We start from the raw sequence: 144,179 nt of genomic DNA, 5'->3' as shown, positions 1-144,179 counted from the left end.
GACCACTTCAACTACCAGACGCTCAACAAAGCATTCAGGTAAATCGCTGAGTCAGTCCTCATACTGTAACCCCCCCTGTTATTGTAATGGTGAAAGGTTAACATTAGAGGACGACCGATCATGATTTTTCAACGCCGATACCGATTATTGGAGGACAAAAATAGCCGATACCGATTATTGGAGGACAAAAATAGCCGATACCGATTAATCGGCCGATTGAAAAGTAAATAAATAATAATAATAATACATTTATAAAAAATATTAATAAAAAAGTATTTATATACACACACACATTTTTGTAATAATGACAATTGCAACAATTCTCAATGAACACTTTTATTTTAACTTAAAATTATACATTTTATGGGTTTTTGGATGTTTGTTCTTAAGGTGATTCCACAGGTTGGTGGTATTTTTTGATTTAGCCGTTGCTGACCCCATGCTTACATCTTTATCACAAATAAGACACCTTGCTTTCCCTGGTGCCAATTCCATGTAATAGTCTGGTGTTCTGCTTTTCTCTGCCATCTGTAACACACACACACACACACACACATACACACACACACACACAGAAACAGCTCTGAAGTGACAATGATACTGAAGAGTCTGCTTAGGAGACAAATACTCTCAACTGTTTGAATAAAAATAGAGTTTAATTGACCTGTGATGAATGTTGAAAACATAATTTCTATATGCAGGAAATCCTTTTTTAATAATGGGCATGGTAAGAATTGACTACCAAAGTGCGAGTCATAATTCCCATGACACCTTCTAGCAAAATCTGAAAAGCGGTTCCTTCATTCATTTATTCCATGGGATATTTTTATGTTCACTTAAAATAAGGTCTGTGTTTCATGTAGGCTTACACCACCTTGCCAATTTCATAACTGTGTAGATAGCCATAGGACAAGGTAACTCTGATCAATATTGTCTAAATATAAGCGAAGATTAAAAAAAATTGTAGAGTGGATTTATGAAAATATGTTGACAAACGTTACCTTATCCTAGTGAGATATACACGGGTATCAAAATGCCGAGGCGGTTTAAGCACGAAACACAGACCTTATCTGAAGAAGATCAAGACATTCTCTATGGAAGACATGAACGGTAAAATAATGAAGGAACCCCTTTCAAGTTCAGCCGCAAGTTATTACAGGAATTATAACGCGTCGACTATTTCTCTCTAAACCATATACCTTTGACTATTACAAGCCTGCTGCTGCCTACCACCCCTCAGTCAGACTGCTCTATCAAATATCAAATCATAGACTTAACTATAAACACACAGAAATACGAGCCTTAGGTCAAATCCGGAAACTATCACCTCGAAAACAAAACGTTTATTCCGTTCCGTATTTTATATAACGGGTGGCATCCATGAGTCTAAATATTCCTGTTACATTGCACAACCTTCAATGTCATAATTACGTAAAATTCGGGCCAATTAGTTCGCAAAGAGCCAGGCGGCTCAAACTGTTGAATATACAAATCAAATCAAATGTATTTATATAGCCCTTCGTACATCAGCTGATATCTCAAAGTGCTGTACAGAAACCCAGCCTAAAACCCCAAACAGCAAGCAATGCAGGTGTAGAAGCACGGTGGCTAGGAAAAACTCCCTAGAAAGGCCAAAACCTAGGAAGAAACCTAGAGAGGAACCAGGCTATGTGGGGTGGCCAGTCCTCTTCTGGCTGTGCCGGGTGGAGATTATAACAGAACATGGCCAAGATGTTCAAATGTTCATAAATGACCAGCATGGTTGAATAATAATAAGGCAGAACAGTTGAAACTGGAGCAGCAGCACGGCCAGGTGGACTGGGGACAGCAAGGAGTCATCACGTCAGGTAGTCCTGGGACATGGTCCTAGGGCTCAGGTCAGTTGAAACTGGAACAGCAGCATGGCCAGGTGGACTGGGGACAGCAAGGAGTCATCATGTCAGATGGTCCTAGGGCTCAGGTCCTCCGAGAGAGAGAAAGAAAGAGAGAAGGAGAGAATTAGAGAACGCACACTTAGATTCACACAGGACACCGAATAGGACAGGAGAAGTACTCCAGATATAACAAACTGACCCTAGCCCCCCGACACAAACTACTGCAGCATAAATACTGGAGGCTGAGACAGAATATACCCTGACTCTGCGTGCAATGAACGCAAGAGAAGTGACACAATTTCACCTGGTTAATATTGCCTGCTAACCTGGATTTCTTTTAGCTAAATATGCAGGTTTAAAAATATATACTTGTGTATTGATTTTAAGAAAGGCATTGATGTTTATGGTTAAGTACACGTTGGAGCAACGACAGTCGTTGATTGATTGTTTTTTATGAGATAAGTTTAATGCGAGCTAGCAACTTACCTTGGCTTAATGCATTCGCGTAACAGGCAGGCTCCTCGTGGAGTGCAATGTAATCAGGTGGTTAGAGCATTGGACTAGTTAACTGTAAGGTTGCAAGATTGGATCCCCCGAGCTGACAAGGTAAAAATCTGTCGTTCAGAACGTTCCTAGGCCGTCATTGAAAATAATAAAGGTGTAAAAATTATTATTATTTTTTTAAACGGCAAAATCGGCGCCCAAAATACCGATTTCCGATTGTTATGAAAACTTGAAATCGGCCCTAATTAATCGGCCATTCCGATTAATCGTTCCACCTCTAGTTAGCATGTCTTGGGACTATGATCTTATCTAGATAACGTGTGAAATGAATGAGTTCAACGCTTTGTCGAGACAAGGCCAAATCCCCGTCATCAGCGTGAAGAAAAGATGGTGAAAAAGGGGAGGAGGGTGGGGTGCCTTGTAAGAATTTGCCGAGTAGGTAAACCACTGCTACCCTCGGTTTTATTGGCCAACATGCAATCATTGTAAAACCCACTGGACAATCTACAATTAAGACTATCCTACCAACGGGACATTAAACTGAAATATCTTACTTTTCACCGAGACTTGGCTGCCCGACGACACGGATGATATAGAGCTGGCTGGCTTCTCCGTGTTTCGGCAGGACAGAGCAGCTACGTCTGGTAAGACGAGGCGCGGGTTGTGTGTCTATTTGTCAATAACTGTTGGCGATATCTAATGTTAAAAAAGCCTCACGCTTTGAACACACCAACAGCGTCATTGCATTTTGGTACACTAGAATGACATTCATTTCCAATGAAATGCTGCATTTGCCTTGCAGCATTGTATTGCAGAGGCATTTGCAGTGCGTTCGGTGTGGTGCGTTCGGGTGTGGTGCGTTCGGTGTGGTGCATTCGGGTGTGGTGCGTTCGGTGTGGTGCGTTCGGTGTGGTGCATACATTGGATTTATCGAACGTATGTGTCAAACTGTATGTGTAGACGGCTTGACAGAAATGGTAGCAGAAGGTGACTGTTGAACTTTTGTTGCAGACACATCCAGATGATGCTGCGTACTATTTTGCGCAATGACGCTGTCGGTGTGTTTAGAAGCATCAAGTTATTGAGGTATAATACCTCATGATAAGCTGTAGACCACACTATCTACCAAGAGAGTTCTCATCTGTATTATTAGTAGCTGTCTATTTCCACCACAAACCGATGCTGGCGCTAAGACGGCACTCAAGGCCATAAGCAAACAAGAGATGCTCATCCAGAAGCGTCGCCCCTCGTGGGACTTTAATGCAGGCGAACACTGGGGAAGCACCGATTTTCGTTTTTTTTTTACCGATGTCCAATATTTTCCTTGCCAAAAAACCTGATGCCGATATTTAAAATTTGAGCGACCTTTTAAGTATTCTAGTTCAGTTAAACAGCTTGAGGCTGTATTCACGATCCCGGATCCGGTTAAACAGCTGAAACGCACTGACCAACAGTTATTTTGTTGTCATTTACATCCCCATTACCAGTAAAACCATTTTTTATTTATTTCACTTACTTGCTGTGCTGTTTCGTTGTTCAGTCGTTTCATTCTCAACCAGGATTTCATCATACATGTTAAGCGTTGAAGTTTCAGCTCTGGCCTCTTCTGTCGTGGGTCCTTTTCCTCGGTGCGCACTGTAACTGTCCATTTCCATCCATTTCACGTAAACCTTGTTTTTTGTCTGCATCGAAGTAGTGATCCTTGTTCCTAGCATCGAGCATGGTGGAGACACAGTACAGAGGCTCAGAGAGAATGCCTGCAACACTTAACAAAGAGCTGTACTTAGTTTCAGAGTGGGTGGCAAGGGAGAAGTTAGTCACAATACTTTTAGTTTTTAAAATATTTATAATTGGGACACATCATTGACTAAACCTCGACTAAATAATGTGGAAACTGTAGAAGTTGAAGTGACTAAACTGCTTGGACCCTGAATTGTAAACTCATGTTCAAATCATATTGATACAACAGAGGGACTTGGGAAAATGGTCTCAGAACAAGGCAGACACCCATGCAAACCCCACAAGACATGCCACCAGAGGTCTCTTCACAGTCCCCAAGTCCAGAACAGACTATGGGAGGTGCACAGTACTACATAGAGCCATGACTACATGGAACTCTATTCCACAGTACTACATAGAGCCATGACTACATGGAACTCTATTCCACAGTACAACATAGAGCCATGACTACATGGAACTCTATTCCACAGTACTACATAGAGCCATGACTACATGGAACTCTATTCCACAGTACTACATAGAGCCATGACTACATGGAACTCTATTCCACAGTACTACATAGAGCCATGACTACATGGAACTCTATTCCACAGTACTACATAGAGCCATGACTACATGGAACTCTATTCCACAGTACTACATAGAGCCATGACTACATGGAACTCTATTCCACATCAGGTAACTGATGCAAGCAGATTAAAAAACAAAACCAGATAGAAAAACACCTTGTGGAACAGCGTGAACTGTGACGAGACACACATAGGCACAGACACACATAGGCACAGACACACATAGGCACAGACACACATAGGCACAGACACACATAGTCACAGACGCACATAGTCACCGACGCACATAGTCACAGACGCACATAGGCACAGACGCACATAGGCACAGACGCACATAGTCACCGACGCACATAGTCACAGACGCACATAGGCACAGACGCACATAGGCACAGACGCACATAGGCACAGACGCACATAGGCACAGACGCACATAGGCACAGACACACATAGGCACAGACACACATAGTCACAGACACACATAGGCACAGACACACATAGGCACAGCCACACATAGGCACAGACGCGCATAGGCACAGACACACATAGGCACAGACACACATAGGCACAGACACACATAGGCACAGACACACATAGGCACAGACACCCATAGTCACAGACACACATAGGCACAGACACACATAGGCACAGACACACATAGGCACAGACACACATAGGCACAGACATGTCATGGTAGCATCCACATTAATGTAGAAATATATTATATTGTTATTTACAGTAAAAGTGACAAATGACAATACATGCTTTTTTTCTCTGTTGAATTTCTACAGGGCAAAACAAAACAAACTGCAAATGCACCCAACAGGGTTGTTCAAGTTGAGTCTCTAGCTTGGTGTAGTCACTGCATGCTATGAATATGGGACCAAAAACTTTTTACTACTTTATTTATAAGAATCTCTACACGTGTCGATACATTTACTCCTACCTGTTTGAGGAATATAGCTCAGTATTTGATCTATTTTATACAGTCATTATTGCTCACCTTTATCATGGGTATTAATCATTTCTGTTCCACTGGATGTCATAAGGTGAAAGCACCAATTTGTAAGTCGCTCTGGATAAGAGCGTCTGCTAAATGACTTAAATGTAAATGTAATGTAGAACCCACTGTGTATGTCACATCTCAATGTATTGCTTTACATGTGTTTTCTTGTATGTGAGCCTCAGCTGCCTTAGTACACATCAAATAAAACTCTTTTCCTCTATCTACCAGGCTGGTTCTAGACGGGGCCCCCCTCATAGCCATCCATAAGGCCAGGTATTATAAGAGGAAGGATGGTCTGGCGCTGGGCCCCGGAGCCTTTGTGACAGGGTTAGAGTACGCTACAGACTGTCAAGCCACCGTTGTGGGGAAGCCTGAGGGGACATTCTTCCTGGAGGCTCTGAGGGACATTGGCTGTTGTCCTGAAGAGGCCATCATGATTGGAGACGTGAGTCACACTGGAGGACTCCAAAATAGTACCCTGTTCCCTATATAGTTGGGTTAGGGTTATCTACAATTAACAAAAATATAAATGCAACATGCAACAATTTCAAAGATTTTACTGAGTTACAGTTTATATGAGGAAATACATTTGAAATACATTTATTAGGCCCCAATCTATGGATTTCACATGACTGGGAATACAGATGCACAACATGACCAAAAGTATGTGGACACCTGCTCGTCAAACATCTCACTCCAAAATCATGGGCATTAATATGGAGTTGGTCCCCCCCTTTGCTGCTATAACAGCCTCCACTCTTCTGGGAAGGCTTTCCACTAGATGTTGGAACATTGCTGCTATAACAGCCTCCACTCTTCTGGGAAGGCTTTCCACTAGATGTTGGAACATTGCTGCTATAACAGCCTCCACTCTTCTGGGAAGGCTTAACAGCCTCCACTCTTCTGGGAAGGCTTTCCACTAGATGTTGGAACATTGCTGCTATAACAGCCTCCACTCTTCTGGGAAGGCTTTCCACTAGATGTAGGAACATTGCTGCTATAACAGCCTCCACTCTTCTGGGAAGGCTTTCCACTAGATGTTGGAACATTGCTGCTATAACAGCCTCCACTCTTCTGGGAAGGCTTTCCACTAGATGTTGGAACATTGCTGAGGGGACATGCTTCCATTCAGCCACAAGAGTATTAGTGAGGTCGGGCACTGATGTTGGGCGATTAGGCCTGTCAGCGTTCTAATTCATCGTGTTAGGTTCTGAAACATAGTAAAAACTCAAACGGACGAATAGGAAGTGGTCAAACCAAGTTCATTCACCCATTGGGTCATACATCTACAAAGACAAGGTCTGATTTCACAAGCACATATTTATAACATCCTAATAGTCACCTCCTTGCAGATCTAGACAGCCAATACATCTCTGTTGCTAAGTGGGAACTACATTTTTCATCTCACTGGTGTAGTCATGGTCCCGCCTGATGCTTGAACCTTCACGGGCGTAGAGGTGTATGTGTGAGATAGGACTGTAGTAGGAGGGTTGTTGTGGTGGGCCCCTCTGGACCCCCTCCCCGAGGTTTCTTCTCACTTCAGCTATTGACTTGACCTCCAGCTGAATTTCTTGCTCCTCCATAGTTCCACAGCTGTTCTGCCTTATCAGAGACTAACTTCCCCATGTCTGACTCAGTAACTTTCCATACAGCCAGTTCTCTATCCACCCTTCCCCTTGTCTGACTCAGTAACTTTCCATACAGCCAGTTCTCTATCCACCCTTCCCCTTGTCTGACTCAGTAACTTTCCATACAGCCAGTTCTCTATCCACCCCTTGTCTGACTCAGTAACTTTCCATACAGCCAGTTCTCTATCCACCCTTCCCCTTGTCTGACTCAGTAACTTTCCATACAGCCAGTTCTCTATTTACCCCATCATGTACATTCCTTTTACATGTAATGTAATCAATAAGTATGCAGTACCCGTCAGTATACAGTACCAATAAGTATACAGTACCAATACGTATACAGTACCAGTCAGTATACAGTACCAGTCAGTATACAGTACCAATATGTATACAGTACCAATAAGTATACAGTACCAGTCGGTATACAGTACCAGTCAGTATACAGTACCAGTCAGTATACAGTACCAGTCAGTATACAGTACCAGTTGGTATACAGTACCAGTCAGTATACAGTACCAATAAGTATACAGTACCAGTGAGTATACAGTACCAATGAGTATACAGTACCAGTCAGTATACAGTACCAATAAGTATACAGTACCAATAAGTATACAGTACCAGTCAGTATACAGTACCAATAAGTATACAGTACCAGTCAGTATACAGTACCAATAAGTATACAGTACCAGTCAGTATACAGTACCAATAAGTATACAGTACCAATAAGTATACAGTACCAGTCAGTATACAGTACCAATAAGTATACAGTACCAATAAGTATACAGTACCAGTCAGTATACAGTACCAGTCAGTATACAGTACCAATAAGTATACAGTACCAATAAGTATACAGTACCAGTCAGTATACAGTACCAGTCAGTATACAGTACCAATAAGTATACAGTTTTTTTTAAAATTATTTTTATTTCACCTTTATTTAACCAGGTAGGCTAGTTGAGAACAAGTTCTCATTTGCAACTGCGACCTGGCCAAGATAAAGCATAGCAGTGTGAACAGACAACACAGAGTTACACATGGAGTAAACAATTAACAAGTCAATAACACAGTAGAAAAAAATGGGCAGTCTATATACAATGTGTGCAAAAGGCATGAGGAGGTAGGCGAATAATACAATTTTGCAGATTAACACTGGGGTGATAAATGATCAGATGGTCATGTACAGGTAGAGATATTGGTGTGCAAAAGAGCAGAAAAGTAAATAAAAAAATAAATAAAATAAAAAAAACAGTATAAAAACAGTATGGGGATGAGGTAGGTGAAAATGGGTGGGCTATTTACCAATAGACTATGTACAGCTGCAGCGATCGGTTAGCTGCTCGGATAGCTGATGTTTGAAGTTGGTGAGGAGATAAAAGTCTCCAACTTCAGCGATTTTTGCAGTTCATTCCAGTCACAGGCAGCAGAGTACTGGAACGAAAGGCGGCCAAATGAGGTGTTGGCTTTAGGGATGATCAGTGAGATACACCTGCTGGAGCGTGTGCTACGGATGGGTGTTGCCATCGTGACCAGTGAACTGAGATAAGGCGGAGCTTTACCTAGCATGGACTTGTAGATGACCTGGAGCCAGTGGGTCTGGCGACGAATATGTAGCGAGGGCCAGCCGACTAGAGCATACAAGTCGCAGTGGTGGGTGGTATAAGGTGCTTTGGTGACAAAACGGATGGCACTATGATAGACTGCATCCAGTTTGCTGAGTAGAGTGTTGGAAGCCATTTTGTAGATGACATCGCCGAAATCGAGGATCGGTAGGATAGTCAGTTTTACTAGGGTAAGCTTGGCGGCGTGAGTGAAGGAGGCTTTGTTGCGGAATAGAAAGCCGACTCTTGATTTGATTTTCGATTGGAGATGTTTGATGTGAGTCTGGAAGGAGAGTTTGCAGTCTAGCCAGACACCTAGGTACTTATAGATGTCCACATATTCAAGGTCGGAACCATCCAGGGTGGTGATGCTAGTCAGTATACAGTACCAATAAGTATACAGTACCAATAAGTATACAGTACCAGTCAGTATACAGTACCAGTCAGTATACAGTACCAATAAGTATACAGTACCAATAAGTATACAGTACCAGTCAGTATACAGTACCAATAAGTATACAGTACCAATAAGTATACAGTACCAGTCAGTATACAGTACCAATAAGTATACAGTACCAATAAGTATACAGTACCAGTCAGTATACAGTACCAGTCAGTATACAGTACCAGTCAGTATACAGTACCAATAAGTATACAGTACCAGTCAGTATACAGTACCAGTCAGTATACAGTACCAATAAGTATACAGTACCAGTCAGTATACAGTACCAGTCAGTATACAGTACCAGTCAGTATACAGTACCAATAAGTATACAGTACCAGTCAGTATACAGTACCAGTCAGTATACAGTACCAGTCAGTATACAGTACCAGTCAAGTTTGGACACCTCATTCATTTTTTTTTCTTTATTTGTGCTATTTTCTACATTGTAGAATAATAGTGAAGACATCAAAACTATGAAATAACACATGGAATCATGTAGTAACCAAAAAAGCGCAACCCAGATGGGATGGGGTATCGCTGCAGAATGCTGTGGTAGCCGTGCTGGTTAAGTGTGCCTTGAATTCTAAATAAATCACTGACAGTGTCACCAGCAATGCACCCCACACCACCACCTCCATGCTTCATGGTGGGAACCACACATGCAGAGAACATCCGTTCACCTACTCTGTGTCTCACAAAGACATCACACCACCACCTCCATGCTTCATGGTGGGAACCACACATGCAGAGAACATCCGTTCACCTACTCTGTGTCTCACAAAGACACAGCGGTTGGATCCAAAAATCTCAAATTTGGATTCGTCAAACCAAAGGACAAATAACATTTCCACCGGTCTAATGTCCATTGCTCAAGTCTCTTTTTCGTATTGTTGTTCTTTAGTGGTTTTAGTAGATGGCCTCATGAGAGCTCCTCAGTAGAGGTAACTCTAATGAACTTATCCTCTGCAGCAGAGGTAACTCTGGGTCTTCCTTTCCTGTGGCGGTCCTCATTAGAGCCTGTTCCATCATAGCGCTTGATGTTTTTTGCGACTGCACTTGAAGAAACTTTCTAAGTTCTTGACATTTTCCGCATTGACTGACCTTCATGTCTTAATGATTGACTGACCTTCATGTCTTAATGATTGACTGACCTTCATGTCTTAATGATTGACTGACCTTCATGTCTTAATGATTGACTGACCTTCATGTCTTCAAGTAATGATGGATTGTCGTCTCTCTTTGCTTATTTGAGATGTTCTTGGCATTATATGGACTTGGTCTTTTACCAAATAGGGCTATCGTCTGTACGCCACCCCTACCTTGTCACAACACAACTGATTGGCTCAAACGCATTAAGAAGGAAAGAAATTCCACAAATTAACTTTTGCAAAAGCCACACCTGTTAATTGAAATGCATTCAAGGTGACTACCTCATGAAGCTGGTTGAGAGAATGCCAAGAGTGTGCAAAGCTGTCAAGGCAAACAGTGGCTACTTTGAAGAATCTCAAATATAATATATATTTAGATTTGTTTAACACTTTTTTGGTTAACCAGGTAGGCCAGTAGAGAACAAGTTGTCATTTACAACTGTGACCTGGGCAAGATAAACCAAGCAGTGCAACACAAACAACAACACAGAGTATCACATAAACGTACAGTCAATAACACAACAGACACATCTATGTGTGCAAATGTAGGGGGTAGGCAACAAACAAACCATAGAGGCGAAATAATTACAATTTAGCATTGACACTGGAGTGATAGATGTGCAAGTGGAGATACTGGGGTGCAAAAGAGCAAGAGGGTAAGTAATAATATGGGGATGAGGTAGTCGGGTGTGCTATTTACAGATGGGCTGTCTACAGGTACAGTGATCGGTAAGCTGCTCTGACAGCTGATGCTTAAAGTTAGAGAGGGATATATAAGACTCCAGCTTCAGTGATTTTTGCAATTCATTCCAGTCATTGGCAGCAGAGAAGTGGAAGGAAAGGCAGTCAAAGGACCTGCTGGAGCGTGTGCTACGGGTGGGTGTTGCTATGGTGACCAGTGAGCTGAGATAAGGCGGGGCTTTACCTAGCAGAGACTTATAGCTGACCTGGAGCCAGTGGGTTTGGCGACGAATATGAAGCGAGGGCCAGCCAACGAGAACATTCAGGTAGCACGGGTGGGTAGCATATGGGGCTTTGGTGACGAAACGGATGGCACGGTGATAGACTACATCTGGTTTGCTGAGTAGAATGTTGGAGGCTATTTTGTAAATGACATCGCCGAAGTCAAAGATGGGTAGGATAGTCAGTTTTACGAGCGTATGTTTGGCAGCATGAGTGAAGGAGGCTTTGTTGTGAAATAGAAAGCCGATTTCTAGATTTAATTTTGTATTGGATGTTTTTCAGCGGAAGGGACTGGGGGACTAATGTCGTGGGAAATTGCAAGATTATGTTATAATGCTTGTAAGATTGTTATAATGCTTGTATTACATTATAATAGTTGTTACATTCGACAGAATAGAGTATTGTGTGTGTGTTCCACTGAGGATGGGCCGCTATGAGATAACACGGACAGAGGAGATTTACGATGTCTTTGGGGTGATAAAACCTAAAGAGCATTCCAGATAACATGAGCTAATGGTTCTGTTCTATGCCGTACCAGGGAGAGACAGGTTCCCTATTGGAGTGAGGGGACCAGACACTGGTCTTTACAATGAAAACTGTTGACACAGCAGTAACTGTCTGCTATGTTTTATAGATATCTGTTATACAAATCTTAACCTTTGTGAACTGTTCCTAAGATCTGTGGTTCGTCAGTGTAAGTTGAGAGGGGTGTATCTTGGCTATAAAAGATCTTTGTACTTTTCTGTAGTCACTTCTCAACGGTTCATTAGAAATAGTGAATTGCTGAAAGTCAAATGCTATTGCAAAGCTTATCATTATTATTAAAGATGTAGTTTAAGTATAACTCTGACTGGTGTGTAGTTTGTAACTCTCCTCATTTGGTAAAGCAGAAATATGCCACCACACTAGTAAGGATCGAGTACTGAGCAAAGTACAGAGAGATCCTTGATGATGAAAACCTGCTCCAGAGCGCTCAGGACCTCAGACTGGGGCGAAGGTTCACCTTCCAACAGAACAACTACCCTAAGCACACAGCCAAGACAACGCAGGGGTGGCTTCAGTACAAGTCTCTGAATGTCCTTGAGTGGCCCAGCCAGAGCCCGGACTTGAACCCAATCAAACATTTCAGGAGAGACCTGAAAATAGCTGTGCAACGACGCTCCCCATCCATCCTGACAGACCTTGAGAGGATCTGTAGAGAAGAATGGGAGAAACTCCCCAAATACAGATGTGCCAAGCTTGTAGCATCTTACCCAACAAGACTCGAGGCTGTAATCCCTGCCAAAGGTGCTTCAACAAAGTACTGAGTAAAGGGTGTGAATATTATTTTTTTGTAATACATTTGTAAAAATAATATCTAAAAAACTGTTTTTGCTTTGTCATTATGGGGTATTGTGTGTAGATTGATGAGGGGTAAAAAACAATTTAATACATTTTCGAAGAAGGCTGTAACCTATCAAAATGTGGAAAAATTCAAGGGGTCTGAATATTTCCCGAAGGCACTGTAGGTTCAGAACTTTTGTGAAACAGCACAGGTGAAAAATATTTAGCAAATAGAACTCAAAACTGGATGGTGTTCAGAGATAGATGGGAGGGGTTGAGGGGAGCTGAATGGGACTAAAAACTAAAAATATATAATTATTGTAAAATGTATAAGCATGAACTGTTGTTGTCCATTAGTTTACTCCAATTAGGGGAGGGATGGTAGGGTTAGCGGAAAATATATAAAAACGATATATTTAAAATAATATATATTTATACATACACACACACACACACACTGGCAAGAAAAAGATAAGTTTAATGCTAGCTAGCAACTTACCTTGGCTCCTTGCTGCACTCGCGTAACAAGTGGTCAGCCTGCCACGCAGTCTCCTCGTGGAGTGCAATTTAATCTGCGTCCAAAAATGCAGATTACCGATTTGTTATGAAAACTAATTAAACGGCCATGCCTCTATTCTGGAGTGGCCCAGTCAGAGTCCTGACCTTCTGGAGTGGCCCAGTCAGAGTCCTGGCCTTCTGGAGTGGCCCAGTCAGAGTCCTGACCTTCTGGAGTGGCCCAGTCAGAGTCCTGACCTTCTGGAGTGGCCCAGTCAGAGTCCTGACCTTCTGGAGTGGCCCAGTCAGAGTCCTGACCTTCTGGAGTGGCCCAGTCAGAGTCCTGACCTTCTGGAGTGGCCCAGTCAGAGTCCTGACCTTCTGGAGTGGCCCAGTCAGAGTCCTGACCTTCTGGAGTGGCCCAGTCAGAGTCCTGACCTTCTGGAGTGGCCCAGTCAGAGTCCTGACCTTCTGGAGTGGCCCAGTCAGAGTCCTGACCTTCTGGAGAGGCCCAGTCAGAGTCCTGACCTCAACCCGATTGAGATGCTGTGGCATGACCTCAAGAGACCAGTTCACACCAGACATCCCAAGAATATTGCTGAACTGAAACAGTTTTGTAAAGAGGAGTGGTCCAACATTCCTCCTGACCATTTTGCAGGTCTGATCCACAACTACAGAAAACATTTGGTTGAGGTTATTGTTGCCACTGTATGGGGGGATTGGAAAAGATGCAGACATTACATTGATAGAATCCACAATCTAACTGCACTATTACATCGAACGTCAATCTGTTTAACAGTATCTACCCCCCCCCTTTACAGGACGCCAGAGACGACGTGGGCGGGGCTCAAAACATTGGCATGCTGGGAATTGTAGTCAGAACCGGTAAGAGACATGACATCGCTTCATAACTCATAGAAAACCTCTTTAAAAGCATTCTAAAAGCAACTAATGCCAATCATTTCTATTGATTCTATAGGTAAATACAGAGTGGGAGATGAGGGTAACATTAATCCTCCGCCATACCTGACCTGTGACAGCTTCCCTCAAGCTGTGGACCACATCCTCCAACACATCCTTTAACCATGACTCTCTCACTATTAGATCCTTTAGACATGGGTATATCTCATCATGTTGCAGTCCCACACCTCCTCCAGTCCCACACCAGACTAACACCTCCTCTAGTCCCACACCAGACTAACACCTCCTCTAGTCCCACACCAGACTAACACCTCCTCTAGTCCCACACCAGACTAACACCTCTAGTCCCACACCAGACTAACACCTCCTCTAGTCCCACACCAGACTAACACGTCCTCTAGTCCCACACCAGACTAACACCTCCTCTAGTCACACACCAGACTAACACCTCCTCTAGTCCCACACCAGACTAACACCTCCTCTAGTCCCACACCAGACTAACACCTCCTCTAGTCCCACACCAGACTAACACCTCCTCTAGTCCCACACCAGACTAACACCTCTAGTCCCACACCAGACTAACACCTCCTCTAGTCCCACACCAGACTAACACCACCTCTAGTCCCACACCAGACTGTAACACCTCTAGTCCCACACCAGACTAACACCTCCTCTAGTCCCACACCAGACTAACACCACCTCTAGTCCCACACCAGACTAACACCTCCTCTAGTCCCACACCAGACTAACACCTCTAGTCCCACACCAGACTGTAACACCTCCTCTAGTCCCACACCAGACTGTAACACCTCTAGTCCCACACCAGACTGTAACACCTCCTCTAGTCCCACACCAGACTGTAACACCTCTAGTCCCACACCAGACTAACACCTCCTCTAGTCCCACACCAGACTGTAACACCACCTCTAGTCCCACACCAGACTGTAACACCTCCTCTAGTCCCACACCAGACTGTAACACCTCTAGTCCCACACCAGACTAACACCTCCTCTAGTCCCACACCAGACTAACACCACCTCTAGTCCCACACCAGACTAACACCTCCTCTAGTCCCACACCAGACTAACACGTCCTCTAGTCCCACACCAGACCTCCTCTAACACCTCCTCTAGTCCCACACCAGACTAACACCCTCTAGTCCCACACCAGACTAACACCTCCTCTAGTCCCACACCAGACTAACACCTCCTCTAGTCCCACACCAGACTAACACCTCTAGTCCCACACCAGACTAACACCTCCTCTAGTCCCACACCAGACTAACACCACCTCTAGTCCCACACCAGACTGTAACACCTCTAGTCCCACACCAGACTAACACCTCCTCTAGTCCCACACCAGACTAACACGTCCTCTAGTCCCACACCAGACTAACACCTCCTCTAGTCCCACACCAGACTAACACCTCCTCTAGTCCCACACCAGACTAACACCTCTAGTCCCACACCAGACTAACACCTCCTCTAGTCCCACACCAGACTAACACCTCCTCTAGTCCCACACCAGACTAACACCTCTAGTCCCACACCAGACTGTAACACCTCTAGTCCGACACCAGACTAACACCACCTCTAGTCCCACACCACACTGTAACACCTCTAGTCCCACACCAGACTAACTCCTCTAGTCCCACACCAGACTGTAACACCTCTAGTCCCACACCAGACTAACTCCTCTAGTCCCACACCAGACTAACTCCTCTAGTCCCACACCAGACTGTAACACCTCTAGTCCCACACCAGACTAACTCCTCTAGTCCCACACCAGACTAACTCCTCTAGTCCCACACCAGAATAACTCCTCTAGTCCCACACCAGACTAACTCCTCTAGTCCCACACCAGACTAACACCTCCTCTAGTCCCACACCACACTGTAACACCTCTAACATCTCACACTCCATCTAACTATGGCTGCTGTGTTCCTCATCTAACTGAGATTAGGGTTAAGGTGCTGTGTTGATGAATAGGTAGTGTTAGGTTTCTGTGTTGATGAATAGGTAGTGTTAGGTTTCTGTGTTGATGAATAGGTAGTGTTAGGTTTCTGTGTTGATGAATAGGTAATGTTAGGTTTCTGTGTTGATGAATAGATACTGGGATAACAAGACTGCATCAAACCTTTGCACTTGTGAAGAGTGTTTAAAATGGCATTTTCTGAAAAATGTCTTGTGTGTAATCATGTTTATAAAAAAAGTGATCATGACTAGTACTACCAATGACTCATATTGTCTTTAATTGAACATAGAGAATCCATTCAGCTGTATAAAACACAGGTCAGCAACCTTCCATTTCTTCAGTTACAGAAACCGTTTTTACCAAAGGTTCTGTCTCAGACAAGCCCTATGTACAGACACACTGGGTTCTGTCTCAGACAAGCCCTATGTACAGACACACTGGGTTCTGTCTCAGACAAGCCCTATGTACAGACACACTGGGTTCTGTCTCAGACAAGCCCTATGTACAGACAAGCCCTATGTACAGACACACTGGGTTCTGTCTCAGACAAGCCCTATGTACAGACACACTGACCTAGGTTCTGTCTCAGACAAGCCCTATGTACAGACACACTGGGTTCTGTCTCAGACAAGCCCTATGTACAGACACACTGGGTTCTGTCTCAGACAAGCCCTATGTACAGACACACTGGGTTCTGTCTCAGACAAGCCCTATGTACAGACACACTGGGTTCTGTCTCAGACAAGCCCTATGTACAGACACACTGACCTGGGTTCTGTCTCAGACAAGCCCTATGTACAGACACACTGACCTAGGTTCTGTCTCAGACAAGCCCTATGTACAGACACACTGACCTAGGTTCTGTCTCAGACAAGCCCTATGTGCAGACACACTGACCTATTACATTGTATTGCTAATCTAAGATGCTCATTGCTACAGATATGTACAGTGCATTCGGAAAGTATTCAGACCCCTTGACCTTTTCCACATTTTGTCACGTTACTGCCTTATTCTTATTCTAATTTAAAAAAAATCCCATATCAATCTACACACAATACCCAATAATGACAAAGCAACCCCCCCCCTCATCAATCACAATACCCAATAATGACAAAGCAACCCCCCCCCCCTCATCAATCACAATACCCAATAATGACAAAGCAACCTCCCCCCTCATCAATCACAATACCCAATAATGACAAAGCAAAAACTGTTTTTTTACATGAAAGAAATTCTGACCCTTTAACTCAGTACTTTGTGGAAACACCTTTGGCAGCAATTACAGCCTAGAGTCTTCTTGGGTATGACGCCACAAGTTTGGCACACCTGTATTTGGGGAGTTTCTTCCATTCTTCTCTGCAGATCCTCTCAAGCTCTGTCAGGTTGGATGGGGAGTGTCGCTGCACAGCTATTTTCAGGTCTCTCCAGAGATGTTAGAGTTCTGGGCTCTGGCTGGACCACTCAAGGACATTCAGAGACTTGTCCTGAAGCCACTCCTGATTGTCTTGGCTGTGCGATTAGGGTCGTAGTCCTGTTGGAAGGTGAACCTCCATCCCAGAGGTCCTGAGTGCTCTGGACCAGGTTTTCGTCAATGATCTTTCTGTACTTTGCTCCGTTCATCTTTCTCTCAATCCTGACTAGTCTCCCAGTCCCTGCCACTGAAAAACATACCCTCATGCTACCACCATGCTTCACCGTAGAGATGGTGTCAGGTTTCCTCCAGACTTGACACTTGGCATTCAGGCTAGAGTTCAATCTTGGTTTCATAAGACCAGAGAATCTTGTTTCTCATGGTCTGAGAGTGTAGGTGCCTTTTGGCAAATTCCAAGTGGGCTGTCATGTGCCTTTGAGGAGTGGAACTCTACCATAAAGGCCTAATTGGTGGAGTGCTGCAGAGATTGTTGTCCTTCTGGAAGGTTGTCCCATCTCAACAGAATAACTCTGGATGTCTATCAGAGTGACCATCGGGATCTTGGTCACCTCCCTGACCAAGGCCCTTCTCCCCTGATTGCTCAGTTTGGCTGGGAGGCCAGCTCTAGGAAGAGTCTTGGTGGTTCCAAATTTCTTCCATTTAAGACTGATGGAGGGCGCTGTGTTCTTGGGGATGTTCAATGCTGCAGACATTTTTTGGTACACTTCCCAGATCTGTTTCTTGACACAATCCTGTCTCAGAGCTCTACGGACAATTCCTTAGACATGCACTCTCAACTGTGGGACCTCATATAGACAGGTGTGCGTCTTTCCAAATCATGTCCAATCAATTGAATTTATCACAGATGGACTCGAATCAAGTTGTAGAAACATCTCAAGGATGATCAACGAAAACAGGATGTCCCTGAGCACAATTTCGAGCCTCATAGCAAAGGGTCGGAATACTTACGTAATTAAGATATTTCTGTTTATTTATTTTTAAAAACTTTTTTCGCTTTGTCATTAAGGGTTATTGTGTGTAGATTATTATTTTTATTGATTTGATCTTTTATGGGCCTCCTGGGTGGCTCAGTGGTTAAGGGCGCTGTACTGCAGCGCCAGCTGTGCCACCAGAGACTCTGGGTTCGCGTCCAGGCTCTGTCGCAACCGGCCGCACCCGGTAGGTCCATGGGGTCGACACACAATTGGCCCAGCGTCGTCCGGGTTAGGGAGGGCTTAGCCGGTAGGGATATCCTTGTCTCATCACGCACTAGCGACTCCTGTGGCGGGCCGGGCGCAGTGCACGCTAACCAAGGTTGCCAGGTGCATGAAGTTTCCTCCGACACATTGGTGCGGCTGGCTTCCGGGTTGGATGCGCCCGCTGTGCGGCTTGGTTGGGTTGTGTATCGGAGGACACATGACGGAGGACACATCAACCTTAGTCTCTCCCGAGCCCGTATGGGAGTTGTACCAGAGACAAGATAGTAGCTACTAAACAATTGGGGAGAAAAAGGGGTAAAATTTTTAAAAATAAAAAGTAAAAAATATATAATTTAATTTAAATTTAAGGTTGTAAAATAACAAAATGTGGAAAAAGTCAAGGGGTCTGAATACTTTCTGAAGGCACTGTATATTGCTATGTTGAGTGTGTCACACAGACTCGTACTCAGTCTCCCAGGCAGTGTATTTGTCTATAAGGTTCCTGGCCGAGGGTTTGGTGTGAGCGATCACCTCCAGGAAGTCGTCTGTTGTCACAGTTTCCAGGTGTATGACAGGCATGTTGCAGCTCCCTGTAAGGGGAGGAGTGGTATTATTAATAACGGATAGCCGTCCTATCACCACCGCCCTCATTTTATACTAATTTCCAGATGATTCTACATGGTAAATCTACTGCACACAGCCAAGTGCTACTGAAAACGAGATCCTGCATTTTTTGTCAATTCCCGGAGTTTTCAGCTGAGTAAATATTACAATGTAACCCTGCTGGTGGCTCTCTAGAGCATCAAATATCTTCCTGACTGGTCTCACGGCTGTTTCCTTACCCTGCTGGTGGCTCTAGAGCATCAAATATCTTCCTGACTGGTCTCACGGCTGTTTCCTTACCCTGCTGGTGGCTCTCTAGAGCATCAAATATCTTCCTGACTGGTCTCACGGCTGTTTCCTTACCCTGCTGGTGGCTCTAGAGCATCAAATATCTTCCTGACTGGTCTCACGGCTGTTTCCTTACCCTGCTGGTGGCTCTAGAGCATCAAATATCTTCCTGACTGGTCTCACGGCTGTTTCCTTACCCTGCTGGTGGCTCTCTAGAGCATCACATATCTTCCTGACTGGTCTCATGGCTGTTTCCTTACCCTGCTGGTGGCTCTAGAGCATCAAATATCTTCCTGACTGGTCTCACGGCTGTTTCCTTACCCTGCTGGTGGCTCTCTAGAGCATCAAATATCTTCCTGACTGGTCTCACGGCTGTTTCCTTACCCTGCTGGTGGCTCTTTAGAGCATCAAATATCTTCCTGACTGGTCTCACGGCTGTTTCCTTACCCTGCTGGTGGCTCTAGAGCATCAAATATCTTCCTGACTGGTCTCACGGCTGTTTCCTTACCCTGCTGGTGGCTCTCTAGAGCATCAAATATCTTCCTGACTGGTCTCACGGCTGTTTCCTTACCCTGCTGGTGGCTCTCTAGAGCATCAAATATCTTCCTGACTGGTCTCACGGCTGTTTCCTTACCCTGCTGGTGGCTCTAGAGCATCAAATATCTTCCTGACTGGTCTCACGGCTGTTTCCTTACCCTGCTGGTGGCTCTCTAGAGCATCAAATATCTTCCTGACTGGTCTCACGGCTGTTTCCTTACCCTGCTGGTGGCTCTCTAGAGCATCAAATATCTTCCTGACTGGTCTCATGGCTGCTTCTTTACACACCAGCCTGATATCAGACCCAGAGTATCCTTCCGTCGCCTAGAATATATAGATATTAGTATTAATATATCAAGACAACACCATCTATTACTACTACAACTAGCTAACTTACTATGATACAAGAAAACATCTATTACTTAACTACTATAAAATTTCAATTAACAGGTGTGCCTTGTTAGAAGTTCTTAATGCGTTTGAGCCAATCAGTGGTGTTGTGACAAGGTAGGGGTGGTGTACAGAAGATGGTCTTTTACCAAACAAGCTAAGTCCATATTATGGCAAGAACAGCTTTTTAGTAGTCAATCTTTTGGTCACCAGAGATGTGAGATCCCACTGTTCCTCCCCCATACCTGTGCAATCATCTCATAGGCCAGCTCGGTGCGTAGCTCCACCCCTCCAGTGCAGCTGAGTGGAGGCAGCCAATGAGAGACCATGGCCTGTCGGGCATTGCCAGAGGGAAGGCCAACCAGAATCCTTTTCTCCAGACGTCTCAGCATGGCATGATCCAGCTCCCTGAGAAGACGAAGAGAGACATAGGGAGAAACCTCTTCTGTTACCGAGACCACCTGTCATACCTGTAACCCTCCTGACCCTGTAGGTGTTGAACCCTGACTACATCTCTACCTGCTCCTAGACCACCTGTCATACCTGTAACCCTCCTGACCCTGTAGGTGTTGAACCCTGACTATATCTCTACCTGCTCCTAGACCACCTGTCATACCTGTAACCCTCCTGACCCTGTAGGTGTTGAACCCTGACTACATCTCTACCTGCTCCTAGATCAACACATACCTGTAACCCTCCTGACCCTGTAGGTGTTGAACCCTGACTACATCTCTACCTGCTCCTAGACCACCTGTCATACCTGTAACCCTCCTGACCCTGTAGGTGTTGAACCCTGACTATATCTCTACCTGCTCCTAGACCACCTGTCATACCTGTAACCCTCCTGACCCTGTAGGTGTTGAACCCTGACTATATCTCTACCTGCTCCTAGACCACCTGTCATACCTGTAACCCTCCTGACCCTGTAGGTGTTGAACCCTGACTATATCTCTACCTGCTCCTAGATCAACACATACCTGTAACCCTCCTGACCCTGTAGGTGTTGAACCCTGACTATATCTCTACCTGCTCCTAGATCAACACATACCTGTAACCCTCCTGACCCTGTAGGTGTTGAACCCTGACTATATCTCTACCTGCTCCTAGATCAACACATACCTGTAACCCTCCTGACCCTGTAGGTGTTGAACCCTGACTATATCTCTACCTGCTCCTAGACCACCTGTCATACCTGTAACCCTCCTGACCCTGTAGGTGTTGAACCCTGACTATATCTCTACCTGCTCCTAGACCACCTGTCATACCTGTAACCCTCCTGACCCTGTAGGTGTTGAACCCTGACTATATCTCTACCTGCTCCTAGATCAACACATACCTGTAACCCTCCAGACCCTGTAGGTGTTGAACCCTGACTATATCTCTACCTGCTCCTAGATCAACACATACCTGTAACCCTCCTGACCCTGTAGGTGTTGAACCCTGACTATATCTCTACCTGCTCCTAGACCACCTGTCATACCTGTAACCCTCCTGACCCTGTAGGTGTTGAACCCTGACTATATCTCTACCTGCTCCTAGATCAACACATACCTGTAACCCTCCTGACCCTGTAGGTGTTGAACCCTGACTATATCTCTACCTGCTCCTAGATCAACACATACCTGTAACCCTCCTGACCCTGTAGGTGTTGAACCCTGACTATATCTCTACCTGCTCCTAGACCACCTGTCATACCTGTAACCCTCCTGACCCTGTAGGTGTTGAACCCTGACTATATCTCTACCTGCTCCTAGATCAACACATACCTGTAACCCTCCTGACCCTGTAGGTGTTGAACCCTGACTATATCTCTACCTGCTCCTAGATCAACACATACCTCTGACCCTGTAGGTGTTGAACCCTGACTATATCTCTACCTGCTCCTAGACCACCTGTCATACCTGTAACCCTCCTGACCCTGTAGGTGTTGAACCCTGACTATATCTCTACCTGCTCCTAGACCACCTGTCATACCTGTAACCCTCCTGACCCTGTAGGTGTTGAACCCTGACTATATCTCTACCTGCTCCTAGATCAACACATACCTGTAACCCTCCTGACCCTGTAGGTGTTGAACCCTGACTATATCTCTACCTGCTCCTAGATCAACACATACCTGTAACCCTCCTGACCCTGTAGGTGTTGAACCCTGACTACATCTCTACCTGCTCCTAGATCAACACATACCTGTAACCCTCCTGACCCTGTAGGTGTTGAACCCTGACTATATCTCTACCTGCTCCTAGATCAACACATACCTGTAACCCTCCTGACCCTGTAGGTGTTGAACCCTGACTACATCTCTACCTGCTCCTAGATCAACACCCTGAGCAGCTTGATAAATACGGTTCCACTTCTTCTGAGCTTACCAGGGCAGGTTAGAGGCTGCCAGGACTAACCAGGGCAGGTTAGAGGCTGCCAGGACTAACCAGGGCAGGTTAGAGGCTGCCAGGACTAACCAGGGCAGGTTAGAGGCTGCCAGGACTAACCAGGGCAGGTTAGAGGCTGCCAGGCCTTACCAGGGCAGGTTAGAGGCTGCCAGGACTAACCAGGGCAGGTTAGAGGCTGCCAGGACTAACCAGGGCAGGTTAGAGGCTGCCAGGCCTTACCAGGGCAGGTTAGAGGCTGCCAGGCCTTACCAGGGCAGGTTAGAGGCTGCCAGGCCTTACAAGGGCAGGTTAGAGGCTGCCAGGCCTTACCAGGGCAGGTTAGAGACTGCCAGGACTTACCAGGGCAGGTTAGAGACTGCCAGGACTTACCAGGGCAGGTTAGAGGCTGCCAGGACTTACCAGGGCAGGTTAGAGGCTGCCAGGACATACCAGGGCAGGTTAGAGGCTGCCAGGCCTTACCAGGGCAGGTTAGAGGCTGCCAGGACTTACCAGGGCAGGTTAGAGGCTGCCAGGACTTACCAGGGCAGGTTAGAGGCTGCCAGGACTTACCAGGGCAGGTTAGAGGCTGCCAGGACTTACCAGGGCAGGTTAGAGGCTGCCAGGACTTACCAGGGCAGGTTAGAGGCTGCCAGGCCTTACCAGGGCAGGTTAGAGGCTGCCAGGCCTTACAAGGGCAGGTTAGAGGCTGCCAGGACTTACCAGGGCAGGTTAGAGGCTGCCAGGTCTTACCAGGGCAGGTTAGAGGCTGCCAGGACTTACCAGGGCAGGTTAGAGGCTGCCAGGACTTACCAGGGCAGGTTAGAGGCTGCCAGGCCTTACCAGGGCAGGTTAGAGGCTGCCAGGTCTTACCAGGGCAGGTTAGAGGCTGCCAGGACATACCAGGGCAGGTTAGAGGCTGCCAGGACTTACCAGGGCAGGTTAGAGGCTGCCAAGACTTACCAGGGCAGGTTAGAGGCTGCCAGGACTTACCAGGGCAGGTTAGAGGCTGCCAGGACATACACCAGGTCTTACCAGGGCAGGTTAGAGGCTGCCAGGACATATGCCAGGTCTTACCAGGGCAGGTTAGAGGCTGCCAGGCCTTACCAGGGCAGGTTAGAGGCTGCCAGGCCTTACCAGGGCAGGTTAGAGGATGCCAGGCCTTACCAGGGCAGGTTAGAGGCTGCCAGGCCTTACCAGGGCAGGTTAGAGGCTGCCAGGCCTTACCAGGGCAGGTTAGAGGCTGCCAGGCCTTACCAGGGCAGGTTAGAGGCTGCCAGGACATACACCAGGTCTTACCAGGGCAAGTTAGAGGCTGCCAGGACATACGCCAGGTCTTACCAGGGCAGGTTAGAGGCTGCCAGGACATATGCCAGGTCTTACCAGGGCAGGTTAGAGGCTGCCAGGCCTTACCAGGGCAGGTTAGAGGCTGCCAGGCCTTACCAGGGCAGGTTAGAGGATGCCAGGCCTTACCAGGGCAGGTTAGAGGCTGCCAGGCCTTACCAGGGCAGGTTAGAGGCTGCCAGGCCTTACCAGGGCAGGTTAGAGGATGCCAGGTCTTACCAGGGCAGGTTAGAGGCTGCCAGGCCTTACCAGGGCAGGTTAGAGGCTGCCAGGACTTACCAGGGCAGGTTAGATGCTGCCAGGACTTACCAGGGCAGGTTAGAGGCTGCCAGGACTTACCAGGGCAGGTTAGAGGCTGCCAGGACTTACCAGGGCAGGTTAGAGGCTGCCAGGACTTACCAGGGCAGGTTAGAGGCTGCCAGGACTTACCAGGGCAGGTTAGAGGCTGCCAGGCCTTACCAGGGCAGGTTAGAGGCTGCCAGGTCTTACCAGGGCAGGTTAGAGGATGCCAGGACATACCAGGGCAGGTTAGAGGCTGCCAGGACTTACCAGGGCAGGTTAGAGGCTGCCAAGACTTACCAGGGCAGGTTAGAGGATGCCAGGACTTACCAGGGCAGGTTAGAGGCTGCCAGGTCTTACCAGGGCAGGTTAGAGGCTGCCAGGTCTTACCAGGGCAGGTTAGAGGCTGCCAGGCCTTACCAGGGCAGGTTAGAGGCTGCCAGGACATACGCCAGGTCTTACCAGGGCAGGTTAGAGGCTGCCAGGACATATGCCAGATCTTACCAGGGCAGGTTAGAGGCTGCCAGGCCTTACCAGGGCAGGTTAGAGGCTGCCAGGCCTTACCAGGGCAGGTTAGAGGATGCCAGGCCTTACCAGGGCAGGTTAGAGGCTGCCAGGCCTTACCAGGGCAGGTTAGAGGCTGCCAGGCCTTACCAGGGCAGGTTAGAGGCTGCCAGGCCTTACCAGGGCAGGTTAGAGGCTGCCAGGCCTTACCAGGGCAGGTTAGAGGCTGCCAGGACATACACCAGGTCTTACCAGGGCAGGTTAGAGGCTGCCAGGACATACGCCAGGTCTTACCAGGGCAGGTTAGAGGCTGCCAGGACATATGCCAGGTCTTACCAGGGCAGGTTAGAGGCTGCCAGGCCTTACCAGGGCAGGTTAGAGGCTGCCAGGCCTTACCAGGGCAGGTTAGAGGATGCCAGGCCTTACCAGGGCAGGTTAGAGGATGCCAGGCCTTACCAGGGCAGGTTAGAGGCTGCCAGGCCTTACCAGGGCAGGTTAGAGGCTGCCAGGCCTTACCAGGGCAGGTTAGAGGCTGCCAGTCCTTACCAGGGCAGGTTAGATGCTGCCAGGACTTACCAGGGCAGGTTAGAGACTGCCAGGTCTTACCAGGACAGGTTAGAGGCTGCCAGGCCTTACCAGGGCAGGTTGGAGGCTGCCAGGACATACACCAGGTCTTACCAGGGCAGGTTAGAGGCTGCCAGGACATACGCCAGGTCTTACCAGGGCAGGTTAGAGGCTGCCATGCCTTACCAGGGCAGGTTAGAGGCTGCCAGGCCTTACCAGGGCAGGTTAGAGGCTGCCAGGCCTTACCAGGGCAGGTTAGAGGCTGCCAGGACTTACCAGGGCAGGTTAGAGGCTGCCAGGCCTTACCAGGGCAGGTTAGAGGCTGCCAGGACATACCAGGGCAGGTTAGAGGCTGCCAGGACATACCAGGGCAGGTTAGAGGCTGCCAGGCCTTACCAGGGCAGGTTAGAGGCTGCCAGGACATACCAGGGCAGGTTAGAGGCTGCCAGGCCTTACCAGGGCAGGTTAGAGGCTGCCAGGACATACCAGGGCAGGTTAGAGGCTGCCAGGACATACCAGGGCAGGTTAGAGACTGCCAGGACTTACCAGGGCAGGTTAGAGGCTGCCAGGACATACCAGGGCAGGTTAGAGGCTGCCAGGTCTTACCAGGGCAGGTTAGAGGCTGCCAGGACATACCAGGGCAGGTTAGAGGCTGCCAGGACTTACCAGGGCAGGTTAGAGGCTGCCAGGACATACCAGGGCAGGTTAGAGGCTGCCAGGACTTACCAGGGCAGGTTAGAGGCTGCCAGGACTTACCAGGGCAGATTAGAGGCTGCCAGGCCTTACCAGGGCAGGTTAGAGGCTGCCAGGACATACGCCAGGTCTTACCAGGGCAGGTTAGAGGCTGCCAGGACATACGCCAGGTCTTACCAGGGCAGGTTAGAGGCTGCCATGCCTTACCAGGGCAGGTTAGAGGCTGCCAGGCCTTACCAGGGCAGGTTAGAGGCTGCCAGGCCTTACCAGGGCAGGTTAGAGGCTGCCAGGACTTACCAGGGCAGGTTAGAGGCTGCCAGGCCTTACCAGGGCAGGTTAGAGGCTGCCAGGACATACGCCAGGACTTACCAGGGCAGGTTAGAGGCTGCCAGGACATACGCCAGGACTTACCAGGGCAGATTAGAGGCTGCCAGGACATACACCAGGCCTTACCAGGGCAGGTTAGAGGCTGCCAGGACATACGCCAGGTCTTACCAGGGCAGGTTAGAGGCTGCAAGGACATAAGCCAGGTCTAACCAGGGCAGGTTAGAGGCTGCCAGGACTTACCAGGGCAGGTTAGAGGCTGCCAGGACTTACCAGGGCAGGTTAGAGGATGCCAGGACTTACCAGGGCAGGTTAGAGGATGCCAGGACAAACGCCAGGTCTTACCAGGGCAGGTTAGAGCCTGCCAGGACAAACACCAGGTCTCACCAGGGCAGGTTAGAGGCTGCCAGGACAAATGCCAGGTTCTCACCAGGGCAGGTTAGAGGCTGCCAGGACAAATACCAGGTCTCACCAGGGCTGCCAGGACTTACCAGGGTAGGTTAGAGGATGCCAGGACTTACCAGAGTAGGTTAGAGGATGCCAGGACAAACGCCAGGACTTACGAGTGTCGTGTCTTTAACTGAAGACTTATAGTTTTTTTTATCAAAGATTCTCTGTAATTAGTTATACATTTACATTACATTTACATTTAAGTCATTTAGCAGACGCTCTTATCCAGAGCGACTTACAAATTGGTGCATTCACCTTATGACATCCAGTGGAACAGCCACTTTACAATAGTGCATCTAAGTCTTTTAAGGGGGAGGGGGGGGGTGGGGTGAGAAGGATTACTTTATCCTATCCTAGGTATTCCTTAAAGAGGTGGGGTTTCAGGTGTCTCCGGAAGGTGGTGATTGACTCCGCTGTCCTGGCGTCGTGGGGGAGTTTGTTCCACCATTGGGGGGCCAGAGCAGCGAACAGTTTTGACTGGGCTGAGCGGGAACTGTACTTCCTCAGTGGTAGGGAGGCGAGCAGGCCAGAGGTGGATGAACGCAGTGCCCTTGTTTGGGTGTAGGGCCTGATCAGAGCCTGGAGGTACTGAATGGAGAATGTGCCCTAGTGGGCTGAACCGGCTTGTTAGACAGAGGAGAAGTGGAGAATGTGCCCCTAGTGGGCTGAACCGGCTTGTTAGACAGAGGAGAAGTGGAGAATGTGCCCTAGTGGGCTGAACCGGCTTGTTAGACAGAGGAGAAGTGGAGAATGTGCCCCTAGTGGGCTGAACCGGCTTGTTAGACAGAGGAGAAGTGGAGAATGTGCCCCTAGTGGGCTGAACCGGCATGGCGGCTTGTTAGACAGAGGAGAAGTGGAGAATGTGCCCCTAGTGGGCTGAACCGGCATGGCACCTTGTTAGACAGAGGAGAAGTGGAGAATGTGCCCCTAGTGGGCTGACCCGGCATGGCGGCTTGTTAGACAGAGGAGAAGTGGGAGTCGACTAAGAAGTCACTACAAAGTGATAATTATAACAATTGAAATGCTAATCCTTTGCACATTGAACGCTCACTCATTCGGGAACAATTGCAATCAATATATATATTTACACTCAGTGTGTCGTCTTAATCGCTGGTGAAAAGTTCATTTCTTTTGTAGAAATAGTGGATAGTTCAGAGTGACATTCATTCGTTTCGTTACAGAATGGTTGTTTCGGCAGTTGTCATTCTTCGCGTTCAATGATACCGAATTCCTAGCTGCAGACTAGTAATTAATATCAAAGACTTGTTCTTATTCTGTCGGTATCGATAGTCTAAGAGTTTAACCGACCTTAGTTCCTTTGATTTGTCTTTGTTTTAGTATGGTCAGGGTGTGATTTGGGTGGTTTGTCGATGTTCCGTTTTTTATGTTGTGTTTAGCGTTTGGCCTGGTATGGTTCTCAATCAGAGGCAGGTGTCGTTAGTTGTCTCTGATTGGGAATCATACTTAGGTAGCCTTTTTCCACCTGTGTTTGGTGGGTGTTTATTTTCTGTGTCTGTGTGTTCCACACGGAACTGTTTCGGTTGGTTATTTCACGTGTCCTTTATTGTTTTGTTTCAGTGTTCGTTTGTTTTAATAAAGAGCATGAACACGTACCACGCTGCGCATTGGTTCTCCGATCCTTACTACTACTCCTCCTCGTCGTCGGAGGAGGAATACCGCCGTTACAGAAACACCCACCACCAAAGTACCAAGTAGCTTGGGTACGGGCAGCAGCAGCGGCCGAAATCTCAAGACTCCTGGACATGGGAGGAGATTTTGAAAGGAGAAGGACCCTGGGCTCAGCCCTACGCATGGTGTCCCCGGTTCGCCAGCACAGCCAAGTGTGGGCTATTCCACCTCGCCGCACTGGCCTGGCTACGGGGAGCATTCAGCCAGATGCGGTGCTCGAGACCTGCAGTGCGCCTCCACGGTCCGGTCTATCCGGTGCCGCCTCCACACACCAGCCCTCCGGTGGTAGCCCCCCGCACCAGGCTGTCTCTCCATCTCCTCCCTACAGGTGCTCCCGCCTGTCTAGTGTTGCCAGAGTCACCCGTCTGTCCGGAACCGCCGGGGTCGCCCATCTGTCCGGAGCCGCCGGGGTGGCCCATCTGTCCGGAGCCGCCGGGGTGGCCCATCTGTCCGGAGCCGCCGGGGTGGCCCATCTGTCCAGAGCCGCCGGGGTGGCCCATCTGTCCGGAGCCGCCGGGGTCGCCCGTCTGTCCGGAGCCGCCGGGGTCGCCCGTCTGTCCGGGGTCGCCCGTCTGTCCGGAGCCGCCGGGGTGGCCCGTCTGTCAGGGAGCCGCCGGGGTGGCCCGTCTGTCAGGGAGCCGCCGGGGTGGCCCGTCTGTCCGGAGCCGCCGGGGTGGCCCGTCTGTCCGGAGCCGCCGGGGTGGCCCGTCTGTCCGGAGCCGCCGGGGTGGCCCGTCTGTCCGGAGCGGCTCGTCTGTCCGGCACAGCCGGAGTCTCCCGCCTGTCAGGCGCTGCCGGAATCTCCTGTCCATTCGGGACCCATTGCTAGGGTCCCCAGTCCGAGGTCGGCGACCCTCGCCGCCGACCTCGGACTGGGGACCCTAGCAATGGGTCCCGAATGGACAGGAGATTCCTTAGGCAGATGTTAACAACGCACACACACTCATGAAATATATATAATTACATTCATTCCCCAATGAGCGGCATTGTGGCAGTAAGTGATGGTTGTATGGGGACTTTGTTTATGGCTCTATCACTTCCTAAGTGTCAAAGGAACTGAACCGAAAAGGAATGGAAGCATAAACAAAAGATATACAAAATATAGTTCTCACACAAAAATCATCTAATTGGACTATACTCTATATACGTCCAATGTTCTGGCAAAATGACTAGCATGGCATAGTCTCTAATGCCATATCTGGGGTTTTCCTACTTGGTGTGTTGCTTAGGCACTAACCTAAGTTGATAACTATATGATAAGTCAACAGCTGTAAGGCACTAGTTTTGGCAGTCTACAGGGATGACCTATGGACTTCTGGGAAGAAAACTGGTGAGTGCTGTAGCTGTAGAGTCAAAGGCCAAGAAGTAAATGTTCAACTTTACTAAGGTTGGCATTTTGCTTGGACCATTAAGTGATCCTAGCATAAATCCAAATTGGATGTTCTGTTGTGCATGTGTGTTTATGCTTACACAAGCGCGCATGTCAAAGGAAGAAAACCAAGTATCCTGGCAGATTACAACTTGTTCAGAATGAGTCTGATGTAGTCAGGTAATTTTCAGGTCAATGCCTGGAGGTCAGTCAGAATTGGTGTCGAGGAAGTCTGTATTAGTTTTTACTACAAGTCACTGTCTTCCACTATTGTAGTGCTGATAGGTATGAAGTCTCTTTCATAGCTATGTTATCCACGGAGGAGCTAACCTCACGACGGAAGTACTCTTTAAGTATTGGACCAGTCGTACGTGGTGTGATCGTGGTTAATGATTCTAATACTTTTCCTCCTGAATGAAGGATTCTATTTATTAGTGTGTGTGTTAACCATTGGAAGAGTGCACTGGAGATTCCCTTCCACGTGTTGCACTCTGAGTGACTCCTATGTCGCTATTGTCAAGGGTCATTTGATTGGTTAGGTCTCTAACCTTCTTACTGATTGTAGCTGGACTGACTGTCGCTGGTATTGGTACTGGTACTACAGGGGACCAGTTATCCTACTAATTTATTCTGAAATATTATACTACAGGAACACATGATTGGAGCATTTTACTAGTTGTATTGTAGTTGAAACTACACATGGCAGGGAATGATTATTGTTGCCATTTGTTTTGGAGGTGGACAAGTCCACTGGACTTCCTTTACGACCAGTGTGGTACACCTCAGTACTATCTTAGATGTTCTCTAAAATAATCCTCGTCTAGGGGCCTGTCTGCTCCTCACTGTTCTCACAGGGGAGTTTACAACTAGATTTAATTTATGCTCTGGCGGCCTCGTATGCTCTGGCGGCCCACCGGCCTCGATGAGGCTCATCATGGGTCTGGGCTACTATCCCCCCCCCCCCCCCACCAGAGGGTGGTGTTGGTGTCCGAGGCGCAAACGAAAAGCTCGGACCCTATGTACGAGTTGTCAGCGTCCGTGTTATGAGAATGGCTGTAACCTTTTAACCAAATCTCCTGGTGTTTGTGCTTCAATACCCTCAGTGGCTGTAGAGGCCTGTCAGTCACCACCGTGTCCGCGTGTGGCAACCTCTTCAGTACCTGCGAACTGAGACGAGGATATCGGTCTGTGATATCGCAAAGTGTTTCACCAGTGGGAGTCATCGGGTCAGTTGCTGGAATGACACCATTAGTGTCATTGTAAGGGGTGACAGTCCCCAACAAAGCGGAAGGTGTATCATCGGAAACAGAGTATACTCTGCGCATCAATGTTTTCTTGTTGATACGGCTGCAGTGCTTGCGGAAGTGTCCGAAGGGCAAGAGGATTTCACATCAACTACTGTATTGCATGACTGCAAGGAGGAGGGAAATTGCTCATTCACAGAGACAGCTGGCTCGAAATCATGAAAAGTTGGCTGGAATGTGTCGAGATATCGTAATATCTCCTTGGATCGGATTCTGCCCCAAGAGGTTTCTAAACGTCTTTTTCCCAAGGGGTGCTTTCGACAGATACGCCTCGTGAATGACTGCGTTGCAGCTAGCGTCAGGGGAAGACAGTGTGGTCGGTGGAGAAGGCACGGTGGCCTGTGACCATACCTGGTTAGTTTTCCAATCCATCAAATGGGAGTAACCGATCCATCAAGTCTGCGCCAAGTAGCAGGGTTACAGTTTCGAGGCTGGTAACATACACAGGGTGAACGAGAGATACGTCCTTGAAGTGTAGTTTCAGCATGACTCTCAATGTGAGAGACGAGGTAGTCTGAGTGACCCTTCGAAGTGTAGTGTCGCATCGTTACACTTTTAACCAACGTTTAGTTGGCGTCAAAGCCCTTTTGAGATCATCAAACAATGTTTGAGAGATGAGTGATATTGTCACACCCGAATCAATTAGCGCATGACAAGTTAAGCAGTCCTCCAGGATTGTTTCCAGGTATGGCCATTTAGATTCATGGTTAGTGGACATATTCCCCACAAAGTGGAGTGGTCGTTCGCAACGACGTGATGTGCCATTTCTGTTCAAAGTGGAAGCAGATTGACTTTTACGATTTTGAGTGGGCTTGGCTTTAACGAAGCGCTTGACCTTTTTCTTCGCAACCTTTGTCAAATGTTAATTCCTGCGGACCTGGTGTTCGGTAATTCCCCGTCTAGTCCTTGCTATGGGTGTTAATTCCTGTGGACCCTGTGTCCGGTAATTCCCCGTCTAGTCCTTGCTATGGGTGTTAATTCCTGCGGACCTGGTGTCCGGTAATTCCCCGGTCTAGTCCTTGCTATGGGTGTTAATTCCTGTGGACCCTGTGTCCGGTAATTCCCCGTCTAGTCCTTGTGACTTATCTTTTACCCTTTTCTCAAATCGTTCTCGCTTCAGTTCTTCCCGTAATGGTGCTTCTGAAGAACATTGGTCTACGCTTTGATCATCCTTCAACCCTTTGTTACCCTTGTGCTCTGACACATTGTGTGGGTTGGGTGCAGGAACGTAGCGAACAGGTTGATTGTAGCGGTAGTCATGTTGATGGAGACGTACTTTACAGATATTTCGAACGAGGTTATTGGAATCATGGTTTCGTGGTAGAAACTGTTGTTGTGCGTCATCTCTCAACGCTCCAATACCTGATAATGCACCCTCTAACTGGAGTGAGTGCTCCTGGTCACACTTCAAAACCGATTGGTCAGGGCTCTTAGCGTTGTGAACTTTTGATGCCTCAAAAGCTGTGCTTGCAAGCTCTCTGAGTTGTAAGATAGGCAAGCCAACGTGTGGGGCAGGGCCCAAGTAGGTAATGAAGGTAGGATAGGATACATGTTCGACAGGAACATTTGTTTAAAAGGTAACCAGTCTTCCATGCCTGTTTCAGTGAGTAGGCCAAAGTAAACTGAACAAAGCCTATGATAGTAAGCTTGTGGATGTTCGTTCCGAGCTTGTTTGACTGTGTTAGCCAGTGAGCTATCGTGTTTGCGAGTCGCAGAACCACTGAATTGTAATTTCAAAGCTGTGGCAAGTTTAGCGTAGTTGTATAGCACGTGTTGCTGTTGTAGACGAATTAACCTTGTCACGTGTCTATTTGACGTTTGCTTCAACAGGTAAACCCTGTCAGAACCCGTAGTGTTCGGGTAGCCATCCAACCTCTATGTCAGCTAGGAACGTCTCAGTATCGTTTGGCTGACTTGGAACGGGGTCAAAGGTGGGGAAATTCTTGATGAGTTTGTCAAGGTATTCCGCGCCAAGCGGGCAGAAAGGGTTGGCTTCATCCTGTGGAGAGATTGGGGCTGAAAGGCCAAGAGGGGAGAAGCCAAGCCTTGTTGTTGTTGGCCAAGAGGAGAAGACTGAGGGACACATGAGGGAGGCAAGGTCTGAAACTTATCGTCTTTACTCCTGTGAGTTCAGGGCTCCGGGTGCTTGGATTGGTAGTCACGCTGGACTTCCTCCAGATGGTACCTACGGGTGGTATTCTGCTGCATTGCAGAGTCCACTTGAGCGCTTAGAGTACTGATTTTGGACACGTGAGTGTCACACTTGCTCCTTTCAGTCTCAAAACTTATCTGTCATGGCTTGCAGATAGAGGTCTTGAGTACGGATTGAAAGATTCAGTGATGAGATTTCGTCCGCTTGCTTAGAAATCAATAGTTCCATCTTCATCACCTCAGTTCTCTCATCATTCATTTGGTCAGCGACTTCAATGAGTTCTGCTGATTTGTCATCCAACTTATGTCCCGGCAGCCAACAATCTTCTGTACACCACCCCTACCTTGTCACAACACCACTGATTGGCTCAAACGCATTAAGAACTTCTAATGTCATTGTGTTCATTAACTGATCGTCTTTGGCCTGCAGCGTTGAGTAGAACCGTGTTACTTTGAGTAACGTTCAACAAAGCTGTATGCGTGTTATCAAGTTGAGCGCTCCTGTTTGTAGATAACTCTTCAGATTTATGTAGTTTGGCGTGGACATCATCGTATTTAGTTTTGGCTAAATCAAGTTCTTCCTGTAGCATATGATTTTGTCTAATTGCAAAAACGTCATACGTTTTTGCAATTACATTTAATTGTTCAGTTTTCAAGCGCAGTTCCATAGCTAGGAGAATGTTTCCCTTTTCTGCATTTGTCATTGGTTTCCCGGTTCTCTCCCTCTGTCCCTTTATGTCTACCATCGCCTGCTAGTGCTTCAGCTGTGCACTGCATTATTGGACAGATGCCAATCCTGGGTGGCAAGACATCAGGGCTAGACTGGAGAGAACCTTTACAAGGCCTGCCCCCGATGGTTGATTTTGGAAAGACATCAGAGCTAGACTGGAGAGAACCTTTACAAGGCCTGCCCCCGATGGTTGATTTTGGAAAGACATCAGGGCTAGACTGGAGAGAACCTTTACAAGGCCTGCCCCCGATGGTTGATTTTGGAAAGACATCAGGGCTAGACTGGAGAGAACCTTTACAAGGCCTGCCCCCGATGGTTGATTTTGGAAAGACATCAGGGCTAGACTGGAGAGAACCTTTACAAGGCCTGCCCCCGATGGTTGATTTTGGAAAGACATCAGGGCTAGACTGGAGAGAACCTTTACAAGGCCTGCCCCGATGGTTGATTTTGGAAAGACATCAGGGCTAGACTGGAGAGAACCTTTACGAGGCCTGCCCCCGATGGTTGATTTTGGAAAGACATCAGGGCTAGACTGGAGAGAACCTTTACGAGGCCTGCCCCCGATGGTTGATTTTGGAAAGACATCAGGGCTAGACTGGAGAGAACCTTTACAAGGCCTGCCCCCGATGGTTGATTTTGGAAAGACATCAGGGCTAGACTGGAGAGAACCTTTACAAGGCCTGCCCCGATGGTTGATTTTGGAAAGACATCAGGGCTAGACTGGAGAGAACCTTTACAAGGCCTGCCCCCGATGGTTGATTTTGGAAAGACATCATTTTGGAAAGGGCTAGACTGGAGAGAACCTTTACAAGGCCTGCCCCGATGGTTGATTTTGGAAAGACATCAGGGCTAGACTGGAGAGAACCTTTACAAGGCCTGCCCCCGATGGTTGATTTTGGAAAGACATCAGGGCTAGACTGGAGAGAACCTTTACAAGGCCTGCCCCCGATGGTTGATTTTGGAAAGACATCAGGGCTAGACTGGAGAGAACCTTTACAAGGCCTGCCCCCGATGGTTGATTTTGGAAAGACATCAGGGCTAGACTGGAGAGAACCTTTACAAGGGATGGTTGGTTTTGGAAAGACATCACTAGACTGGAGAGAACCTTTACAAGGCCTGCCCCGATGGTTGATTTTGGAAAGACATCAGGGCTAGACTGGTTGAGAGAACCTAGACTGGAGAGAACGAGGCCTGCCCCGATGGTTGATTTTGGAAAGACATCAGGGCTAGACTGGAGAGAACCTTTACGAGGCCTGCCCCCGATGGTTGATTTTGGAAAGACATCAGGGCTAGACTGGAGAGAACCTTTACGAGGCCTGCCCCCGATGGTTGGTTTTGGAAAGACATCAGGGCTAGACTGGAGAGAACCTTTACAAGGCCTGCCCCCGATGGTTGGTTTTGGAAAGACATCAGGGCTAGACTGGAGAGAACCTTTACGAGGCCTGTGCCGATGGTTGGTTTTGGAAAGACATCAGGGCTAGACTGGAGAGAACCTTTACAAGGCCTGCCCCGATGGTTGGTTTTGGAAAGACATCAGGGCTAGACTGGAGAGAACCTTTACAAGGCCTGCCCCCGATGGTTGGTTTTGGAAAGACATCAGGGCTAGACTGGAGAGAACCTTTACAAGGCCTGCCCCCGATGGTTGGTTTTGGAAAGACATCAGGGCTAGACTGAGAGAACCTTTACAAGGCCTGCCCCCCGATGGTTGGTTTTGGAAAGACATCAGGGCTAGACTGGAGAGAACCTTTACAAGGCCTGTGCCGATGGTTGGTTTTGGAAAGACATCAGGGCTAGACTGGAGAGAACCTTTACAAGGCCTGCCCCCGATGGTTGGTTTTGGAAAGACATCAGGGCTAGACTGGAGAGAACCTTTACAAGGCCTGCCCCCGATGGTTGGTTTTGGAAAGACATCAGGGCTAGACTGGAGAGAACCTTTACAAGGCCTGCCCCCGATGGTTGGTTTTGGAAAGACATCAGGGCTAGACTGGAGAGAACCTTTACAAGGCCTGCCCCCGATGGTTGGTTTTGGAAAGACATCAGGGCTAGACTGGAGAGAACCTTTACAAGGCCTGCCCCCGATGGTTGGTTTTGGAAAGACATCAGGGCTAGACTGGAGAGAACCTTTACAAGGCCTGTGCCGATGGTTGGTTTTGGAAAGACATCAGGGCTAGACTGGAGAGAACCTTTACAAGGCCTGCGCCCGATGGTTGATTTTGGAAAGACATCAGGGCTAGACTGGAGAGAACCTTTACAAGGCCTGCCCCCGATGGTTGGTTTTGGAAAGACATCAGGGCTAGACTGGAGAGAACCTTTACAAGGCCTGCCCCCGATGGTTGGTTTTGGAAAGACATCAGAGCTAGACTGGAGAGAACCTTTACAAGGCCTGCCCCGATGGTTGGTTTTGGAAAGACATCAGGGCTAGACTGGAGAGAACCTTTACGAGGCCTGCCCCCGATGGTTGGTTTTGGAAAGACATCAGAGCTAGACTGGAGAGAACCTTTACAAGGCCTGCCCCCGATGGTTGGTTTTGGAAAGACATCAGAGCTAGACTGGAGAGAACCTTTACGAGGCCTGCCCCCGATGGTTGGTTTTGGAAAGACATCAGGGCTAGACTGGAGAGAACCTTTACGAGGCCTGCCCCCGATGGTTGATTTTGGAAAGACATCAGAGCTAGACTGGAGAGAACCTTTACGAGGCCTGCCCCGATGGTTGGTTTTGGAAAGACATCAGGGCTAGACTGGAGAGAACCTTTACGAGGCCTGCCCCCGATGGTTGGTTTTGGAAAGACATCAGGGCTAGACTGGAGAGAACCTTTACAAGGCCTGTGCCGATGGTTGGTTTTGGAAAGACATCAGGGCTAGACTGGAGAGAACCTTTACGAGGCCTGCCCCGATGGTTGATTTTTTGGAAATGTTTTCAGATTTTAGACTGATTTTGGAGAACCTTTAAGGCCTGCGCCCGATGGTTGGTTTTGGAAAGACATCAGGGCTAGACTGGAGAGAACCTTTACGAGGCCTGCCCCCGATGGTTGGTTTTGGAAAGACATCAGAGCTAGACTGGAGAGAACCTTTACGAGGCCTGCCCCCGATGGTTGGTTTTGGAAAGCGTTGTCGTCTGCTTTTCCACTAATGGCATAATTAGGGTTGGTATCGCTGCTGAGGTCAGAGATCAATCCGTTTGCGGGTGGAGGTTCACTAATTAGCGGGCGAGTGGGGACTACCCCCCCCCGATAGCTTGCACATTATTAGAACATTTTGAAAGGAAAAAATGTTTTTCCTAATTTTCCAAAGTTTGGTTTTGGAATATATTGGGAGCTGCAAAGACGATTTTAATATATTTATAGACGTTAATTAACCATCAGTACTGGACAGTACTGTGGAAGTTTGACGTGAATGAATTTGCAAAAGCAAATTGAATTAATCAATGATAATGATACCTGGATAGGCTATCTGGGTATTACATTTTAAATTAACCTGGGAAGTTGGTTCATCTAGGTTACTATTGCAAAGTTTAAGGTGTCTCGTTTAATTGGAAGAACCTAGAAAGGTATGTCCAACAATTTAAATAAATAAATGGAATGAGACCCAAGCAATTGAGATTGCTGGATTATTTGAACGTGATCCACGTGTGGATTTCCAACACTTCTTTTAAGAGATGTACTTGCGATTCTTCACCAGCAGTGATGCAGAATGCTGAAATCAAACGGAAGTACAAAGGGCGGTACTTCCGTCACGGAAGGTGGAGGATTTTAAACGGAACACAGGAAGTGAAAAATGTTCCCCCTCTGTTAGTTTAGCATCTCGTAATCGCACATTGTTCAGAAATATCACTTTCTAAGCACAGAATAGGGTCCTCTCACCATGGAAAGGGTGGGTTTACTAGTGACATCTCACATTAAACCTTTCGACATACTCTGCTAGCGTTATGTTGACACGGTACATACTACGGATCTGCCTGTAGTCTGTCCACACTGGTGTAGTGCGGTAGGCAGCTAAATACTACGGATCTGCCTGTAGTCCGTCCACACTGGTGTAGTGCAGTAGGCAGCTAAATACTACGGATCTGCCTGTAGTCCGTCCACACTGGTGTAGTGCAGTAGGCAGCTAAATACTACGGATCTGCCTGTAGTCAGTCCACACTGGTGTAGTGCGGTAGGCAGCTAAATACTACGGATCTGCCTGTAGTCAGTCCACACTGGTGTAGTGCAGTAGGCAGCTAAATACTACGGATCTGCCTGTAGTCAGTCCACACTGGTGTAGTGCGGTAGGCAGCTAAATACTACGGATCTGTAGTGTCCACACTGGTGTAGTGCGGTAGGCAGCTAAATACTACGGATCTGCCTGTAGTCAGTCCCACACTGGTGTAGTGCAGTAGGCAGCTAAATACTACGGATCTGCCTGTAGTCAGTCCACACTGGTGTAGTGTAGTCAGTCCACACGGTAGGTGGACAAAAATACTACGGATCTGCCTGTAGTCAGTCCACACTGGTGTAGTGCGGTAGGTGGACAAAAATACTACGGATCTGCCTGTAGTCCGTCCACACTGGTGTAGTGCAGTAGGCAGCTAAATACTACGGATCTGCCTGTAGTCAGTCCACACTGGTGTAGTGCAGTAGGTGGACAAAAATACTACGGATCTGCCTGTAGTCAGTCCACACTGGTGTAGTGCAGTAGGCAGCTAAATACTACGGATCTGCCTGTAGTCAGTCCACACTGGTGTAGTGCGGTAGGAAGCTAAATACTACGGATCTGCCTGTAGTCAGTCCAGACTGGTGTAGTGCGGTAGGTGGACAAAAATACTACGGATCTGCCTGTAGTCAGTCCACACTGGTGTAGTGCAGTAGGTGGACAAAAATACTACGGATCTGCCTGTAGTCCGTCCACACTGGTGTAGTGCAGTAGGCAGCTAAATACTACGGATCTGCCTGTAGTCCGTCCACACTGGTGTAGTGCGGTAGGCAGCTAAATACTACGGATCTGCCTGTAGTCCATCCACACTGGTGTAGTGCGGTAGGCAGCTAAATACTACGGATCTGCCTGTAGTCCGTCCACACTGGTGTAGTGCAGTAGGCAGCTAAATACTACGGATCTGCCTGTAGTCCGTCCACACTGGTGTAGTGCAGTAGGCAGCTAAATACTACGGATCTGCCTGTAGTCAGTCCACACTGGTTTAGTGCGGTAGGTGGACAAAAATACTACGGATCTGCCTGTAGTCCGTCCACACTGGTGTAGTGCGGTAGGCAGCTAAATACTACGGATCTGCCTGTAGTCCGTCCACACTGGTGTAGTGCGGTAGGCAGCTAAATACTACGGATCTGCCTGTAGTCCGTCCACACTGGTGTAGTGCGGTAGGCAGCTAAATACTACGGATCTGCCTGTAGTCTGTCCACACTGGTGTAGTGTAGTAGGCGGACAAAAATACTACGGATCTGCCTGTAGTCCGTCCACACTGGTGTAGTGCAGTAGGCGGACAAAAATACTACGGATCTGCCTGTAGTCCGTCCACACTGGTGTAGTGCGGTAGGCGGACAAAAATACTATGGATCTGCCTGTAGTCTGTCCACACTGGTGTAGTGCGGTAGGTGGACAAAAATACTTCGGCTTGGAAGGAAAGAATATCTTCTCATTTCCAACCTTACTGGCTCTAGAAGTTAATATGTTTGGCCTAACGGACTAAATCTGGAATTTATCACTCATTGCTCTGACGCTAAAAACCACTACCGGAGGCGCTCTGTAGCCTCTTCAAATGGGAACACACACAACCAATTTGAATGTATACAAAGCAGTCTGTTTGTACAATTCTGTTTGCACAATTGATTTATAGAATTCCACAGCAAAGTCTAATTCTATCTTAGATTCCTTACCCGGGGGCATCATAAATGTTGTGTCTTTTCAGATATTTTCATATCTGATCCATAATCTTCTGATTAATTAATTATTTACTTTACCTCACGTTAGTCTCATTCCAAACGTCGTAAATTGTTGGTTATCTGCACGAACCCAGTCTTCACTATGAGTCATCCATACATCAATTGTCTTAAATAATTAATTTATTACTAACTAAGTAATTCACAGAAATGCATAAACAAACAGTAAATGTGGTTACATGAAATGAGAATGTGTCCTAGTGGGCTGAACCGGCATGGCGGCTTGTTAGACAAAAGGGGAAGTGGGGGTCGACTAAGAAGTCACTACAAAGTGATAATTATAACAATTGAAATGCTAATCCTTTGCACATGAACGCTCACTCATTCGGGAACAATTGCAATCAATATATATATATTTACGCTCAGTGTGTCGGTGAAAATTTCATTTCTTTTGTAGAGTTGTCCGTCTCTCTCCCTCTCTCTCTCTGTCGTGGTTATAGTGGTTAGTTCAGAGTGACATTCATTCGTTTCGTTACAGAATGGTTGTTTCGGCAGTTGTCATTCTTCGCGTTCAATGATACCAAATTCCTAGCTGCAGACTAGTAATTAATATCAAAGACTTGTTCTTATTCTGTCGGTATCGATAGTCTAAGAGTTTAACCACGTGGTATGATTAAAAGATTAAGCAATGGTCCACAACCTTTGTCTCCCCTAATGGAGAAAAACATGGTCTGCAACCTTTAGCCATCTCGTTATTGAGGTAAGCTCGGTCTGCTGATCGAAAACCCGAGTGGGGGTTATATTCGGAGGGGCCGAAAAAGGGCTGTCCCAGGATGTCTGACCCTAACTGGGCTCAGGGGCGGTCCTCTGATTTAGTTCAAATCAAAAGGGAATTGTATTTTTCTTCATTAAACAGTCCAAAATCATATTACACAATTATACAAACAGTATCATACTCACTCATTCATCTTATACAACAATTAGATGTAAACCTCATATCTGAGGCTGTTATATAAACAGCGTTATGTGGCCACACCGTCTCCCATGAGCTTCCCCAAGTTGTGACAAACGGACCAGTTCGTAGCCTGATTCTTCACCGATCTTTTATACTTTCTCCGGAACATGAAATTTGTTCCTACCTCAAGTTCTGTGAGGTGGAAGGATTTCCTTTGTCCTCTATGAAAATATACTCTCTCTATACTATACAACGTTTCTCTGACCACAGCAACCTAGTTGAAGGAGGAAAGGGGGAGGCAGGGAGAGGGGGAAGGGGCTTTCTATACCCAAAGAGGCCAACGTCATGACACCAGGGTAGGTTAGAGGCTGCCAGGACTTACCAGGGTAGGTTAGAGGCTGCCAGGACAAACGCCAGGTCTCACCAGGGTAGGTTAGAGGCTGCCAGGTATCACCAGGGTAGGTTAGAGGCTGCCAGGTCTCACCAGGGTAGGTTAGAGGCTGCCAGGTCTCACCAGGGTAGGTTAGAGGCTGCCAGGTCTCACCAGGGTAGGTTAGAGGCTGCCAGGACTTACCATGGTAGGTTAGAGGCTGCCAGGACTTACCATGGTAGGTTAGAGGCTGCCAGGACAAATGCCAGGTCTCAACAGGGTAGGTTAGAGACTGCCAGGACAAACGCCAGGTCTTACCAGGGTAGGTTAGACACTGCCAGGACAAACGACAGGTCTTACCAGGGTAGGTTAGTGTTAGAGAGGTCAGGGTTAGTCCTACCAGGGAAGGTTATGGTTAGTCCTACCAGGGAAGGTTAGGGTTAGACCTACCAGGGAAGGTTATGGTTAGACCTACAAGGGAAGGTTATGGTTAGACCTACCAGGGAAGGTTATGGTTAGACCTACCAGGGAAGGTTAGGGTTAGACCTACCAGGGAAGGTTAGGGTTAGACCTACCAGGGAAGGTTATGGTTAGACCTACCAGGGAAGGTTATGGTTAGACCTACCAGGGAAGGTTAGGGTTAGACCTACCAGGGAAGGTTATGGTTAGACCTACCAGGGAAGGTTAGGGTTAGACCTACCAGGGAAGGTTATGGTTAGACCTACCAGGGAAGGTTAGGGTTAGACCTACCAGGGAAGGTTAGGGTTAGACCTACCAGGGAAGGTTATGGTTAGACCTACCAGGGAAGGTTAGGGTTAGACCTACCAGGGAAGGTTAGGGTTAGACCTACCAGGGAAGGTTATGGTTAGACCTACCAGGGAAGGTTATGGTTAGACCTACCAGGGAAGGTTATGGTTAGACCTACCAGGGAAGGTTAGGGTTAGACCTACCAGGGAAGGTTAGGGTTAGTCCTACCAGGGAAGGTTAGGGTTAGACCTACCAGGGAAGGTTAGATGCTGCCAGGACAAAAACCAGATCATCAGATCGGGCCAGTCCATCCATCTGGACCAAAAGCTCTGTCTTCATCCTTCTGCTGCCCTCGTGCTCTCCTCTGGACCAGGACAGCAACACAGAGAACAGAGAGCAGCATTAATAACACAGAGAGAGCATTATTAAACACAGAGAGCAGCATTTATAACACAGAGAGCAGCATTAGTAAAACACAGAGAGCAGCATTAGTAAACACAGAGAGCAGCATTTATAACACAGAGAGCAGCATTTATAACACAGAGAGCAGCATTAGTAAACACAGAGAGCAGCATTAAAAACACAGAGAGCAGCATTAGTAAACACAGAGAGCAGCATTTATAACACAGAGAGCAGCATTTATAACACAGAGAGCAGCATTAGTAAACACAGAGAGCAGCATTAGTAAACACAGAGAGCAGCATTAGTAAACACAGAGAGCAGCATTTATAACACAGAGAGCAGCATTAAAAACACAGAGAGCAGCATTAGTAAACACAGAGAGCAGCATTTATAAACACAGAGAGCAGCATTTAGTAAACACAGAGAGCAGCATTAGTAAACACAGAGAGCAGCATTTATAAACACAGAGAGCAGCATTAGTAAACACAGAGAGCAGCATTTATAACACAGAGAGCAGCATTTATAACACAGAGAGCAGCATTAAAAACACAGAGAGCAGCATTAGTAAACACAGAGAGCAGCATTTATAACACAGAGAGCAGCATTTATAACACAGAGAGCAGCATTAGTAAACACAGAGAGCAGCATTTATAACACAGAGAGCAGCATTAAAAACACAGAGAGCAGCATTAGCATTTAAACACAGAGAGCAGCATTTATAAGCAGCAGCAGCATTAGTAAACACAGAGCAGCATTTATTTATAACACAGAGAGCAGCATTAGTAAACACAGAGAGCAGCATTAGTAAACACAGAGAGCAGCATTTATAACACAGAGAGCAGCATTAGTAAACACAGAGAGCAGCATTTATAACACAGAGAGCAGCATTAGTAAACACAGAGAGCAGCATTAGTAAACACAGAGAGCAGCATTAAAAACACAGAGAGCAGCATTTATAACACAGAGAGCAGCATTTATAACACAGAGAGCAGCATTAGTAAACACAGAGAGCAGCATTAGTAAACACAGAGAGCAGCATTTATAACACAGAGAGCAGCATTAGTAAACACAGAGAGCAGCATTAGTAAACACAGAGAGCAGCATTAGTAAACACAGAGAGCAGCATTAGTAAACACAGAGAGCAGCATTTATAACACAGAGAGCAGCATTAGTAAACACAGAGAGCAGCATTAGTAAACACAGAGAGCAGCATTTATAACACAGAGAGCAGCAGCAGCATTAGTAAACACAGAGAGCAGCATTTATAACACAGAGAGCAGCATTTAAACAGACAGCATTAGTAAACAGAGCAGCATTAAAAACACAGAGAGCAGCATTAGTAAACACAGAGAGCAGCATTAGTAAACACAGAGAGCAGCATTAGTAAACACAGAGAGCAGCATTTATAACACAGAGAGCAGCATTAAAAACACAGAGTATTTACTGCCCCATTATAACACAGAGAGCAGCATTTCTATAACATTCCCCTAAACACCAGCATTTATAACACAGAGAGCAGCATTAACTAAACACCCATTTATAACACCCCCACTATAACTCCCCTCCCCCCCCAGAGAGCAGCATTTATAACTAACACAGAGAGCCCCTTCCCCCTATAACACCCCTCACCCCACTCCTTCGCCAACTCCCCCACTCCTTCTATAACTCACCCTCCCCTCTCTACGTAGCTCACCCTCCCCTCTCTCCGTAACTCACCCTCGTAACTCACCCTCCCCTCTCTCCGTAACTCACCCTCCCCTCTCTCCGTAACTCACCCTCCGTAATTCGCCCTCCGTAATTCACCCTCCCCTCTCTCTGTAACTCACCCTCCCCTCTCTCCGTAACTCACCCTCCCCTCTCTCCGTAACTCACCCTCCGTAATTCGCCCTCCGTAATTCACCCTCCCCTCTCTCTATAACTCACCCTCCCCTCTCTCCGTAATTCACCCTCCGTAACTCACCCTCCCCTCTCTCTGTAACTCCCCCCCTCTCTCTGTAACTCCCCCTCCCCTCTCTGTAACTCCCCCTCCCCCTCTCTCCGTAACTCCCCTCCCCTCTCTCCGTAACTCCCCTCCCCTCTCTCCGTAACTCCCCTCCCCTCTCTCCGTAACTCCCCCTCCCCTCTCTCCGTAACTCCCCCTCCCCTCTCTCCGTAACTCCCCCTCCCTCTCTCCGTAACTCCCCTCCCTCTCTCCGTAACTTCCCCTCCCCTCTCTCCGTAACTCCTTCTCTCCGTAACTCCTTCTCTCCGTAACTCCTTCTCTCCTTCTCTCCGTAACTCCTTCTCTCCGTAACTCCTTCTCTCCGTAACTCCCTCTCTCCGTAACTCCCTCTCTCCGTAACTCCCTCTCTCCGTAACTCCCTCTCTCCGTAACTCACCCTCCTCCAGTCCCTCTCTGGCTCATAACTGACTCCAGTTCATCTAGGAAAATGGTGGAAGGGGCGTGGTAGCGAGCCAGCTCAAACAACACCTGGAGAGAGGAGTGCATTATGTCAACTAATAAACATCAGTCTTTAACATTCATACAGGGACAGCCACGTACCCTGACCAGCTTCTCAGAGTCTCCTCTCCACTTGCTGACGATGCTGGAGGCTGAGATGTTGAAGAAGGTGGTGTTACACTCTGTGGCTACAGCCTTGGCCAGCAGTGTCTTACCTGTACCTGAGAGGAGAGGTTAGGAGTGTGTGTGGATGTGTCTGTAGGTGTGTGCGTGTGTAGGTGTGTGTGTGTAGGTGAGTGTGCGTGTGGAGGTGTGTGTGTAGGTGAGTGTGCGTGTGGAGGTGTGTGTGAAGGTGTTACCTGGAGGTCCGTATAACAGCAGACCTTTCCATGGAGACAGGATGCCAGTGAATAGCTGTGGATACTAAGGACAGAATGAAGGAATGTTAGTTCTATAGAGTCAGATCAAATTACAATTTCAAGCAGCAACCGTACTGTAAGATGGACCGTACTGTAAGATGGGCCATACTGTCAGATGGGCCATACTGTCAGATGGACCCTACTGTCAGATGGACCCTACTGTCAGATGGACCCTACTGTAAGATGGGTCATACTGTCAGATGGACCCTACTGTCAGATGGACCCTACTGTCAGATGGACCCTACTGTCAGATGGACCGTACTGTCAGATGGACCGTACTGTCAGATGGACCGTACTGTAAGATGGACCCTACTGTCAGATGGACCGTACTGTCAGATGGATCGTACTGTCAGATGGACCGTACTGTCAGATGGACCGTACTGTCAGATGGACCGTACTGTAAGATGGACCCTACTGTCAGATGGGCCCTACTGTAAGATGGGCCCTACTGTCAGATGGACCCTACTGTCAGATGGACCCTACTGTCAGATGGACCGTACTCTACGATGGGCAGTATTCTAAGATGGGCCGTACTCTACGATGGGCAGTACTCTAAGATGGGCCGTACTCTAAGATGGACAGTACTCTAAGATGGACAGTACTCTAAGATGGACAGTACTCTAAGATGGGCAGTATTGTAAGATGGGCCGTACTCTAAGATGGACAGTACTCTAAGATGGACAGTACTCTAAGATGGACAGTACTCTAAGATGGACAGTACTCTAAGATGGGCCGTACTCTAAGATGGGCCGTACTCTAAGATGGACAGTACTCTAAGATGGACAGTACTCTAAGATGGACAGTACTCTAAGATGGACAGTACTCTAAGATGGGCAGTACTCTAAGATGGGCAGTATTGTAAGATGGGCCGTACTCTAAGATGGACAGTACTCTAAGATGGACAGTACTCTAAGATGGACAGTACTCTAAGATGGACAGTACTCTAAGATGGGCCGTACTCTAAGATGGGCCGTACTCGAAGATGGGCCGTACTCGAAGATGGGCCGTACTCGAAGATGGACAGTACTCTACGATGGGCCGTACTCTACGATGGGCCGTACTCTAAGATGGGCCGTACTCTAAGATGGGCCGTACTCTAAGATGGGCCGTACTCTAAGATGGGCCGTACTCTAAGATGGGCCTTAAGTACTCTAAGATACGATGGGCCGACTCTACGATGGGCCGTACTCTACGATGGGCCGTACTCTACGATGGGCCGTACTCTACGATGTCACTCTAAGATGGGCCGTACTCTACGATCGTAAGATGGGCCGTACTCTAAGATGGGCCGTACTAAGATCTACTCTAAGATGGGTACTCTAAGATGGGGGTACTCTACGATGGGCCGTACTCTACGATGGGCCGTACTCTCAAGATGGGCCGTACTCTAAGATGGGCCGTACTCTAAGATGGGTCGTACTCTAAGATGGGCCGTACTCTAAGATGGGCCGTACTCTAAGATGGGTACCGTACTTAAGATGGGCCGTACTCTAAGATGGGCCGTACTCTAAGATGGGCCGTACTCTAAGATGGGCCGTACTCTAAGATGGACAGTACTCTAAGTAAGACTCAGTACTCTAAGATGGGCCGTACTCTAAGATGGACAGTACTCTAAGATGGGCTAAGATACTCTAAGATGGGCAGTACTAAGATGGGCCGTATTGTAAGATGGGCCGTACTCTAAGATGGACCGTACTCTAAGATGGACAGTACTCTAAGATGGGCCGTACTCTAAGATGGGCAGTACTCTAAGATCTAAGATAAGATGGGCCGTACTCTAAGATGGGCTCTAAGATGGACAGTACTCTAAGATGGGCAGTACTCTAAGATGGGCAGTACTCTAAGATGGCAGTACTCTAAGATGGGCCGTACTCTAAGATGGGCCGTACTCTAAGATGGGTACTCTAAGATGGACAGTACTCTAAGATGGGCTAAGTACTCTAAGAAGACTCTAAGATGGGCCGTACTCTAAGATGGGTACCTAAGATGGACAGTACTCTAAGATGGACAGTACTCTAAGATGGGCCGTACTCTAAGATGGGCCGTACTCTAAGATGGGCCGTACTCTAAGATGGGCCGTACTCTAAGATGGGCCGTACTCTAAGATGGGCCGTACTCTACGATGGGCCGTACTCTACGATGGGCCGTACTCTACGATGGGCCGTACTCTAAGATGGGCCGTACTCTAAGATGGGCCGTACTCTAAGATGGGCAGTACTCTAAGATGGGCCGTACTCTAAGATGGGCCGTACTCTAAGATGGGCCGTAGTCTAAGATGGGCCGTAGTCTAAGATGGGCCGTACTCTAAGATGGGCCGTACTCTAAGATGGGCCGTACTCTAAGATGGGCCGTACTCTAAGATGGGCCGTACTCTAAGATGGGCCGATTAAGATGTACTCTACTTCTAAGAGTACTCTAAGATGGGCCAAGACTCTAAGATGGACCTAAGATGGGCCGTACTCTAAGATGGACCGTACTCTAAGATGGACAGTACTCTAAGATGGGCCGTACTCTAAGATGGACAGTACTCTAAGATGGACAGTACTCTAAGATGGGCAGTATTGTAAGATGGGCCGTACTCTAAGATGGACAGTACTCTAAGATGGACAGTACTCTAAGATGGACAGTACTCTAAGATGGACAGTACTCTAAGATGGACAGTACTCTAAGATGGACAGTACTCTAAGATGGGCAGTATTGTAAGATGGGCCGTACTCTAAGATGGACAGTACTCTAAGATGGACAGTACTCTAAGATGGACAGTACTCTAAGATGGACAGTACTCTAAGATGGGCAGTACTCTAAGATGGGCAGTCTAAGATGGGCCGTAGTCTAAGATGGACAGTACTCTAAGATGGACAGTACTCTAAGATGGACAGTACTCTAAGATGGACAGTACTCTAAGATGGACAGTACTCTAAGATGGGGTACTCTAAGATGGGCCGTACTCTAAGATGGACAGTACTCTAAGATGGACAGTACTCTAAGATGGACAGTACTCTAAGATGGGCAGTACTCTAAGATGGGCAGTATTGTAAGATGGGCCGTACTCTAAGATGGACAGTACTCTAAGATGGACAGTACTCTAAGATGGACAGTACTCTAAGATGGACAGTACTCTAAGATGGGCCGTAGTCTAAGATGGGCCGTAGTCTAAGATGGGCCGTACTCTAAGATGGGCCGTACTCTACGATGGGCCGTACTCTAAGATGGGCAGTATTGTAAGATGGGCCGTACTCTAAGATGGGCCGTACTCTAAGATGGACCGTACTCTAAGATGGGCCGTACTCTAAGATGGGCCGTACTCTAAGATGGACCGTACTCTAAGATGGGCCGTACTCTACGATGGGCCGTACTCTAAGATGGGCCGTACTCTACGATGGGCCGTACTCTAAGATGGGCCGTACTCTACGATGGGCCTTACTCTAAGATGGGCCATACTCTAAGATGGACCGTACTCTAAGATGGGCCTTACTCTAAGATGGGCCGTACTCTAAGATGGGCCGTACTCTAAGATGGGCCGTACTCTAAGATGGGCCGTACTCTAAGATGGGCCGTACTCTACGATGGGCCGTACTCTAAGATGGACAGTACTCTAAGATGGACAGTACTCTAAGATGGACAGTACTCTAAGATGGACAGTACTCTAAGATGGACAGTACTCTAAGATGGGCAGTACTCTAAGATGGGCAGTACTCTAAGATGGACCGTACTCTACGATGGGCCGTACTCTACGATGGGCCGTACTCTACGATGGGCCGTACTCTACGATGGGCCGTACTCTACGATGGGCCGTACTCTAAGATGGGCCGTACTCTACGATGGGCCGTACTCTAAGATGGGCCGTACTCTACGATGGGCCGTACTCTACGATGGGCCGTACTCTACGATGGGCCGTACTCTACGATGGGCCGTACTCTACGATGGGCCGTACTCTACGATGGGCCGTAGTCTAAGATGGGCCGTAGTCTAAGATGGACTATATCTTCACGAATAACAGCACCTTGTTTCCTACTGCTTTTAGTGTAGACATATTCAGAAGTAGAATGGAAGTGTTACGGCAGCAGAGAAAGAGCATGGTGCTTACGGCCTGTACCTTAATAGGGTAGACGACAGCAGAGAGAGAGCATGGTGCTTACGGCCTGTACCTTAATAGGGTAGACGACAGCAGAGAGAGAGCATGGTGCTTACGGCCTGTACCTTAATAGGGTAGACGACAGCAGAGAAAGAGCATGGTGCTTACGGCCTGTACCTTAATAGGGTAGACGACAGCAGAGAAAGAGCATGGTGCCTACGGCCTGTACCTTAATAGGGTAGACGACAGCCTCTTTGACTAATCGCTTGGCGGCCTGCAGGCCTATAATGTCATCCCAGCGCACAGCAGGGTTCTGTAAATAGATGTCCTTTAGAGAGAGGAGAGGGGTGGAGCTCAGACCTTCATTAATAAACACACACATTCCATACAATGGTAGCTCTTCAGTCCTCTGGTGTTTCACCTGAGTATTACAGATTAAAAGAACGTCTTCAACGACTTCCCAAAATAACTAAAAAGGATCCTGCTAATAACAGCTCTTACCCTGACTCATAACAGCTCTTACCTTGCTCATAACAGCTCTTACCCTGCTAATAACAGCTCTTACCCTGCTAATAACAGCTCTTACCCTGACTCATAACAGCTCTTACCTTGCTCATAACAGCTCTTACCCTGCTAATAACAGCTCTTACCTTGCTCATAACAGCTCTTACCCTGCTAATAACAGCTCTTACCCTGCTCATAACAGCTCTTATCCTGCTCATAACAGCTCTTACCCTGCTCACAACAGCTCTTACCCTGCTCACAACAGCTCTTACCCTGCTCACAACAGCTCTTACCCTGCTCACAACAGCTCTTACCCTGCTCATAACAGCTCTTACCCTGCTCATAGCAACTCTTACCCTGCTCACAACAGCTCTTATCCTGCTCATAACAGCTCTTACCCTGCTCACAACAGCTATTACCCTGCTCACAACAGCTATTACCCTGCTCACAACAGCTCTTATCCTGCTCACAACAGCTCTTACCCTGCTCATAACAGCTCTTACCCTGCTCATAACAGCTCATAACAGCTCTTACCCTGCTCACAACAGCTCTTACCCTGCTCATAGCAACTCTTACCCTGCTCACAACAGCTATTACCCTGCTCACAACAGCTCTTACCCTGCTCACAACAGCTCTTACCCTGCTCACAACAGCTCTTACCCTGCTCACAACAGCTCTTACCCTGCTAACAACAGCTCTTACCCTGCTAACAACAGCTCTTACCCTGCTCATAACAGCTCTTACCCTGCTCATAACAGCTCGTACCCTGCTCATAACAGCTCTTACCCTGACTCATAACAGCTCTTACCCTGCTCATAACAGCTCTTACCCTGCTTATAACAGCTCTTACCCTGCTAACAGCTCTTACCCTGCTAATAACAGCAGCCAGATCTCTCATCTCACTGTTCATCCCAATGAAGGCGCTGAGTGGTTTCAGAAGAGGCTCCTGGAGAGAAGAGAACACCATTTTGTGGTTTGAAATTAGCTCTACACACACAGACCATAGCTCTTCCATGGTCTGTGTGCATATGTTCAAACTGTATACGTTACCATGGGTTAAGGGGGGTACAGTACCATGGGGTCTGGAGGGTAGGGTTAGGGGTCAGTACAGTACCATGGGGTCTGGAGGGTAGGGTTAAGGGGTCAGAGTACAGTATCATGGGGTCTGGAGGGTAGGGTTAAGGGGTCAGAGTACAGTATCATGGGGTCTGGAGGGTAGGGTTAGGGGTCAGTACAGTACCATGGGGTCTGGAGGGTAGGGTTAGGGGTCAGTACAGTACCATGGGGTCTGGACGGTAGGGTTAGGGGTCAGAATACAGTACCATGGGGTCTGGAGGGTAGGGTTAGGGGTCAGAGTACAGTACCATGGGGTCTGGGCGGTAGGGTTAGGGGTCAGTACAGTATCATGGGGTCTGGACGGTAGGGTTAGGGGTCAGAGTACAGTACCATGGGGTCTGGACGGTAGGGTTAGGGGTCAGAGTACAGTACCATGGGGTCTGGACGGTAGGGTTAGGGGTCAGTACAGTATCATGGGGTCTGGACGGTAGGGTTAGGGGTCAGAGTACAGTATCATGGGGTCTGGACTGTAGGGTTAGGGGGGTCAGTACCATGGGGTCTGGACAGGGTTAGGGGTCAGAGTACAGTATCGGGGTCTGGATGGTAGGGTTAGGGGTCAGAGTACAGTACCATGGGGTCTCGGTAGGGTTAGGGGTGGTCTGGTCTGGATGGTAGGGTTAGGGGTCAGAGTACAGTACCGTGGGGTCTAGACGGTAGGGTTAGGGGTCAGAGTACAGTACCATGGGGTCTGGATGGTAGGGTTAGGGGTCAGAGTACAGTATCATGGGGTCTGGATGGTAGGGTTAGGGGGTCAGAGTACAGTACCATGGGGTCTGGATGGTAGGGTTAGGGGTCAGAGTACAGTATCATGGGGTCTGGATGGTAGGGTTAGGGGTCAGAGTACAGTACCATGGGGTCTGGATGGTAGGGTTAGGGGTCAGAGTACAGTATCATGGGGTTTGGAGGTTAGGGGTCAGAGTACAGTATCATGGGGTCTGGACATTAGGGTTAGGGGTCAGAGTACAGTACCATGGGGTCTGGAGGGTAGGGTTAGGGGTCAGTACAGTATCATGGGGTCTGGACATTAGGGTTAGGGGTCAGAGTACAGTACCATGGGGTCTGGACGGTAGGGTTAGGGGTCAGAGTACAGTATCATGGGGTCTGGACATTAGGGTTAGGGGTCAGAGTACAGTATCATGGGGTCTGGACGGTAGGGTTAGGGGTCAGAGTACAGTATCATGGGGTCTGGACGGTAGGGTTAGGGGTCAGAGTACAGTACCATGGGGTCTGGAGGGTAGGGTTAGGGGTCAGAGTACAGTATCATGGGGTCTGGACGGTAGGGTTAGGGGTCAGAGTACAGTACCATGGGGTCTGGAGGGTAGGGTTAGGGGTCAGAGTACAGTATCATGGGATCTGGACGGTAGGGTTAGGGGTCAGAGTACAGTACCATGGGGTCTGGACGGTAGGGGTCAGAGTACAGTATCATGGGGTCTGGAAGGTAGGGTTAGGGGTCAGTACAGTATCATGGGGTCTGGACGGTAGGGTTAGGGGTCAGAGTACAGTACCATGTGGTCTGGATGGTAGGGTTAGGGGTCAGAGTACAGTACCATGGGGTCTGGACGGTAGGGTTAGGGGTCAGAGTACAGTATCATGGGGTCTGGATGGTAGGGTTAGGGGTCAGAGTACAGTACCATGTGGTCTGGATGGTAGGGTTAGGGGTCAGAGTACAGTACCATGGGGTCTGGACGGTAGGGTTAGGGGTCAGAGTACAGTATCATGGGGTCTGGATGGTGGTGTTAGGGGTCAGAGTACAGTACCATGGGGTCTGGACGGTAGGGTTAGGGGTCAGATTACAGTATCATGGGGTCTGGACAGTAGAGTTAGGGGTCAGTACAGTATCATGGGGTCTGGATGGTAGGGTTAGGGGTCAGAGTACAGTATCATGGGGTCTGGACTGTAGGGTTAGGGGTCAGAGTACAGTACCATGGGGTCTGGACGGTAGGGTTAGGGGTCAGAGTACAGTATCGTGTGGTCTGGATGGTAGGGTTAGGGGTCAGAGTACAGTACCGTGGGGTCTAGACGGTAGGGTTAGGGGTCAGAGTACAGTACCATGGGGTCTGGATGGTAGGGTTAGGGGTCAGAGTACAGTATCATGGGGTCTGGATGGTAGGGTTAGGGGTCAGAGTACAGTACCATGGGGTCTGGATGGTAGGGTTAGGGGTCAGAGTACAGTATCATGGGGTCTGGATGGTAGGGTTAGGGGTCAGAGTACAGTACCATGGGGTCTGGATGGTAGGGTTAGGGGTCAGAGTACAGTATCATGGGGTTTGGAGGTTAGGGGTCAGAGTACAGTATCATGGGGTCTGGACATTAGGGTTAGGGGTCAGAGTACAGTACCATGGGGTCTGGAGGGTAGGGTTAGGGGTCAGTACAGTATCATGGGGTCTGGACATTAGGGTTAGGGGTCAGAGTACAGTACCATGGGGTCTGGACGGTAGGGTTAGGGGTCAGAGTACAGTATCATGGGGTCTGGACATTAGGGTTAGGGGTCAGAGTACAGTATCATGGGGTCTGGACGGTAGGGTTAGGGGTCAGAGTACAGTATCATGGGGTCTGGACGGTAGGGTTAGGGGTCAGAGTACAGTACCATGGGGTCTGGAGGGTAGGGTTAGGGGTCAGAGTACAGTATCATGGGGTCTGGACGGTAGGGTTAGGGTCAGAGTACAGTACCATGGGGTCTGGAGGGTAGGGTTAGGGGTCAGAGTACAGTATCATGGGATCTGGACGGTAGGGTTAGGGGTCAGAGTACAGTACCATGGGGTCTGGACGGTAGGGGTCAGAGTACAGTATCATGGGGTCTGGAAGGTAGGGTTAGGGGTCAGTACAGTATCATGGGGTCTGGACGGTAGGGTTAGGGGTCAGAGTACAGTACCATGTGGTCTGGATGGTAGGGTTAGGGGTCAGAGTACAGTACCATGGGGTCTGGACGGTAGGGTTAGGGGTCAGAGTACAGTATCATGGGGTCTGGATGGTAGGGTTAGGGGTCAGAGTACAGTACCATGTGGTCTGGATGGTAGGGTTAGGGGTCAGAGTACAGTACCATGGGGTCTGGACGGTAGGGTTAGGGGTCAGAGTACAGTATCATGGGGTCTGGATGGTGGTGTTAGGGGTCAGAGTACAGTACCATGGGGTCTGGACGGTAGGGTTAGGGGTCAGATTACAGTATCATGGGGTCTGGACAGTAGAGTTAGGGGTCAGTACAGTATCATGGGGTCTGGAGGGTAGGGTTAGGGGTCAGAGTACAGTATCATGGGGTCTGGAGGTTAGGGGTCAGAGTACAGTATCATGGGGTCTGGACGGTAGGGTTAGGGGTCAGAGTACAGTATCATGGGGTCTGGACGGTAGGGTTAGGGGTCAGAGTACAGTACCATGGGGTCTGGGCGGTAGGGTTAGGGGTCAGAGTACAGTACCATGGGGTCTGGACGGTAGGGTTAGGGGTCAGAGTACAGTACCATGGGGTCTGGACGGTAGGGTTAGGGGTCAGAGTACAGTACCATGGGGTCTGGACGGTAGGGTTAGGGGTCAGAGTACAGTACCATGGGGTCTGGAGGGTAGGGTTAGGGGTCAGAGTACAGTATCATGGGGTCTGGAGGTTAGGGGTCAGAGTACAGTATCATGGGGTCTGGACGGTAGGGTTAGGGGTCAGAGTACAGTATCATGGGGTCTGGACGGTAGGGTTAGGGGTCAGAGTACAGTATCATGGGGTCTGGAGGGTAGGGTTAGGGGTCAGAGTACAGTATCATGGGGTCTGGACGGTAGGGTTAGGGGTCAGAGTACAGTACCATGGGGTCTGGACGGTAGGGTTAGGGGTCAGAGTACAGTACCATGGGGTCTGGAGGGTAGGGTTAGGGGTCAGAGTACAGTATCATGGGGTCTGGAGGTTAGGGGTCAGAGTACAGTATCATGGGGTCTGGACGGTAGGGTTAGGGGTCAGAGTACAGTATCATGGGGTCTGGACGGTAGGGTTAGGGGTCAGAGTACAGTATCATGGGGTCTGGAGGGTAGGGTTAGGGGTCAGAGTACAGTACCATGGGGTCTGGACGGTAGGGTTAGGGGTCAGAGTACAGTATCATGGGGTCTGGAGGGTAGGGTTAGGGGTCAGAGTACAGTACCATGGGGTCTGGACGGTAGGGTTAGGGGTCAGAGTACAGTACCGTGGGTTCTGACAGACTGTTGGATGCATCCTGGATAAGGCCTCTGCAATCAATCAGCTGACCCTAATAGAGAAAAGCAACACAACCACAGGACTATCAACATAGAAAAATACCAGCAGCTAAAACTCATGAAACACTTTGACACTGTGTGTATGTGTCTGTGGATGTGTTTAACTATACTTGTGAGGACCAGAAGTTCCCACTAGAATAGTAAACAAACAAAAAGTGGACATTTGGTTTGTCCCCACAAGATGAAATGTTATTTCTAGGGGGGTTAGGATTAGGTTTAGGAGCTAGGGTTACGGTTAGGATCTAGGGTTACGGTTAGAATTAGGTTTAGGATTAGGTTTAGGAGCTAGGGTTACGGTTAGGAGCTAGGGTTACGGTTAGGATTAGGTTTAGGAGCTAGGGTTACGGTTAGGAGCTAGGGTTACGGTTAGGATTAGGTTTAGGAGCTAGGGTTACGGTTAGGATCTAGGGTTACGGTTAGAATTAGGTTTAGGATTAGGTTTAGGAGCTAGGGTTACGGTTAGGATTAGGTTTAGGAGCTAGGGTAACGGTTAGGATCTAGGGTTACGGTTAGGATTAGGTTTAGGAGCTAGGGTTGCGGTTAGGATTAGGTTTAAGAGCTAGGGTTAGAATTAGGTTTAGGAGCTAGGGTTAGGATTAGGTTTAGGAGCTAGGGTTACGGTTAGGATTAGGTTTAGGAGCTAGGGTTACGGTTAGGATTAGGAAAAATAAGATTTAGAATGGGACTGAATTGTGTGTCCCCTCTCGAGGTTAGTTGTACAAAACTGTGTGTGTGTTTCCGTTCCCTACCTTCTTCATCTGTCCTTCTCCAGCTCCGTTCCTGATGATGGGGGAAACATTCAGGCCGAACTCTGTCGGCTCTGGAGGAGAGGAGCGCCCAGCGTTCTCCTGCAACCATCAACAATATCTGCCAATCATAGTGATCAGCAGGAACAAACCTATTCCCCATATTAGAGGTCGACCAATTATGATTTTTCATTGCCGATTATTGATTATTGGAGGACCAAAAAAAAGCCGATACTGATTAATCGGACAATTTTTTTTTTTTTGTAATAATGACAATTACAACAATACTGAATGGCTACTTTTCTTTTACCTTAATATAATACATCACTAAAATAAATTTAGCCTCAAATAAATAATGAAACATGTTCAATTTGGTTTAAATAATGCAAAAACAAAGTGTTGGAGAAGAAAGTGAAAGTGCAATATGTGCCATGTAAGAAAGCTAACGTTTCAGTTCCTTGCTCAGAACATGAGAACATATGAAAGCTGGTGGTTCCTTTTAACATGAGTTTTCAATATTCCCAGGTAAGAAGTTTTAGGTTGTAGTTATTATAGGAATTATAGGACTATTTCTCTCTATACCATTTGTATTTCATATACCTTTGACTATTGGATGTTCTTATAGGCACTTTAGTATTGCCAGTGTAACAGTGTAGCTTCCGTCCCTCTCCTCACCCCTACCTGGGCTCGAACCAGGAACACATCGACAGTCACCCTCGAAGCATCGTTACCCATCGCTCCACAAAAGCCGCGGCCCTTGCAGAGCAAGGGGAACAACTACTCCAAGTCTCAGAGCAAGTGACGTCACCGATTGAAACGCAATTAGCGCGCACCCCGCTAACTAGCTAGCCATTTCACATTGGTTACACCAGCATAAACTCGGGAGTTGATAGGCTTGAAATCATAAACAGCTCAATGCTTGAAGCACAGCGAAGAGCTGCTGTCAAACGTACGGAAGTGCTGTTTGAATGAATGCTTACGAGTCTGCTGCCTACCAGTCAGACTGCTCTATCAAATATCAAATCATAGACTTAATTATAACATAATAACACACAGAAATAAGAGCCTTTGGTCATTAATATAGTCAAATCCGGAAACTCATTTAGAAAACAAAAGGTATTTTCTTCTTTTCTTTTGCACAACCTTCAATGTTATGTCATAATTATGTGCAAATTAATTACGGTCTTTGTTAGGAATAAATGGACTTCCCACGGTTCACAACGAGCCAGGCGGCCCAAACTGCTGCATATACCCTGACTGCTTGCACGGAACGCAAGAGAAGTGACACAATTTCCCATGTTATAAGAAATTCATGTTAGCAGGCAATATTAACTAAATATGCAGGTTTAAAAATATATACTTGTGTATTGATTTTAAAGAAAGGCATTGATGTTTATGGATAGGTTTGGTGCAACGACAGTGTAAATCATCACCCGTTTGGCGAAGTAGGCTGTGATTCGATAAGAAATTAACAGGCACCGCATCGATTATATGCAATGCAGGACACTCTAGATAAACTAGTATTATCATCAACCATGTGTAGTTAACTAGTGATTATGTTAAGATTGATTGTTTTTTATAAGATAAGTTTAATGCTAGCTAGTAACTTACCTTGGCTTCTTGCTTCCCTCACGTAACAGGTTAGGGTTAGCTGCCATGCAGGCTCCTCGTGGAGTGCAATGTAAGGCAGGTGGTTGGAGCGTTGGACTAGTAACCGGAAGGTTGCAAAAACGAATCCCCGAGCTGACAAGGTAAACATCTGTCGTTCTGCCCCTGAACAAGGCAGATAACCCACCGTTCCTAGGCCGTCATTGAAAATAAGAATGTGTTCTTAACTGACTTGCCTTGATAAATAAAGGTGTAAAAGTTTTTTTTGTAATAGTGTCCAAAAATACCGATTTCCGATTGTTATGAAAACTTGAAATCGTCCCTAATTAACCGGCCATTCAGATTAATCGGTCGACCTCTAACCCCATATAGTGCACTATATTTGACCAGGTCCCATAGGGTTCTATATAGGGAATAGAGTGCCATTTGGGATGTCACATGGTACAAACAGCCTGTTCCATCTGGTGTGTCTATAGTGAAATGTAAGCACATTCAGTAAACTAATTTGATTGTTGGAAACAGAGTGGTGTGAAAACGTACACCAACAGCTTTACTGGCGTCCTTGACCACCATCTTGGGTTCTGTCTTCTTGACTCCACCCCTGGAGGGGGGTCTGTGGGAGGAGTTTATTCTGGGCAGGGGCTGACCTCCAGGGATCCTGGAGGGCACAGACAGGTAGACGGACAGACAGAACACAGCAGACAGCTAAGAGCTACACAGAACACTGATATTGAGCCAAAAATCCAACACCTCTGAACAACTCTGAAGCTTGTTTTAACAGAGAAAAAAGGCTCACCTCTTTTTTCCACAACTTCTTGCATGTCTACTTTCAACTAGATTGAAAAGAGATGAACAGGAGATAACCCAAAACACATAGCAATTAATGATATGATATATTACCACAACATAACCTATATCTCTGAAACTGCAGGTTCTTTTTCAATAGGTTTTCATTGAAATTGTGTATGTATACATTATTTTGTTTTGCTACAGAAAATGCAGTGTCTTATGAGCCCACGTGGGCTGGGCATCGTTGAAGATGCATGGCACTATAATAATACAAACATCTAAATGATTCAAGTGAGATCCTGTCGCCACGCCAACCTGGTTCTGGCAGTTTCTTGGTTAGTTTGGGATATCTCTGGAACTTGATGAAGTAGTAACTCTCATACTCCATCAACACAGTGTCCAGGTCTATATTGTCACACACTTCAAACCGCCGGAAGCAGACATTGGTATCCTGTTCCAGAGCACTGGCAGCATCCATGTACCTGTCAACAACATAGTCATGTTCAAGTCGAGCCCTCTGTAGACCTAGGCTACTTTACAGGAATCAGACTAGATATGCAGTATATCACACGGACTTACCCTGCCTCCATTAAATGATGAAAGATTAATATGAGTAGATTTCTTCTTCTGGACTCTGTTCTCATTTCATCCTAATGTAAGAAACGAGTTAATCAGTGTAATATAATGATAAGCCAGGTAACAACCAGACATCTGCAACATGATCAGCTTTCTGTTCCAGCACCATATTCACCACACAGCACCAAGACAGACTGCCTAGGCAACAGTGGACGCTGAATGACTCATGCACCTAGCTAGCTAACTGGTAAGCTTGTGAAAGTTAACTTACTTAATACAAACACGATGCGAAAAATATAGTGATTCCTTTGTATATTAAGCCATATTGATCTAAACAATACTCACCGCCTCTCTTGCTTGATTCGCGGTTCTGATAGATTGATAAGAAAGTTCCATTGTGGATGTTGCGATCTGTCGGCGTGACACTTTGTGGTTTCTGGTTTGGGCAAAATGCCGTGTTCAAGACAACTGGGAACTCGGAACATACGAGACCAAATCATGACTTCAGTGGTCTTTAGGTCGGCATGTCGGAGCTCTAGAAAGAGATCCGGGTTGGAATTCCGTTCAAATGGATTTTTTCCCAGTCGGAGCTCGTTTTTTCCCCGAGTTCCCATTTGTTTTGAACGCACTGAAGTCTGAGATTTCCGAGTTCCCAGGTGTTTTGAATGCGGCATTACTGACCATAGCGACGAACAAACAAAACGTTTTGGAAGCTGATTCGGGTCTCTCCCATAACTCCGCCCCATAGGTACTGTTGCTACTTGCTGCCACCTAACCGAACCAGACGACCAAGTCTCTCATCAACTATGGGTGCATTCGTAAATTCACTCCGGGGTGCCGGAGTGTGCTCTGGGCGTTCGTAAATAAACACCCGGAGTGTGCTCTGGGCGTTCGTAAATAAACACCCGGAGTGTGCTCTGGGCGTTCGTAAATAAACACCCGGAGTGTGCTCTGGGCGTTCGTAAATTCGTAAAGTGTGCTCTGTCAGATTGTCAGCTGCTAAATCCTGAGCGTTTCGGCTGTTGGAGCGTCCAGAGCGCACACTGCTAGCTACTTCCAGACACAAATGAGAGAACGTAAACTTTTATTTTGATCAAAATGTGTTTTTAGGCAGAAATGCCTTCTGGAACATGTGAACGTTCATGTGCCTTAATAACAAACGTGCCATCTGTAAATACGAATACAATTGTTAAATTACAAGCCTAGTTGTTTTAGCCACAGAAAAAGATGATTGGCTGAGATAATGAGTGGGCTGGACATGCCGAGAGACAAGTTCAGATCGGTCTGCCATGTAGCACGCTTCTGTCTATTTGAACTGGTCAGTATGTATAGGTAATCCTGTCTAACACGGATTTAAAAAAAATATATATATATATATCACGTAATAGAACTGCATAAGTGTTGCTCTCCACTTTCTGGAGGACCGAGTTTTGAAATCAGTGGAAGTGGTGTATGATAGCTAAGGAGTTTGAGAAAACACCTGTCTCCGGATCACATCTTCAAACTAAGGGCAACCATGGCATCTGTGACAGGGAGAAGCATCCATTCCATGTATACGGGTAAGATAGTGTGGCTAGCTACATTTTCAGATATTACTTGTTTCTAATTTTGACAGAAAGTCGTTTTCATTTCAAGATAAACTGTACTATTAGCTTGCCAGCTAACGTTAGCTGGCTGGCTCGCTAGCTAACAGTACGTGTATGATCTTTGTAGTAATATCATTCATATCTCAGAGCCGTTGTATTGATCAAATGGAGGACGTGTTGCACTATCAACTCTGTAGGAGTATATAGGAAGTCGATCACCCTCACTTTGTGCGATAATTGCCTGCTTGCGGAGGGCTACAGAGAAGAAGTGGCTATGCTGGGCATACAAATAGCTCATTTGCACAGGCTTCTAGGAAAGCCAAGACCTGTGATTTTCTCGTTTTTCTCCACTCTGAGGGCCGTGCATTGCGTTGGGCTGATGGGAGTCTCACCTTTGGGCAGGCTATCTTTGGTGGACTGGCCGCTGCTAGGAAGTGATCGCTCACTAACAGAGAATGGAGTCGGCGGGACCTTTGTTGCTGAATTGCGGGATGATCCTTTCCTGGACCTGGCTGGCTGGACAGGCAGACACGTCACCGTTTATTGCGGAAGTAGAGGGCGGCATCCTCCACTTTCTGAGCCCTCTGCGGTGACAGGATTCATGAATGGGCTGCCAACATCGAATAGCTTCGCTCTGGGGCATGATGTTCTGGCACCATCTTGTCATGCAGCGTAGGATGTTCCTTCCGTGTCGGCCAACATTGTGATGGCATCGCCGGGGTCTAAGGTGAGTTCTGCTTCACCCGGTTCTAGTGTGGGCTCTGCTATTCCTGTCATTTGTGGGGGGTGAGTTAGAGGAGCCCCTGATGGGGTTAGGGTTGGGCTGAGGGCTCCGGCTCGAAATGGACAACAGCCATCAACCATTATTATGGGAAGCTCCGTTGTTAGATTGGTGGAAGTCAGAAATACCTGTACAATTTGTTTTTCTGGAGCTAAGGTATTGGATTTATCAGAGGTCATGCCCACCATCAAGAAACAGATTCCTGCTCTGAAAACAGTTGTGTTGCATATTGGGTCTAATAACATGATGTGAAAACTCTAAAGCTAAGAGACAATTTCTTACAACTCTTAGAGAATGCTCAGAAATGAGCAGAATAAATAATTGTCTCGGGCCCAAATACATGTCCTCGCCTTGTGGGACTGAGTGTTTTAGCCATCTTTGGTCTCTTCACCAGTGGTTAATCAGTCTGACCAAGGACTTGGGAAAGTCCTTCGTCAACAATTTTGACTCCTTCTGGAATATGCCTGGTTACTTTGTAGAAGACGGAATTCACCTGGGTGAAAATGGCTCCCGGCTGTATCATCAAACATTGGAAAGGTTGTTGGTCAACTAAATTGATATGAGGACAATATTATCATTACATGTAAGTCAGTTTTTACCATCTCCTTTTTGGTCTCTATGAGAGTTCCACATGTTGTATCTGAAAGTGGGTGACATACGAAACGCTTCAGTCTGGTTTTAGATCCCATCATAGCACTGAGACTGCACTCGTGAAGGTGGTAAATTACCTTAATGGCTTCAGACCAAGGCTCTGCATATGTCCCCATATGTGCTCCTAGACCTCCTAGTGCTGTTTTTGTTACCATCAATCACGACATTCTTTTGGCGAGACTGGAAACCCAAATTGGTCTACACGGACAAGTTCTGGCCTGGTTTAGATCTTATCTGTCGGAAAGATATCAGTTTGTCTCTGTGGATGGTTTGTCTTCTGACAAATCAACTGTACACTTCGGTGTTCCTCAAGTTTACGTTTTAGGACCACTACTGTTTTCACTATATATTGGTGATGTCATTCGGAAACATAATGTTAACTTTCACTGCTATGCGGATGACACACAGCTGTACATTTCAATGAAACATGGTGAAGCCCCAAAATTGTCCTCCCTGGAAGCCTGTGTTTCAGACATAAGGAAGTGGATGGCGGCAAATGTTTTACTTTTAAACTCGGACAAAACAGAGATGCTTGTTCTAGGTCCCAAGAAACAGAGAGATCTTCTGTTGAATCTGACAATTAATCTGAATGGTTGTACAGTCGTCTCAAATAAAACTGTGAAGGACCTTGGCGTTACTCTGGACCCTGATCTCTCTTTTGAAGAACATATCAAGACTGTTTCAAGGACAGCTTTTTTCCATCTACGTTACATTGCAAAAATCAGAAACTTTCTGTCCAAAAATGATGCAGAAAACTGAATCCATGCTTTTGTCACTTCTAGGTTAGACTACTGCAATGCTCTACTTTCCGGCTACCCGGATAAAGCACTAAATAAACTTCAGTTAGTGCTAAATACGGCTGCTAGAATCCTGACTAGAACCAAACAATTTGATCATATTACTCCAGTGCTAGCCTCCCTACCCATGTCTGCCTACCCATGTCAGAGACGCAAACTCGGTCTCAACCTTTAAGTCTTTACTGAAGACTCATCTCTTCAGTGGGTCATATGATTGAGTGTAGTCTGGCCCAGGAGTGGGAAGGTGAACGGAAAGGCTCTGGAGCAACGAACCGCCCTTGCTGTCTCTGCCTGGCCGGTTCCCCTCTTTCCACTGGGATTCTCTGCCTCTAACCCTATTACAGGGGCTGAGTCACTGGCTTACTGGGGCTCTATCATGCCGTCCCTGGAAGGGGTGCGTCACCTGAGTGGGTTGATTCACTGATGTGGTCATCCTGTCTGGGTTGGCGCCCCCCCTTGGGTTGTGCCATGGCGGAGATCTTTGTGGGCTATACTCAGCCTTGTCTCAGGATGGTATGTTGGTGGTTGAAGATATCCCTCTAGTGGTGTGGGGGCTGTGCTTTGGCAAAGTGGGTGGGGTTATATCCTTCCTGTTTGGCCCTGTTCGGGGGTGTCCTCGGATGGGGCCACAGTGTCTCCTGACCCCTTCTGTCTCAGCCTCCAGTATTTATGCTGCAGTAGTTTGTGTCGGGGGGCTAGGTTCAGTTTGTTATATCTGGAGTACTTCTCCTGTCCTATTCGGTGTCCTGTGTGAATCTAAGTGTGCGCTCTCTAATTCTCTCCTCTCTTTCTTTCTCTCTCTCGGAGGACATGAGCCCTAGGACCATGCCCCAGGACTACCTGACATGATGACTCCTTGCTGTCCCCAGTCCACCTGGCCGTGCTGCTGCTCAAGTTTCAAACCACCAAGAAACACAACAAAATCCATAAAGGTGTCTGCATGGAGAGAGTCTCCTCCATGAATGTGGAAGTGGTGTATTTATCCTGGGAGACACCGGGCCCAGGTGTGTCTGCATGGAGAGAGTCTCCTCCATGAATGTGGAAGTGGTGTATTTATCCTGGGAGACACCGGGCCCAGGTGTGTCTGCATGGAGAGAGTCTCCTCCATGAATGGGGAAGTGGTGTATTTATCCTGGGAGACACCTGGCCCAGGTATGTCTGCATGGAGAGAGTCTCCTCCATGAATGTGGAAGAGGTCTATTTATCCTGGGAGACAACGGGCCCAGGTGTTTCTGCATGGAGAGAGTCTCCTCCATGAATGGGGAAGTGGTGTATTTATCCTGGGAGACACCGGGCCCAGGTGTTTCCCATGTAGCTGACGACCCTCCCAACTCCGCCCACCAGCATCCTAATAAGGAAACAAGAACAAAGAGAGAATACGGCAGACAGAGTGGGAGGGTCGTCACACTCTCTCTCGGAGGACCTGAGCCCTAGGACCATGCCCCAGGACTACCTGACATGATGACTCCTTGCTGTCCCCAGTCCACCTGACCGTGCTGCTGCTCCAGTTTCAACTGTTCTGCCTTATTATTATTCAACCATTATTCGACCATGCTGTAAACAGACTATACTGTATCTAGTCCTGTAAACAGACTATACTGTATCTAACTGTAAACAGACTATACTGTATCTAGTCCTGTAAACAGACTATACTGTCTCTAACTGTATCTAGACCTGTAAACAGACTATACTGTATCTAGACCTTTAAACAGACTATACTGTCTCTAACTGTATCTAGACCTGTAAACAGACTATACTGTATCTAGACCTGTAAACAGACTATACTGTATCTAGACCTGTAAACAGACTATACTGTATCTAGACCTTTAAACAGACTATACTGTCTCTAACTGTATCTAGACCTGTAAACAGACTATACTGTATCTAGACCTGTAAACAGACTATACTGTATCTAGACCTGTCAACAGACTATACTGTATCTAGACCTGTCAACAGACTACACTGTATCTAGACCTGTCAACAGACTATACTGTATCTAGACCTGTCAACAGACTATACTGTATCTAGACCTGTCAACAGACTATACTGTATCTAGACCTGTAAACAGACTATACTGTCTCTAGACCTGTAAACAGACTATACTGTATCTAGACCTGTCAACAGACTATACTGTCTCTAACTGTAAACAGACTATACTGTATCTAGACCTGTCAACAGACTATACTGTATCTAACTGTATCTAGACCTTTAAACAGACTATACTGTATCTAGACCTGTCAACAGACTATACTGTATCTAGACCTGTAAACAGACTATACTGTATCTAGACCTGTAAACAGACTATACTGTATCTAGACCTGTAAACAGACTATACTGTCTCTAACTGTATCTAGACCTGTAAACAGACTATACTGTATCTAGACCTGTAAACAGACTATACTGTATCTAGACCTGTCAACAGACTATACTGTATCTAGACCTTTAAACAGACTATACTGTATCTAGACCTGTCAACAGACTATACTGTATCTAGACCTGTAAACAGACTATACTGTATCTAGACCTGTCAGACTATACTGTATCTAACTGTAAACAGACTATACTGTATCTAGACCTGTAAACAGACTATACTGTATCTAGACCTGTCAACAGACTATACTGTATCTAGACCTGTCAACAGACTATACTGTATCTAGACCTGTCAGACTATACTGTATCTAGACCTGTCAACAGACTATACTGTCTCTAACTGTAAACAGACTATACTGTATCTAACTGTATCTAGACCTGTAAACAGACTATACTGTATCTAGACCTGTAAACAGACTATACTGTATCTAGACCTGTCAACAGACTATACTGTATCTAACTGTATCTAGACCTTTAAACAGACTATACTGTATCTAACTGTATCTAGACCTGTCAACAGACTATACTGTCTCTAGACCTGTAAACAGACTATACTGTATCTAACTGTATCTAGACCTGTCAACAGACTATACTGTATCTAACTGTATCTAGACCTGTAAACAGACTATACTGTATCTAGACCTGTCAACAGACTATACTGTATCTAACTGTAAACAGACTATACTGTATCTAGACCTGTAAACAGACTATACTGTATCTAGACCTTTAAACAGACTATACTGTCTCTAACTGTATCTAGACCTGTCAGACTATACTGTCTCTAGACCTGTAAACAGACTATACTGTCTCTAGACCTGTAAACAGACTATACTGTATCTAGACCTGTAAACAGACTATACTGTCTCTAACTGTATCTAGACCTGTCAGACTATACTGTCTCTAACTGTATCTAGACCGGTCAGACGATACTATCTCTAACTGTATCTAGACCGGTCAGACTATACTATCTCTAACTGTATCTAGACCGGTCAGACTATACTGTCTCTAACTGTATCTAGACCGGTCAGACTATACTATCTCTAACTGTATCTAGACCTGTCAACAGACTATACTGTATCTAGACCTGTAAACAGACTATACTGTCTCTAACTGTATCTAGACCGGTCAGCAGACAGAGGGAAAAGGGTGCTGTTGACACATACACTACCGTTTAAATGTTTGGGGTCACATAGAAATGTCCTTGTTTTTGAAAGAAAAGCACATTTTTTGTCCATTAAAATAACATCAAATTGATCAGAAATACAGTGTAGACATTGTTAATGTTGTAAATGACTGTTGTAGCTGGAAAAGTCCGATTTTATTATGGAATATCTACATAGGCGTACAGAGGACCATTATCAGAAACCATCACACCTGTGTTCCAATGGCACGTTGTGTTAGCTAATCCAAGTTTAGCATTTTAAAAGGCTAAGTGATCATTTGAAAACCCTTTTGCAATTATGTTAGAACAGCTGACAACTGTTGTTCTCATTAAAGAAGCAATAAAACTTCTTTAGACTAGTTGAGTATCTGGAGCGTCAGCATTTGTGGGCTCGATTACAGGCTCAAAATGGACAGAAACAAAGACCTTTGTTTGTGAATAAGGAGTGGGTGTCATCAACCTTCTTTTCAAAGTGGTTGACAAGGTCGTCTGCAGAGGAGGAGGAGGCAGGTGTGGAGGATTAAAGAGGAGGTGGTGCAAAAGTGTTTCCTAGGGTTAGTGGTAGAAAGTGGCTTTAGTAGCGGATACAGAGGAAGAGAGGGTAGAGAGGAGGGAATGGAAGGATGATCGGTCCTCCAGAATTGTAGTTTTCCTTCATTTCTGCTCAGCTGCCCAGAGGCCTGTTCTGTAAGCTCGCAATGAGTCACTCAGCCAAGGAGCAGGAGGGGATGGTCGAACTGGCCGGGAGAAAAGGGGACAGTCCCGATTCTCTTCCCAAGGTGTGCACTTATATAATATATCCCATGGATTTAGCAATGAAAACTCCCTCCTTCCAATGCTACAACACAGGTGTCAAACTCATTCCACGGAGGGCCGAGTGTCTGCGGGTTTTCCGCTTGTCCCTTGATTTATGAATTAAGCTCACTACTTAGCAAGGAACTCCTCTCACCTGGTTGTGGGTGGGCTTTCTATCTCCTGAAATGACAACCAGCAGTATTTGTAAAGAATCTCACCAAGAACAAACTAAAAGGCTGTAAAGGTCACACACACTATCCAAAATAGTATTTTAATGTGACCAGAATGATTGCAGTAGGTTATGTCCATCTACTCATTCCTTTAAAATGTTGACAAATACATACAATTTGCTACAGTACTTGCCATACATGTATAGCTATTGATGTGTTTAGAAAAGGTTGGACATTGCTTTTGTTGCACTGTAGCCATCTAGCTAAATGACCACACAACTTACTAGCTACCTTATTAGCCTGCTATAGCTAACAGAGCAAGGAACTGTAGCTATTAGTTGATAGGAAGCAATCACCACGTACAGAACCAGTCAAAAGTTTGAACACACCTACTCATTCAAAGGTTTTTCTTTATTTTTTTACTATTTTCTACATGGTAGAATACTAGTGAAGACATCAACAACTATGAAATAACACATATGGAATCATATTGAGATTCTTCAAAGTAGCCACCATTTGCCTTGATGACAGCTTTGCACACTCTTGACATTCTCTCAACCAGCTTCATGAGGTAGTCGCCTGGAATGCATTTCTATTAACAGGTGTGCCTTGTTAATAGTTCATGTGTGGAATTTCTTTCCTTCTTAATGCATTTGAGCTGTGAGTTGAGTTGAGTTGTGTTGTGACAAGGTAGGGGTGGTGTACAGAAGATAGCCCTATTTGGTAAAAGACCAAGTCCATATTATGACTAGAACTCAAATAAGCAAAGAGAAACCACAGTCCATCATTACTTTAAGAAAAGGTAGGTCAGTCAATCCAGAAAATGTCAAAAACATAAGGTTTCTTCAAGTGCAGTTGCAAAAACCATCCAGCGCTATGATGAAACTGTCTCTCATGAGGACCGCCACAGGAAAGGAAGACCCAGAGTTACCTCTGCTGCAGAGGAGAAGTTCATTAGGTACCACCCTCAGAAATTGCTGCCTAAATAAATGCTTCAGAGTTCAAGTAACAGACACATCTCAACATCAACTGTTCAGAGGAGACTGGGTGAATCAGGCCTCTATGGTCAAATTGCTGCAAAGAAACCACTACTAAAGGACACCAATAAGAAGAAGAGACTTGCTTGGGCCAAGAAACACGAGCAAATCAAATCAAATCAAAGGACATTAGACTGGTGAAAATCTGTCCTTTGGTCTAATGAGTTCAAATGTGAGAAGACCGCCGTGTCTTTGGTGGCACAGAGTAGGTGATGATCTACGCATGTGTAGTTCTCACCGTGAAGCATGGAGGAGGTGGTGTGGGAGTGCTTTGCTGGTGACACTGTCTGTGATTGATTTAGAATTCAATGCACTCTTAACCAGCATGGCTACCACAGCATTCTGCAGCAATACGCCATCCCATCTGGTTTGTCCTTAGTGGGACTATCATTTGTTTTCAATAGGACAATGACCCAACACACCTCCATATGCTCAGCATATGTGGGAACTCATTCAAGACTGTTGGAAAAGCATTCCAGGTGAAGCTGGTTGAGAGAAAGAGAATGCCAAGTGTGTGCAAAGCTGTCATCAAGGCAAAGGGTGGCTACTTTGAAGAATCTCCAATTAAAAATATATTTTGATTTGTTTAACACTTTTTGGTTACTACATGATTCCATATGTGTTATTTCATAGTTTGTCTTCACTATTGTTCTCTAATGTAGAAAGTAGTAAAAATAAAGAAACATCCTTGAATGAGTAAGTCACCAAACTTTTGATTGCTACTGTATATCTAACTCAATACGTTTCAGGGTTTAGAGGTCAGGTTCCTCAGAAGACTCCAGTCTCCGAGAGGGTTAGGGGTCAGGTTCCTCAGAAGACATCAGCCGCAGAGAGGGTTAGGGGTCAGGTTCCTCAGAAGACGCCAGCCGCAGAGAGGGTTAGGGGTCAGGTTCCTCAGAAGACGCCAGCCTCAGTGAGTAGTGTATTGGCCTCCAGCAGCATTCCCTTGGCGTAGACCCGTATGGTGTAGAACATAGTGAGGAAGTCCTGCGTGCTGAACAGAGTGTCTGCCAGGGCGAAGCCCAGTGTGGAGGGGATGAATCCTCTGCCGTACTCCACCATCCAAGTCCCAGCACTCCACTGGACCGACGTCGCCTCGCCTACCGTGTGGACTATCGTGTCACCTGTCAACACACACACCTGTCAACACACACCTGATACAGAAGATGCTAGAATGTAGGCCCACTCCACCTAACTAGTAGGTAGGCTAGTTTACTTTGACATGTTAGTAATTTAGAGCCACTTACAGTAGTGAGTAATTTAGCAGACTCGCTGATCCAGAGCCACTACAGTAGTGAGTCATTTAACATACTCTCTTATCCAGAGCCACTACAGTAGTGAGTCATTTAACAGACTCTCTTATCCAGAGCCACTACAGTAGTGAGTCATTTAACAGACTCTCTTATCCAGAGCCACTTACACTAGTGAGTCATTTAACACTCTCGTCTCCAGAGCCACTTACAAGAGCAATTAGGATTAAGTGCCTTGCTCAAGGGAACATCGACAGATTTTTCACCTAGTCGGCTCAGAGACTTTTAGTTACTGTTGGAGCGAACCATTGAGGAAAGCTCAGCATTGCATGTAGATAGGTTTGGCTGCTAGGCTGAAGTAGCAAGAACATGCACATTAAGAGAAGATGATATCCAGGCCATATGACACCCAGACCATACTCTATTTTTGAAAGAATACATTAACCAAGACCATAAGTGCATTCATGACAGCTGAACGTGCTGTGGTCAGCAGGATACAGGAAGAAAGATGTAGGCAAGATAACTGATGACTAACACGTAAAACATAGGCGTGCAGTACATACATTATTTATAGAACATGGAAAGAGTTCTGCCATCGTTGTAGCCAAAACCAGATACTAAAGGGGAGTAGCTCTATTTACATATGTGATGTACCCCAATACTATGTATGTATAAAAGCAGAGCCAGTGCTAAGAAGCGGCGGCTGTTCCGCGGACCAGCACGGCTTTAATAACTTGTATTAAAGGCTACATTGAATTCAAAAGTTCTTCTGAGAGTATTATATTATATTTCTGAAACAATTATCTACGACATTACTGACCATACATTGCCAGCAGCATACCACCCTGCATACCACTGCTGGCTTGCTTCTGAAGCTAAGCAGGGTTGGTCCTGGTCAGCAGCATACCACCCTGCATACCACTGCTGGCTTGCTTCTGAAGCTAAGCAGGGTTGGTCCTGGTCAGCAGCATACCACCCTGCATACCACTGCTGGCTTGCTTCTGAAGCTAAGCAGGGTTGGTCCTGGTCAGCAGCATACCACCCTGCATACCACTGCTGGCTTGCTTCTGAAGCTAAGCAGGGTTGATCCTGGTCAGGTCCCTGGATGGGAGACCAGATGCTGCTGGAAGTGGTGTTGGAGGGCCAGTAGGAGGCACTCTTTCTCTGGTCTAAATAATATCCCATTGCCCCAGGGCAGTGAGGGGTCATTGCTCTGTGTGGGGTGCTGTCTTTTGGATGGGACGTTAAACGGGTGTCCTGACACTGGTCATTAAAGATCCCATGGCACTTATCATAAGAGTAGGGTTGTTAACCCCTGTGTCCTGGCTAAATTCCCAATCTGGCCCTCAAACAATCATGGTCACCTAATAATCCCCAGTTTATAATTGGCTCATTCATCCCCCTCTCCCCTGTAACTATTCCCCAGGTCGTTGCTGCAAATGAGAACGTGTTCTCAGTCAACTTACCTGGTAAAATAACGGATGAATAAATACGTTCTTAACCGCGAGGCTACCTACCTCATTGACCGGTGTTTTACCTGGGTAGAACAGCTGTAGTGTCTAAATGTATACATTTAAATATAGAATTTAATAGGATCTCTGTGGTCTTACCTGGATAGTACATTTCACTCTTAGTCGATCCCTCCTTCCACTGCCTGAAGGTCCCAGAGATGATGGTGTCTGATATTTCAGCCCAGTAACGACCTTAAGACAATTTCAACAAGTTAAAAACAAAACAGGAGGCACAGAGTGATACGATGGAGGATAGAAGACGTTAAGAATGAGGAAAGACTGATGACGTGACTCAAATGGCACCCTATTGCCCTCATAGGGCACTACTTATACGGTGGCAGGTAGACTAGTGATTAGAGAGTGGGGCCAGTAAGCAGCAGGTAGACTAGTGGTTAGAGTTGGGCCAGTAACCAGCAGGTAGACTAGTGGTTAGAGAGTGGGGCCAGTAAGCAGCAGGTAGACTAGTGGTTAGAGTTGGGCCAGTAACCAGCAGGTAGCCTAGTGGTTAGAGAGTTGGGCCAGTAACCAGCAGGTAGACTAGTGGTTAGAGAGTTGGGTCAGTAACCAGCAGGTAGACTAGTGGTTAGAGAGTTGGGTCAGTAACCAGCAGGTAGACTAGTGGTTAGAGAGTTGGGTCAGTAACCAGCAGGTAGACTAGTGGTTAGAGCGTTGGGCCAGTAACCAGCAGGTAGCCTAGTGGTTAGAGAGTTGGGCCAGTAACCAGCAGGTAGACTAGTGGTTAGTAGACGTTGGGCCAGTAACCAGCAGGTAGTAACCAGTAAGCAGGTAGACCAGTGTTGGGCCAGTAACCAGCAGGTAGACAGTTGGGTCAGTAACCAGCAGGTAGCCAGTAACCAGCAGGTAGACTAGTGGTTAGAGAGTTAGGCCAGTAACCAGCAGGTAGACTAGTGGTCTAGTGTTGGGCCAGTAACCAGCAGGTAGACTAGTGGTAGGCCAGTAACCAGCAGTAGTAGTGGTTAGGTCAGTAACCAGCAGGTAGCCTAGTGGTTAGAGTGGTCAGTGTTGGGCCAGTAACCAGCAGGTAGACTAGTGGTTAGAGCGTTGGGTAGGTAACCAGCAGGTAGACTAGTGGTCAGTGTTGGGCCAGTAACCAGCAGGTAGACTAGTGGTTAGAGAGTTAGGCCAGTAACCAGCAGGTAGACTAGTGGTCAGTGTTGGGCCAGTAACCAGCAGGTAGACTAGTGGTTAGAGAGTTAGGGCCAGTAACCAGCAGGTAGTGGTTAGTGGTCAGTGTTAACCAGCAGGGACCAGTAACCAGCAGGTAGACTAGTGGTCAGTGTTGGGCCAGTAACCAGCAGGTAGACTAGTGGTTAGAGAGTTGGGTCAGTAACCAGCAGGTAGACTAGTGGTCAGTGTTGGGCCAGTAACCAGCAGGTAGACTAGTGGTTAGAGAGTTGGGTCAGTAACCAGCAGGTAGTGGACTAGAGAGTTGGTCAGTGGTTAGAGTTGGGTTGGGCCAGTAACCAGCAGGTAGACTAGTGGTTGAGTTGGGTCAGTAACCAGCAGGTAGACTAGTGGTCCAGTAACCAGCAGGTAGACTAGTGGTTAGTTGGTAACCAGCAGGTAGCCTAGTGGTTAGAGAGTTAGGCCAGTAACCAGCAGGCCAGTAACCAGCAGGTAGACTAGTGGTTAGAGTGTTGGGCCAGTAACCAGCAGGTAGACTAGTGGTTAGAGAGTTGGGTCAGTAACCAGCAGGTAGACTAGTGGTTACAGAGTTGGGCCAGTAACCAGCAGGTAGACTAGTGGTTAGAGTGTTGGGCCAGTAACCAGCAGGTAGACTAGTGGTTAGAGAGTTGGGTCAGTAACCAGCAGGTAGACTAGTGGTCAGTGTTGGGCCAGTAACCAGCAGGTAGACTAGTGGTCAGTGTTGGGCCAGTAACCAGCAGGTAGACTAGTGGTTAGAGAGTTGGGTCAGTAACCAGCAGGTAGACTAGTGGTCAGTGTTGGGCCAGTAACCAGCAGGTAGACTAGTGGTTAGAGAGTTGGGTCAGTAACCAGCAGGTAGACTAGTGGTTAGAGAGTTGGGTCAGTAACCAGCAGGTAGACTAGTGGTTAGAGAGTTGGGTCAGTAACCAGCAGGTAGACTAGTGGTAGAGAGTTGGGTCAGTAACCAGCAGCAGTTTATTTGGTAAATATCTTCATAACACTTTCTTGAACTGCGTTGTTGGTTAAGGGTAAGTAATTGTAAGTAATTTCACTATAAGTTGTATTCGGCAAATTAAGTTTGATTTGACCTATCATACTACTATGGCTGAACCTGTAAAACAACACATTACACTGCACATTTTGTTAATTTCACCTTTATTTAACCAGGTAGTCTAGTTGAGAACACCTTTATTTAACCAGGTAGGCTAGTTGAGAACACCTTTATTTAACCAGGTAGGCCAGTTGAGAACACCTTTATTTAACCAGGTAGGCTAGTTGAGAACACCTTTATTTAACCAGGTAGGCCAGTTGAGAACACCTTTATTTAACCAGGTAGGCCAGTTGAGAACACCTTTATTTAACCAGGTAGGCCAGTTGAGAACACCTTTATTTAACCAGGTAGGCCAGTTGAGAACACCTTTATTTAACCAGGTAGTCTAGTTGAGAACACCTTTATTTAACCAGGTAGGCCAGTTGAGAACACCTTTATTTAACCAGGTAGGCTAGTTGAGAACACCTTTATTTAACCAGGTAGGCCAGTTGAGAACACCTTTATTTAACCAGGTAGGCCAGTTGAGAACACCTTTATTTAACCAGGTAGTCTAGTTGAGAACACCTTTATTTAACCAGGTAGTCTAGTTGAGAACACCTTTATTTAACCAGGTAGGCTAGTTGTGAACACCTTTATTTAACCAGGTAGGCTAGTTGTGAACACCTTTATTTAACCAGGTAGTCTAGTTGAGAACAAGTTCTCATTTACAACTGCCACCTGGCCAAGATAAGCAGTGCGACAGAAACAACAGAGTTACACATGGAGAAAACAAACATACAGTCAATAATACAATAATAAATAAAATATAAATAATAAAATACCTATCATACTAGCTTCAATGCCATACAACACTCCTTCCGTGGCCTCCAACTGCTCTTAAATGCAAGTAAAACTAAACCCATGCTTTTCAACCGTTTGCTGCCTAAACCTGCCCGCCCGAATAGCATCACCACCCTGGACGGTTCCGACCTTGAATATGTGGACAACTACAAATACCTAGGTGTCTGGCTATACTAAACTCTCCTTCCAGACTCATATTAAACATCTCCAATCCAAAATCAAATCCAGAATCTGCTTCCTATTTCGTAACAAAGCCTCCTTCACTCACGCCGCCAAACTTACCCTAGTAAAACTGACTATCCTACCGATCCTCAACTTCGGCAATGTCACCTACAAAATAGCTTTCAACACTCTACTCAGCAAACTGGATGCAGTCTATTACAGTGCCATCCGTTTTGTCACCAAAGCACCTTATACTACCCACCACTGCGACCTGTATGCTCTCGTTGGCTGGCCCTCGCTACATATTCGTCGCCAGACCCACTGGCTCCAGGTCATCTATAAGTCTATGCTAGGTATTTCACCGCCTTATCTCAGCTCACTGGTCACGATAGCAGCACCCACCCGTAGCACACGCTCCAGCAGGTATAGCTCACTGGTCGCCCCCAAAGCCAACACCTCCTTTGGCTGCCTTTCCTTCCAGTTCTCTGCTGCCAGTGACTGGAACGAATTGCAAAGAAAATTGTCGAAGCTGGAGATTTATATTTCCCTCACTAACTTTAAACATCAACTATCTGAGCAGCTAACCGATCACTGCAGCTGTACATAGTCCATCTGTAAATAGCCCACCCAATTTACCTACCTCATCCCCATATTGTTTTATTTACTTTTCTGCTCTTTTGCACACCAGTATCACTACTTGCACATCATCATCTGCTCATCTATCACTCCAGTGTTAATCTGCTAAATTGTCATTATTCCCTACTATGGCCTATTTATTGCCTCCCTCCTCATGCCTTTTGCACACACTGTATATAGACTTTATTTTATTCTACTGTGTCATTGACTTGTTTATTGTGTTATTGGCTTGTTTATTGTTTATTCCATGTTATTCTATGTGTAACTCTGTTGTTGTCTGTTCACACTGCTATGCTTTATCTTGGCCAGGTCGCAGTTGTAAATTGAGAACTTGTTCTCAACTGGCCTACCTGGTTAAATAAAGGTGTTCTCAACTGGCCTACCTGATTAAATAAAGGTGTTCTCAACTGGCCTCCCTGGTTAAATAAAGGTGTTCTCAACTGGCCTCCCTGGTTAAATAAAGGTGTTCTCAACTGGCCTCCCTGGTTAAATAAAGGTGTTCTCAACTGGCCTACCTGGTTAAATAAAGGTGTTCTCAACTGGCCTACCTGGTTAAATAAAGGTGTTCTCAACTAGACTACCTGGTTAAATAAAGGTGTTCTCAACTAGACTACCTGGTTAAATAAAGGTGTTCTCAACTAGACTACCTGGTTAAATAAAGGTGTTCTCAACTGGCCTACCTGGTTAAATAAAGGTGATCTCAACTAGCCTACCTGGTTAAATAAAGGTGTTCTCAACTAGCCTACCTGGTTAAATAAAGGTGTTCTCAACTGGCCTACCTGGTTAAATAAAGGTGTTCTCAACTAGCCTACCTGGTTAAATAAAGGTGTTCTCAACTAGACTACCTGGTTAAATAAAGGTGTTCTCAACTAGCCTACCTGGTTAAATAAAGGTGTTCTCAACTGGCCTACCTGGTTAAATAAAGGTGTTCTCAACTAGCCTACCTGGTTAAATAAAGGTGTTCTCAACTAGACTACCTGGTTAAATAAAGGTGTTCTCAACTGGCCTACCTGGTTAAATAAAGGTGTTCTCAACTAGCTTACCTGGTTAAATAAAGGTGACATAAAAATAACAAAAAAATAACTGAAAGGTTGCAAAATCAAATCCCCGAGCCGACAAGGTACAAATCTGTCGTTCTGCCCCTGAACAGGCAGTTAACTCACAGTTCCCAGGCAGTCATTGAAAATAAGACTTTGTTCTTAACTGACTTGCCTGGTTGAATAAAGGTTGCATAAACATGACAATACATGTTTTACTTATGACCCATAGAGGCCGTGTGTGAACCCAGAGTGATCCTGACCTGAGTGTCCTCCGGTGTCCACGGCGGTGCCGAACAGCAGGACGTACTCGGTGAGGGAGGCGTGGAGCAGACACATGGACCCCATCCAGCCGCCTGCGTTGACAAACACCCACTGCAGGTCCTCGTCCGGCAGGATGTGACCCGGGTACTTCCTCCGCAGTTCCACCACCACCTTGGAGAACGCCTGGTCGTGGTCCTGGCCTGGAGGAGACATCATCAACACAGTTGTTTTGTCCTGGCCTCAAAACCACATGTAGAGCAGTGATAAATCAGTATTACCAGACATGAGAAAAAAACAACTATGGAATGGGTAGAGGTTTCTTGTCAACAGCAGTAAACTATACCTCATGTCTAGCATGTCCCTGACCTCACTCTTATCATCGATGAACCCTCCCCTTTTAAAAAGATAGCATGCTGATGTTAGCTTGCAAGAGCTCTCACTCACCTCTCTCAACTGCTAATCCACCTCCTAGTCAAAACCATTTGGCTAGCAGGGTCATGTGGCTAACTAGATCTAGAAGGCCAGCATATTACAATTACAGCTAGCTACATGCTTGGGTCTAATCCTACAGCCAGTTGCTGACCCGGCATAGCCAATCAACTATGCCAGCTAGTTAACTTGTGTGTTATTGAAGCAATAAGACATCAGGGGGTGTGGTAAATGGCCAATATACCACGGCTAAGGGCTGTTCTTACGCACAAGGAGTGCCTAGACACAGCCCTTACCTGTGGTATATTGGCCATATACCACAAACCCGAGGTGCCTTATTGCTATTTTAAACTGGTTACCAACATAATTAGAACAGTAAAAATACATGTTTTGTCATACCTGTGGTATATGGTCTGATATACCACAGGCTTTCAGCCATTCAGCATGCAGGGCTCGAACCAGCCTGTTTATAATATTTAAATGGCTACGGGCTCTATCCAGGCACTCTGTATTGCATAGTGCAAAGAACAGCCATTAGTCGTGGTATATTGGCCATATACCACACCTCCTCATGCCTTATTGTTTAACTACACAAGGGTTGGGTCTAATCCTGAATGCTGATTGGTTAAAACCACATTACAGGCAGGGTCTATTCCACAAGTTACCACCGGCTAAATGTATGACGTTAAAATGCCTATTTACTCTGTTCCATCCGACTGCACCAATCCACTCTCTCATCAGCCCAGCCAGGCAATTTATAAACTTGATCTCCACTATAAAAAGCATCTAGACATTATCTCACATTAAGCTTTCAACCACAGATGTGTATAAACCTGTCTGTCTCTCCGATATTTGCAACTTTGTTTCAATATTCAAATTTGATCTCCCATTAATGAATGTGGCTGGAGTGGACGAGACAGAGAGGCAGCCGGAATCATGAATCAGCTGGCATCATTTGTATGGATGTGGATGGAGTGGACGAGACAGAGAGGCAGCCGGCATCCATCATTTGTATGGATGTGGATGGAGTGGACGAGACAGAGAGGCAGCCGGCATCCATCATTTGTATGGATGTGGATGGAGTGGACGAGACAGAGAGGCAGCCGGCATCCATCATTTGTATGGATGTGGATGGAGTGGACGCATCCATCATTTGACAGAGATGGAGTGGACGAGACAGAGAGGCATCCATCCATCATTTGTATGGATGTGGATGGAGTGGACGAGACAGAGAGGCAGCCGGCATCCATCATTTGTATGGATGTGGATGGAGTGGACGAGACAGAGAGGCAGCCGGCATCCATCATTTGTATGGATGTGGATGGAGTGGACGAGAGAGAGAGGCAGCATCCATCATTTGTATGGATGTGGATGGAGTGGACGAGACAGAGAGGCAGCCGGCATCCATCATTTGTATGGATGTGGATGGAGTGGACGAGACAGAGAGGCAGCCGGCATCCATCATTTGTATGGATGTGGATGGAGTGGACGAGACAGAGAGGCAGCCGGCATCATGAATCAGCTGGCATCATTTGTATGGATGTGGATGGAGTGGACGAGACAGAGAGGCAGCCGGCATCCATCATTTGTATGGATGTGGATGGAGTGGACGAGACAGAGAGGCAGCCGGCATCCATCATTTGTATGGATGTGGATGGAGTGGACGAGACAGAGAGGCAGCCGGCATCCATCATTTGTATGGATGTGGATGGAGTGGACGAGACAGAGAGGCAGCCGGCATCCATCATTTGTATGGATGTGGCATCCATCATGGATGTGGATGGAGTGGACAGAGAGGCAGCCGGCATCCATCATTTGTATGGATGTGGATGGAGTGGACGAGACAGAGAGGCAGCCGGCATCCATCATTTGTATGGATGTGGATGGAGTGGACGAGACAGAGAGGCAGCCGGCATCCATCATTTGTATGGATGTGGATGGAGTGGACGAGACAGAGAGGCAGCCGGCATCCATCATTTGTATGGATGTGGATGGAGTGGACGAGACAGAGAGGCAGCCGGCATCCATCATTTGTATGGATGTGGATGGAGTGGACGAGACAGAGAGGCAGCATCCATCATTTGTATGGATGTGGATGGAGTGGACGAGACAGCTGGCATCCATCATTTGTATGGATGTGGATGGAGTGGACGAGACAGAGAGGCAGCCGGCATCCATCATTTGTATGGATGTGGATGGAGTGGACGAGACAGAGAGGCAGCGGCATCCATCATTTGTATGGATGTGGATGGAGTGGACGAGACAGAGAGGCAGCCGGCATCCATCATTTGTATGGATGTGGATGGAGTGGACGAGACAGAGAGGCAGCCGGATGTGGATGCATACAAATGCATTTGTATTGAAAAAAGGTTAAACGAAACGAAATGCAGTTCGTTTGCAGTCTTTCCAGCTTCAGTTTAAAGTGATTGTGTTGACTGTGTTGTTGGCTAGTTCCTCTGAACAACAGTGTCCTGAGGAGTGAGCACATTTTCAATGCCAGGCGAAACAGCGCCTCATTGGCTCATTGTTACGGATGTATCCAAATACATGTCACTTGAAAACAGCTTAAACAAATGCAGCTACTTCACTGTTATTCTGGCTTGTTGACGTGACTAAGTTAGCCGTAGTTGGCTAGCTAGCGATAAGAACGTTGCCAGCCAGTATGGCAATGGAATATTTAGAACGAATGACTGGGTCGTGTCCATAGATACAGAACCAATAGACTGAACGACTGGGACACGTCCATAGATACAGAACCAATAGACTGAACGACTGGGTCAGGTCCATAGATACAGAACCAATAGACTGAACGACTGGGTCAGGTCCATAGATACAGAACCAATAGACTGAACGACTGGGTCGGGTCCATAGATACAGAACCAATAGACTGAACGACTGGGACACGTCCATAGATACAGAACCAATAGACTGAACGACTGGGTCGTGTCCATAGATACAGAACCAATAGACTGAACGACTGGGTCGGGTCCATAGATACAGAACCAATAGACTGAACGACTGGGTCGGGTCCATAGATACAGAACGACTGGGTCGTGTCCATAGATACAGAACCAATAGACTGAACGACTGGGTCGGGTCCATAGATACAGAACCAATAGACTGAACGACTGGGTCGGGTCCATAGATACAGAACCAATAGACTGAACGACTGGGTCGGGTCCATAGATACAGAACCAATAGACTGAACGACTGGGTCGGGTCCATAGATACAGAACCAATAGACTGAACGACAGGGTAGTCTTTTTCACCCGAACCGATTGAACTTTCGACCAGCCGGGTTTGGTAACAACCTTAGCATTGTGTCGGGATTATATCTTGTGGACGGATGAAATAGTATGAATGAATTCATCAAGCTAAAGTTGAATGAAAATATGTATTTGAATATGTTGGTAACCCGGCTTAGATAGCATCATCACTTAATTGCACTAGTCTTTCTCGTGATGTTAAGCTAACCATCACACATATCCATTTAATGGTTATCTGGAGCGTATTCATTACGCAGATTATGTTGTAAAACGTTTCTTAAACGGAGAGAACTATCTGAATTTGTCCAATAGAAACTATCGTGTGCTGGTTTGCTTCCGTGTAGTTCTTCCGTAATGAATGCTCCCCTGACTAGCCAACTATCCATTTACCTGCGTATCGCTTGGCCAGTACAGCAACATCTTCCTTCGTGAAGACATAGTGTTTGTTGGCCATCCACTGCCGCAGGTACATCACTATCAACACAGACACTCCAGCCAGCACGATTAACTTTAACACTTTAGTTGTCCAAGACATGACTGAGATTGAGTGGTAGAACACCACGACCAGAGAAACAGACAAGAGCTACAGCGAAGACAGACGGAAGTTATGCGAAGGCACCCATAGAGATAGATACATAACTCGTCTGTGTATGTGTCATTATCGCGTCTGAGACAGCATGGGCAGCGCCATTGCGTTTATCTCCAGTTTGAAGTAGTCCATTTTCTCCCAAATGATTGGCTGATCCCTCATGATGACCCTATTGGACAGGACTTCAACCGGGTCACCAGGAGGGATCAGCCAATGAAGCTGGAAGTCCCACCCAGTTGACGACATGAAACTGGTGAAAGCCCTGAATGGCGCTGCCCTGCTATAGCAGGCTTTTGTCCACTAGAGACCTCTATCATTCTCAATGGGGGAGGCGCCTTACCTTTCACCTCTGTACTCCCCCCAACCAAGAACGGCTTTTATCAACGAGCAGAAGAGGAATATTTGTACATTCTTACAACACTGTGTATATATATATATATATATATGACATTTGTAATGTCTTTATTGTTTTGAAACTTCTGTATGTGTAATGTTTACTGTTCATTTTTATTGTTTATTTCACTTTTGTATATTATCTACCTCACTTGCTTTGGCAACGTTAACACATGTTTCCCATGCCAATAAAGCCCCTTGAATTGGAATAGTCACATGCAAACCAGCATACATACAAACGATTTACATTGCCAGGAATCAGAAACAAACAAATCATAATCATTATTAATACAAGTTTCAATTGCCTTTTTGTTTTTCATTTTAGTTAAAGTGGTGCCATATTGTTTAAATTAATTTATAAAGTGAAAGAAGTTAGGTTTTGAATTAGCCCATTTGCATTTTTGAATATGAAATGTACCTAATATTATTAGTAGTTGAATTAAATATACTACATCTTTATCAATGTCAGAATTTCTGAAATAAATCATATAAAAACATTAAATTGTACAACCGGCCCTAATGTCAATCCAAACCATTCTGCTATAAAAACAGGCAAAATGGTCTCCTCCATTCCACAGAAATCACATTAATGTCTCCTCCATTCCACAGAAATCACATTAATGTCTCCTCCATTCCACAGAAATCACATTAATGTCTCCTCCATTCCACAGAAATCACATTAATGTCTCCTCCATTCCACAGAAATCACATTAATGTCTCCTACATTCCACAGAAATCACATTAATGTCTCCTCCATTCCACAGAAATCACATTAATGTCTCCTACATTCCACAGAAATCACATTAATGTCTCCTCCATTCCACAGAAATCACATTAATGTCTCCTCCATTCCACAGAAATCACATTAATGTCTCCTCCATTCCACAGAAATCATTCCCACAGAAACATTAATGTCTCCTCCATTCCACAGAAATCACATTAATGTCTCCTCCATTCCACAGAAATCACATTAATGTCTCCTCCATTCCACAGAAATCACATTAATGTCTCCTCCATTCCACAGAAATCACATTAATGTCTCCTCCATTCCACAGAAATCAGAAATCACATTAATGTCTCCTACATTCCACAGAAATCACATTAATGTCTCCTCCATTCCACAGAAATCACATTAATGTCTCCTACATTCCACAGAAATCACATTAATGTCTCCTCCATTCCACAGAAATCACATTAATGTCTCCTCCATTCCACAGAAATCACATTAATGTCTCCTACATTCCACAGAAATCACATTAATGTCTCCTACATTCCACAGAAATCCAATTTTTCGTCAATTTCAGCTTGAATCTTTCCAAAACATGTTTCACATGATACATTCTATGTAACATTTTAAATTAAACGTCCTTTACCCTGTTACTGATATAATATTTGTTAGCAATTTTCCATGCTTTCCCCCATTGTTTATCACCATAGATTTCTGTCCAAAATAATCTTGCTGAGGGAATTGTAGTATCACAAAAAAATCCTAATCTGTTTATTACTACATTTATCTTTAATGTTAATTTAGCCAATTAATACATTTTCATGTAAATCTATGTTACTTACATAAACCCCAGAGGAATTAAAAAAAATATACAACCTCCCCATCATAAACAATTTCATATTATTTCAGGGTTATTGGAATTTGAAATGGATCAAGAAATTCCCCATATGAAAGAAGGTATCCATCCTCATTCAGTAACTGACCAACCTAGAACGAATGATGCGGAAGAAATTGACGAGACGAGTTGAAATGATATCCAATCAGAATGGTGAAAAAATGTCACGCAGGCATGGTGGCGGTGTCAATATTGTCGTTGAGCTTGCTTTTGTTGCCATTAAGTCACTGGTGTTGTTCTAGTTATCAGAAAGCCACTATATGTAAGATTGTCTCCTACCAAGACAAACATTTAACAACACATATCTATCTGAATGTTCCGCATGATTCTGAACGCGTCCACTAGTATACCTTGCGTTACGTCTGGAATCCTGCGTTCATCTGCGCAGCTTTCATTCTCTCCACTGGTTCTATTCCGAGAGTAATTAGCGGCAGAGCGCTTTCGAAACAGCACCAACTCAAAGCAGGGTTAGGGTTGATCTTATAGATGTCAGACTGAAGACAATCCGAGCCACCACTGGTACTGACACAGAGATAGGTTTAGTAAAGTAGGGCTGGACACAGGTGGACTTTCACGTCGTCGGCGTTGTGACAACAACATAGACCAACGCAATGAGCAGCAATAATGAACTCCGCTTTGATCCAAAGGGTAATATCTCATTCCTGGAACATGATTTGCAAGAACACACTACTAAAACACGACTACAGACTATTAGTGCATCTGGTCTTTTAGGAGTTATTGATTAAAGGAGCATAATGTTACTTTTTATAGTCCAATTACTTTACATGTTCAGTCAGCAAGACTTTATGTTACCACAGAATTACAACCCGTGATTCAGTTCCTGTTTTGGTATATAAAGTACATGGATGCATCTCTGGTGTCACCTGCAGGCCATGTTATAGAGCGCAGCCCAGATATACTTTAATTGGTATAACTTTCACCTGTGACTGAACCTCTACCGATTATAAAAAATGAGGCTGGACTACAACAGAATCCGTGGTTAGTTCTTGAGATGACCTAATTAGCTAACTGTGTGTATGTGCATCTGTCTGTCTCTCTGTCTCTCTCTCTGTCTCTCTCTCTGTCTCTCTCTCTGTCACTCTCTGTCACTCTCTCTGTCACTCTCTCTGTGTCTCTGTCTCTCTCTCTCTCTCTCTCTCAAATCAATTCAAGGGGCTTTATTGGCATGGGAAACATGTGTTAACATTGCCAAAGCAAGTGAGGTAGATAATATACAAAAGTGAGATAAAAACATCTCTCTTTCTCTCTGTGTCTGTGTCTGTCTCAGAGCACCAGCACCTGCGCTACAACCCCCTCCGGGACACGTGGGTTCTGGTGTCGGCCCACAGGATGAAGAGACCTTGGAGTGGCCAGGTGGAGAAGGAAGAGGAGGACCAAGTACCTCAACACGACCCAAACAACCCCCTCTGTCCTGGGAACACCAGGGCCAACGGAGAGGTGAGAACCTTGACCTCTAACCCTATAACCCTGACACAACCCAAACAACCCCCTCTGTCCTGGGAACACCAACAGAAAGCACACACACCATCATTGAGAATTTCAATAAGCATTTTTCTACGGCTGGCCATGCTTTCCACCTGGCAACTCCTACCCCGGTCAACATCACTGCACCCCCAACAGCAACTCGCCCAAGCCTTCCCCATTTCTCCTTCTCCCAAATCCGTTCAGCTGATGTTCTGAAAGAGCTGCAAAATCTGGACCCCTACAAATCAGCCGGGCTAGACAATCTGGACCCTTTCTTTCTAAAATTATCTGCCGAAATTGTTGCCACCCCTCTTACTAGCCTGTTCAACCTCTCTTTCGTGTCGTCTGAGATTCCCAAAGATTGGAAAGCAGCTGCGGTCATCCCCCTCTTCAAAGGGGGGGACACTCTTGACCCAAACTGCTACAGACCTATATCTATCCTACCATGCCTTTCTACAGTCTTCGAAAGCCAAGTCAACAAACAGATTACCGACCATTTCTAATCTCACCATACCTTCTCTGCTATGCAATCTGGTTTCAGAGCTGGTCATGGGTGCACCTCAGCCACGCTCAAGGTCTTAAACGATATCTTAACCGCCATCGATAAGAAACATTACTGTGCAGCCGTATTCATTGATCTGGCCAAGGCTTTCGACTCTGTCAATCACCACATCCTCATCGGCAGACTCGACAGCCTTGGTTTCTCAAATGATTGCCTCGCCTGGTTCACCAACTACTTCTCTGATAGAGTGTAGTGTGTCAAATCGGAGGGTCTGCTGTCCGGACCTCTGGCAGTCTCTGGGGGTGCCACAGGGTTCAATTCTTGGACCGACTCTCTTCTCTGTATACATCAATGAGGTCGCTCTTGCTGCTGGTGAGTCTCTGATCCACCTCTACGCAGACGACACCATTCTGTATACTTCTGGCCTTTCATTGGACACTGTGTTAACAACCCTCCAGGCAAGCTTCAATGCCATACAACTCTCCTTCTGTGGCCTCCAATTGCTCTTAAATACAAGTAAAACTAAATGCATGCTCTTCAACCGATCGCTACCAGCACCTACCCGCCTGTCCAACATCACTACTCTGGATGGCTCTGACTTAGAATACGTGGACAACTACAAATACTTAGGTGTCTGGTTAGACTGTAAACTCTCCTTCCAGACCCATATCAAACATCTCCAATCCAAAGTTAAATCTAGAATTGGCGTCCTATTTCGCAACAAAGCATCCTTCACTCATGCTGCCAAACATACCCTTGTAAAACTGACCATCCTACCAATCCTCGACTTCGGTGATGTCATCTATAAAATAGCCTCCAACACTCTACTCAACAAATTGGATGCAGTCTATCACAGTGCAATCCGTTTTGTCACCAAAGCCCCATACACTGCCCACCATTGCAACCTGTACGCTCTCGTTGGCTGGTCCTCGCTTCATACTCGTCGCCAAACCCACTGGCTCCATGTCATCTACAAGACCCTGCTAGGTAAAGTCCCCCCTTATCTCAGCTCGCTGGTCACCATAGCATCTCCCACCTGTAGCACACGCTCCAGCAGGTATATCTCTCTAGTCATCCCCAAAACCAATTCTTTCTTTGGCCGCCTCTCCTTCCAGTTCTCTGCTGCCAATGACTGGAACGAACTACAAACATCTCTGAAACTGGAAACACTTATCTCCCTCACTAGCTTTAAGCACCAACTGTCAGAGCAGCTCACAGATTACTGCACCTGTACATAGCCCACCTATAATTTAGCCCAAACAACTACCTTTTTCCCTACTGTATTTAATTAATGTATTTATTTTGCTCCTTTGCACCCCATTATTTTTATTTCTACTTTGCACATTCTTCCATTGCAAAACTACCATTCCAGTGTTTTACTTGCTATATTGTATTTACTTTGCCACCATGGCCTTTTTTGCCTTTACCTCCCTTCTCACCTCATTTGCTGACATCGTATATAGACTTCTTTATACTGTATTATTGACTGTATGTTTGTTTTACTCCATGTGTAACTCTGTGTTGTTGTATCTGTCGAACTGCTTTGCTTTATCTTGGCCAGGTCGCAATTGTAAATGAGAACTTGTTCTCAACTTGCCTACCTGGTTACATAAAGGTGAAATAAAAAACCACAAAAAAAACCACACAGAGATAGATTTTATTATGTCTATTTTTATTAACCTTTATTTAACAAGGCACGATGCTTAAGAACACATTTTTATTTACAATGACAGCCTAGGAACAGTGGGTTAACTACCTTGTTCAGGGGCAAAACGACACATTTTTACCTTGTCAGCTCAGGGATTCAATCTGGCGACCTTTCTGTTACTGGCCTAATTCTCTAACCACTAGGCCACCTGCTGCCCCAAAGATAAAATAGGTAGATACAGTGTAGATAGGTAGATGCCATAGATAGATACAGCAGATAGATACAGTAGATAGGTAGATGCCATAGATACAGTAGATTGATACAGTAGATTGATACAGTAGATAGATACAGTAGATAGGTAGATGCCATAGATAGATACAGTAGATAGGTAGATGCCATAGATAGATACAGTAGATACAGTAGATAGGTAGATGCCATAGATACAGTCGAGAGATATATACAGTAGATAGGTAGAGATAAAGTAGGTAGATACAGTAGATAGATACAGTAGATAGATACAGTAGATATATGCAGTAGATAGATAGATACAGTAGATAGATACAGTAGATAGATACAGTAGATATATACAGTAGATAGATGCAGTAGATAGATGCAGTAGATAGGTAGATGCCATAGATAGATACAGTAGATAGATACAGTAGAGATAGATACAGTAGGTAGGTAGAGATAAAGTAGGTAGATACAGTAGATAGGTAGAGATAAAGTAGGTAGATGCAGTAGATAGATACAGTAGATAGATACAGTAGAGATAGATAGATACAGTAGATAGGTAGAGATAAAGTAGGTAGATGCAGTAGGTAGATACAGTAGAGATAGATAGATACAGTAGATAGGTAGAGATAAAGTAGGTAGATGCAGTAGATAGATACAGTAGAGATAGATAGATACAGTAGATAGGTAGAGATAAAGTAGGTAGATGCAGTAGATAGATACAGTAGAGATATATAGATACAGTAGATAGGTAGAGATAAAGTAGGAAGATACAGTAGATAGGTAGAGATAAAGTAGGTAGATGCAGTAGATAGATACAGTAGATAGATACAGTAGATAGATACAGTAGATAGATACAGTAGATAGGTAGAGATAAAGTAGGTAGATGCAGTAGATAGATACAGTAGAGATATATAGATACAGTAGATAGGTAGAGATAAAGTAGGTAGATACAGTAGATAGGTAGAGATAAAGTAGATAGATACAGTAGATAGATACAGTAGATAGATACAGTAGATAGATACAGTAGATAGGTAGAGATAAAGTAGGTAGATGCAGTAGATATATACAGTAGAGATATATAGATACAGTAGATAGGTAGAGATAAAGTAGGTAGATGCAGTAGATATATACAGTAGAGATATATAGATACAGTAGATAGGTAGAGATAAAGTAGGTAGATCCATTAGGTACAGTTGAAATTTGATGTTTATATACACCTTAGCCAAATACATTTTAAATCAGTTTTTCACAATACCTGACATTTAATCCTAGTACAAATGCCCTGTCTTAGGTCAGTTAGAATCACCACTTCATTTTAAGAATGTGAAATGTCAGAATAATAGTAGAGAGAATTATTTATTTCAGCTTTTATTTCTTTCATCATATTCCCAGTGGGTCAGAAGTTTACATACACTCAATTAGTATTTGGTAGCATTGCCTTTAAATTGTTTAACTTGGGTCAAATGTTTCAGGTATCCTTCCACAAGCTTCCCACAATAAGTTGGTTGAATTTTGGCTCATTCCTCCTGACAGAGCTGGTGTAACTGAATCAGGTTGGAAGGCCCCTTTGCTCACATACGCTTTTTCAGTTCTGCCCACAAATTTTCTATGGGATTGAGGTCAGGGCTTTGTGATGGCCACTCCAATACCTTGACTTCGTTGTCCTTAAGCCATTTTGTCACAACTTTGGAAGTATACTTGGGGTCATTGTCCATTTGAAAGACCCATTTGCGACCAAGCTTTAACTTCCTAACTGATGTCTTGAGATGTTGCTTCAATCTATCCACATAATTTTCCTCCCTCTTGATACCATCTATTTTGTGAAGTGCACCAGTCCCTCTTGCAGCAAAGCACCACCACAACATGATGCTGCCATCCCTGTGCTTCACGGTTGGAATGGTGTTCTTTGGCTTGCAAGCATCCCCCTTTTTCTCCAAACATAACAATGGTCATTATGGCCAAACAGTTCTATATTTGTTTCATCAGACCAGAGGACATTTCTCCAAAAAGTACGATCGTTGTCCCCATGTGCAGTTGAAAACTGTAGTCTGGCTTTTTTATGGTGGTTTTGGAGCAGAGGCTTCTTCCTTGCTGAATGGCCTTTCAGGTTATGTCGATCTAGGACTCGTTTTCCTGTGGATATGGATACTTTTGTACCTGTTTCCTCCAGCATCTTCACAAGGTCCTTTGCTTTTGTTCTGGGATTGATTTGCACTTTTTGCACCAAAGTACTTTCATCTCTAGGAGACAGAACGCGTCTTCTTCCTGAGTGGTATGACGGCTGCGTGGTCCCATGGTGTTTATACTTGCGTACTATTGTTTGTACAGATGAACGTGGTACATTCAGGCGTTTGTAAATTGCTCCCAAGGATGAACCAGACTTGTGGTCTACTATTTTTTTCTGAGGTCTTGGCTGATTTCTTATGATTTTCCCACAATGTCAAGCAAAGAGGCACTGAGTTTGAAGGTAGGCCTTGAAATACATCCACAGGTACACCTCCAATTGACTCATATTATGTCAATTAGCCTATCAGAATCTTCTAAAAGCCATGACATCATTTTCGGCAATTTTCCAAGCTGTTTAAAGGCACAGTCAACTTAATGCATGTAAACCTCTGACCCACTGGAATTGTGATACAGTGAATTATAAGTGAAATAATAGGTATGTAAACAATTGTTGGAAAAATTACTTGTGTCATGCACAAAGTAGATGTCCTAACCGACTTTCCAAAACTATAGTGGTTGAAAAACGAGTTTTAATGTCTCCAACCTAAGTGTGTGTAAACTTCCAACTTCAACTGTAGGTAGGTATAGTTAGATAGAGATAGATATATGTATATATATAGGTAGATACAGAATATACGTTAACAGTAGATATAGGTAGATATAGGTCGATACTGTAGATATAGGTAGATACTGTAGATATAGGTAGATACTTTTACAGTAGATATAGGTAGATACAGTAGATATAGGTAGATACAGTAGATATGGGTAGATACAGTAGATATGGGTAGATACAGTAGATACAGTAGATATAGGTAGATACAGTAGATATAGGTAGATACAGTAGATATAGGTAGATATAGGTAGATATAGGTAGATACAGTAGATACAGTAGATATAGGTAGATATAGGTAGATACAGGTAGATATAGGTAGATACAGTAGATATAGGTAGATAGATACAGTAGATATAGGTAGATACAGTAGATAGGTAGATATAGGTAGATATAGTAGATACAGTAGATAGGTAGATACAGTAGATATAGGTAGATATAGGTAGATACAGTAGATATAGGTAGATATAGGTAGATATAGGTAGATACAGTAGATATAGGTAGATACAGGTAGATATAGGTAGATATAGGTAGATACAGTAGATATAGGTAGATACAGTAGATATAGTAGATACTGTAGATACAGTAGATACAGTAGATATAGGTAGATATAGGTAGATACAGTAGATATAGAGGTAGATACAGTAGATATAGTAGATAGTAGATATAGGTAGATATAGTAGATACAGTAGATATAGTAGATATAGGTAGATATAGTAGATATAGTAGATATAGGTAGATACAGTAGATATAGGTAGATACAGTAGATACAGTAGATATAGGTAGATATAGGTAGATATAGGTAGATACAGTAGATATAGTAGATATAGTAGATATAGGTAGATATAGTAGATATAGGTAGATACAGTAGATATAGGTAGATACAGTAGATACAGTAGATATAGGTAGATACAGTAGATATAGGTAGATATAGGTAGTAGATACAGTAGATATAAGTAGATACTGTAGATACAGTAGATACAGTAGATATAGGTAGATATAGGTAGATATAGTAGATATAGGTAGATATAGTAGATACAGTAGATATAGGTAGATACAGTAGATATAGGTAGATATAGGTAGATACAGTAGATATAGGTAGATACAGTAGATATAGTAGATACAGTAGATACAGTAGATATAGTAGATATAGGTAGATATAGGTAGATATAGGTAGATATGTAGATACAGTAGATACAGTAGATATAGGTAGATATAGGTAGATATAGGTAGATATAGGTAGATACAGTAGATACATTAGATATAGTAGATACAGTAGATATAGGTAGATTAGGTAGATTAGGTAGATATAGGTAGATACAGTAGTTACAGTAGATACAGTAGATATAGGTAGATACAGTAGATACAGTAGATACAGTAGATATAGGTAGATATAGTAGATATAGGTAGATATAGGTAGATATAGGTAGATACAGTAGATATAGTAGATATAGGTAGATATAGTAGATATAGGTAGTTACAGTAGATACAGTAGATATAGGTAGTTACAGTAGATACAGTAGATATAGGTAGATATAGGTAGATACAGTAGATACAGTAGATATAGGTAGATATAGTAGATATAGGTAGATATAGGTAGATACAGTAGATACAGTAGATATAGGTAGATACAGTAGATACAGTAGATACAGTAGATATAGGTAGATATAGGTAGATACAGTAGATATAGGTAGATATAGGTAGATACAGTAGATATAGGTAGATACAGTAGATATAGGTAGATACAGTAGATAGGTAGATACAGTAGATATAGGTAGATATAGGTAGATACTGTAGATATGGGTAGATATAGGTAGATACAGTAGACACAGTAGATACAGTAGATACAGTAGTTACAGTATATATAGGTAGATATAGGTAGATATAGGTAGATACAGGTAGATATAGGTAGATATAGGTAGATACAGTAGATACAGTGGATATAGGTAGATATAGGTAGATACAGTAGATATAGGTAGATATAGGTAGATATAGTAGATATAGGTAGATACAGTAGATATAGGTAGATATAGGTAGATACAGTAGATATAGGTAGATACAGTAGATATAGGTAGATACAGTAGGTAGATACAGGTAGATACAGGTAGATACAGTAGATATAGGTAGATATAGGTAGATACAGTAGATAGGTAGATATAGGTAGATACAGTAGATATAGGTAGATACAGTAGATATAGGTAGATATAGGTAGATATAGGTAGATATAGGTAGATACAGTAGATATAGGTAGATACAGTAGATACAGTAGATATAGTAGATACAGTAGATACAGATAGTAGGTAGATATAGGTAGATACAGTAGATATAGGTAGATATATAGATATAGGTAGGTAGATACAGTAGATAGGTAGATACAGTAGATATAGGTAGATACAGTAGATATAGGTAGATATACAGTAGATACAGTAGATATAGGTAGATATAGGTAGATATAGGTAGATACAGTAGATATAGGTAGATACAGTAGATATAGGTAGATATAGATACAGTAGATATAGGTAGATACAGTAGATACAGTAGATATAGGTAGATACAGTAGATATAGGTAGATATAGGTAGATATAGGTAGATACAGTAGATAGATATAGGTAGATATAGGTAGATACAGTAGATATAGGTAGATATAGGTAGATATAGGTAGATACAGTAGATACAGTAGGTAGATATAGGTAGATATAGGTAGATACAGTAGATAAAGGTAGATATAGGTAGATACAGTAGATATAGTAGATACAGTAGATATAGGTAGATATATACAGTAGATAAGGTAGATATAGTAGATATAGTAGATACAGATATAGGTAGATAGATAGTAGATATAGGTAGGTAGATATAGGTAGATACAGTAGATATAGGTAGATATAGGTAGATATAGGTAGATATAGGTAGATAGTAGATATAGGTAGATACAGTAGATATGTAGATAGGTAGATATAGTAGATACAGTAGATATACAGTAGATAGGTAGATACAGTAGATATAGGTAGATATAGGTAGATATAGGTAGATACAGTAGATATAGGTAGATACAGTAGATATAGTAGATATAGGTAGATATAGGTAGATATAGGTAGATACAGTAGATATAGGTAGATACAGTAGATATAGGTAGATACAGTAGATATAGGTATATATAGGTAGATACAGTAGATATAGGTAGATACAGTAGATATAGGTAGATATAGGTAGATATAGGTAGATACAGTAGATATAGGTAGATACAGTAGATACAGTAGATATAGTAGATACAGGTAGATATAGGTAGATACAGTAGATATAGATACAGTAGGTACTGTAGATACTGATATAGGTAGATATAGATAGGTAGATATAGGTAGATATAGGTAGATACAGTAGATATAGGTAGATACGGTAGATACAGTAGATACAGTAGATATAGGTAGATATAGGTAGATATAGGATACTAGATAGTAGATTGCTGTAGATACAGTAGATATACAGTAGATACATAGATACAGTAGGCAGATACAGTAGATACAGGTAGATATAGGTAGATACAGTAGATACAGTAGATATAGTAGATACAGTAGATATAGTAGATATAGTAGATACTGTAGGTAGATACAGGTAGATATAGGTAGATATAGGTAGATACAGTAGATATAGGTAGATAGGTAGGTAGATATAGGTATATAGATATATATTAGATACAGATATAGGTAGATACAGGTAGATACAGTAGATATAGGTAGGTAGATACAGTAGATATAGTAGATATAGGTAGATAGATATAGTAGATACAGTAGATATAGGTAGATATAGGTAGATAGGTAGATACAGTAGATATAGGTAGATAGGTAGATACAGTAGATATAGGTAGATACTGTATAGTAGATATATATTAGATAGTAGATATATAGATACAGTAGATATAGTAGATACAGTAGATACAGTAGATATAGGTAGATACAGTAGATATAGGTAGATATAGGTAGATATAGTAGATATAGGTAGATACAGTAGATACAGTAGATACAGTAGATATAGGTAGATATAGGTAGATATAGGTAGATACAGTAGATATAGGTAGATATAGATAGATATAGGTAGATACAGTAGATATAGGTAGATACAGTAGATATAGGTAGATATAGGTAGATACAGTAGATATAGGTAGATATAGGTAGATACAGTAGATATAGTAGATACAGTAGATATAGGTAGATACAGTAGATATAGGTAGATACAGTAGATATAGGTAGATATAGGTAGATATAGGTAGATATAGTAGATACTGTAGATACAGTAGATACAGTAGATATAGGTAGATATAGGTAGATATAGGTAGATACAGTAGATACATTAGGTAGATACAGTAGATATAGGTAGTAGATACAGTAGATATAGGTATAGATACAGTAGATATAGGTAGATACAGTAGATACAGTAGATATAGTAGATACAGTAGATACAGTAGATATAGGTAGATATAGTAGATATAGGTAGATATAGTAGGTAGATATAGGTAGATACAGTAGATATAGTATATAGGTAGATATAGTAGATAGATAGGTAGATACAGTAGATACAGTAGATAGATAGTAGATATAGTAGATACAGTAGATATAGGTAGATATAGTAGGTAGATACAGTAGATATAGGTAGATATAGGTAGATATAGGTAGATACAGTAGATACAGTAGATATAGGTAGATACAGTAGATACAGTAGATATAGGTAGATATAGGTAGATACAGTAGATATAGGTATAGCAGTACAGTAGATAGGTAGGTAGATATAGGTAGATATAGTAGATATAGGTAGATACAGTAGATATAGGTAGATACAGTAGATACTGTAGATATGTAGATAAGGTAGTAGGTAGATACAGTAGATACAGTAGATACAGTAGATAGTATATGATATAGGTAGATATAGGTAGATATAGGTAGATACAGGTAGATATAGGTAGATATAGGTAGATAGATACAGGGATATAGGTAGGTAGGTAGATACAGTAGATATAGATATAGTAGATATAGGTAGATACAGTAGATATAGGTAGATATAGGTAGATACAGTAGATATAGGTAGATATAGTAGATAGATACAGTAGATATAGGTAGATACAGTAGATAGGTAGGTAGATATAGGTAGATACAGTAGATACAGATAGATATAGGTAGATACAGTAGATATAGGTAGATATAGGTAGATACAGTAGATATAGGTAGATACGGTAGATACAGATATATATAGGTAGATACAGTAGATATAGGTAGATACTGTAGATATGGGTAGATATAGGTAGATACAGTAGATACAGTAGATATAGATAGTATACAGTAGATATAGGTAGATACAGGTAGATATAGGTAGATACAGTAGATATAGATACAGTAGATATAGGTAGATACAGTAGATAGATAGGTAGATATAGGTAGATATAGGTAGATACAGGTAGATATAGGTAGAGTAGATATAGGTAGATATAGGTAGATACAGTAGATATAGGTAGATACAGTAGATACAGTGGATATAGGTAGATATAGGTAGATACAGTAGATATAGGTAGATATAGTAGATATAGGTAGATATATGTAGATACAGTAGATATAGGTAGATATAGGTAGATACTGTAGATATGGGTAGATATAGGTAGATATAGGTAGATATAGGTAGATACAGTAGATATAGGTAGATATAGGTAGATATAGGTAGATACAGTAGATATAGGTAGATACTGTAGATATGAGTAGATATAGGTAGATACAGTAGATACAGTAGTTACAGTAGATATAGGTAGATATAGGTAGATATAGGTAGATATAGGTAGATACAGTAGATATAGGTAGATATAGGTAGATATAGGTAGATACTGTAGATATAGGTAGATATAGGTAGATATAGGTATATACAGTAGATCAAGGTAGATATAGTAGATATAGGTAGTTACAGTAGATACAGTAGATACAGTAGATATAGGTAGATATAGGTATATACAGTAGATCAAGGTAGATACAGTAGATATAGGTAGATATAGGTAGATATAGGTAGATATAGGTAGATACTGTAGATATAGGTAGATATAGGTAGATACGGTAGATACAGTAGATCAAGGTAGATACAGTAGATATAGGTAGATATAGGTAGATATAGGTAGATACAGTAGATATAGTAGATATAGGTAGATATAGATACAGTAGATACAGTAGATACAGTAGATACAGTAGATATAGGTAGATATGTAGATACAGTAGATATAGGTAGATACTGTAGATACAGTAGATATAGGTAGATACAGTAGATATAGGTAGATATAGGTAGATACAGTAGATATATATATAGGTAGATACAGTAGATATAGGTAGATACAGTAGATACAGTAGATATAGGTAGATAGAGTAGATATAGGTAGATAGTAGATATAGGTAGATACAGTAGATATAGGTAGATACAGTAGATATAGGTAGATATAGGTAGATACAGTAGATATAGGTAGATATAGGTAGATACAGTAGATATAGGTAGATACAGTAGATATAGGTAGATACTGTAGATATAGGTAGATACGGTAGATATAGGTAGATACTGTAGATACTGTAGATATAGGTAGATACAGTAGATACAGTAGATATGTGTAGATACAGTAGATATAGGTAGATATAGTAGATATAGGTAGATATAGGTGTATATATAGGTAGATACTGTAGATATAGGTAGATACGGTAGATATAGGTAGATACTGTAGATACTGTAGATATAGGTAGATACAGTAGATACAGTAGATATGGGTAGATACAGTAGATATGGGTAGATACAGTAGATATAGGTAGATACAGTAGATACAGTAGATAGTAATCCCTCTCACCCCCTTAAAAGATTTAGATGCACTACTGTTCCACTGGATGTCATAAGGTGAATGCACCAATTTGTAAGTCGCTCTGGATAAGAGCGTCTGCTAAATGACTTAAATGTAAATGTAAATGTGATATAGGTAGTTACAGTAGATACAGTAGATATAGGTAGATACTGTAGATATAGTAGATATAGGTAGATATAGGTAGATACAGTAGATATAGGTAGTTACAGTAGATACAGTAGATATAGGTAGATACAGTAGATATAGTAGATATAGGTAGATACAGTAGATATAGGTAGTTACAGTAGATATAGGTAGTTACAGTAGATACAGTAGATACAGTAGATACAGTAGATATAGGTAGTTACAGTAGATACAGTAGATACAGTAGATACAGTAGATATAGGTAGTTACAGTAGATACAGTAGATACAGTAGATATATATTAGATACAGTAGATACAGTAGATATATATTAGATACAGTAGATATGTAGATACAGTAGATATAGGTATATACAGTAGATATAGGTAGATACAGTAGATATAGGTAGATACAGTAGATATATATTAGATACAGTAGATACGGTAGATATATATTAGATACAGTAGATACATATTAGATACAGTAGATATATATTAGATACAGTAGATACAGTAGATATATATTAGATACAGTAGATACATATTAGATACAGTAGATATATATTAGATACAGTAGATACAGTAGATATATATTAGATACAGTAGATACGGTAGATATATATTAGATACAGTAGATACATATTAGATACAGTAGATATATATTAGATACAGTAGATACAGTAGATATAGGTAGATACAGTAGATACAGTAGATATAGGTAGATACAGTAGATATAGGTAGATACAGTAGATATATATTAGATACAGTAGATACGGTAGATATATATTAGATACAGTAGATACATATTAGATACAGTAGATATATATTAGATACAGTAGATACGGTAGATATATATTAGATACAGTAGATATATATTAGATACAGTAGATACATATTAGATACAGTAGATACATATTAGATACAGTAGATACAGTAGATATATATTAGATACAGTAGATACGGTAGATATAGGTAGATACTGTAGATATAGGTAGATACAGTAGATATATATTAGATACAGTAGATATATATTAGATACAGTAGATATAGGTAGATACAGTAGATATAGGTAGATACAGTAGATATAGGTAGATACAGTAGTTACAGTAGATACAGTAGATATCAGTAGATACAGTAGATACGGTAGATACAGTAGATATAGTAGATATAGGTAGATAGATATAGTAGATATAGGTAGATATAGGTAGATACAGTAGATCCAGTAGATATAGGTAGATACAGTAGATATAGGTAGATACAGTATATATGGGTAGATACAGTAGATATATATTAGATACAGTAGATATATGTAGATACAGTAGATACGGTAGATATATATTAGATACAGTAGATATATGTAGATACAGTAGATATAGGTAGATACAGTAGATATAGGTAGATACAGTATATATAGGTAGATACAGTAGTTACAGTAGATACAGTAGATATAGGTAGATACAGTAGATATAGGTAGATACAGTAGTTACAGTAGATACGGTAGATATAGGTAGATACAGTAGATATATATTAGATACAGTAGATATATGTAGATACAGTAGATATAGGTAGATACAGTAGATATAGGTAGATACAGTAGATATAGGTAGATACAGTAGATACGGTAGATACAGTAGATATAGGTAGATACAGTAGATAAATATAGGTAGATACATTAGATATAGGTAGATACAGTAGATATAGGTAGATACGGTAGATACAGTAGATATAGGTAGATACAGTAGATAAATATAGGTAGATACATTAGATATAGGTAGATACAGTAGATATAGGTAGATACGGTAGATACAGTAGATATAGGTAGATACAGGTAGATACAGTAGATATAGGTAGATATAGGTAGATACGGTAGATACAGTAGATATAGGTAGATACAGTAGATACTGTAGATATAGGTAGATACAGTAGATAAATATAGATATAGGTAGATACTGTAGATACGGTAGATACGGTAGATACAGTAGATATAGTAGATACAGGTAGATACAGTAGATACGGTAGATATAGGTAGATACGGTAGATACAGTAGATATAGGTAGATACAGTAGATACTGTAGATATAGGTAGATACAGTAGATAAATATAGATACAGGTAGATACAGTAGATATAGTAGATATAGGTAGATACAGTAGATATAGTAGATATAGGTAGATACAGTAGATATAGGTAGATACAGTAGATATAGGTAGATACAGTAGATATAGGTAGATATAGGTAGATACAGGTAGATACAGTAGATATAGGTAGATATAGGTAGATACGGTAGATCCAGTAGATACAGTAGATATAGTAGATATAGGTAGATACGGTAGATATAGGTAGATACTGTAGATACAGTAGATACAGTAGATATAGGTAGATATACTGTAGATATGGGTAGATACTGTAGATACTGTAGATACTGTAGATATAGGTAGATATAGGTAGATATAGGTAGATACAGTAGATATAGGTAGATATAGTAGATATAGGTAGATATAGTAGATATAGGTAGATACAGTAGATATAGGTAGATACAGTAGATAAATATAGATACAGGTAGATACAGTAGATATAGGTAGATACTGTAGATATAGGTAGATACAGTAGATAAATATAGATACAGGTAGATACAGTAGATATAGTAGATACTGTAGATACAGTAGATACGGGTAGATATAGGTAGATACAGTAGATAAATATAGATACAGGTAGATACAGTAGATATAGTAGATACAGTAGATATAGTAGATATAGGTAGATACAGTAGATATAGTAGATATAGGTAGATACAGTAGATACTGTAGATATAGGTAGATATACTGTAGATATGGGTAGATACTGTAGATACTGTAGATATTGTAGATACAGTAGATATAGTAGATATAGGTAGATATATGTAGATATAGGTAGATACAGTAGATATAGGTAGATACAGTAGATATAGTAGATATAGGTAGATACAGGTAGATACAGTAGATACGGTAGATATAGGTAGATACAGTAGATATAGGTAGATACAGTAGATGTAGGTAGATATAGGTAGATACAGTAGATACAGTAGATATAGGTAGATACAGTAGATATAGTAGATATAGTAGATATAGGTAGATATAGGTAGATACAGTAGATATAGGTAGATACAGTAGATATAGTAGATACAGTAGATATAGTAGATATAGGTAGATACAGTAGATATAGGTAGATACAGTAGATATAGGTAGATACAGTAGATATAGTAGATATAGGTAGATACAGTAGATATAGGTAGATACAGTAGATATAGGTAGATACAGTAGATATAGGTAGATACAGTAGATATAGTAGATACAGTAGATACGGTAGATATAGGTAGATACAGTAGATATAGGTAGATACAGTAGATGTAGGTAGATATAGGTAGATACAGTAGATACAGTAGATATAGGTAGATACAGTAGATATAGTAGATATAGTAGATATAGGTAGATACAGTAGATATAGGTAGATACAGTAGATATAGTAGATACAGTAGATACAGTAGATATAGTAGATATAGGTAGATACAGTAGATATAGGTAGATACAGTAGATATAGGTAGATACAGTAGATATAGTAGATATAGTTAGATACAGTAGATATAGGTAGATACAGTAGATATAGTAGATATAGTAGATATAGGTAGATACAGTAGATATAGGTAGATACAGTAGATATAGTAGATACAGTAGATACGGTAGATACAGTAGATACAGTAGATATAGGTAGATACAGTAGATATAGTAGATATAGGTAGATACAGTAGATATAGGTAGATACTGTAGATATAGTAGATATAGGTAGATACAGTAGATATAGGTAGATACAGTAGATATAGGTAGATACAGTAGATATAGTAGATATAGTAGATATAGGTAGATACAGTAGATATAGGTAGATACAGTAGATATAGTAGATACAGTAGATACAGTAGATATAGGTAGATACAGTAGATATAGTAGATATAGGTAGATACAGTAGATATAGGTAGATACTGTAGATATAGTAGATATAGGTAGATACAGTAGATATAGGTAGATACAGTAGATATAGGTAGATACAGTAGATATAGTAGATATAGTAGATACAGTAGATATAGTAGATACAGTAGATACAGTAGATACAGTAGATACAGTAGATACAGTAGATATAGGTAGATACAGTAGATATAGTAGATATAGGTAGATACAGTAGATATAGGTAGATACGGTAGATACTGTAGATACAGTAGATACAGTAGATATAGGTAGATATAGTAGATATAGTAGATATAGGTAGATATAGTAGATATAGGTAGATACAGTAGATACTGTAGATACAGTAGATACTGTAGATATAGGTAGATATACTGTAGATATGGGTAGATACTGTAGATACTGTAGATACTGTAGATATGGGTAGATACAGTAGATATAGGTAGATACAGTAGATATGGGTAGATATAGTAGATATGGGTAGATACTGTAGATACAGTAGATACTGTAGATATAGGTAGATGTACTGTAGATATGGGTAGATATAGTAGATATGGGTAGATACTGTAGATAATGTAGATACTGTAGATATAGGTAGTAGATATAGGTAGATACAGTAGATATAGGTAGATACAGTAGATATAGGTAGATACAGTAGTAGATATAGGTAGATATAGCAGATATAGATACTGTAGATATAGGTAGATACAGTAGATATAGTAGATATACAGTAGATACAGTAGATACAGTAGATATAGTAGATATAGGTAGATACAGTAGATATAGTAGATACAGTAGATATAGTAGATATAGATAGGTAGATACAGTAGATATAGTAGATACAGATATAGTAGATATAGGTAGATACAGTAGATATATGGGTAGATATAGGTAGATAGTAGATATAGATACAGATAGATATAGTAGATATAGGTAGATACAGTAGATATAGTATATACAGTAGATACAGTAGATATAGTAGATAGATAAATATAGATACAGTAGAGTAGATAGGTAGATAGTAGATATAGTAGATATAGGTAGATACAGTAGATATAGATACTGTAGATATATAGTAGATATAGGTAGAGACTGTAGATACAGTAGATATTGTAGATACAGTAGATATAGTAGATAGTAGATGTAGATATAGGTAGATACAGTAGATATAGGTAGATACAGTAGATACAGGTAGATACAGGTAGATACAGTAGATATAGTAGATAGGTAGTAGAGTAGATATAGGTAGATACAGTAGATACAGTAGATAGGTAGATATACTGTAGAGGTAGATACAGTAGATACAGTAGATATGTAGATACAGTAGATATAGTAGATATAGTAGATATAGGTAGATATAGGTAGATACAGTAGATATAGGTAGATACAGTAGATACTACAGTAGATACAGTAGATACAGTAGATATAGGTAGATACAGTAGATATAGGTAGATATAGGTAGATATAGTAGATATAGTAGATATAGGTAGATACAGTAGATACAGTAGATAGATACAGTAGATACAGTAGATGTAGGTAGATATAGGTAGATACAGTAGATACATATATAGGTAGATACAGTAGATATATAGTAGATATAGTAGATATAGGTAGATACAGTAGATATAGTAGATACAGTAGATACAGTAGATATAGTAGATATAGTAGATACAGTAGATATAGGTAGATACAGTAGATATAGGTAGATACAGTAGATATAGTAGATATAGTTAGATACAGTAGATATAGGTAGATACAGTAGAGATACAGGTAGATACAGTAGATATAGTAGATATAGATATAGTAGATACAGTAGATATAGGTAGATATAGTAGATATAGGTAGATACAGTAGATATAGGTAGATACAGTAGATATGGGTAGATATGTAGATACAGTAGATACAGTAGATATAGTAGATACAGTAGATATGTAGATATAGGTAGATACAGTAGATATAGGTAGATACTGTAGATATAGTAGATATGTAGATACAGTAGATAGTAGATACAGTAGATATAGATACAGTAGATATAGGTAGATACAGTAGATATAGTAGATATAGTAGATACAGTAGATATAGTAGATACAGTAGATACAGTAGATACAGTAGATACAGTAGATACAGTAGATATAGTAGATATAGGTAGATACAGTAGATATAGTAGATATAGGTAGATACAGTAGATATAGGTAGATACGGTAGATACTGTAGATATAGTAGATACAGTAGATATAGGTAGATATAGTAGATATAGTAGATATAGGTAGATACAGTAGATATAGTAGATACAGTAGATACTGTAGATAGATACTGTAGATATAGGTAGATATACTGTAGATATGGGTAGATACTGTAGATACTGTAGATACTGTAGATATGGGTAGATACAGTAGATATAGGTAGATACAGTAGATATGGGTAGATATAGTAGATATGGGTAGATACTGTAGATACAGTAGATACTGTAGATATAGGTAGATGTACTGTAGATATGGGTAGATATAGTAGATATGGGTAGATACTGTAGATAATGTAGATACTGTAGATATGGGTAGATATGGGTAGATATAGGTAGATACTGTAGATATGGGTAGATACTGTAGATATAGGTAGATATAGTAGATATGGGTAGATACTGTAGATATGGGTAGATATAGGTAGATATAGGTAGATACAGTAGATACAGTAGATATGGGTAGATATGGGTAGATATGGGTAGATACAGTAGATACTGTAGATATAGGTAGATACTGTAGATACAGCAGATATGGGTAGATACAGTAGATATAGGTAGATACTGTAGATATGGGTAGATATAGTAGATATAGGTAGATACTGTAGATATAGTAGATAGGGGTAGATATAGGTAGATATAGTAGATATAGGTAGATACTGTAGATACTGTAGATATAGTAGATATGGGTAGATATAGTAGATATAGGTAGATACTGTAGAAATGGTTAGATATAGTAGATATGGGTAGATATAGGTAGATACTGTAGATACTGTAGATATAGGTAGATACTGTAGATACTGTAGATATAGGTAGATACTGTAGATATAGTTAGATACTGTAGATATAGGTAGATACTGTAGATACAGTAGATATGGGTAGATATAGTAGATATGGGTAGATACAGTAGATATAGGTAGATATGGGTAGATACAGTAGATATAGGTAGATACTGTAGATACTGTAGATATAGGTAGATACTGTAGATATGGGTAGATACAGTAGATACTGTAGATACTGTAGATATAGGTAGATATAGGTAGATACTGTAGATACTGTAGATATAGGTAGATATAGGTAGATACTGTAGATACTGTAGATACAGTAGATACAGTAGATATAGGTAGATACTGTAGATACAGTAGATATAGGTAGATACTGTAGATACAGTAGATATAGGTAGATATAGGTAGATATAGGTAGATATAGGTAGATACTGTAGATATAGGTAGATACTGTAGATATAGGTAGATACTGTAGATACTGTAGATACTGTAGATATAGGTAGATATAGGTAGATACTGTAGATACAGTAGATATAGTAGATACTGTAGATATAGGTAGATACAGTAGATATAGGTAGATACGGTAGATACTGTAGATACAGTAGATACAGTAGATATAGGTAGATATAGGTAGATACTGTAGATATGGGTAGATACAGTAGATATAGGTAGATACAGTAGATATAGGTAGATATTGGTAGCTACAGTAGATATGGGTAGATTTTGGTAGCTACAGTAGATATATATATATTGGATAAAGTATGTATAGGTAGATACTGGGTAGAAATAGTAGATATTGGTAGATACTTTAGATATAGTAGATTTTGGTACCTACAGTAGATATATATTAGATACAGTATGTATAGGTAGATACTGGGTAGATACTGTAGATATAGTAGATACAGTAGATATGGGTAGATACTGTAGATATAAGTAGATATAGGTAGATTTTGGTAGCTACAGTAGATATATATTAGATACAGTATGTATAGGTAGATACTGGGTAAATACTGGGTAGATACTGTAGATATAGTAGATACAGTAAATATGGTGTGACACAGACAACGACACAGAGTTACACATGGAATAAACAAACATACAGTCAATAATACAATAGAGTCTATATACAGTGTGTGCAAATGAAGTAGGATACGGGGTATGTCAATAAATAGGTCATAGTTGCAGTATGGCAAATTAAACACTGGTAGATGTGCAGAAGATGAAGTAGCGGTACTGGGCTGCAAAGGAGCTAAATAAATAACAGTAAGGGGATGTGGAAGTTGGATGGGATATTTACAGATGGGCAGTGTACAGGTGCAGTGATCTGTGAGCTGCTCTGACAGCTTAAAGCTAGTGAGGGAGATATGAGTCTCCAGCTTCAGTGATTTTTGCAGTTTGTTCCAGTCATTGGCAGCAGAGAACTGGAAGGAAAGGCAGCCAAAGGAGGAATTGGCTTTGAGTACAGGAGGGGGCTGAGAACACACCCCTGTGGGGCCCCCGTGTATATAACAACCAGATTAATTATTTGAAAAATGAATCAGCAGATTATATGTAATCTTTTTTAAATCTACAGTTGGAAGTGAACTTAATAGGCACACTTATCCTATAGATTGTGAGTAGGCCTATATGTCTCCCACTTGAATCTTCTCTTTGTGCCAGACCAGGTTCAAACGCCTTCCGTTTCATTTTTCTATATTTATTTCGATGTATTTTTTTACAGCTCTAGGGTTATTAATTAGAGGTCGACCGATTATGATTTTTCAACGCCGATACCAATACCGATTATTGGAGGACGAAAAAAAGCTGATACCAATTTGTCGGACAATTTTTAAAATGTATTTGTAATAATGACAATTACAACAATACTGAATGAACACTTATTTTAACTTAATATAATACATCAATAAAATCAATTTAGCCTCAAATAAATAATGAAACATGTTTAATTTGTTTTAAATAATGCAAAAACAAAGTGTTGGAGAAGAAAGTAAAAGTGCAATATGTGCCATGTAAGAAAGCTAACGTTTCAGTTCCTTGTTCAGAACATGAGAACATATGAAAGCTGGTGGTTCCATTTAACATGAGTCTTCAATATTCCCAGGTAAGAAGTTTTAGGTTGTAGTTATTATAGGAATTATTGGACTATTTCCCTCTATACCATTTGTATTTCATATACCTTTGACTATTGGATGTTCTTATAGGCACTTTAGTATTGCCAGTGTAACAGTATAGCTTCCGTCCCTTTCCTTGCTCCTCCCTGGGCTCGAACCAGGAACACAACGACAACAGCCACCCTCGAAGCAGCGTTACCCATGCAGAGCAAGGGGAACAACTACTTCAAGTCTCAGAGCGAGGGATGTTTGAAATGCTATTAGCGCGCACCCCGCTAACTAGCTAGCCATTTCACATCACATCGTTACACCAGCCTAATCTTGGTTAGTTGATAGGCTTTATGTCATAAACAGCAGAGCTGCTGGCAAAACGCACAAAATTGCTGTTTGAATGAATGCTTATGAGCCTGCTGGTGCCTACCACCGCTCAGTCAGACTGCTCTATCAAATCATAGACTTAATTATAACATAATAACACACAGAAATGCGAGGTCATTAATGTAGTCAAATCCGGAAACTATCATCTCGAAAACAAGACATTTATTCTTTCAGTGAAATACAGAACCGTTCGGTTCGAGTGGCATCCATCAGTCTAAATATTCCTGTTACATAAATTACATTGCACAACCTTCAATGTTATGTCACAATTACGTAGTTTTGTTGCATATACCCTGACTCTGCGTGCAATGAACGCAAGAGAAGTGACACAATTTCACCTGGTTAATATTGCCTGCTAACCAGGTTCAAAAATATATACTTCCGTGTATTGATTTTAAGAAAGGCATTGATCTTTATGATTAGGTACACGTTGGAGCAATGACAGTCCTTTTTCGCGAATGCGCACTGCATCGATTAAATGCAACGCAGGACACGCTAGATAAACTAGTAATATGATCAACCATGTGTAGTTATAACTAGTGATTATGATTGATTAAGTTTAATGCTAGCTAGCAACTTACCTTGGCTTCTTACTGCATTCGCGTAACAGGTGGGCTCCTCGTGAGCCCGGTGGTTAGAGTGCTGGACTACTTACCATAAGGTTGCAAGATTGAATCACTGAGCTGACAAGGTAAAAATCTGTCATTCTGCCCCTGAACAAGGCAGTTAACCCACCGTTCCTAGGCCGTCATTGAAAATAAGAATGTGTTCTTAATTGACTTGCCTGGTTAAATAAAGGTAAAATAAAGGTGTAAAAATATAAATATATTTTTGTCAAAATCGGTGTCCAAAATTACCGATTTCCGATTGTCTTGAAAACTTGATATCGTCCCAATTAATCGTCCCCACCTCTATTATTAATATTGCTTGGATAACCTCATCTACTCTTATGTATTGATTTATGTTTTATTATACTGGCACTGAACTATCAGCAGCATACCACCCTGCATACCACTGCTGGCTTGTTTCTGAAGCTAAGCAGGGTTGGTCCTGGTCGGTCCCTGGATGGGAGACCAGATGCTGCTGGAAGTGGTGTTGGAGGGCCAGTAGGAGGCACTCTTTCTCTGGTCTAAATAATATCCCATTGCCCCAGGGCAGTGAGGGGTCATTGCTCTGTGTGGGGTGCTGTCTTTCAGATGGGACGTTAAACGGGTGTCCTGACACTGGTCATTAAAGATCCCATGGCACTTATCATAAGAGTAGGGGTGTTCACCCCGGTGTCCTGGCTAAATTCCCAAATCTGGCCCTCAAACCATCATGGTCACCTATTCATCCCCTGCTTCTAACTGGCTCATCCACCCTCCTCTCCCCTGTAACTATTCCCGGGGTCGTTGCTGTAAATGAGAACGTGTTCTCAGTCAACTGACCTGGTAAAACAAATCATCATTGTAATGTTTGTTTGTGTCAGTTAAATCTGTAAGGGATGGGTTGCCAACTGGTGATTTGACAGAAGAAAAAAAAAAGTAGTTCTTTCACACACACAAACAATGTTTATCAGGCATCTGAAAATCCCCTGTTCTAAAGCATGTCAAAACTAAATAATATGAATAGCTGCAGATGTTTCTGTATAATCTCTAGAAATGTGCTTCAATAGATGAACCAAGAATGATCAACTTGGTATGTGTGTCTGTTTGTCCCTTCCAGGTGAACCCTGTCTGTCTGTCTGTCTGTCTGTCTCTGTCTGTCTGTTTGTCCCTCCCAGGTGAACCTGTCTGTCTGTCTGTCTGTCTGTCTGTTTGTCCCTCCCAGGTGAACCCTGTCTGTCTGTCTGTCTGTCTGTTTGTCCCTTCCAGGTGAACCCTGTCTGTCTGTCTGTCTGTCTGTCTGTCTGTCTGTCTGTCTGTCTCTGTCTCTGTCTCTGTCTAACTGTCTGTTTGTCCCTTCCAGGTGAACCCTGTCTGTCTGTCTGTCTCTGTCTAACTGTCTGTTTGTCCCTCCCAGGTGAACCATGTCTGTCTGTCTGTCTCTGTCTCTGTCTAACTGTCTGTTTGTCCCTCCCAGGTGAAGTCTGTCTGTCTGTCTGTCTGTCTGTCTGTTTGCCCCTCCCAGGTGAACCCTGTCTGTTTGTCTGTCTGTCTTTCTATCTGTCTGTCTCTGTCTCTGTCTAACTGTCTGTTTGTCCCTCCCAGGTGAACCCAGACTACAACAACACATTTGTGTTTGAGAATGACTTCCCAGCCCTGCAGCCTAATGCTCCTGACCCAGGATATAACCAACATCCACTGTTCCAGTCTAAAGCAGCCAGGGGTGTCTGGTGAGGAAAACATTATCTCCAATCATCTTGGTGTTAATAACAACTCAGACAAGACAAATATAACCTATAATGTTTCTTTAAACACCTCTTGGGAGGCAAATTGAAGACAACATTATTCCTGCTTTAGTTTCTAATCAGCTATGGCCACTAGGTGGCGACGCTGTCTAAAGAATCCAAGACCAGACCTTGAGGATCTCAAAGCTGAGGATATATTGGCATGTAGCCCAGACACAAGGTGCCTACCTACTGCCAGCAGTTTAACATGCTGAATTATTAAAGAAACTACGAGGCCTTTTCACACTGCATTCTCTGAGCCCAGGACTTTTTTTACCCTGTTTTCTCCCCGATTTCATGGTATCCTATTGGTATTTACAGTTTTGTTTCATCGCTGCAACTCCCTTACGAACTCGGTCGAGAGCCATGCGTCTTCCGCAACACAACCCAACCAAGCCGCACTGCTTCTTGACACGATGCCCACTTAACCCGGAAGCCAGCCGCACCAATGTGTCGGAGGAAACACCATGCACCTGGCGATCGTGTCTGCGTGCACTGCGCCCGGTTCGCCACAAGAGTTACTAGTGCGTGACAAGGGCATCCCTGCCGGCCAAACCCTCCCCTAACCCGGACACTGGGACAATTGTGCGCCGCCCCATGGGTCTCCTGGACATGGCTGATTACGGCAGAGCCTGGACTCGAACCCATAGTCTCTAGTGGCACAGCTAGAGACCACTGCGCCACTCGGGAGGTCCTAGGGTAGAATATTTTATATTATGGTATGTATGGTAGGCTATTTTATGTTATGTAGGGTAGGGTTGGTAGGGTAGGATATTTTATGGTAGGGTAGAATATTTTATGTTATGTAGGGTAGGGTAGGATATTTTATATTATGGTAGGGTATAATATTTTATGTTATGGTATAGTAGGGTAGGGTAGGATATTTTATATTATGGTAGGGTATAATATTTTATGTTAAGGTAGGGTTGGTAGAGTAAGATATTTTATGTTAGGGTAGGGTAATTAAGCTGCCAGTTGAGGACTGCCTAGAAGGCCAGCATCCCGGAATCGCCTCTTCACTATTGACATTGAGACTGGTGTTTTGTGGGTACTATTTAATGAAGCTGCCAGTTGAGGACTTGTGAGGCGTTTGTTTCTCAAACTAGACACTCTAATGTACTTGCAACCGCACAGTTAACTAGTCCAACGCTCTAACCATTGCACTCCACGTGTAGCCTGCCTGTTACACGAATGCAGTAGAAGCCAAGGCAAATGGTTAGCTAGCATTAAACTTATCTTATAAAAAACAATCAATCATAATCACTAGTTATAACTACTAAACCAGTTTTGCAGGCAATATTAACCAGGTGAAATTGTGTCACTTCTCTTGCGTTCATTGCACGCAGAGTCAGGGTATATGCAACAGTTTGGGCTGCCTCGCTCATTGCGAACTAATTTGCCAGAATTTTATGTAATTATGACATAACATTGAAGGTTGTGCAATGTAACAGGAATATTTAGACTTAGGGATGTCACCCGTTAGATAAAATACCGAACTGTTCTGTAATTCACTGAAATATTCGATGATATTAATGACCAAAGGCTCGTATTTCTGTGTGTTATTATGCTGTAATTAAGTCTGATTTGATAGAGCAGTCTGACTGAACAGCAGCAGGCCCGTAATCATTCATTCAAACAGCACTTTGGTGCGTTTTGCCAGCAGCTCTTCGCAAGCACAGCGCTGTTTAAGACTTCAAGCCTATCAGCCTAATGGCTGGTGTAACCAATGTGAAATGGCTAGCTAGTTAGCTGGGTGTGCGCTAATACTGTTTCAAACGTCACTCGCTTTTAGATTTGGAGTAGTTATTCCCCCTGCGCTGCAAGGGCCGCGGTTTTTGTGGGGCGATGGATAACGATGCTTCGAGAGTGTTCCACTGTTCCTAGGCCGTCATTGAAAATAAGAATTTGTTCTTAACTGACTTGCCTAGTTAAATAAAGGTAAAATAAATATCTATCCATCTGCCTGCCTACCTACCTACATATATACATAGTGTTGAAGTCTGAAGATAGGTAGGAGTCATTACTTAGGTAGGAGTCATTAAAACTCTTTTTTTCAACCACTCCACAAATTTCTTGTTAACAAACTATAGTTTTGCCAAATCGGTTAGGACATCTACTTTGTGCATGACACAAGTAATTCTTACAATAATTGTTTACAGACAGATTATTTCATTTATAAGTCACTGTGTCACAATTCCAGTGGGTCAGAGGTTTACATGCATTAAGTTGACTGTGCCTTTAAACAGCTTGGAAAATTCCAGAAAATTATGTCATGGCTTTAGAAGCTTCTGATAGGCTAATTGACATCATTTGAGTCAATTGGTGGTGTACCTGTGGATGTATTTCAAGGCCTACCTTCAAACTCAGTGCCTCTTTGCTTGACATCATGGGAAAATCAAAAGAAATCAGCTAAGACCTCAGAAAAATGTAGACCTCCACAAGTCTGGTTCATCCTTGGGAGCAATTTCTAAACGCTTGAAGGTACCATGTTCATCTGTACAAACGATAGTACGCAAGTATTAACACCATGGGACCACACAGCCATCATATCTCTCAGGAAAGGGACTCATTCTGTCTCCTACAGATGAAAGTAGTTTGGTGTGAAAAGTGCAAATCATTCCCAGAATAACAGCAAAGGACCTTGTGAAGATGCTGGAGGAAACAGGTACAAAAGTAAATATATCCACAGTAAAACGAGTCCAACATCGATATAACCTGAAAGGCCGCTCAGCAAGGAAGAAGCCACTGCTCCAAAACCGCCATAAAAACAGCCAGACTACAGTTTGCAACTGCACATGGGGACAAAGATCGTACTTTTTGCAGAAATGTCCATGGTCTGATGAAACAAAAATAGAACTGTTTGGCCATAATGACCATCGTTATGTTTGGAGGAAAAAGGGGGACGCTTGCAAGCCGAAGAACACCATCCCAACTGTGAAGCACGGGGGTGGCAGCATCATGTTGTGGGGGTGCTTTGCTGCAGGAGGGACTGGTGCACTTCACAAAATAGATGGCATCACGAGGGAGGAAAATTATGTGGATAGATTGAAGCAACATCTCAAGACATCAGTTAGGAAGTTAAAGCTTGGTCGCAAATGGGTCTTCCAAATGGACAATGACCCCAAGAAAACTTCCAAAGTTGTGGCAAAATGGCTTAAGGACAACGAAGTCAAGGTATTGGAGTGGCCATCACAAAGCCCTGACCTCAATCCTATAGAAAATGTGTGGGTAGAACTGAAAAAGCGTGTGCGAGTAAGGAGGCGTACAAAGCTGACTCAGTTACACCAGCTCTGTCAGGAATGGACCAAAATTCACCCAACTTATTGTGGGAAGCTTGTGGAAGGATACCTGAAACATTTGACCCAAGTTAAACAATTTAAAGGCAATGAGTGTATGTAAACTTCTGACCCACTGGGAATGTGATGAAAGAAAGTTTAAATAAATCATTCTCTCTACTATTATTCTGACATTTCACATTATTAAAATAAAGTGCTGATCCTAACTGACCTAAAATAGGGAATTTTTACTAGGATTAAATGTCAGGAATTCAGGAGTTTAAATGTATTTGGCTAAGGTGTATGTAATCCTCCGACTTCAACTGTATATATACAGTGGGGCAAAAAAAGTATTTAGTCAGCCACCAATTGTGCAAGTTCTCCCACTTAAAAAGATGAGAGAGGCCTGTATTTTTCATCAAATGTACACTTCAACTATGACAGACAAAGTGAGAAAAAAAAATTATGGTGGAAAAGAAGTATTTGGTCAACAACAAAAGTTTATCTCAATACTTTGTTATATACCCTTTGTTGGCAATGACAGAGGTCAAACGTTTTCTGTAAGTCTTCACGAGGTTTTCACACACTGTTGCTGGTATTTTGGCCCATTCCTCCATGCAGATCTCCTCTAGAGCAACACGGACTTTCAACTCCCTCCAAAGATTTTCTATGGGGTTGAGATCTGGAGACTGGCTAGGCCACTCCAGGACCTTGAAATGCTTCTTACGAAGCCACTCCTTCGTTGCCCGGGCGGTGTGTTTGAGATCATTGTCATGCTGAAAGACCCAGCCATGTTTCATCTTCAATGCCCTTGCTGAAGGGCATCTCACGATACATGGCCCCATTCATTCTTTCCTTTACACGGATCAGTCGTCCTGGTCCATTTGCAGAAAAACAGCTCCAAAGCATGATGTTTCCACCCCCATGCTTCACAGTAGGTATGGTGTTCTTTGGATGCAACTCAGCATTCTTTGTCCTCCAAACACGACGAGTTGAGTTTTTACCAAAACGTTATATTTTGGTTTCATCTGACCATATGACATTCTCCCAATCTTCTTCTGGATCATCGAAATGCTCTCTAGCAAACTTCAGACGGGCCTGGACATGTACTGGCTTAAGTAGGGGGACACGTCTGGCACTGCAGGATTTGAGTCCCTGGCGGCGTAGTGTGTTACTGATGGTAGGCTTTGTTACTTTGGTCCCAGCTCTCTGCAGGTCATTCACTAGGTCCCCCCGTGTGGTTCTGGGATTTTTGCTCACCGTTCTTGTGATCATTTTGACCCCACGGGGTGAGATCTTGCGTGGAGCCCCAGATCGAGGGAGATTATCAGTGGTCTTGTATGTCTTCCATTTCCTAATAATTGCTCCCTCCCACAGTTGATTTCTTCAAACCAAGCTGCTTACCTATTGCAGATTCAGTCTTCCCAGCCTGGTGCAGGTCTATAATTGTGTTTCTGGTGTCCTTTGACAGCTCTTTGGTCTTGACCATAGTGGAGTTTGGAGTGTGACTGTTTGAGGTTGTGGACAGGTGTCTTTTATACTGATAACAAGTTCAAACAGGTGCCATTAATACAGGTAACGAGTGGAGGACAGAGGAGCCTCTTAAAGAAGAAGTTACAGGTCTGTGAGAGCCAGAAATCTTGCTTGTTTGTAGGTGACCAAATAATTACTTTCCACCATAATTTGCCATAATCTTACAATGTGATTTTCTGGATTTTTTTTCTCATTTTGTCTGTCATAGTTGAAGTGTACCTATGATGAAAATTACAGGCCTCTCTCATCTTTTTAAGTGGGAGAACTTGCACAATTGGTGGCTGACTAAATACTTTTTTGCCCCACTGTACTGTACCAAGATTTTGATTTTTTTTACCGGGATTACGCAATGAAGTCGGGTACTTATTTCCATTGTGTCTCATATGTTTTGGTTATACTGTTCAATCTGCAGCCAGCTTTGACATTATTTTAAAAGTGGTGATGGTTTGTATGGCTTTGAGTTGATGTGGTAGTTTGTTCCACTCAACAGCACAGGCATATGACAAGGTCTTCTTACCAGATAGACTATTGTAGTTCATACAGTGAATATTACAGTATCTGCCTCTGGTATTATGCTGTTGGACATATCTAACAAATAAAAATAGTTGGATAGTTACCTGGGGGCTTGTTGTTACTCAGCAAGGTGATGTGATGTTGTTGTTTGTCAGCAAGGTGATGTGATGATGTTGTTTCTCAGCAAGGTGATGTGATGATGTTGTTTCTCAGCAAGGTGATGTGATGATGTTGTTTCTCAGCAAGGTGATGTGATGATGTTGTTTCTCAGCAAGGTGATGTGATGATGATGTTTGTCAGCTAGGTGATGTGATGATGTTGTTTCTCAGCAAGGTGATGTGATGATGTTGTTTCTCAGCAAGGTGATGTGATGATGATGTTTGTCAGCTAGGTGATGTGATGATGATGTTTGTCAGCTAGGTGATGTGATGATGATGTTTGTCAGCAAGGTGATGTGATGTTGTTGTTTGTCAGCAAGGTGATGTTGTTTATTGTTTGTTTGTCAGCAAGCTGATGTTGTTTATTGTTTGTTTGTCAGCAAGGTGATGTTGTTTATTGTTTGTTTGTCAGCAAGGTGATGTGATGTTGTCTGTCAGCAAGGTGATGTTGTTTATTGTTGTTGTTTGTTTGTCATCATGGTGATGTGATGTTGTTTGTCAGCTAGGTGATGTGATGTTGTTTGTCAGCAAGGTGATGTGATGTTGTTTGTCAGCTAGGTGATGTGATGTTGTTTGTCAGCTAGTGTCACGCCCTGGTCGTAATATATTGTTTTGTCTTCATTTATTTGGTTATTTTGGGCAGGCCAGGGTGTGACATGGGTTTATTGTGGTGTGTTTTGTCTTGGGGTTTTGTGGGGTATTGGGTTTGTGGCTTAGTGGGGTTATCTAGCAAAGTCTATGGCTGTCTGGAGTGGTTCTCAATCAGAGGCAGGTGGTTATCGTTGTCTCTGATTGGGAACCATATTTAGGCAGCCATATTCTTTGAGTGTTTTGTGGGTGATTGTTCCTGTCTTTGTGTTTGCACCAGATAGGGCTATTTCGGGTTTCACATTTCATTATTTTGTAGTTTCTTCATGTATAGTTTTTTCCTTCATTAAAATATCATGAATCATCATCACGCTGCATTTTGGTCCGACTCTCTTTCACAACAAGAAAGCCGTTACAGCTAGGTGATGTGATGTTGTTGGTCAGCTAGGTGATGTGATGTTGTTGGTCAGCTAGGTGATGTGATGTTGTTTGTCAGCAAGGTGATGTGATTTTGTTTGTCAGCTAGGTGATGTTGTTTGTCAGCAAGGTGATGTTGTTTGTCAGCTAGGTGATGTGATGTTTGTCAGCAAGGTGATGTTTGTCAGCAAGGTGATGTTGTTTGTCAGCAAGGTGATGTTGTTTGTCAACAAGGTGATGATGATGTTTGTCAGCTAGGTGATGTTGTTTGTCAGCAAGGTGATGATGATGTTTGTCAGCTAGGTGATGATGATGTTTGTCAGCAAGGTGATGTTTGTCAGCAAGGTGATGTGATGTTTGTCAGCAAGGTGATGTGATGTTTGTCAGCAAGGTGATGTTTGTCAGCAAGGTGATGTTGTTTGTCAGCAAGGTGATGTTGTTTGTCAGCAAGGTGATGTGATGTTTGTCAGCAAGGTGATGTTGTTTGTCAGCAAGGTGATGTTGTTTGTCAGCAAGGTGATGTTGTTTGTCCGCAAGGTGATGTTGTTTGTCAGCAAGGTGATGTTGTTTGTCAGCAAGGTGATGTTCTTTGTCAGCAAGGTGATGTGATGTTTGTCAGCAAGGTGATGTGATGTTTGTCAGCAAGGTGATATGATGTTGTTTGTCAGCAAGGTGATGATGATGATGTTGTTTGTCAACAAGGTGATGATGATGTTTGTCAGCAAGGTGATGATGATGATGTTGTTTGTCAACAAGGTGATGATGATGATGTTGTTTGTCAACAAGGTGATGATGATGTTTGTCAACAAGGTGATGATGATGATGATGTTTGTCAACAAGGTGATGATGTTTGTCAGCAAGGTGATGGTGATGATGATGTTTGTCAGCAAGGTGATGATGATGATGATGTTTGTCAGCAAGGTGATGTGATGATGATGTTTGTCAGTAAGGTGATGATGATGTTTGTCAGCAAGGTGATGTGATGATGATGTTTGTCAACAAGGTGATGATGATGTTTGTCAACAAGGTGATGATGATGTTTGTCAGCAAGGTGATGATGATGATGATGTTTGTCAACAAGGTGATGATGATGATGATGTTTGTCAACAAGGTGATGATGATGTTTGTCAGCAAGGTGATGTGATGATGATGTTTGTCAGCAAGGTGATGATGATGATGATGTTTGTCAACAAGGTGATGATGATGTTTGTCAGCAAGGTGATGTGATGATGATGTTTGTCAGCAAGGTGATGTGATGATGATGTTTGTCAGCAAGGTGATGTGATGATGATGTTTGTCAGCAAGGTGATGATGATGTTTGTCAGCAAGGTGATGATGATGATGATGTTTGTCAGCAAGGTTATGTGATTTTGTTTCTCAGTAAGGTTATGCAATGTGGTTTGTCAGCAAGGTGATGTTGTTTATTGTTGTTGTTTGTTTGTCAGCAAGGTGATGTGTTTCCACCCCTGGTCTGACGTCACACTGCCTCTCATGACGCTTCCTGACATCATCAAAGTGATTGACAAGTGGGCAGAACTGATGGTGGATCTAGGCTCCACCTACCCCTGGGTCCAGGTAAGGTCTGGTCTACAAAGTGACTGAGTAGGAGTGCTGGTCTAGGATCAGGTCCCCCAGTCCATATCATCTTATTCAGTATGATTAAAAGGGAGAACGGATCAGAGATCAGCACTCCTACTTTGATACATCTGTCTCCAGGTGTTAATCCTGTTATTCCCTTTATGGCTTTCTCACCCTGGGAAGCACGAGGGCAGAGGAGGGTTGCTGTCAACATGAACGGATACAACAAACCATAGAGAAGGCCTTCAGCCAGGAGATTCACAGACCATAGAGAAGGCCTTCAGCCAGGAGATTCACAGACCATAGAGAAGGCCTTCAGCCAGGAGATTCACAGACCATAGAGAAGGCCTTCAGCCAGGAGATTCACAGACCATAGAGAAGGCCTTCAGCCAGGAGATTCACAGACCATAGAGAAGGCCTTCAGCCAGGAGATTCACAGACCATAGAGAAGGCCTTCAGCCAGGAGATTCACAGACCATCGGATGTTAAATCCAATTGATTAGGCGTACACATTTTGCAGATGTTATCGCAGGTGAAATGCTGATGTTTCTATCCTCAAGAGGGCAGGATAGCTAACAATACAAAACAATACACACACATATCAGAACGAGTCCGGCATAACATACATACATCCATGCATGTATATATTGGTGTGTATAGACAGTATATGAATAGAAAAGGTATGTACAGATGTAGTTATATAGGATGGGTTAGGGTTAGACAGTATAGACAGTAGTTATATAGGATGGTGTGTATAGACAGTAGTTATATAGGATGGTGTGTAGAGAGAGTAGTTATTTAGGATGGTGTGTATAGACAGTAGTTATTTAGGATGGTGTGTATAGACAGTAGTTATTTAGGATGGTGTGTATAGAGAGTAGTTATTTAGGATGGTGTGTGTAGAGAGAGTAGTTATTTAGGATGGTGTGTATAGACAGTAGTTATACAGGATGGTGTGTATAGACAGTAGTTATATAGGATGGTGTGTAGAGAGAGTAGTTATTTAGGATGGTGTGTATAGACAGTAGTTATGTAGGATGGTGTGTATAGACAGTAGTTATACAGGATGGTGTGTATAGACAGTAGTTATATAGGATGGTGTGTAGAGAGAGTAGTTATTTAGGATGGTGTGTATAGACAGTCGTTATTTAGGATGGTGTGTATAGACAGTAGTTATTTAGGATGGTGTGTATATACAGTAGTTATTTAGGATGGTGTGTATAGACAGTAGTTATAGAGGATGGTGTGTGTAGACAGTATAGGCAGTAGTTATATAGGATGGTGTGTATAGACAGTATAGACAGTAGTTATATAGGATGATGTGTATAGACAGTAGTTATATAGGATGGTGTGTATAGACAGTAGTTATATAGGATGGTGTGTATAGACAGTAGTTATAAATGATGGTGTGTATAGACAGTAGTTATAAAGGATGGTGTGTATAGACAGTAGTTATATAGGATGGTGTGTATAGACAGTAGTTATATAGGATGGTTTGTAGAGACAGTAGTTGTAGAGGATGGTGTGTATAGACAGTTATGTAGGATGGTGTGTATAGACAGTAGTTATATAGGATGGTGTGTATAGACAAAGTCAGTAGTTATATAGGATGGTGTGTATAGACAGTAGTTATATAGGATGGTGTGTTTAGACAGTATAGACAGTAGTTATATAGGATGGTGTGTATAGACAGCAGTTATATAGGATGGTGTGTATAGACATAGACAGTAGTTATGTAGGATGGTGTGTATAGACATAGACAGTAGTTATATAGGATGGTGTGTATAGACAGTAGTTATATAGGATGGTGTGTATAGACAGTAGTTATTTGGGATGGTGTGTATAGACAGTAGTTATATAGGATGGTGTGTATAGACAGTAGTTAAACAGGATGGTGTGTATAGACAGTAGTTATATAGGATGGTGTGTATAGACAGTAGTTATTTGGGATGGTGTGTAGAGAGAGGAGTTATACAGGATGGTGTGTATAGACAGTATAGACAGTAGTTATATAGGATGGTGTGTATAGACAGTATAGACAGTAGTTATATAGGATGGTGTGTATAGACAGTAGTTATATAGGATGGGGTGTATAGACAGTAGTTAAATAGGATGGTGTGTATAGACAGTAGTTATATAAGATGGTGTGTATAGACCTAGACAGTAGTTATATAGGATGGTGTGTATAGACAGTAGTTATATAGGATGGTGTGTATAGACAGTAGTTATTTAGGATGGTGTGTATAGACAAAGACAGTAGTTATATAGGATGGTGTGTATAGACAAAGACAGTAGTTATATAGGATGGTGTGTATAGACAGTAGTTATATAGGATGGTGTGTATAGACAGTAGTTATATAGGATGGTGTGTATAGACAGTAGTTATATATGATGGTGTGTATAGACAGTAGTTATATAGGATGGTGTGTATAGACAGTAGTTATATAGGATGGTGTGTATAGACAGTAGTATATAGGATGGTGTGTATAGACAGTAGTATATAGGATGGTGTGTATAGACAGTAGTTATATATGATGGTGTGTATAGACAGTAGTTATATAGGATGGTGTGTATAGACAGTAGTATATAGGATGGTGTGTATAGACAGTAGTTATATAGGATTGTGTGTATAGACAGTAGTTATATAGGATGGTGTGTTTAGACAGTATAGACAGTAGTTATATAGGATGGTGTGTATAGACAGTAGTTATATAGGATGGTGTGTATAGACAGTAGTTATATAGGATGGTGTGTTTAGACAGTATAGACAGTACTTATATAGGATGGTGTGTATAGACAGTAGTTCTATAGGATGGTGTGTATAGACAGTAGTTTTATAGGATGGCTTGTATAGACAGTATAGACAGTAGTTATATAGGATGGTGTGTATAGACAGTAGTTATACAGTAGATAGGATGGTGTGTATAGACAGTAGTTATATAGGATGGTGTGTATAGACAGTAGTTATATAGGATGGTGTGTATAGACAGTAGTTTTATAGGATGGTGTGTATAGACAGTAGTTATATAGGATGGTGTGTATAGACAGTAGTTATATAGGATGGTGTGTATAGACAGTAGTTATATAGGATGGTGTGTATAGACAGTAGTTATATAGGATGGTGTGTATAGACAGTAGTTATATAGGATGGTGTGTATAGACATAGACAGTAGTTATATAGGATGGTGTGTATAGACAGTAGTTATATAGGATGGTGTGTATAGACAGTAGTTATACAGGATGGTGTGTATAGACAGTAGTTATATAGGATGGTGTGTATAGACTGTATAGGATGGTGTGTATAGACTGTATAGGATGGTGTGTATAGACAGTAGTTATATAGGATGGTGTGTATTGACAGTATGGACATTTGTTATATAGGATGCTGTGTATAGACAGTAGTTATATAGGATGGTGTGTATAGACAGTAGTTATATAGGATGGTGTGTATAGACAGTAGTTATATAGGATGGTGTGTATAGACAGTAGTTATAATAGGATGGTTTGTAGAGACAGTAGTTGTAGAGGATGGTGTATATAGACAGTTATGTAGGATGGTGTGCATAGACAGTATGGACAGTAGTTATATAGGATGGTGTGTATAGACATAGACAGTAGTTATGTAGGATGGTGTGTATAGACATAGACAGTAGTTATATAGGATGGTGTGTATAGACAGTAGTTATATAGGATGGTGTGTATAGACAGTAGTTATTTGGGATGGTGTGTATAGACAGTAGTTATATAGGATGGTGTGTATAGACAGTAGTTATATAGAATGGTGTGTATAGACAGTAGTTATACAGGATGGTGTGTATAGACAGTAGTTATATAGGATGGTGTGTATAGACTGTATAGGATGGTGTGTATAGACTGTATAGGATGGTGTGTATAGACAGTAGTTATTTGGGATGGTGTGTATAGACAGTAGTTATATAGGATGGTGTGTATAGACAGTAGTTATATAGGATGCTGTGTATAGACAGTAGTTATATAGGATGGTGTGTATAGACAGTAGTTATATAGGATGGTGTGTATAGACAGTAGTTATATAGGATGGTGTGTATAGACAGTAGTTATATAGGATGGTTTGTAGAGACAGTAGTTGTAGAGGATGGTGTGTATAGACAGTTATGTAGGATGGTGTGCATAGACAGTATGGACAGTAGTTATATAGGATGGTGTGTATAGACATAGACAGTAGTTATGTAGGATGGTGTGTATAGACATAGACAGTAGTTATATAGGATGGTGTGTATAGACAGTAGTTATATAGGATGGTGTGTATAGACAGTAGTTATTTGGGATGGTGTGTATAGACAGTATAGACAGTAGTTATATAGGATGGTGTGTATAGACAGTAGTTATACAGGATGGTGTGTATAGACAGTAGTTATATAGGATGGTGTGTATAGACAGTATAGACAGTAGTTATATAGGATGGTGTGTATAGACAGTAGTTATATAGGATGGTGTGTATAGACAGTAGTTATTTGGGATGGTGTGTAGAGAGAGTAGTTATTTAGGATGGTGTGTATAGACAGTAGTTATATAGGATGGTGTGTAGAAAGAGTAGTTATACAGGATGGTGTGTTTAGAGAGTAGTTATATAAGATGGTGTGTATAGACAGTAGTTATTCAGGATGGTGTGTATAGACAGTAGTTATACAGGATGGTGTGTATAGACATAGACAGTAGTTATATAGGATGGTGTGTATAGACAGTATAGACAGTAGTTATATAGGATGGTGTGTATAGACAGTAGTTATATAGGATGGTGTGTATAGACAGTAGTTATATAGGATGGTGTGTATAGACAGTAGTTATTTAGGATGGTGTGTAGAGACAGTATAGACAGTAGTTATATAGGATGGTGTGTATAGACAGTAGTTATATAGGATGGTGTGTATAGACAGTAGTTATATAAGATGGTGTGTATAGACATAGACAGTAGTTATATAGGATGGTGTGTATAGACAGTATAGACAGTAGTTATATAGGATGGTGTGTATAGACAGTAGTTATATAGGATGGTGTGTATAGACAGTAGTTATATAGGATGGTGTGTATAGACAGTAGTTATATAGGATGGTGTGTATAGACAGTAGTTATTTAGGATGGTGTGTAGAGACAGTATAGACAGTAGTTATATAGGATGGTGTGTATAGACAGTAGTTATATAGGATGGTGTGTATAGACAGTAGTTATTCAGGATGGTGTGTATAGACAGTAGTTATACAGGATGGTGTGTATAGACAGTAGTTATATAGGATGGTGTGTATAGACAGTAGTTATATAGGATGGTGTGTATAGACAGTAGTTATATAGGATGGTGTGCATAGACAGTAGTTAGACAGTAGTTATATAGGATGGTGTGTATAGACAGTAGTTATATAGGATGGTGTGTATAGACATAGACAGTAGTTATATAGGATGGTGTGTATAGACAGTAGTTATATAGGATGGTGTGTATAGACAGTAGTTATACAGGATGGTGTGTATAGACAGTAGTTATTTAGGATGGTGTGTATAGACAGTAGTTATATAGGATGGTGTGTATAGACAGTAGTTATATAGGATGGTGTGTATAGACAGTATAGACAGTAGTTATACAGGATGGTGTGTATAGACAGTAGTTATATAGGATGGTGTGTATAGACAGTATAGACAGTAGTTATATAGGATGGTGTGTATAGACAGTAGTTATATAGGATGGTGTGTAGTTATATAGGATGGTGTGTATAGACAGTAGTTATATAGGATGGTGTGTATAGACAGTAGTTATATAGGATGGTGTGTATAGACATAGACAGTAGTTATATAGGATGGTGTGTATAGACAGTAGTTATATAGGATGGTGTGTATAGACAGTAGTTATATAGGATGGTGTGTATAGACAGTAGTTATATATTGGGTGGTGTGTATATACAGCTCTTATCCAGAGCGACTTACATAATCAGTTATGGGCAAGGGCTCATTAACATATGTTTTAGTCAGCTCAGGGATTCGAACCAGCGACCTTTCAATTACTGGCCCAACGCTTTTAAACAATTGGCCTCGTCTTAACTGCTTGGCTACCTTCCGCCACCAACTGAACTGGAGTGTGAACCTCGTTCATCTTTCAGTCACCCACGTAGGTATATGCTCCTAAAAACCCTTGTATATTATTTGGGGATTGGTCAAATTGACCTGCATGTTACGCGCCTGCTTATAAGTGATATACAGGCTCTATTAATTTGAGTTAAGGTACCTTTATTCATGTAGTTTACTACTACTATCACCCTCTGGGGACGGACAGGGGAAGTCTTTCACCTCCGGTCTTCTATCACCCTCTGGGGACGGACAGGGGAAGTCTTTAACCTCCTGTCTTCTATCACCCTCTGGGGACGGACAGGGGAAGTCTTTAACCTCCTGTCTTCTATCACCCTCTGGGGACGGACAGGGGAAGTCTTTAACCTCCTGTCTTCTATCACCCTCTGGGGACGGACAGGGGAAGTCTTTAACCTCCTGTCTTCTATCACCCTCTGGGGACGGACGGGGGGAGTCTTTAACCTCCTGTCTTCTATCACCCTCTGGGGACGGACAGGGGAAGTCTTTAACCTCCGGTCTTCTATCACCCTCTGGGGACGGACGGGGGGAGTCTTTAACCTCCTGTCTTCTATCACCCTCTGGGGACGGACAGGGGAAGTCTTTAACCTCCGTCTTCTATCACCCTCTGGGGACGGGATGCTTCCTCACCGGGTGTGTGTGTAGTTGGTGAGGTCAGGGTGTGTGTGTAGTTGGTGGCGTCAGGGTGTGTGTGTAGTTGGTGAGGTCAGGGTGTGTGTGTAGGTGGTGGCGTCAGGGTGTGTGTGTAGTTGGTGGGGTCAGGGTGTGTGTGTAGTTGGTGGGGTCAGGGTGTGTGTGTAGTTGGTGGCGTCAGGGTGTGTGTGTAGTTGGTGAGGTCAGGGTGTGTGTGTAGTTGGTGGCGTCAGGGTGTGTGTGTAGTTGGTGGCGTCAGGGTGTGTGTGTAGTTGGTGAGGTCAGGGTGTGTGTGTAGTTGGTGGCGTCAGGGTGTGTGTGTAGTTGGTGGGGTCAGGGTGTGTGTGTAGTTGGTGGGGTCAGGGTGTGTGTGTAGTTGGTGAGGTCAGGGTGTGTGTGTAGTTGGTGGCGTCAGGGTGTGTGTGTAGTTGGTGGGGTCAGGGTGTGTGTGTAGTTGGTGGCGTCAGGGTGTGTGTGTAGGTGGTGGGGTCAGGGTGTGTGTGTAGGTGGTGGCGTCAGGGTGTGTGTGGAGTTGGTGGGGTCAGGGTGTGTGTGTAGTTGGTGGCGTCAGGGTGTGTGTGTAGTTGGTGAGGTCAGGGTGTGTGTGTAGTTGGTGGCGTCAGGGTGTGTGTGTAGGTGGTGGCGTCAGGGTGTGTGTGTAGGTGGTGGCGTCAGGGTGTGGTGTGTGTGGTGGGGGAATCCTTGTGTCTAAGACCTGTCTTTAACTTTGTTTCAGATCTTTGAGAATAAAGGAGCCATGATGGGCTGTTCCAACCCCCATCCCCACTGCCAGGTAAGTCAGCCTGTTCCAACCCCCAACCCCACTGCCAGGTAAGTCAGCCTGTTCCAACCTCTATCCTCACTGCCAGGTAAGTCAGCCTGTTCCAACCCCCATCCTCACTGCCAGGTAAGTCAGCCTGTTCCAACCCCCATCCTCACTGCCAGGTAAGTCAGCCTGTTCCAACCCCCATCCTCACTGCCAGGTAAGTCAGCCTGTTCCAACCTCTATCCTCACTGCCAGGTAAGTCAGCCTGTTCCAACCTCTATCCTCACTGCCAGGTAAGTCAGCCTGTTCCAACCCCCATCCTCACTGCCAGGCAAGTCAGCCTGTTCCAACCCCCATCCTCACTGCCAGGCAAGTCAGCCTGTTCCATCCTCTATCCTCACTGCCAGGTAAGTCAGCCTGTTCCAACCCCCATCCTCACTGCCAGGTAAGTCAGCCTGTTCCAACCTCTATCCTCACTGCCAGGTAAGTCAGCCTGTTCCAACCTCTATCCTCACTGCCAGGTAAGTCAGCCTGTGCCAACCTCTATTCTCACTGGTACCCACTCCTGAAAGAGAGGTTTCATTAGACTCCATTGAACAACAAGGCAGACCGGTCCAGTATATTACCCTCCAGCGGTCTGTAATAATGGTCATATAGTTGGACCGTACACTACTGTTATACAGTCTGCTACATTAGCTTGTAAGTGTGTGTGTTTTTTTTATCAAGGGGGGCCAGATGCTCGCTGGCTTCCCTTGCATTCAATGCTATGGGAGGCAACAATGTCATACTCTTTATGACCAGACATGATCAGATAGATGGCCTACACAGACAGAGAAAGAGGAGTACTGTTTTGCTCACTAGGATGCTTTCTCTGGTGAGATACACTACATCTGTGACTAGTTTCAGGAAATTAGATATATGTTGCATGTCACTACTTCACAAGAAAGGCATTTCTACTTTTTTTGCAAAATGTTTTTTTGGGGAAGAAGCCTTCTGGAACATGTGAACTTTGCCTTAATAACAAACTTGTATGCAGTCTGTAAATAAGAATAAAATGGTTAAATTACATGCCTAGTATGCAGTCTGTAAATACGAATAAAATGGTTAAATTACATGCCTAGTTGGTCTAAACGCAAAAAAAGTCAGGAACCTTCCCGCTAGCCATGATTGGCTGAGATAATGGCTGGGCTGGACATTCCGAGAGTTCGGATTGGTCTGCCATGTAGCATACTTTTGCCTATAACATGAGCTGCTCAGTATGTGTTGCTCACAGAACGGGACCGCCGAGTGCTGAAGCGCGTAAAAATGGTCTGTCCTTGTTTGCAACACTCACTACCGAGTTCCAAACTGCCTCTGGAAGCAACATCAGCATAATAACTGTTAGTTGGGAGCTTCATGAAATGGGTTTCCGTGGCCGATCAGCCACGGAGCAGCCATTTTAGGCACACAAGCCTAAAATCACCATGCGCAATGCCAAGCGTTAGCTGGAGTGGTGTAAAGTTCTCCACCATTGGACTCTGGTGCAGTGGAAACACGTTCTCTGGAGTGATGAATCACACTTCACCATCTGGCAGTCTGACAGACTAATCTGGGTTTAGCGGATGCCAGGAGAACTCTACCTGCCCCAATGCATAGTGCCCACTGTAAAGTTTGGTGTAAGAGGAATGATGGTTTTGGGCTGTTTGATGTTTCGGGTCCCTTAGTTCCAGTGAAGTGAAATCTTAACGCTACAGCATACAATGACATTCTAGATGATTCTGCTTCCAACTTTGTGACAACAGTTTGGGGAAGACCATTTCCTGTTTCAGCATGACAATGCCTCCGTGCACAAAGCGAGGTCCATATAGAAATGGTTTATTGATATTAGTGTGGAAGAACTTGACTGGCCTGCACAGAGCCCTGATCTCAACCCCATCAAACACCTTTCAGATGAATTGGAACGCCGACTCCGAGCCAGGCCTAATCACCCAACATCAGTGCCCTACCTCACTAATACTCTTGTGGCTGAATAGAAGCAAGTCCCCTCAGCAATATCCCAACATCTAGTGGAAAGCCTTCCCAGAAGAGTGGAGGCTGTTATAGCAGCAATGTTCCAACATCTAATGGAAAGCCTTCCCAGAAGAGTGGAGGCTGTTATAGCAGCAATGTTCCTACATCATCTAGGTGGAAATGTTCCTACATCCTTCCCAGAAGAGTGGAGGCTGTTATAGCGGCAATGTTCCTACATCTAGTGGAAAGCCTTCCCAGAAGAGTGGAGGCTGTTATAGCAGCAATGTTCCTACATCTAGTGGAAAGCCTTCCCAGAAGAGTGGAGGCTGTTATAGCAGCAATGTTCCTACATCTAGTGGAAAGCCTTCCCAGAAGAGTGGAGGCTGTTATAGCAGCAATGTTCCATCATCTAGTGGAAAGCCTTCCCAGAAGAGTGGAGGCTGTTATAGCAGCAATGTTCCTGCATCTAGTGGAAATCTTTCCCAGAAGAGTGGAGGCTGTTATAGCAGCAATGTTCCAACATCTAGTGGAAAGCCTTCCCAGAAGAGTGGAGGCTGTTATAGCAGCAGTGCTCCATCATCTAGTGGAAAGCCTTCCCAGAAGAGTGGAGGCTGTTATAGCAGCAAAGGGGGGGCCAACTCCATATTAATGCCCATGATTTTGGAACGAGATGTTCGACGAGCAGGTGTCCACATGCTTTTGGATATGTAGTATACATTCAGCCTCTTGTGAATTGAAGGAAAATGACGAAACACAGAGAGACGAAGAATACATTCTTTCTTGGTACATTTTTTGCCTTTGCTTCCCTTGGCATCCATGAATACACGCCAATGCAAAGCTGTGCTTACTTCCAGATGTTTGTTGGACACTTTACTCTGGTCTCCAGCTCGTAAAACAAGTCCTTGATTATTCCAACTGTTATTAGATGTTCATTGTGTGTAAAAACAGGTCAGTAAAAACACTTTATTGTCCTAAATTGAGCTGCATTAGCTGACAGTTTTAAATGTAAAATGATACGCCTTGACTTTTTTTTTCTAAAACACCATTTTTTTTTTATCATTGTTGGCTCTCTGGACTATAAAGGCACTTTGAAGACTGTTACCCAACCAGCATCTCTCCTCTCTCTCTCTCTCTCTCTCTCCCTCCCTGTCCCCCTCAACTCCCCTGTCTCCTTCTCTGTGTGTGACGGTTTTATAGCATCAAGGACTGTTCAGCCTCTCTGGAGGAGCTCAGGATTTGACTAGTTTCTCTGTGGCCAGGGACATTTAATATGGAAACGGAGCAGACTGGGCTGTTCCAAAGTACAAAGAGGAGTGGATTAGTCCGTCGTCTAGTGAAGATATCTTTATAAGTTGTGTAAGGAGCTCTCATTAAAGAACATTCCTCTGATGAAGACATCAGAAAACTATGCAGTTTACTGGCATGCTATCTATCACTAGTATTACAGTGAGATGGACAAAGAGAACAGAGAGGGAGTAGAGTGATGTAGTTAGTAACTATCTCCCAGAAGGCTAGTTCCAGCTCTCCTTATCGGAGGCCATGGCCCTGAGAAGGCTAGTTCCAGCTCTCCTTATCGGAGGCCATGGGTCCTGAGTAGGCTAGTTCCAGCTCTCCTTATCGGAGGCCATGGGTCCTGAGTAGGCTAGTTCCAGCTCTCCTTATCGGAGGCCATGGGCCCTGAGAAGGCTAGTTCCAGCTCTCCTTATCGGAGGCCATGGGCCCTGAGAAGGCTAGTTCCAGCTCTCCTTATCGGAGGCCATGGGTCCTGAGTAGGCTAGTTCCAGCTCTCCTTATCGGAGGCCATGGGCCCTGAGAAGGCTAGTTCCAGCTCTCCTTATCGGAGGCCATGGGCCCTGAGAAGGCTAGTTCCAGCTCTCCTTATCGGAGGCCATGGGTCCTGAGTAGGCTAGTTCCAGCTCTCCTTATCGGAGGCCATGGGCCCTGAGAAGGCTAGTTCCAGCTCTCCTTATCGGAGGCCATGGGCCCTGAGAAGGCTAGTTCCAGCTCTCCTTATCGGAGGCCATGGGTCCTGAGTAGGCTAGTTCCAGCTCTCCTTATCGGAGGCCATGGGTCCTGAGTAGGCTAGTTCCAGCTCTCCTTATCGGAGGACATGGGTCCTGAGAAGGCTAGTTCCAGCTCTCCTTATCGGAGGCCATGGCCCGAGTAGAATAGTTCCAGCTCTCCTTACCGGAGGACATGGGTCCTGAGAAGGCTAGTTCCAGCTCTCCTTATCGGAGGCCATGGGTCCTGAGTAGGCTAGTTCCAGCTCTCCTTATCGGAGGCCATGGGCCCTGAGAAGGCTAGTTCCAGCTCTCCTTATCGGAGGCCATGGGCCCTGAGAAGGCTAGTTCCAGCTCTCCTTATCGGAGGCCATGGGCCCTGAGAAGGCTAGTTCCAGCTCTCCTTATCGGAGGCCATGGGTCCTGAGTAGGCTAGTTCCAGCTCTCCTTATCGGAGGACATGGGTCCTGAGAAGGCTAGTTCCAGCACTCCTTATCGGAGGCCAAGGGCCCTGAGAAGGCTAGTTCCAGCTCTCCTTATCGGAGGCCATGGCCCGAGTAGAATAGTTCCAGCTCTCCTTACCGGAGGACATGGGTCCTGAGAAGGCTAGTTCCAGCTCTCCTTATCGGAGGACATGGGTCCTGAGAAGGCTAGTTCCAGCACTCCTTATCGGAGGCCATGGGTCCTGAGATGGCTAGTTCCAGCTCTCCTTATCGGAGGACATGGGTCCTGAGAAGGCTAGTTCCAGCACTCCTTATCAGAGGCCATGGGCCCTGAGTAGGCTAGTTCCAGCTCTCCTTATCGGAGGACATGGGTCCTGAGAAGGCTAGTTCCAGCTCTCCTTATCGGAGGCCATGGCCCGAGTAGAATAGTTCCAGCTCTCCTTACCGGAGGACATGGGTCCTGAGAAGGCTAGTTCCAGCTCTCCTTATCGGAGGACATGGGTCCTGAGAAGGCTAGTTCCAGCACTCCTTATCGGAGGCCATGGGCCCTGAGTAGGCTAGTTCCAGCTCTCCTTATCGGAGGACATGGGTCCTGAGAAGGCTAGTTCCAGCTCTCCTTATCGGAGGACATGGGTCTTGAGAAGGACCCATGGCCTCCTCCCATAGTTCTAGCTCTCCTTATCGGAGGCCATGGGTCCTGAGAAGGCTAGTTCCAGCTCTCCTTATCGGAGGACATGGGTCCTGAGAAGGCTAGTTCCAGCACTCCTTATCGGAGGCCATGGGCCCTGAGTAGGCTAGTTCCAGCTCTCCTTATCGGAGGACATGGGTCCTGAGAAGGCTAGTTCCAGCTCTCCTTATCGGAGGACATGGGTCCTGAGAAGGCTAGTTCCAGCACTCCTTATCGGAGGCCATGGGCCCTGAGTAGGCTAGTTCCAGCTCTCCTTATCGGAGGACATGGGTCCTGAGAAGGCTAGTTCCAGCTCTCCTTATCGGAGGCCATGGCCCGAGTAGAATAGTTCCAGCTCTCCTTACCGGAGGACATGGGTCCTGAGAAGGCTAGTTCCAGCTCTCCTTATCGGAGGACATGGGTCCTGAGAAGGCTAGTTCCAGCTATTATAACTAACCTTTACTACCTTTCCTTTACTCCCCCCAGCTTCACTATTATAACTAACCTTTACTCCCCCCAGCCTCACTATTATAACTAACCTTTACTCTCCCCAGCCTCACTATTATAACTAACCTTGACTACCTTTCCTTTACCTCCCCCAGCCTCTCTATTATAACTAACCTTTACTACCTTTCCTTTACCTTCCCCAGCCTCTCTATTATAACTAACCTTTACTCCCCCAGCCTCTCTATTATAACTAACCTTTACTCCCCCAGCCTCACTATTATAACTAACCTTTACTACCTTTCCTTTACTCCCCCAGCCTCACTATTATAACTAACCTTTACCTCCCCCAGCCTCACTATTATAACTAACCTTTACTCCCCCAGCCTCTCTATTATAACTAACCTTTACTCCCCCAGCCTCACTATTATAACTAACCTTTACTACCTTTCCTTTACCTCCCCCAGCCTCACTATTATAACTAACCTTTACCTCCCCCAGCCTCTCTATTATAACTAACCTTTACTACCTTTCCTTTACTCCCCCAGCCTCACTATTATAACTAACCTTTACTCCCCCAGCCTCACTATTATAACTATCCTTTACTACCTTTCCTTTACTCCCCCAGCCTCACTATTATAACTAACCTTTACCTCCCCCAGCCTCACTATTATAACTAACCTTTACTCCCCCAGCCTCTCTATTATAACTAACCTTTACTCCCCCAGTCTCTCTATTATAACTAACCTTTACTACCTTTCCTTTACTCCCCCAGCCTCTCTATTATAACTAACCTTTACTACCTATTTAACTAACCTTTACTCCCCCAGCCTCACTATTTTAACTAACCTTTACTCCCCCAGCCTCTCTATTTTAACTAACCTTTACCTCCCCCAGCCTCTCTATTATAACTAACCTTTACTACCTTTCCTTTACTCCCCCAGCCTCACTATTATAACTAACCTTTACTCCCCCAGCCTCACTATTATAACTAACCTTTACCTCCCCCAGCCTCTCTATTATAACTAACCTTTACCTCCCCCAGCCTCACTATTATAACTAACCTTTACCTCCCCCAGCCTCTCTATTATAACTAACCTTTACTACCTTTCCTTTACTCCCCCAGCCTCACTATTATAACTAACCTTTACTCCCCCAGCCTCACTATTATAACTAACCTTTACCTCCCCAGCCTCACTATTATAACTAACCTTTACCTCCCCCAGCCTCACTATTATAACTAACCTTTACTACATTTCCTTTACTCCCCCAGCCTCACTATTATAACTAACCTTTACTCCCCCAGCCTCACTATTATAACTAACCTTTACTACCTTTCCTTTACTCCCCCAGCCTCACTATTATAACTAACCTTTACCTCCCCCAGCCTCACTATTATAACTAACCTTTACTCCCCCAGCCTCACTATTATAACTAACCTTTACTCCCCCAGCCTCTCTATTATAACTAACCTTTACTACCTTTCCTTTACTCCCCCAGCCTCACTATTTTAACTAACCTTTACTCCCCCAGCCTCTCTATTTTAACTAACCTTTACTCCCCCAGCCTCTCTATTATAACTAACCTTTACTACCTTTCCTTTACTCCCCCAGCCTCACTATTATAACTAACCTTTACTCCCCCAGCCTCACTATTATAACTAACCTTTACCTCCCCCAGCCTCTCTATTATAACTAACCTTTACCTCCCCCAGCCTCACTATTATAACTAACCTTTACCTCCCCAGCCTCTCTATTATAACTAACCTTTACTACCTTTCCTTTACTCCCCCAGCCTCACTATTATAACTAACCTTTACTCCCCCAGCCTCACTATTATAACTAACCTTTACTCCCCCAGCCTCACTATTATAACTAACCTTTACCTCCCCCAGCCTCTCTATTATAACTAACCTTTACCTCCCCCAGCCTCACTATTATAACTAACCTTTACTACATTTCCTTTACTCCCCCAGCCTCACTATTATAACTAACCTTTACCTCCCCCAGCCTCACTATTATAACTAACCTTTACTACCTTTCCTTTACTCCCCCAGCCTCACTATTATAACTAACCTTTACTACCTTTCCTTTACTCCCCCAGCCTCACTATTATAACTAACCTTTACCTCCCCCAGCCTCACTATTATAACTAACCTTTACTCCCCCAGCCTCACTATTATAACTAACCTTTACTCCCCCAGCCTCACTATTATAACTAACCTTTACTACCTTTCCTTTACTCCCCCAGCCTCTCTAGTATAACTAACCTTTACTCCCCCAGCCTCACTATTATAACTAACCTTTACTCCCCCAGCCTCACTATTATAACTAACCTTTACTCCCCCAGCCTCACTATTATAACTAACCTTTACTCCCCCAGCCTCACTATTATAACTAACCTTTACTACCTTTCCTTTACCTCCCCAGCCTCTCTATTATAACTAACCTTTACCTCCCCCAGCCTCACTATTATAACTAACCTTTACTCCCCCAGCCTCACTATTATAACTAACCTTTACTACCTTTCCTTTACTCCCCCAGCCTCCTATTATTAACCTTTACCCCCCAGCCTCACTATTATAACTAACCTTTACCTCCCCCAGCCTCACTATTATACTAACCTTTACCTCCCCCAGCCTCACTATTATTACCCTCCCCCAGCCTCACTATTATAACTAACCTTTACTCCCCCAGCCTCACTATTATAACTAACCTTTACTACCTTTCCTTTACCTCCCCCAGCCTCACTATTATAACTAACCTTTACCTCCCCCAGCCTCACTATTATAACTAACCTTTACCTCCCCCAGCCTCACTATTATAACTAACCTTTACCTCCCCCAGCCTCACTATTATAACTAACCTTTACTCCCCCAGCCTCACTATTATAACTAACCTTTACTCCCCCAGCCTCACTATTATAACTATACCTAACCTTTACCTCCCCAGCCTCACTATTATAACTAACCTTTACTCCCCCAGCCTCACTATTATAACTAACCTTTACTCCCTTTCCTTTACTCCCCCAGCCTCACTATTATAACTAACCTTTACCTCCCCCAGCCTCATTATTATAACTAACCTTTACCTCCCCCAGCCTCATTATTATAACTAACCTTTACTCCCCCAGCCTCACTATTATAACTAACCTTTACCTCCCCAGCCTCTCTATTATAACTAACCTTTACCTCCCCAGCCTCATTATTATAACTAACCTTTACCTCCCCCAGCCTCATTATTATAACTAACCTTTACCTCCCCCAGCCTCTCTATTATAACTAACCTTTACCTCCCCCAGCCTCTCTATTATAACTAACCTTTACCTCCCCCAGCCTCATTATTATAACTAACCTTTACCTCCCCCAGCCTCACTATTATAACTAATCTTTACCTCCCCCAGCCTCATTATTATAACTAACCTTTACTCCCCCAGCCTCACTATTATAACTAACCTTTACTCCCCCAGCCTCACTATTATAACTAACCTTTACCTCCCCAGCCTCTCTATTATAACTAACCTTTACCTCCCCAGCCTCTCTATTATAACTAATCTTTACCTCCCCAGCCTCATTATTATAACTAACCTTTACTCCCCCAGCCTCACTATTATAACTAACCTTTACCTCCCCCAGCCTCTCTATTATAACTAACCTTTACCTCCCCAGCCTCTCTATTATAACTAACCTTTACCTCCCCCAGCCTCACTATTATAACTAACCTTTACCTCCCCCAGCCTCACTATTATAACTAACCTTTACTCCCCCAGCCTCACTATTATAATTAACCTTTACTCCCCCAGCCTCACTATTATAACTAACCTTTACCTCCCCAGCCTCTCTATTATAACTAACCTTTACTCCCCCAGCCTCACTATTATAACTAACCTTTACCTCCCCCAGCCTCACTATTATAACTAACCTTTACTACCTTTCCTTTACTCCCCTCAGCCTCTCTATTATAACTAACCTTTACTCCCCCAGCCTCACTATTATAACTAACCTTTACCTCCCCAGCCTCACTATTATAACTAACCTTTACCTCCCCAGCCTCTCTATTATAACTAACCTTTACCTCCCCCAGCCTCACTATTATAACTAACCTTTACTCCCCCAGCCTCACTATTATAACTAACCTTTACTCCCCCAGCCTCACTATTATAACTAACCTTTACTACCTTTCCTTTACTCCCCCAGCCTCTACTATTATAACTAACCTTTACTCCCCCAGCCTCACTATTATAACTAACCTTTACTCCCCCATCCTCACTATTATAACTAACCTTTACTCCCCCAGCCTCTCTATTATAACTAACTTTTACCTCCCCCCAGCCTCACTAATATAACTAACCTTTACCTCCCCCAGCCTCACTATTATAACTAACCTTTACCTCCCCCAGCCTCACTATTATAACTAACCTTTACTCCCCCAGCCTCACTATTATAACTAACCTTTACTACCTTTCCTTTACTCCCCCAGCCTCACTATTATAACTAACCTTTACCTCCCCCAGCCTCTATTATAACTAACCTTTACCTCCCCCAGCCTCACTATTATAACTAACCTTTACTACCTTTCCTTTACTCCCCCAGCTTCACTATTATAACTAACCTTTACTCCCCCAGCCTCACTATTATAACTAACCTTTACTCCCCCAGCCTCACTATTATAACTAACCTTGACTACCTTTCCTTTACCTCCCCAGCCTCTCTATTATAACTAACCTTTACTACCTTTCCTTTACCTTCCCCAGCCTCTCTATTATAACTAACCTTTACTCCCCCAGCCTCTCTATTATAACTAACCTTTACTCCCCCAGCCTCACTATTATAACTAACCTTTACTACCTTTCCTTTACCTCCCCCAGCCTCACTATTATAACTAACCTTTACTACCTTTCCTTTACTCCCCCAGCCTCACTATTATAACTAACCTTTACCTCCCCCAGCCTCACTATTATAACTAACCTTTACTCCCCCCAGCCTCTCTATTATAACTAACCTTTACTCCCCCAGCCTCACTATTATAACTAACCTTTACTACCTTTCCTTTACCTCCCCCAGCCTCACTATTATAACTAACCTTTACCTCCCCCAGCCTCTCTATTATAACTAACCTTTACTACCTTTCCTTTATAACTAACCTTTCCCCCAGCCTCACTATTATAACTAACCTTTACTCCTTTACCCCCCCAGCCTCACTATTATAACTATCCTTTACTACCTTTCCTTTACTCCCCCAGCCTCACTATTATAACTAACCTTTACCTCCCCCAGCCTCACTATTATAACTAACCTTTACTCCCCCCAGCCTCTCTATTATAACTAACCTTTACTCCCCCAGCCTCTCTATTATAACTAACCTTTACTACCTTTCCTTTACTCCCCCAGCCTCTCTATTATAACTAACCTTTACTACCTTTCCTTTACTCCCCCAGCCTCACTATTATAACTAACCTTTACTCCCCCAGCCTCACTATTATAACTAACCTTTACTACCTTTCCTTTACTCCCCCAGCCTCACTATTATAACTAACCTTTACTCCCCCAGCCTCACTATTATAACTAACCTTTACTCCCCCAGCCTCACTATTATAACTAACCTTTACTCCCCCAGCCTCTCTATTATAACTAACCTTTACTACCTTTCCTTTACTCCCCCAGCCTCACTATTTTAACTAACCTTTACTCCCCCAGCCTCTCTATTTTAACTAACCTTTACTCCCCCAGACTCTCTATTATAACTAACCTTTACTACCTTTCCTTTACTCCCCCAGCCTCACTATTATAACTAACCTTTACTCCCCCAGCCTCACTATTATAACTAACCTTTACCTCCCCCAGCCTCACTATTATAACTAACCTTTACCTCCCCCAGCCTCTCTATTATAACTAACCTTTACTACCTTTCCTTTACTCCCCCAGCCTCACTATTATAACTAACCTTTACTCCCCCAGCCTCACTATTATAACTAACCTTTACCTCCCCCAGCCTCTCTATTATAACTAACCTTTACCTCCCCAGCCTCACTATTATAACTAACCTTTACTACATTTCCTTTACTCCCCCAGCCTCACTATTATAACTAACCTTTACCTCCCCAGCCTCACTATTATAACTAACCTTTACTACCTTTCCTTTACTCCCCCAGCCTCACTATTATAACTAACCTTTACTACCTTTCCTTTACTCCCCCAGCCTCACTATTATAACTAACCTTTACTCCCCCAGCCTCACTATTATAACTAACCTTTACTACCTTTCCTTTACTCCCCCAGCCTCTCTATTATAACTAACCTTTACTCCCCCAGCCTCACTATTATAACTAACCTTTACTCCCCCAGCCTCACTATTATAACTAACCTTTACTCCCCCAGCCTCACTATTATAACTAACCTTTACTACCTTTCCTTTACCTCCCCAGCCTCTCTATTATAACTAACCTTTACCTCCCCCAGCCTCTCTATTATAACTAACCTTTACTCCCCCAGCCTCACTATTATAACTAACCTTTACTCCCCCCAGCCTCACTATTATAACTAACCTTTACCTCCCCCAGCCTCACTATTATAACTAACCTTTACCTCCCCCAGCCTCACTATTATAACTAACCTTTAGCCTCTCTATTATAACTAACCCTCCCCCAGCCTCTCTATTATAACTAACCTTTACTCCCCCAGCCTCTCTATTATAACTAACCTTTACTCCCCCAGCCTCACTATTATAACTAACCTTTACCTCCCCCAGCCTCTCTATTATAACTAAACTTTACTACCTTTCCTTTACTCCCCCAGCCTCTCTATTATAACTAACCTTTACTCCCCCAGCCTCACTATTATAACTAACCTTTACCTCCCCCAGCCTCACTATTATAACTAACCTTTACCTCCCCCAGCCTCACTATTATAACTAACCTTTACCTCCCCCAGCCTCACTATTATAACTAACCTTTACCTCCCCCAGCCTCACTATTATAACTAACCTTTACTACCTTTCCTTTACCTCCCCCAGCCTCACTATTATAACTAACCTTTACTCCCCCAGCCTCACTATTATAACTAACCTTTACTACCTTTCCTTTACCTCCCCCAGCCTCACTATTATAACTAACCTTTACTCCCCCAGCCTCACTATTATAACTAACCTTTACTCCCCCAGCCTCACTATTATAACTAACCTTTACTACCTTTCCTTTACCTCCCCAGCCTCATTATTATAACTAACCTTTACCTCCCCCAGCCTCACTATTATAACTAACCTTTACCTCCCCAGCCTCTCTATTATAACTAACCTTTACTCCCCCAGCCTCACTATTATAACTAACCTTTACTCCCCCAGCCTCACTATTATTCCTTTACCTCCCCCAGCCTCTCTATTATAACTAACCTTTACTCCCCCAGCCTCACTATTATAACTAACCTTTACCTCCCCAGCCTCACTATTATAACTAACCTTTACCTCCCCCAGCCTCACTATTATAACTAACCTTTACCTCCCCCAGCCTCACTATTATAACTAACCTTTTACCTCCCCCAGCCTCTCTATTATAACTAACCTTTACTCCCCCAGCCTCACTATTATAACTAACCTTTACCTCCCCCAGCCTCACTATTATAACTAACCTTTTACTATTATTACTCCCCAGCCTCACTATTATAACTAACCTTTACTCCCCCAGCCTCTCTATTATAACTAACCTTTACTCCCCCAGCCTCACTATTATAACTAACCTTTACTCCCCCAGCCTCACTATTATAACTAACCTTTACCTACTCCCCCAGCCTCACTATTATAACTAACCTTTACCTCCCCCAGCCTCACTATTATAACTAACCTTTACTACCTTTCCTTTACCTCCCCCAGCCTCTCAATTATAACTAACCTTTACTCCCCCAGCCTCACTATTATAACTAACCTTTACTACCTTTCCTTTACTCCCCCAGCCTCTCTATTATAACTAACCTTTACTACCTTTCCTTTCCCCCAGCCTCTCTATTATAACTAACCTTTACCTCCACCATCCTCACTATTATAACTAACCTTTACCTCCCCAGCCTCACTATTATAACTAACCTTTACTCCCCCAGCCTCTCTATTATAACTAACCTTTTACTACCTATTTTAACCTTTACTCCCCCAGCCTCACTATTATAACTAACCTTTACTACCTTTCCTTTACTCACCCCAGCCTCACTATTATAACTAACCTTTACCTCCCCCAGCCTCACTATTATAACTAACCTTTACCTCCCCCAGCCTCTCTATTATAACTAACCTTTACTCCCCCAGCCTCACTATTATAACTAACCTTTTACCTCCCCCAGCCTCTATTATAACTAACCTTTACCTCCCCCAGCCTCTCTATTATAACTAACCTTTACCTCCCCCAGCCTCACTATTATAACTAACCTTTACTCCCCCAGCCTCACTATTATAACTAACCTTTACTTTACCTTTACTCCCCCAGCCTCACTATTATAACTAACCTTTACTCCCCCAGCCTCTCTATTATAATAACCTTTACTACCTTTCCTTTACCTCCCCCAGCCTCACTATTATAACTAACCTTTACCTCCCCCAGCCTCACTATTATAACTAACCTTTACCTCCCCCAGCCTCTCTATTATAACTAACCTTACTCCCCCAGCCTCACTATTATAACTAACCTTTACCTCCCCCAGCCTCTCTATTATAACTAACCTTTACCTCCCCCAGCCTCTCTATTATAACTAACCTTACTCCCCCAGCCTCACTATTATAACTAACCTTTACCTCCCCCAGCCTCTCTATTATAACTAACCTTTACTCCCCCAGCCTCTCTATTATAACTAACCTTTACTCCCCCAGCCTCACTATATAATAACCTTTACCTCCCCCAGCCTCACTATTATAACTAACCTTTACTACCTTTCCTTTACTCCCCCAGCCTCTCTATTATAACTAACCTTTACTCCCCCAGCCTCACTATTATAACTAACCTTTACTACCTTTCCTTTACTCCCCCAGCCTCACTATTATAACTAACCTTTACTCCCCCAGCCTCTCTATTATAACTAACCTACCTTTCCTTTACTCCCCCAGCCTCACTATTATAACTAACCTTTACCTCCCCAGCCTCTCTATTATAACTAACCTTTACCTCCTTTACCTCCCAGCCTCTCTATTATAACTAACCTTTACTCCCCCAGCCTCACTATTATAACTAACCTTTACTCCCCCAGCCTCACTATTATAACTAACCTTTACTACCTTTCCTTTACTCCCCCCAGCCTCACTATTAGCGCATTGAAGTGCTGAGGAGTATTTCTGTTTTTAATAATGCCCTTTCGTGGGGGGCCTGTCTCCCAAGTTGTTGTTCCTGTGCCGTCCCAGGCCCACCAATAGCTGTTCCTGTGCCGTCCCAGGCCTCACTATTATAATAACCTGTTCCTTTGCCGTCCCCCAGGCCCACCAATAGCTATTGTTCCTTTGCCTCCCAGGCCCTAACCTTACTAATCCCCCCAGCCTCACTATTAGCGCATTGCCCTCCCAGGCCCAGTATTTCTGTTCCTAATAATGCCCTCCCAGGCCTGTCTCCCAATAGTTGTTCCTGTGCCCTCCCAGGCCCACCAATAGCTGTTCCTTGCCCTCCCAGGCCCACCAATAGTTGTTCCTGTGCCCTCCCAGGCCCACCAATAGCTGTTCCTGTGCCGTCCCAGGCCCACCAATAGCTGTTCCTGTGCCCTCCCAGGCCCACCAATAGCTGTTCCTGTGCCCTCCCAGGCCCACCAATAGTTGTTCCTGTGCCCTCCCAGGCCCACCAATAGCTGTTCCCTTGCCCTCCCAGGCCCACCAATAGCTGTTCCTGTGCCCTCCCAGGCCCACCAATAGCTGTTCCTGTGCCCTCCCAGGCCCACCAATAGCTGTTCCTTGCCCTCCCAGGCCCGCCAATACCTGTTCCTGTGCCCTCCCAGGCCCACCAATAGCTGTTCCTGTGCCCTCCCAGGCCCACCAATAGCTGTTCCCTTGCCCTCCCAGGCCCACCAATAGCTGTTCCTGTGCCCTCCCAGGCCCACCAATAGCTGTTCCCTTGCCCTCCCAGGCCCACCAATAGCTGTTCCCTTGCCCTCCCAGGCCCACCAATAGCTGTTCCCTTGCCCTCCCAGGCCCACCAATAGCTGTTCCCTTGCCCTCCCAGGCCCACCAATAGCTGTTCCCTTGCCCTCCCAGGCCCACCAATAGCTGTTCCCTTGCCCTCCCAGGCCCCCAATAGCTGTTCCCTTGCCCTCCCAGGCCCACCAATAGCTGTTCCCTTGCCCTCCCAGGCCCACCAATAGCTGTTCCCTTGCCCTCCCAGGCCCACCAATAGCTGTTCCCTTGCCCTCCCAGGCCCACCAATAGCTGTTCCCTTGCCCTCCCAGGCCCACCAATAGCTGTTCCCTTGCCCTCCCAGGCCCACCAATAGCTGTTCCCTTGCCCTCCCAGGCCCACCAATAGAGTTTCCCGTGCCCTCCCAGGCCCACCAATAGCTGTTCCCTTGCCCTGTGAAATCCATAGATTGTAAAATTCTTGAAATTGTTGCATGTTGAGTTTATATTTTTGTTCAGTATATATGGCTGATCTAGAATAAATGTACCTAACTGTGTCAAGTCATGTGATATTGTAAACCATGAAATAGTTATGAAATCTGAAAACGTTAAAAACGGAATATATAATCTTCTATGTCTCTCTGTGCTGCAGGTAAGATTGCTTTGATGCTGCCTGCGAGCCACCCCTGGGTGGATCCTCTCACCTCTCTTCCTCCCTACATCTCTTCCTCTCTACCTATCTTCCTCTCTACCTCTCTTCCTTTCATCCTCTCTTCCTCCCTACCTCTTCCTCTCTACCTCTCTTCCTCTCTTCCTCTCTACCTATCTTCCTCTCTACCTCTACCTCTTGTCCTCTCTTCCTCTCTACGTTTTCCTCTCTTCCTCTCTACCTCTCTTCCTCTCGTCCTCTCTTCCTCTCTACCTATCTTCCTCTCTACCTCTACCTCTTGTCCTCTCTTCCTCTCTACGTTTTCCTCTCTTACTCTCTACCTATCTTCCTCTCTACCTCTACCTCTTGTCCTTTCTTCCTCTCTACCTTGTCCTCTCTACCTCTCTTCCTCTCTACCTCTCTTCCTCTCTACCTCTACCTCTTGTCCTTTCTTCCTCTCTACCTTTTCCTCTCTACCTCTCTTCCTCCCTACCTCTCTTCCTCTCTACCTCTACCTCTTGTCCTTTCTTCCTCTCTACCTTTTCCTCTCTTCCTCTCTTCCTCCCTACCTCTCTTCCTCTCTACCTCTACCTCTTGTCCATCCATCTCCATGTTGTTGCTCTGCTCTGCTGGCCGTTGCTATCTGGTACGTGGAATGATGGGGATGATCAGAGTGCTTCTTAAATCCAATGGGTCTGAGGAGAAATAACTGGACCGTGTTTATATGCCTAGTATCACCCATGATATCCTGATATTTGCATATGAGAGTACAGCCTGCATTGCGGTGGGTTATTTAAAGAGCCAATTCTGCTGGGTTAGAGTTAGTGTGTTATTATTGTCCAGAGGGGACAGACAGACATGATGAACTCTCCCTCTCAGTGTGTGTGCTGCTGTTTCTGCTCCTCCTCTCTTCTCCCTCCTAATCCCTCTCTCCTCTCCACTGTCTCCTCTGATCCCAGCTCCACTGTGCTCTCACCCAGTGTTGTCCTCTTCCTGTGATGTCATAGGTGTGGGCCAGTAACTTCCTGCCTAATGAAGCCACCCTGTCGGACCGCTGTCAGAGAGAATACCTGAAGACACACGGAGAACCTCTACTGCTGCAGTACGCTAAGATGGAGGCAGAAAGACAGGTAGGACTACATTACCCATAATACCTCTACTGCTGCAGTACGCTAAGATGGAGGCCGAGAGACAGGTAGGACTACACTACCCATAAACCTCTACTGCTGCAGTACGCTAAGATGGAGGCAGAGAGACAGGTAGGACTACACTACCCATAATACCTCTACTGCTGCAGTACGTTAAGATGGAGGCAGAAAGACAGGTAGGACTACATTACCCATAATACCTCTACTGCTACAGTAAGCTAAGATGGAGGCAGAGAGACAGGTAGGACTACATTACCCATAATACCTCTACTGCTGCAGTACGCTAAGATGGAGGCAGAAAGACAGGTAGGACTACATTACCCATAATACCTCTACTGCTACAGTACGCTAAGATGCAGGCAGAGAGACAGGTAGGACTACATTACCCATAGTTCCTCTACTGCTGCAGTACGGTAAGATGGAGGCAGAGAGACAGGTAGGACTACATTACCCATAATACCTCTACTGCTGCAGTACGCTAAGATGGAGGCAAAGAAACAGATAGGACTACACTACCCATTAACCTCTACTGCTGCAGTACGCTAAGATGGAGGCCGAGAGACAGCGTGGACTACATTACTCATAATACCTCTACTGCTGCTGTACTCTAAGAGGGAGGCAGAGAGACAGGTAGGACGACACTACCCATAAACCTCTACTGCCGCTGTATGCCAGACAGGAAGGACTTCTGGTGGTGTCTCCAGTCCATCTGTGTTACGCCTGATTACCATTTCCCCAGTGTGTTACGCCTGATTACCATTTCCCCAGTGTGTTAAGCCTGATTACCATTTCCCCAGTGTGTTAAGCCTGATTACCATTTCCCCAGTGTGTTACGCCTGATTACCATTTCCCCAGTGTGTTAAGCCTGATTACCATTTCCCCAGTGTGTTAAGCCTGATTACCATTTCCCCAGTGTGTTACGCCTGATTACCATTTCCCCAGTGTGTTAAGCCTGATTACCATTTCCCCAGTGTGTTACGCCTGATTACCATTTCCCCAGTGTGTTACTCCTGATTACCATTTCCCCAGTGTGTTAAGCCTGATTACCATTTCCCCATTTCCCCAATGTGTTACGCCTGATTACCATTTCCCCATTTCCCCAATGTGTTACGCCTGATTACCATTTCCCCAGTGTGTTACGCCTGATTACCATTTCCCCAGTGTGTTAAGCCTGATTACCATTTCCCCAGTGTGTTAAGCCTGATTACCATTTCCCCAGTGTGTTAAGCCTGATTACCATTTCCCCAGTGTGTTACGCCTGATTACCATTTCCCCAGTGTGTTAAGCCTGATTACCATTTCCCCAGTGTGTTAAGCCTGATTACCATTTCCCCAGTGTGTTAAGCCTGATTACCATTTCCCCAGTGTGTTACGCCTGATTACCATTTCCCCAGTGTGTTAAGCCTGATTACCATTTCCCCAGTGTGTTAAGCCTGATTACCATTTCCCCAGTGTGTTACGCCTGATTACCATTTCCCCAGTGTGTTAAGCCTGATTACCATTTCCCCAGTGTGTTACGCCTGATTACCATTTCCCCAGTGTGTTAAGCCTGATTATCATTTCCCCAGTGTGTTACTCCTGATTACCATTTCCCCAGTGTGTTACGCCTGATTACCATTTCCCCATTTCCCCAATGTGTTACGCCTGATTACCATTTCCCCAGTGTGTTACGCCTGATTACCATTTCCCCAGTGTGTTACGCCTGATTACCATTTCCCCAGTGTGTTAAGCCTGATTACCATTTCCCCAGTGTGTTAAGCCTGATTACCATTTCCCCAGTGTGTTACGCCTGATTACCATTTCCCCAGTGTGTTAGGTGTGAGTTCCACCAGCGCCAGATACACACAAATCACCCGCTTTGTAAACTACAGATGTAGACTTATGGGTCCTTTTCCAACAATGCAGAGTTAAGAGAAGGATATAACAACAAAAAGACATTCTCAGATTAAAGTACTCAGTACACCGTCATACATGTTGAACTGATAGTATTGATACTACTGGTAATGTAGGCTGAGCTGTGGTAGTACTAATAGTAATGTAGGCTGAGCTGTGGTAGTACTAATACTAATAGTAATGTAGGCTGAGCTGTGGTAGTACTACTACTAATAGTAATGTAGGCTGAGCTGTGGTAGTACTAGTAGTAATGTAGGCTGAGCTGTGGTAGTACTAGTAGTAATGTAGGCTGAGCTGTGGTAGTACTAATAGTAATGTAGGCTGAGCTGTGGTAGTACTAGTAGTAATGTAGGCTGAGCTGTGGTATTACTAATACTAATAGTAATGCTGAGCTGTGGCTGTAGGCTGAGCTGTGGGTAATAGGCTACTAATACTAATAGTAATGTAGGCTGAGCTGTGGTAGTACTAATAGTAATGTAGGCTGAGCTGTGGTAATACTAATACTAATAGTAATGTAGGCTGAGCTGTGGTAATACTAATACTAATAGTAATGTAGGCTGAGCTAATACTAATGGTAATACTAATAGTAATGTAGGCTGAGCTGTGGTAATACTAATACTAATGTGAGGCTGAGCTGTGGTAATACTAATACTAATAGTAATGTAGGCTGAGCTGTGGTAGCTGTGGTATACTAATACTAATAGTAATGTAGGCTGAGCTGTGGTAATACTACTAATAGTAATGTAGGCTGAGCTGTGGTAATACTAATACTAATAGTAATGTAGGCTGAGCTGTGGTAATACTAATAGTAATGTAAGGCTGAGCTGTGGTAATACTAATAGTAATGTAGGCTGAGCTGTGGTAGTACTAATACTAATAGTAATGTAGGCTGAGCTGTGGTAATACTAATACTAATAGTAATGTAGGCTGAGCTGTGGTATATACTAATAGTAATGTAGGCTGAGCTGTGG

The 144,179-nt window shown here is 43.9% G+C and overlaps 4 protein-coding genes across 5 annotated transcripts in view; 2 read left to right on the top strand and 2 right to left on the bottom strand.

The window, feature by feature from the left end:
• Positions 1-15,317, top strand: part of hdhd2 (haloacid dehalogenase-like hydrolase domain containing 2) — a 17,449-nt gene extending 2,132 nt beyond the window's left edge. For both annotated transcript variants that reach the window (XM_029653951.2, XM_029653952.2), the window contains exons 4-7: positions 1-38; positions 5,919-6,135; positions 14,112-14,175; positions 14,270-15,317. The exon at positions 1-38 is cut by the window's left edge and continues 47 nt beyond it. In XM_029653951.2, the coding sequence (XP_029509811.1) occupies positions 1-38; positions 5,919-6,135; positions 14,112-14,175; positions 14,270-14,373 (423 nt within the window). In that variant the 3' untranslated portion in view covers positions 14,374-15,317. The remainder of the gene's footprint in view (positions 39-5,918; positions 6,136-14,111; positions 14,176-14,269) is intronic.
• Positions 15,318-17,326: 2,009 nt separating this feature from the next.
• katnal2 (katanin p60 subunit A-like 2) lies at positions 17,327-59,831 on the bottom strand. The gene is made up of 16 exons (XM_065007699.1): positions 59,563-59,831; positions 59,221-59,291; positions 58,957-59,123; positions 58,649-58,685; positions 58,393-58,510; positions 56,248-56,346; positions 55,429-55,491; positions 51,027-51,104; positions 49,884-49,982; positions 45,520-45,583; positions 45,263-45,381; positions 45,099-45,190; positions 42,572-42,682; positions 20,859-21,021; positions 20,445-20,547; positions 17,327-19,385 (listed from the first exon to the last, which is right to left on the bottom strand). The coding sequence occupies exons 1-16, from the start codon at positions 59,611-59,613 to the stop codon at positions 19,246-19,248; spliced, it is 1,575 nt and encodes a 524-aa protein (XP_064863771.1). The 5' UTR covers positions 59,614-59,831; the 3' UTR covers positions 17,327-19,245.
• Positions 59,832-66,698: 6,867 nt separating this feature from the next.
• sigmar1 (sigma non-opioid intracellular receptor 1) lies at positions 66,699-80,898 on the bottom strand. Its single transcript, XM_029655192.2, has 4 exons — positions 80,570-80,898; positions 76,484-76,684; positions 71,427-71,519; positions 66,699-69,690 (listed from the first exon to the last, which is right to left on the bottom strand). The coding sequence occupies exons 1-4, from the start codon at positions 80,712-80,714 to the stop codon at positions 69,461-69,463; spliced, it is 669 nt and encodes a 222-aa protein (XP_029511052.1). The 5' UTR covers positions 80,715-80,898; the 3' UTR covers positions 66,699-69,460.
• A 2,123-nt stretch (positions 80,899-83,021) lies between these two features.
• Positions 83,022-143,192, top strand: LOC135563727 (galactose-1-phosphate uridylyltransferase-like). Its single transcript, XM_065006845.1, has 7 exons — positions 83,022-83,431; positions 84,072-84,241; positions 108,163-108,287; positions 116,271-116,400; positions 123,881-123,937; positions 141,176-141,298; positions 143,124-143,192. The coding sequence occupies exons 1-7, from the start codon at positions 83,395-83,397 to the stop codon at positions 143,190-143,192; spliced, it is 711 nt and encodes a 236-aa protein (XP_064862917.1). The 5' UTR covers positions 83,022-83,394.
• Positions 143,193-144,179: the final 987 nt, after the last annotated feature.

Source organism: Oncorhynchus nerka, linkage group LG22, assembly GCF_034236695.1.
Source record: "Oncorhynchus nerka isolate Pitt River linkage group LG22, Oner_Uvic_2.0, whole genome shotgun sequence".
Lineage (NCBI taxonomy): Eukaryota > Metazoa > Chordata > Actinopteri > Salmoniformes > Salmonidae > Oncorhynchus > Oncorhynchus nerka.
This window is presented reverse-complemented; position numbering and strand designations above follow the sequence as displayed.

Bases quoted from the DNA above. Each gene is read 5' to 3' on its own strand.
- katnal2 (XM_065007699.1), bottom strand. From the start codon at position 59,613: ATGGAACTTTCTTATCAATCTATCAGAACCGCGAATCAAGCAAGAGAG. The intron at 59,292-59,562 runs GTGAGTATTGTT...TTCTTACATTAG, and splicing joins CGAATCAAGCAAGAGAGGCG to GATGAAATGAGAACAGAGTC. The intron at 59,124-59,220 runs GTAAGTCCGTGT...TGTTGTTGACAG, and splicing joins CATCATTTAATGGAGGCAGG to GTACATGGATGCTGCCAGTG.
- sigmar1 (XM_029655192.2), bottom strand. From the start codon at position 80,714: ATGTCTTGGACAACTAAAGTGTTAAAGTTAATCGTGCTGGCTGGAGTG. The intron at 71,520-76,483 runs GTCAGGATCACT...AATTGTCTTAAG, and splicing joins GGACACCGGAGGACACTCAG to GTCGTTACTGGGCTGAAATA. The intron at 69,691-71,426 runs GTAAGACCACAG...GTGTGTTGACAG, and splicing joins GAGTGAAATGTACTATCCAG to GTGACACGATAGTCCACACG.
- LOC135563727 (XM_065006845.1), top strand. From the start codon at position 83,395: ATGAGCAGCAATAATGAACTCCGCTTTGATCCAAAGG. The intron at 84,242-108,162 runs GTGAGAACCTTG...TGTCCCTCCCAG, and splicing joins ACACCAGGGCCAACGGAGAG to GTGAACCCAGACTACAACAA. The intron at 108,288-116,270 runs GTGAGGAAAACA...TTTGTTTGTCAG, and splicing joins AAAGCAGCCAGGGGTGTCTG to CAAGGTGATGTGTTTCCACC.